At 40.2% G+C, this 144,179-nt stretch overlaps 21 non-coding genes across 21 annotated transcripts; all 21 read left to right on the top strand.

Annotated features, from left to right (window-relative positions):
* The first annotated feature begins 521 nt into the window (after window positions 1–521).
* Window positions 522–599, top strand: TRNAR-UCG (transfer RNA arginine (anticodon UCG)). The gene has a single exon. It is a non-coding gene; the product is annotated as a tRNA-Arg (tRNA).
* Window positions 600–2,346: 1,747 nt separating this feature from the next.
* Window positions 2,347–2,419, top strand: TRNAR-UCG (transfer RNA arginine (anticodon UCG)). The gene has a single exon. It is a non-coding gene; the product is annotated as a tRNA-Arg (tRNA).
* Window positions 2,420–13,152: 10,733 nt separating this feature from the next.
* Window positions 13,153–13,225, top strand: TRNAR-UCG (transfer RNA arginine (anticodon UCG)). Its single transcript has one exon. It is a non-coding gene; the product is annotated as a tRNA-Arg (tRNA).
* Window positions 13,226–35,913: 22,688 nt separating this feature from the next.
* TRNAR-UCG (transfer RNA arginine (anticodon UCG)) lies at window positions 35,914–35,986 on the top strand. Its single transcript has one exon. It is a non-coding gene; the product is annotated as a tRNA-Arg (tRNA).
* Window positions 35,987–37,738: 1,752 nt separating this feature from the next.
* TRNAR-UCG (transfer RNA arginine (anticodon UCG)) lies at window positions 37,739–37,811 on the top strand. The gene has a single exon. It is a non-coding gene; the product is annotated as a tRNA-Arg (tRNA).
* Window positions 37,812–43,138: 5,327 nt separating this feature from the next.
* Window positions 43,139–43,211, top strand: TRNAR-UCG (transfer RNA arginine (anticodon UCG)). The gene has a single exon. It is a non-coding gene; the product is annotated as a tRNA-Arg (tRNA).
* A 3,577-nt stretch (window positions 43,212–46,788) lies between these two features.
* Window positions 46,789–46,861, top strand: TRNAR-UCG (transfer RNA arginine (anticodon UCG)). The gene has a single exon. It is a non-coding gene; the product is annotated as a tRNA-Arg (tRNA).
* A 5,401-nt stretch (window positions 46,862–52,262) lies between these two features.
* TRNAQ-UUG (transfer RNA glutamine (anticodon UUG)) lies at window positions 52,263–52,335 on the top strand. The gene has a single exon. It is a non-coding gene; the product is annotated as a tRNA-Gln (tRNA).
* Window positions 52,336–54,087: 1,752 nt separating this feature from the next.
* Window positions 54,088–54,160, top strand: TRNAR-UCG (transfer RNA arginine (anticodon UCG)). Its single transcript has one exon. It is a non-coding gene; the product is annotated as a tRNA-Arg (tRNA).
* Window positions 54,161–57,736: 3,576 nt separating this feature from the next.
* Window positions 57,737–57,809, top strand: TRNAR-UCG (transfer RNA arginine (anticodon UCG)). The gene has a single exon. It is a non-coding gene; the product is annotated as a tRNA-Arg (tRNA).
* Window positions 57,810–59,562: 1,753 nt separating this feature from the next.
* On the top strand, window positions 59,563–59,635 carry TRNAR-UCG (transfer RNA arginine (anticodon UCG)). The gene has a single exon. It is a non-coding gene; the product is annotated as a tRNA-Arg (tRNA).
* A 3,576-nt stretch (window positions 59,636–63,211) lies between these two features.
* TRNAR-UCG (transfer RNA arginine (anticodon UCG)) lies at window positions 63,212–63,284 on the top strand. The gene has a single exon. It is a non-coding gene; the product is annotated as a tRNA-Arg (tRNA).
* A 3,575-nt stretch (window positions 63,285–66,859) lies between these two features.
* Window positions 66,860–66,932, top strand: TRNAR-UCG (transfer RNA arginine (anticodon UCG)). The gene has a single exon. It is a non-coding gene; the product is annotated as a tRNA-Arg (tRNA).
* Window positions 66,933–68,684: 1,752 nt separating this feature from the next.
* Window positions 68,685–68,757, top strand: TRNAR-UCG (transfer RNA arginine (anticodon UCG)). The gene has a single exon. It is a non-coding gene; the product is annotated as a tRNA-Arg (tRNA).
* Window positions 68,758–77,809: 9,052 nt separating this feature from the next.
* Window positions 77,810–77,882, top strand: TRNAQ-UUG (transfer RNA glutamine (anticodon UUG)). Its single transcript has one exon. It is a non-coding gene; the product is annotated as a tRNA-Gln (tRNA).
* A 20,398-nt stretch (window positions 77,883–98,280) lies between these two features.
* TRNAR-UCG (transfer RNA arginine (anticodon UCG)) lies at window positions 98,281–98,353 on the top strand. The gene has a single exon. It is a non-coding gene; the product is annotated as a tRNA-Arg (tRNA).
* Window positions 98,354–100,104: 1,751 nt separating this feature from the next.
* On the top strand, window positions 100,105–100,177 carry TRNAR-UCG (transfer RNA arginine (anticodon UCG)). The gene has a single exon. It is a non-coding gene; the product is annotated as a tRNA-Arg (tRNA).
* Window positions 100,178–101,929: 1,752 nt separating this feature from the next.
* Window positions 101,930–102,002, top strand: TRNAR-UCG (transfer RNA arginine (anticodon UCG)). Its single transcript has one exon. It is a non-coding gene; the product is annotated as a tRNA-Arg (tRNA).
* A 7,205-nt stretch (window positions 102,003–109,207) lies between these two features.
* TRNAR-UCG (transfer RNA arginine (anticodon UCG)) lies at window positions 109,208–109,280 on the top strand. Its single transcript has one exon. It is a non-coding gene; the product is annotated as a tRNA-Arg (tRNA).
* A 1,751-nt stretch (window positions 109,281–111,031) lies between these two features.
* On the top strand, window positions 111,032–111,104 carry TRNAR-UCG (transfer RNA arginine (anticodon UCG)). The gene has a single exon. It is a non-coding gene; the product is annotated as a tRNA-Arg (tRNA).
* Window positions 111,105–118,310: 7,206 nt separating this feature from the next.
* On the top strand, window positions 118,311–118,383 carry TRNAR-UCG (transfer RNA arginine (anticodon UCG)). Its single transcript has one exon. It is a non-coding gene; the product is annotated as a tRNA-Arg (tRNA).
* The last annotated feature ends 25,796 nt before the right edge of the window (window positions 118,384–144,179 follow it).

The following is a 144,179-nucleotide window of genomic DNA, read 5'->3' as shown; positions in this document are numbered from 1 at the left end:
GAGTCATGCAGGTTACCCAAATGTGCAGCGTGTCATTTTATACAGCTTTCTTTATTGAAATTAAACTTGGACTCACTTGAAATATTCTCTTTCAAAATGAATGTTTTGAGCTGCTGTTTATTTTATTTCTAGAGGTGGTGACAGGCTTTCAGGTACGTGCTTAGGTCAAGGCCCTGTTCATGTCACTTGTATAAGCTAATTGAGGGAGCAAATTAGCAAGTCAAGAAATGGGAAGTCTGAACTACTGTCAAAGCAGTTTCATTCTCTTTTCAAATAATCCAAAAATACCATTGCAGCATAAAACAGAGTATTCAATAAAAGAAGAAAGGAGGATTAACGGCAAAAAAGCACATCATAAGATATGAAACTTTGGAAATTATCTAGATATTGTTTGAAAAAACTCCTTTGATGGAAAGAAGATGAAGAACGGTATGGGATCCTGTCCTGCGCACCTGTAATTGATATGTTCCACATCCATTCATACCACCTAATCCTAAACACCGAAACATGTTGCAGTCAGTGACCATGTGGCCTAATGGATAAGGCGTCTGACTTCGGATCAGAAGATTGAGGGTTCGAGTCCCTTCATGGATGAGTCTTTTTCTCACAGCACCCAACTTATCTTTACATACAAACTGGAGGCACACTCTTACAATACTCCTTTCACTCTCACTCATTAAGAAAGCCCAATACAAACTGCACAATCAGTCACGTTATGCCTTCAGCATTGCTACTTTTCTGTCTTTCTGACATACCAAAGTACCTCTTCATAAACAAAACGTATATGCAATACGTATACAACAATATGACTCGGCACAATCATTCTTAACAGAACTGTGGGTAGATGCAGTGCAGGGAGTGTGTGCGTGCAGAAAGCAGAAACTATGCATGCGTAGAAGCTCTATGATTTTCTCCAGGAATAATGCAAATTGTCCCTCAGAAAAAATATAGTACTGGAGAAGAATCATAAAGGATTGACACAATTGCTGCCTTTGCTGTTGCCCCAATTGGGTAATCTGTCAAGGACTGGTCTCTTGCAGATTGAGGCACCTAGTTGCAATTGTGTGGAATAAATCACCCTTACAACCATTTTTGCTATAAACTTAAGATCTTTCTGAGATACTATCTCACAGACTTCTTATGAATGAGGCACTCTGAAATTGTCACATTCCAATTTGTACGTCCGTAAAACTCTGCTGGTTATTCAAATGGGCAGATTGTTTTTTAAATTCCTTTCTGTCTCGAGTTGCAGTTATATTGATACAGAGGCATAATTGTTGAATGATATATATTGGTTTGATTGAAATATGTTCGCAGAGGTGGTGATAGGCTTTCTGTGTCTGTCTGAGAGCAAGGACAGGTTAACGTCTTTTTCCAGGAGCAGTTTGTTGTGAAAGGTATGAGGCAAAGGAGTATGTATTGTCATGTGGTTCTCTGACTGCTTCTGTCCACTTGCCAAAAGTTCCAAGGCCCTATTATAACATAAAAACAGTAACATTGAAGTGGTGGATGGTGGAGGTTAAAAATGGTCAGTTTAATTAAAGACAGAAAAGTGAAACGAATGACTGCAGAAATACTCTATGTGGCCATGAACTGAGATGAAAGGATGATTTTGGAACGCAGTCTTGCAGATTATCCTCAATGCCGCAATGGATAGGGCACTACTCTCACAGACCAGGGTGTGGAAGTTTAAGTCTATCTGACGTGCACACCCTGAACTAATACATTTTTGCTGAAACCTAATCATATTGTTTAATCTTCCTCGTAGCAGCTTGCCAGGGTGATAGTATATTGCAACAGAACCATTCCACTTCTTCACTGAAAAGATTCATGCTGGTTACCCAAATGTGCAGCATGTAATTTTATACAGCTTTCTTTATTGAAATTAAACTTGGACTCACTTGAAATATTCTCTTTCAAAATGATTGTTTTGAGCTGCTGTGAATTTTATTTCTAGAGTTGGTGACAGGCTTTCAGGTACGTGCTTAGGTCAAGGCCCTGTTCATGTCACTTGTATAAGCTAATTCAGGGAGCAAATTAGCAAGTCAAGAAATGGGAAGTCTGAACTAATGTCAAAGCAGTTTCATTCTCTTTTCAAATAATCCAAAAATACCATTGCAGCATAAAACAGAGTATTCAATAAAAGAAGAAAGAAGGATTAACGGCAAAAAAGCACATCATAAGATATTAAACTTTGGAAATTATCAAGATATTGTTTGAAAAAACTCCTTTGATGGAAAGAAGATGAAGAACGGTATGGGATCCTGTCCTGCGCAACTGAAATTGATATGTTCCACACCCATTCATACCACCTAACCCTAAACACCCAAACATATTGCAGTCAGTGACCATGTGGCCTAATGGATAAGGCGTTTGTCTTCGAATCAGAAGATTGAGGGTTCGAGTCCCTTCATGGTTGAGTCTTTTTCTCACAGCACCCAACTTATCTTTACATACAAACTGGAGGCACACTCTTAGAATACTCCTTTCACTCTCACTCATTAAGAAAGCCCAATACAAACTGCACAATCAGTCACGTTATGCCTTCAGCATTGCTATTTTTCTGTCTTTCTGCCATACCAAAGTACCTCTTCATAAATGCCACGGATATGCAATACGTATGCAACAATATGACACGGCACAATCATTCTGAACAGAACTGTGGGTCGATGCAGTGCAGGGAGTGTGTGTGCGTGCAGAAAGCAGAAACTATGCATGCGTAGAAGCTCTATGATTTTCTCCAGGAATAATGCAAATTGTCCCTCAGAAAAAGTATAGTACTGGAGAAGAATCATAAAAGATTGACACAATTGCTGCCTTTGCTGTTGCCCCAATTGTGTAATCTGTCAAGGACTGGTCTCTTGCAGATTGAGGCACCTAGTTGCAATTGTGTGGTATAAATCACCCTTACAACCATTTTTGCTATAAACTTGAGATCTTTCTGAGATACTATCTCACAGACTTCTTATGAATGAGGAACTGAAATTGTCACATTCCAATTTGTACGTCCTTAAAACCATGGTGGTTATTCAAATGGGCAGATTGTTTTGTAAATTCATTTCTGTCTCGAGTGGTAGCTATATTGATACAGAGGCATAATTGTTCGAATGATATATATTGGTTTGGTTGAAGTATGTTAGTAGCGGTGGTGATAGGCTTTCTGTGTCTGTCTGAGAGCAAGGACCGGTTAACGTCTTTTTCCAAGAGCACTTTGTTGTGAAAGGTATCAGGCAAAGGAGTATGTATTGTCATGTGGTTCTCTGACTGCTTCTGTCCACTTGCCAAACGTTTCAAGGCCCTATGATAGCACAAAAACGGTAAGATTGAAGTGGTGGGTGCCGGATGTTTAAAATGGTCAGTTTAATTAAAGACAGAAAAGTGAAACGAATGACTGCAGAAATACTCTATGTGGCCATGAACTGAGATGAAAGGATGATTTTGGAACTCTGTCTTGCAGATTACCCTCAATGCCGCATTGGATAGGGCACTACTCTCACAGACCAGGGTGTGTAAGTTTAAGTCTATCTGAGGTGCACACCCTGAACTAATAGATTTTTGCTGAAACCTAATCATATTGTTTACTCTTCCTCGTAGCAGCTTGCCAGGGTGATAGTATATTGCAATAGAACCATTCCACTTCTTCACTGAAAAGAGTGATGCTGGTTACCCAAATGTGCAGCGTGTCATTTTATACAGCTTTCTTTATTGAAATTAAACTTGGACTCACTTGAAATAATCTCTTTCAAAATGATTGTTTTGAGCTGCTGTGAATTTTATTTCTAGAGGTGGTGACAGGCTTTCAGGTACGTGCTTAGGTCAAGGTCCTGTTCATGTCACTTGTATAAGCTAATTCAGGGAGCAAATTAGCAAGTCAAGAAATGGGAAATCTGAACTACTGTCAAAGCAGTTTCATTCTATTTTCAAATAATCCAAAAATACCATTGCAGCATAAAACAGAGTATTCAATAAAAGAAGAAAGGAGGATTAACGGCAAAAAGGCACATCATAAGATATGAAACTTTGGAAATTATCAAGATATTGTTTGAAAAAAATCCTTTGATGGAAAGAAGATGAAGAACGGTATGGGATCCTGTCCTGCGCACCTGTAATTGATATGTTCCACATCCATTCATACCTCCTAACCCTAAACACCCAAACATAGAGCAGTCAGTGACCATTTGGCCAAATGGATAAGGCGTCTGATTTCAAATCAGAAGATTGAGGGTTCGAATCCCTTCATGGTTGTGTCTTTTTCTCACAGCACCCAACTTATCTTTACATACAAACTGGAGGCACACTCTTACAATACTCCTTTCACTCTCACTCATTAAGACAGCCCAATACAAACTGCACAATCAGTCACGTTATGCCTTCAGCATTGCTACTTTTCTGTCTTTCTGCCATACCAAAGTACCTCTTCATAAATGCCATGGATATGCAATACGTATGCAACAATATGACATGGCACAATCATTCTGAACAGAACTGTGGGTAGATGCAGTGCAGGGAGTGTATGTGCGTGGAGAAAGCAGAAACTATGCATGCATAGAAGCTCTATGATTTTCTCCAGGAATAATGCAAATTGTCCCTCAGAAAAAGTATAGTACTGGAGAAGAATCATAAAGGATTGACAAAATTGCTGCCTTTGCTGTTGCCCCAATTGTGTAATCTGTCAAGGACTGGTCTCTTGCAGATTGAGGCACCAAGTTGCAATTGTGTGGTATAAATCACCCTTACAACCATTTTTGCTATAAACTTGAGATCTTTCTGTGATACTATCTCACAGTCTTCTTATGAATGAGGAACTCTGAAATTGTCACATTCCAATTTGTATGTCCTTAATACTCTGCTGGTTATTCAAATGGGCAGATTGTTTTTTAAATTCCTTTCTGTCTCGAGTTGTAGTTATATTGATACAGAGGCATAATTGTTGAATGATATATATTGGTTCGATTGAAATATGTTCGTAGAGGTGGTGATAGGCTTTCTGTGTCTGTCTGAGAGCAAGGACCGGTTAACGTCTTTTTCCAAGAGCAGTTTGTTGTGAAAGGTATCAGGCAAAGGAGTATGTATTGTCATGTGGTTCTCTGATTGCTTCTGTCCACTTGCCAAAAGTTCCAAGGCCCTATGATAGTGTCATGACCACACCAACTTGCCAAGTCAAATCAAAGAAGTGCATGAGAAAAGCAAAGAGATATCCTCAGTGGAGACAGCAAAGCCCAAACTGGAAGAAAGTTTGCAGAGTAATCTTGCGCTTATTTCAAAGGAAGAATCAAGAAGAGAAGATCCAAGATGGCCGCTGTGAGTCCTGAAGGTTAGTTACAGTTCTAGTCTTGCAATCGGTTGGTTGCTAGGTTACGAGCTCTCCAGCTGGAAGCCTTGCACTTCAACTGAGGTCTGACAGGAATCAGCTGTGTGGAGAGAGAGCGCGCTTCAGAACAGAAACTCCTGTGAGGTAAAATTACATTTGAAGATTATATTACTGAAAACGGATAAATATTGTCAAGGTTTATTCGAAGAGTTTGAAAGTAGACCGTTCCCGTGGAAGTCGGCAAGGCTACAGAGTTAATGTATGAATTAACCTTATGTTTACAAGGTTCTTGTTTAAGATATTAAAGTCAAAGAAAAAACGAACTTTAAAAGAGCAAGTATCTACAAATGTCAAGGTTATAAACAAAGGCCAAGTTTAAAGGAGAAACGAACTGTTAACAAATAAGCATTAACAAATTCAATGGTAATAAACCAAAATAGAGTTTAAAAGAGAAACAAACTTAAATAAACAAGCATTTACAACTACAAGCTATCGACAGATGTCGAAGTAAGGAAGGAGAAACTAACTGTAATAAACAAGCATTTACAAGTACAAGTTATCAACAAATGTCAAAGTAAGAAAGGAGAAACGAACTTTAATAATCAAGCATTTACAAATACAAGTATTGACAGAAGTCACAATAAGACAGGAGAAATTAAATAACATCAGCTGATTTGAAGAACGCATTATCACCAACTATATATATATGTATATATATATATATAGTAAAATAAAACCAATCTCTAACAAAGGTTGAGAAGTTCTTCCAGAATCAGTAATAAACATTTTTTTAAGAAGAGCTATCATTTATAGAGAGAAGCAAGGCTACAGAGAACTCAGGGTGAGTGAAGAAATAATAGAATTAAAGAGAATTAAGTGTTGAGAGTAGAAAGTGAAAAACTGATGTTGTATGTCCCTAGTAATTGCGAGTGTGACTCTTGCAGGTGCTGTATCCAATCTTAGATGTGAAGAGGCAGACTGAGTACTGGCGTTCATCATCTCTGTGGCAGTCTCGCTACCATCCCATTCCCCTTTCCCCCTCCGGGGTACTCAGCACGAAGGATTAATATTCGTTGTGAGTAGCTCTGGTCGGGACTGAGGAGTTATCTTCTGCTTCTGAGGAAATCGAATTGAAGTATCCTGCCAGATTGAAGTGCCATCACCCTAATTTTAGGGAAAAAACAGATTTCCTCCTGAGCAGAATGGCAGAAGGAATTGATATAAAAGCATTAGCCACCGTTTTGGAAGGGTTACAGAAACAGTTAAATAACACCATAGAAGAAACAGTCCAAATAAAACAGCGAATAAATGAGTTAGGGAACACCGCTAAATCAAATGAATCTGTGTTTTCACAAATCCCTAGCCCTTCACAGTCCGCAGGTATATCCACTCATGTAATTCATGCAGTTTCCCCTGTTATTCCTTTGGCTCAAACCGAGCGCTTCGGTGGGGATCCAAATAAGGCGCCGATTTTTCTGACCCAATGCTCATTGCATTTTTTATGTAGACCAGTCATTTTTTCCGAAGTCCAGTCCAAAGTGGCATTTATATTGTCTTATCTGACAGGAGATGCAGCCGCATGGTCCATGCCAATAATTTCCAGAAATGATCCTGTTTTATATAATTTCCAAAATTTCAAGGAAGAGTTCTTAAGAATATTTGATCGGCGAACTGCAGCTCAAGCCACTGACAATGAACTACTGGAAATCAGGCAAGGTAATAAAGATCTAGTAGCCTATCTGGCGCATTTCAATAAACTCATTGTAGAGACTGCCTGGCCGGAGTCAAAAAGAGCCGCCATATTTTATCGTGGACTGAGAGATGAATTGAAAGATGCCTTAGCACAAGTTCCAAATAGACCCACCAAAATTTCAGAGGTAATTGATTTTGTGTTACAGATTGACCACTGGTTAACTGAACGAAGAGCAGAAAAGAGAAGAGAGTATCGACCATTTCCCCTGAGAATTGATCGTGTAAGAAATGATCATACGAGAGCCGGAGAAGGGATAACGATAGAAGAACCAATGCAAATTGGTTCCATCCGAGGTCCTTTATCTAAGGAAGAAAAAGAGAAAAGAAGAGTGAATCAACTATGTTTATATTGCGGTGCATCTGGGCATTTTGTTAAAAACTGTCCCAAGAAACCCAAAGCTCTTCAGTCGGGAAAAGGCCAGCTTCATCAGTAGAGGGAGTTGCCCTGATGAAAGCAGAACCCAAGACAACTCCTTTAGATCAACGAGTGGCGAATACCTTACAAACCGCAGCGCCACATTTGGTACAAACAGTATCAGTTAAGACCCTTGAGAAGGAAATTCAAGGGATCTCAGTTATGATAGACTCTGGAGCTACGGGCAACTTCTGTGATATCAAATACGCTCGTAAAATGGGTATTCGATTTATCAAGAAATCTACTTTGGAAGTAGTAAGAGCTGTGGATGGAACCAATCTTTCTTCAGGACCCATTTCCCATGAGACCGAACCAATTCAGATGCAAGGTTTTGGTGGACATCAGGAGCAAATAATCTTTAATTTGATAGATGCTCCACAATTTCAACTCATTGTGGGTCTGCCCTGGCTTACAGAACATAATCCACAAATTGACTGGAGCAAAAGAACGATCAAGATGAATTCCTCTTACTGCAAAGAGAATTGCTTTCATGATGGAGTGGAAGTGTCCACCAAGTCCCAAGCGGCCTGTTTATCATCACACTCTTCAATGATCTGTGCACTAAAGACAGCAGAAATCCCAAAAGAATATGAGGATTTAGTTGCCGTTTTTGATGAAAAGGAGGCTGAGAAATTGCCACCACATCGACCCTACGACTGCAAAATTGAACTGGAGCCATGTAGCAGAATATACACATTGACCGAAGCAGAGAATCAACATTTAAAGGAGTATTTGGATCAATATCTTGCTAATGGTTTTATTCGTCCTTCTGAATCTCCAGTGTCATCCCCACTATTTTTCATACCAAAGAAGGATGGGAGTCTTCGAACTTGCATTGATTATCGAGCCCTCAATCAGGTTACCATCAAGAATCGATACCCACTGCCTTTAGTGTCAGTTTTATTAGATCAAGTAAAGAATGCTAGAATCTACACCAAATTGGACCTGCGAGGAGCATATCATTTGATTCGAGTGGCTTCAGGGGATGAATGGAAAACCGCTTTTCGGACTCGATACGGATTATTTGAATATCAAGTGATGCCTTATGGGTTATGCAATGCTCCCGCTGCCTTCCAGCATTTCGTTAATGATATATTACGAGAATTCCTCGACCGGATTGCCGTGGTTTATATAGATGACATTTTAATCTTTTCCGATAATCTACAGGAGCACATTTCCCATGTTCGATCCATCCTCACAAGGTTGCAAGAAAACCATCTCTATGTAAAATTGGAGAAGTGTGCATTTCATGTGGAACGAGTTGAGTTCTTAGGATTCTCTATGTAAAATTGGAGAAGTGTGCATTTCATGTGGAACGAGTTGAGTTCTTAGGATTCATTTTGTCACCAGAAGGAGTTAGTATGGATCCTGCCAAGATAAAAACAGTGCAACATTGGCCTTCTCCTTGCAATGTCAAAGAGATCCAGAGTTTCTTGGGGTTCGCTAATTTTTATCGAAGATTCATATCCAATTTTTCTCAAACAGTTACACCCATTACTCGATTGTTGAAGAAAGGAGTGAAGTTTGAGTGGACAAAAGAAGCTGAAAATGCTTTTAATTTTTTGAAGAATTCCTTCGTCTCAGCTCCAATCTTGCTCCACCCCAATCCAGATGAGCCATATTATGTGGAGGCAGATGCTTCAGATGTTGCCATAGGAGGTATCCTTTCCCAGCGTCATAAAGATACAGGTCAATTACATCCAGTGGCCTATTTCTCTCAAAAATTAACACCACCAGAGATAAATTATTCAATTGCGGATAAGGAGCTATTGGCAGTCAAATAAACTTTTCGTGAGTGGAGGCATTACATTTTGGGAGCTCAGCATAAAGTGACCGTTTACACGGACCACCGAAATTTACAGTTTTTAAAATCAGCTCGAACTCTAACAGCTAGACAACTGCGTTGGTCCCTATATTTTGCAGACTTTGATTTTGTTATCACTTTCAGACCAGGAAAAGTAAATGGGAAGGCAGATGCTCTATCTCAAATTGATACCGGTGCAGTTAAAGAGCCTCCAGAAAAAGAATTGATTATTCCACAAGAGAAGTTCATATCTACCATATTGTATGAAAATGTATCCAAAGAAATTCAAGAAAACTTAACATTCGAAGGAATGCTGAAGTGGTCCAAAGAAGGCCAAGGAAGAGAAATCAAAAAAAGTTTGCCATACTTTAAAGGTGCACTGTATGTTCCGACTGTGGAGCTGCAAGAAAAAATTCTTCAGGCTTATCATGACGATCAATTGGCTGGACACAAAGGAATTCAAAAGACTCAAAATCTAATACAACGAGAATTTTGGTGGCCAAAAATGAAAACTCATATAAGACAATATGTGTCAACTTGTGACAAATGTCAAAGAGGGAAATCAAATAGAACAGCTTCATAAGGTCTGTTAAGACCTTTGCCCACTGCACCCCATGCCTGGCATACTGTTACTATGGATCTTATAGTGGACCTCCCTAGTAGCCAAGGTTTTAACACTATCCTAGTTTTTGTAGACACTTTCACTAAAATGGCACATTTCATTCCTTTGAAAGAAATCCCTCGAGCCCCACAGGTTGCACAGTTGTTTACACAACACATAGTACGCGCCCATGGTATCCCAAAAATTCTAGTTTCAGACAGGGGGTCCCAATTTGTTTCTCGCTTTTGGAAGGCCTTTAGTAAAAGATTAGGAATTGATTTTCGTTACTCTACCAGTTACCATCCTGAAACCGATGGGCAAACAGAGAGAGTGAATCAAGAGTTAGAACAGTATTTAAGACTCAATTTATTCGATAAAGAGAAGGAATGGCCCAAGTTGATGTGGGCAGCTGAATTTGCTTACAATAATGCTGTTCATTCCACCACTGGGTTCACCCCCTTTTATCTGAACCATGGTAGACATCCTAATGTAATGTTGGGTAAAGAAGATGATTCAGTGCCTGCAGTAGAAGAGATGGTGAGGGATTTGCAGACCACGTTAGTTAGGGCTAGAAAAAACATCATTCAAGCAAAAGACTCATATAAGACTCAGGCTGATAGAAAAAGAAGAGAGAGCCCCATTTATTCGAAAGGAGACAAAGTTTGGTTATCCACTCGTCATTTACGTCTCAAAGGAAATTGTAAATTTCAGCCACGATTTATAGGCCCATTCAAAGTTGACAAGATGATCAATCCAGTGGCAGTTAAATTGCAGTTGCCAGCTCATCTAAAGATACATCCTGTTTTCCATGTCTGCTTGTTAAAGAACAGTTCTCCAAATTTACGTCAAAACTCCCCTCCAATTCCTATCCAGATTAGCTCTGCAGAAGAGTATGAGGTCAATCAAATCTTAGATTCCAAAATCCGTAATGGCCAGCTTTATTATCTAATTGATTGGAAAGGATATGGTCCAGAGGAACGATCCTGGGAGCCGCACAAGTATGTACATGCTTCAAGATTAGTGAGAAACTTTCATAGAACCTACCCAAGCAAACCTAAATTGGAGAACTGTTCCTTGAGGGGGAGTACTGTCATGACCACACAAACTTGCCAAGTCAAATCAAAGAAGTGCATGAGAAAAGCGAAGAGATATCCTCAGTGGAGACAGCAAAGCCCAAACTGGAAGAAGGTTTGCAGAGTAATCTTGCGCTTATTTCAAAGGAAGAATCAAGAAGAGAAGATCCAAGATGGCCGCTGTGAGTCCTGAAGGTTAGTTACAGTTCTAGTCTTGCAATCGGTTGGTTGCTAGGTTACGAGCTCTCCAGCTGGAAGCCTTGCACTTCAACTGAGGTCTGACAGGAATCAGCTGTGTGGAGAGAGAGTGCGCTTCAGAACAGAAACTCCTGTGAGGTAAAATTACATTTGAAGATTATATTACAGAAAACGGATAAATATTGTCAACGTTTATTCGAAGAGTTTGATAGTAGACCGTTCCCGTGGAAGTCGGCAAGGCTACAGAGTTAATGTATGAATTAACCTTATGTTTACAAGGTTCTTGTTTAAGATATTAAAGTCAAAGAAAAAACGAACTTTAAAAGAGCAAGTATCTACAAATGTCAAGGTTATAAACAAAGGCCAAGTTTAAAGGAGAAACAAACTGTTAACAAATAAGCATTTACAAATTCAATGGTAATAAACCAAAATAGAGTTTAAAAGAGAAACAAACTTAAATAAACAAGCATTTACAACTACAAGTTATCGACAGATGTCGAAGTAAGGAAGGAGAAACTAACTGTAATAAACAAGCATTTACAAATACAAGTTATCAACAAATGTCGAAGTAAGAAAGGAGAAACAAACTTTAATAAACAAGCATTTACAAATACAAGTATTGACAGAAGTCACAATAAGACAGGAGAAATTAAATAACATCAGCTGATTTGAAGAACGCATTATCACCAACTATATATATATATATAGCAACATAAAACCAATCTCTAACAAAGGTTGAGAAGTTCTTCCTGAATCAGTAATAAGCATTTTTTTAAGAAGAGCTATCATTTATAGAGAGAAGAAAGGCTACAGAGAACTCAGGGTGAGTGAAGAAATAATAGAATTAAAGAGAATTAAGTGTTGAGAGTAGAAAGTGAAAAACTGATGTTGTATGTCCCTAGTAATTGCGAGTGTGACTCTTGCAGGTGCTGTATCCAATCTTAGATGTGAAGAAGCAGACTGAGTACTGGCGTTCATCATCTCTGTTGCAGTCTCTCTACCATCCCATTCCCCTTTCCCCCTCCGGGGTACTCAGCACGAAGGATTAATATTCGTTGTGAGTAGCTCGGGTCGGGACTGAGGAGTTATCTTCTGCTTCTGAGGAAATCGAATTGAAGTATCCTGACAGATAGCACAAAAACTGTAAGATTGAAGTGGTGGGTGGCGGAGGTTTAAAATAGTCGGTTTAGTTAAAGACAGAAAAGTGAAAAGGATGACTGCAGAAATACTATATGTGGCCATGAACTGAGATGAAAGGATGATTTTGGAACTCAGTCCTGCAAATTACCCTCAATGCCGCAATGGATAGGGCACTACTCTCACAGACCAGGGTATGTAAGTTTAAGTCTATCTGAGGTGCACACCCTGAACTAATACATTTTTGCTGAAACCTAATCATATTGTTTACTCTTCCTTGTAGCAGCTTACCAGGGTGATAGTATATTGCAACAGAACCATTCCACTTCTTCACTGAAAAGAGTCATGTTGGTTACCCAAATGGGCAGCGTGTCATTTTATACAGCTTTCTTTATTGAAATTAAACTTGGACTCACTTGAAATATTCTCTTTCAAAATGATTGTTTTGAGCTGCTGTGAATTTTATTTCTAGAGGTGGTGACAGGCTTTCAGGTACGTACTTAGGTCAAGGCCCTGTTCATGTCACTTGTATAAGCTAATTCAGGGAGCAAATTAGCAAGTCAAGAAATGGGAAGTCTGAACTACTGTCAAAGCAGTTTCATTCTCATTTCAAATAATCCAAAAATACCATTGCAGCATAAAACAGAGTATTCAATAAAAGAAGAAAGGAGGATTAACGGCAAAAAAGCATATCATGAGATATGAAACTTTGGAAATGATCAAGATATTGTTTGAAAAAACTCCTTTGATGGAAAGAAGATGAAGAACGGTATGGGATCCTGTCCTGCGCACCTGTAATTGATATGTTCCACATCCATTCATACCACCTAACCCTAAACACCCAAACATATTGTAGTCAGTGACCATGTGGCCTAATGGATAAGGCGTCTGACTTCGGATCAGAAGATTGAGGGTTCGAGTCCCTTCATAGTTGAGTCTTTTTCTCACAGCACCCAACCTATCTTTGCATACAAACTCGAGGCACACTCTTACAATACTCCTTTCACTCTCACTCATTTAGAAATCCCAATACAAACTGCACAATCAGTCACGTTATGCCTTCAGCATTGCTACTTTTCTGTCTTTCTGCCATACCAAAGTACCTCTTCATAAATGCCACGGATATGCAATATGTATACAACAATATGACATTGCACAATCATTCTGAACAGAACTGTGGGTAGATTCAGTGCAGGGAGTGTGTGTGCATGCAGAAAGCAGAAACTATGCATGCGTAGAAGCTCTATGATTTTCTCCAGGAATAATGCAAATTGTCCCTCAGAAAAAGTATAGTACTGGAGAAGAATCATAAAGGATTGACACAATTGCTGCCTTTGTTGTTGCCCCAATTGTGTAATCTGTCAAGGACTGGTCTCTTGCAGACTGAGGCACCTAGTTGCAATTGTGTGGTATAAATTACCCTTACAACCATTTTTGCTATAAACATGAGATCTTTCTGAGATACTACCTCACAGACTTCTTATGAATGAGGAACTCTGAAATTGTCACATTCCAGTTTGTACTTCCTTAAAACTCTGCTGGTTATTCAAATGGGCAGATTGTTTTTTAAATTCCTTTCTGTCTCGAGTTGCAGTTATATTGATACAGAGGCATAATTGTTGAATGATATATATTGGTTTGATTGAAATATGTTCGTAGAGGTGGTGATAGGCTTTCTGTGTCTGTCTGAGAGCAAGGACCGGTTAACGTCTTTTTCCAAGAGCAGTTTGTTGTGAAAGGTATCAGGGAAAGGAGTATGTATTGTGATGTGGTTCTCTGACTGCTTCTGTCCACTTGCCAAAAGTTTCAAGGCCCTATGATAGCAGAAAAACGGTAAGATTGAAGTGGTGGTTGGCAGAGGTTTAAAATGGTCAGTTTAGTTAAAGACAGAAAAGTGAAATGGATGACTGCAGAAATACTGTATGTGGCCATGAACTGAGATGAAAGGATAATTTTGGAGCTCTGTCTTGCAGATTACTCTCAATGCCGCAATGAATAGGGCACTACTCTCACAGACCAGGGTGTGTAAGTTTAAGTCTATCTGAGGTGCACACCCTGAACTAATACATTTTTACTGAAACCTAATCATATTGTTTACTCTTCCTCGTAGCAGCTTGCCATGGTGATAGTATATTGCAAAAGAACCATTCCACTTCTTCACTGAAAAGAGTCATGCTGGTTACCCAAATGTGCAGCGTGTCATTTTATACAGCTTTCTTTATTGAAATTAAACTTGGACTCACTTGAAATATTCTCTTTCAAAATGATTGTTTTAGCTGCTGTGAATTTTATTTCTAGAGGTGGTGACAGGCTTTCAGGTACATGCTTAGGTCAAGGCCCTGTTCATGTCACTTGTATAAGCTAATTTCGGGAGCAAATTAGCAAGTCAAGAAATGGGAAGTCTGAACTACTGTCAAAGCAGTTTCATTCTCTTTTCAAATAATCCAAAAATACCATTGAAGCATAAAACAGAGTATTCAATAAAAGAAGAAAGGAGGATTAACGGCAAAAAAGCACATCATAAGATATGAAACTTTGGAAATTATCAAGATATTGTTTGAAAAAACTCCTTTGATGGAAAGAAGATGAAGAACAGTATGGGATCCTGTCCTGCGCACCTGTAATTGATATGTTCCACATCGATTCATACCACCTAACCCTAAACACCCAAACATACTGCATTCAGTGACCATGTGGCCTAATGGATAAGGTGTCTGACTTCAGATCAGAAAATTGTGGGTTCGAGTCCCTTCATGGTTGAGTCTTTTTCTCACAGCACCCAAATTATCTTTACATACAAACTGGAGGCACACTCTTACAATACTCCTTTCACTCTCACTCATTAAGAAAGCCCAATGCAAACTGCACAATCAGTCACATTATGCCTTCAGCATTGCTACTTTTCTGTCTTTCTGCCATACCAAAGTACCTCTTCATAAATGCCACGGATATGCAATACGTATGCAACAATATGACATGGCACAATCATTCTGAACAGAACAGTGGGTAGATTCAGTGCAGGGAGTGTGTGTGCGTGCAGAAAGCAGAAACTATGGATGCTCTATGATTTTCTCCAGGAATAATGCAAATTGTCCCTCAGAAAAAATATAGTACTAGAGAAGAATCATAAAGGATTGACACAATTGCTGCCTTTGCTTTTGCCCCAGTTGTGTAATCTGTCAAGGACTGGTCTCTTGCAGATTGAGGCACCGAGTTGCAATTGTGTGGTAAAAATCACCCTTACAACCATTTTTGCTATAAACTTGAGATCTTTCTGAGATACTATCTCACAGACTTCTTATGAATGAGGAACTCTGAAATTGTCACATTCCAATTTGTACATCCTTAAAACCATGCTGGTTATTCAAATGGGCAGATTGTTTTGTAAATTCCTTTCTGTCTCGAGTTGTAGCTATATTGATACAGAGGCATAATTGTTTGAATGATATATATTGGTTTGGTTGAAGTATGTTAGTAGAGGTGGTGATAGGCTTTCTGTGTCAGTCTGAGAGCAAGGACCGGTTAACGTCTTTTTCCAAGAGCAGTTTGTTGTGAAAGGTATCAGGCAAAGAAGTATGTATTGTCATGTGGTTCTCTGACTGCTTCTGTCCACTTGCCAAACGTTCCAAGGCCCTTTTATAACATAAAAACGGTAACATTGAAGTGGTGGGTGGTGGAGGTTTAAAATGGTCAGTTTAATTAAAGACAGAAAAGTGAAACAAATGACTGCAGAAATACTCTATGTGGCCATGAACTGAGATGAAAGGATGATTTTGGAACTCTGTCTTGCAGATTACACTCAATGCCGCAATGGATAGGGCACTACTCTCACAGACCAGGGTGTGTAAGTTTAAGTCTATCTGAGGTGCACACCCTGAACTAATACATTTTTGCTGAAACCTAATCATATTGTTTACTCTTCCTCGTAGCAGCTTGCCAGGGTGATAGTATATTGCAACAGAACCATTCCACTTCTTCACTGAAAAGAGTCATGCTGGTTACCCAAATGTGCAGCGTGTCATTTTATACAGCTTTCTTTATTGAAATTAAACTTGGACTCCCTTGAAATATTCTCTTTCAAAATGATTGTTTTGAGCTGTTGTGAATTTTATTTCTAGAGGTGGTGACAGGCTTTCAGGTACGTGCTTAGGTCAAGGCCCTGTTCATGTCACTTGTATAAGCTAAGTCAGGGAGCAAGTCTAGAAGTTGGAAGTCTGAACTACTGTCGAAGCAGTTTCATTCTCTTTTCAAATAATCCAAAAATACCATTGCAGCATAAAACAGGGTATTCAATAAAGAAAGAAAGCAGGATTAACGGCATAAAAGCACATCATAAGATATGAAATTTTGGAAATTATCAAGATATTGTTTGAAAAAACTCCTTTGATGGAAAGAAGTTGAAGAACGGTATGGGATCTTGTCCTGCGCACCTGTAATTGATATGTTCCACAGCCATTCATACCACCTAACCCTAAACACCCAAACTTATTGCAATCAGTGACCATGTGGCCTAATGGATAAGGCATTTGACTTCTAATCAGAAGATTTTGGGTTCAAGTCCCTTCATGGTTGAGTCTTTTTCTCACAGCACCCAACTTATCTTTACATACAAACTGGAGGCACACTCTTACAATACTCCTTTCACTCTCACTCATTAAGAAAGCCCAATGCAAACTGCACAATCAGTCACATTATGCCTTCAGCATTGCTACTTTTCTGTCTTTCTGCCATACCCAAGTACCTCTTCATAAATACCACGGATATGCAATACGTATACAACAATATGACATGGCACAATCATTCTGAACAGAATTGTGGGTAAATTCAGTGCAGGGAGTGTGTGTGCGTGCAGAAAGCAGAAACTATGCATGAGTAGAAGCTCTATGATTTTCTCCAGGAATAATGCAAATTGTCCCTCAGAAAAAGTATAGTACTGGAGAAGAATCATGAAAGATTGACACAATTGCTGCCTTTGCTGTTGCCCCAGTTGTGTAATCTGTCAAGGACTGGTCTCTTGCAGGTTGAGGCACCTAGTTGCAATTGTGTGGTAAAACTCACCCTTACAACCATTTTTGCTATAAACTTGAGATCTTACTGAGATACTATCTCACAGACTTCTTATGAATGAGGAACTCTGAAATTGTCACATTCCAATTTGTACGTCCTTAAAACCATGGTGGTCATTCAAATGGGCAGATTGTTTTGTAAATTCATTTCTGTCTTGAGTTGTAGTTATATTGATACAGAGGCATAATTGTTGAATGATATATATTGGTTTGATTGAAATATGTTTGTAGAGGTGGTGATAGGCTTTCTGTGTCTGTCTGAGAGCAAGGAACGGTTAACGTCTTTTTCCAAGAGCAGTTTGTTGTAGAAGGTATCAGGCAAAGGAGTATGTATTGTCATGTGGTTCTCTGACTGCTTCTGTCCACTTGCCAAAAGTTCCAAGGCCCTTTTATAACATAAAAACGGTAAGATAGAAGTGGTGGGTGGCAGAGGTTTAAAATGGTCAGTTTAGTTAAAGAAAGAAAAGTTAAATGGATGACTGCAGAAATACTGTATGTGGCCATGAACTGAGATGAAAGGATGATTTTGGAACTCAGTCTTGCAGATTACCCTCAATGTCGCAATGGATAGGGCACTACTCTCACAGACCAGGGTGTGTAAGTCTAAGTCTATCTGAGGTGCACACCCTGAACTAATACATTTTTGCTGAAACCTAATCATATTGTTTACTCTTCCTCGTAGCAGCTTGCCAGGGTGATAGTATATTGCAACAGAACCATTCCACTTCTTCACTGAAAAGAGTCATGCTGGTTACCCAAATGTGCAGCGTGTCATTTTATACAGCTTTCTTTATTGAAATCAAACTTGGACTCACTTAAAATATTCTCTTTCAAAATGATTGTTTTGAGCTGCTGGGAATTTTATTTCTAGAGGTGGTGACAGGCTTTGAGGTACGTGCTTAGGTCAAGGCCCTGTTCATGTCACTTGTATAAGCTAATTCAGGGAGCAAATTAGCAAGTCAAGAAATGGGAAGTCTGAACTACTGTCAAAGCAGTTTCATTCTCTTTTCAAATAATCCAAAAATACCATTGCAGCATAAAACAGAGTATTCAAAAAAAGAAGAAAGGAGGATTAACGGCAAAAAAGCACATCATAAGATATGAAACTTTGGAAATTATCAAGATATTGTTTGAAAAAACTATTTGATGGAAAGAAGATGAAGAACGGTATGGGATCCTGTCCTGCGCACCTGTAATTGATATGTTCCACATCCATTCATACCACCTAACCCTAAACACCCAAATATATTGCAGTCAGTGACCATGTGGCCTAATGGATAAGGCGTCTGACTTCGAATCAGAAGATTGAGCATTTGAGTCCCTTCATGGTTGAGTCTTTTTCTCACAGCACCCAACTTATCTTTGCATACAAACTGGAGGCACACTCTTACAATACTCCTTTCACTCTCACTCATTAAGAAAGCCCAATGCAAACTGCACAATCAGTCACATTATGCCTTCAGCATTGCTACTTTTCTGTCTTTCTGTCATACCAAAGTACCTCTTCATAAATGCCACGGATATGCAATACGTATACAACAATATGACATGGCACAATCATTCTGAACAGAACTGTGGGTAGATTCAGTTCAGGGAGTGTGTGTGCGTGCAGAAAGCAGAAACTATGGATGCGTAGAAGCTCTATGATTTTCTCCAGGAATAATGCAAATTGTCCCTCAGAAAAAGTATAGTACTAGAGAAGAATCATAAAGGATTGACACAATTGCTGCCTTTGCTGTTGCCCCAGTTGTGTAATCTGTCAAGGACTGGTCTCTTGCAGATTGAGGCACCTAGTTGCAATTGTGTGGTAAAAATCACACTTACAACCATTTTTGCTATAAACTTGAGATGTTTCAGAGATACTATCTCACAGACTTCTTATGAATGAGGAACTCTGAAATTGTCACATTCCAATTTGTACGTCCTTAAAACTCTGCTAGTTATTCAAATGGGCAGATTGTTTTTTAAATTCCTTTCTGTCTCGAGTTGTAGTTATATTGATACAGAGGCATAATTGTTGAATGATATATATTGGTTTAATTGAAATATGTTCGTAGAGGTGGTGATAGGCTTTCTGTGTCTGTCTGAGAGCAAGGACCGGTTAACGTCTTTTTCCAAGAGCAGTTTGTTGTGAAAGGTATCAGGCAAAGGAGTATGTATAATCATGTGGTTTTCTGATTGCTTCTGTCCACTTGCCAAAAGTTCCAAGGCCCTATTATAACATAAAAACGGTAACATTGAAGTGGTGGGTGGTGGAGGTTAAAAATGGTCAGTTTAATTAAAGACAGAAAAGTGAAACGAATGACTGCAGAAATATTCTATGTGGCCATGAACTGAGATGAAAGGATGATTTTGGAACTCAGTCTTGCAGATTATCCTCAATGCCGTAATGGATAGGGCACTACTCTCACAGACCAGGGTGTGTAAGTTTAAGTCTATCTGAGGTGCACACCCTGAACTAATACATTTTTGCTGAAACCTAATCATATTGTTTACTCTTCCTCATAGCAGCTTGCCAGGGTGATAGTATATTGCAACAGAACCATTCCACTTCTTCACTGAAAAGAGTCATGCTGGTTACCCAAATGTGCAGCGTGTCATTTTAGACAGCTTTCTATATTGAAATTAAACTTGGATTCACTTGAAATATTCTCTTTCAAAATGATTGTTTTGAGCTGCTGTGAATTTTATTTCTAGAGGTGGTGACAGGCTTTCAGGTACGTGCTTAGGTCAAGGCCCTGTTCATGTCACTTGTATAAGCTAAGTCAGGGAGCAAATTAGCAAGTCAAGAAGTTGGAAGTCTGAACTACTGTCAAAGCAGTTTCATTCTATTTTCAAATAATCCAAAAATACCATTGCAGCATAAAACAGAGTATTCAATAAAAGAAGAAAGGAGGATTAACGGCAAAAAGGCACATCATAAGATATGAAACTTTGGAAATTATCAAGATATTGTTTGAAAAAACTCCTTTGATGGAAAGAAGATGAAGAACGGTATGGGATCCTGTCCTGCGCACCTGTAATTGATATGTTCCACATCCATTCATACCTCCTAACCCTAAACACCCAAACATAGTGCAGTCAGTGACCATTTGGCCTAATGGATCAGGCGTCTGACTTCGGATCAGAAGATTGAAGGATCGAGTCCCTTCATGGTTGAGTCTTTTTCTCACAGCACCCAACTCATCTTTACATACAAACTGGAAACACATTCTTACAATACTCCTTTCACTCTCACTCATTAAGAAAGCCCAATGCAAACTGCACAATCAGTCACGTTATGCCTTCAGCATTGCTACTTTTCTGTCTTTCTGCGATACCAAAGTACCTCTTCATAAATGCCACGGATATGCAATACGTATACAACAATATGACATGGCACAATCATTCTGAACAGAACTGTGGGTAGATTCAGTGCAGGGAGTGTGTGCGTGCAGAAAGCAGAAACTATGCATGGGTAGAAGCTCTATGATTTTCTCCAAAAATAATGCAAATTGTCACTCAGAAAAAGTATAGTACTAGAGAAGAATCATAAAGGATTGACACAATTGCTGCCTTTGCTGTTGCCCCAGTTGTGTAATCTGTCAAGGACTGGTCTCTCAGATTGAGGCACCTAGTTGCAATTGTGTGGTAAAAATCACCCTTACAACCATTTTTGCTATAAACTTGAGATCTTTCTGAGATACTATCTCACAGACTTCTTATGAATGAGGAACTCTGAAATTGTCACATTCCAATTTGTACGTCCTTAAAACTATGCTGGTTATTCAAATGGGCAGATTGTTTTTTAAATTCCTTTCTGTCTCTAGTTGTAGTTATATTGATACAGAGGCATAATTGTTGAATGATATATATTGGTTTGATCGAAATATGTTCGTAGAGGTGGTGATAGGCTTTCTGTGTCTGTCTGAGAGCAAGGAACGGTTAACGTCTTTTTCCAAGAGCAGTTTGTTGTAGAAGGTATCAGGCAATGGAGTATGTATTGTGATGTGGTTCTCTGACTGCTTCTGTCCACTTGCCAAAAGTTCCAAGGCCCTTTTATAACATAAAAACGGTAAGATTGAAGTGGTGGGTGGCAGAGGTTTAAAATGGTCAGTTTAATTAAAGACAGAAAAGTGAAACGAATGACTGCAGAAATACTTTGGCCCATATTTATACTTTTTGACGCAAAACTGCGCTAACGCAGTTTTGCGTCAAAAAAATTAGCGCCGGCTAACGCCATTCTGAAGCGCCGTGCGGGCGCCGTATTTATTGAATGACGTTAGCAGCGTTAGCCGCCGGCACCGTCTGGTGTGCGTTAAAAAAAACGACATACACCAGGCAGCGCCGGCGTAGGGGAAAATGGAGCTTGGGCGTCAAGAAATGGGGCAAGTCAGGTTGAGGCAATTTTTTCGCCACAACCCGATTTGCGCCATTTTTTTTCACTCCCAACCCCCATAGAAATGACTCCTGTCTTAGCAAAGACAGGAGTCATGCCCCCTTGCCCAATGGCCATGCCCAGGGGACTTATGTCATTGGGCATAGTGGCATGTAGGGGGGCACAAATCAGGCCCCCCTATGCCACAAAAAAAAAAAAAAAAACACTTACCTGAACTTACCTTAATGTCCCTGGGATGGGTCCCTCCAGCCTTGGGTGTCCTCCTGGGGTGGGCAAGGGTGACAGGGGGTGTCCCTGGGGGAATGGGAGGGCACCTCTGGGCTCCTTAAGAGCCCACAGGTCCCTTAACGCCTGCCTTTTGCAGGCGCTAAAAAACGGCGCAAAAGCGGCCGTGCGTCATTTTTTTGGACCCGCCCACTCCCGGGCGTGAATTTTGCCCGGGAGTATAAATCCGACGCACATGCCTCGGAGACGATTTTTTAGACGTGAACGCCTACCTTGCATCTCATTAACGCAAAGTAGGTGTCCACGCAAAAAAATGACGCAAACTCCATGGACTTTGGCGCTAGACGCGTCTAACGCCAAAGTATAAATATGGAGTTAGTTTTGCGTCGAAATTGCGTCAAAAAAAACTACGCAATTCCGGCGCAAACGGAGTATAAATATGCCCCTCTATGTGGCCATGAACTGAGATGAAAGGATGATTTTGGAACTCTGTCTTGCAGATTACCCTCAATGCCGCAATGGATAGGGCACTACTCTCACAGACCAGGGTGTGTAAGTTCAAGTCTATCTGAGGTGCACACCCTGAACTAATACATTTTTGCTGAAACCTAATCATATTGTTTACTCTTCCTCGTAGGAGCTTGCCAGGGTAATAGTATATTGCAACAGAACCATTCCACTTCTTCACTGAAAAGAGTCATGCTGGTTACCCAAATTTGCAGCGTGTCATTTTATACAGCTTTCTTTATTGAAATTAAACTTAGACTCACTTGAAATATTCTCTATCAAAATGAGTGTTTTGAGCTGCTGTGAATTTTATTTCTACAGGTGGTGACAGGCTTTCAGGTACGTGCTTAGGTCAAGGCCCCGTTCATGTCACTTGTATAAACTAATTCAGGGAGCAAATTAGCAAGTCAAGAAATGGGAAGTCTGAACTACTGTCAAAGCAGTTTCATTCTCTTTTCAAATAATCCAAAAATACCATTGCAGCATAAAACAGAGTATTCAATAAAAGAAGAAAGGAGGATTAACGGCAAAAAAGCACATCATAAGATATGAAACTTTGGAAATTATCTAGATATTGTTTGAAAAAACTCCTTTGATGGAGAGAAGATGAAGAACGGTATGGGATCCTAAACTGCGCACCTGTAATTGATATGTTCCACATCCAATTATACCACCTAACCCTAAACACCCAAACATATTCCAGTCAGTGACCATGTGGCCTAATGGATAAGGCGTCTGACTTCAGATCAGAAGAGTGAGGGTTTGAGTCCCTTCATGGTTGAGTCTTTTTCTCACAGCACCCAACTTATCTTTACATACAAACAGGAGGCACACTCTTATAATACTCCTTTCACTCGCACTCATTAAGAAAGCCCAATGCAAACTGCACAATCAGTCACGTTATGCCTTCAGCATTGCTACTTTCTGCCATACCAAAGTACCTCTTCATAAATGCCACGGATATGCAATACATATACAACAATATGACATGGCACAATCATTCTGAACAGAACTGTGGGTAGATTCAGTGCAGGGAGTGTGTGCGTGCAGAAAGCAGAAACTATGCATGGGTAGAAGCTCTATGATTTTCTCCAGGAATAATGCAAATTGTCCGTCAGAAAAAGTATAGTACTAGAGAAGAATCATAAAGGATTGACACAATTGCTGCCTTTGCTGTTGCCCCAGTTGTGTAATCTGTCAAGGACTGGTCTCTTGCAGATTGAGGCACCTAGTTGCAATTGTGTGGTAAAAATCACCCTTACAAACATTTTTGCTATAAACTTGAGATCTTTCTGAGATACTATCTCACAGACTTCTTATGAATGAGGAACTCTGAAATTGTCACATTCCAATTTGTACGTCCTTAAAACTATGCTGGTTATTCAAATGGGCAGATTATTTTTTAAATTCCTTTCTGTCTCGAGTTGTAGTTATATTGATACAGAGGCATTATTGTTGAATGATATATATTGGTTTGATTGAAATATGTTCGTAGAGGTGGTGATAGGCTTTCTGTGTCTGTCTGAGAGCAAGGACCGGTTAACGTCTTTTTCCAAGAGCAGTTTGTTGTGAAAGGTATCAGACAAAGGAGTATGTATTGTGATGTGGTTCTCTGACTGCTTCTGTCCACTTGCCCAAAGTTCCAAGGCCCTATTATAACATAAATACGGTAACATTGAAGTGGTGGGTGGTGGAGGTTTAAAATGGTCAGTTTAATTAAAGACAGAAAAGTGAAACGAATGACTGCAGAAATACTCTATGTGGCCATGAACTGAGATGAAAGGATGATTTTGGAACTCTGTCTTGCAGATTACCCTCAATGCAGCAATGGATAGGGCACTACTCTCACTGACCAGGGTGTGTAAGTTTAAGTCTATCTGAGGTGCACAACCTGAATTAATATATTTTTGCTGAAACCTAATCATATGGTTTACTCTTCCTCGTAGCAGCTTGCCAGGGTGATAGTATATTGCAACAGAACCATTCCACTTCTTCACTGAAAAGAGTCATGCTGGTTACCCAAATGTGCAGCGTGTCATTTTATACAGCTTTCTTTATTGAAATTAAACTTGGACTCACTTGAAATATTCTCTTTCAAAATGAATGTTTTGAGCTGCTGTGAATTTTATTTCTAGAGATGGTGACAGGCTTTCAGGTACGTGCTTAGGTCAAGGCCCTGTTCATGTCACTTCTATAAGCTAATTCAGGGAGCAAATTAGCAAGTCAAGAAATGGGAAGTCTGAACTACTGTCAAAGCAATTTCATTCTCTTTTCAAATAATCCCAAAATACCATTGCATCATAAAACAGAATATTCAATAAAAGAAGAAAGGAGGATTAACGGCAAAAAAGCACATCATAAGATATGAAACTTTGGAAATTATCTAGATATTGTTTGAAAAAACTCCTTTGATGGAAAGAAGATGAAGAACGGTATGGGATCCTGTCCTGCGCACCTGTAATTGATATGTTCCACATCGATTCATACCACCTAACCCTAAACACCCAAACATATCGCAGTCAGTTACCATGTGGCCTAATGGATAAGGAGTCTGACTCTGATCAGAAGATTGAGGCTTTGAGTCGCTTCATGGTTGAGTCTTTTTCTCACAGCACCCAACTTATCTTTACATACAAACTGGAGGCACACTCCTACAATACTCCTTTCACTCTCACTCATTAAGAAAGCCCAATACAAACTGAACAATCAGTCACGTTATGCCTTCAGCATTGATACTTTTCTGTCTTTCTGCCACACTAAAGTACCTCTTCATAAATGCCATGGATATGCAATACGTATGCAACAATATGACACGGCACAATCATTCTTAACAGAACTGTGGGTAGACGCAGTGCAGGGAGTGTGTCTGCGTGCAGAAAGCAGAAACTATGCATGCGTAGAAGCTCTATGATTTTCTCCAGGATTAATGCAAATTGTCCCTCAGAAAAAGTATAGTACTGGAGAAGAATCATAAAGGATTGACACAATTGCTGCCTTTGCTGTTGCCCCAATTGTGTAATCTGTCAAGGACTGGTCTCTTGCAGATTGAGGCACCTAGTTGCAATTGTGTGGTAAAAATCACCCTTACAACCATTTTTGCTATAAACTTGAGATCTTTCTGAGATACTGTCTCACAGACTTCTTATAAATGAGGAACTCTGAAATTGTCACATTCCAATTTGTACGTCCTTAAAACTCTGCTGGTTATTCAAATAGGCAGATTGTTTTAAAAAGTCCTTTCTGTCTCTAGTTGTAGTTATATTGATACAGAGGCATAATTGTTGAATGATATATATTGGTTTGATTGAAATATGTTCGTACAGGTGGTGATAGGCTTTCTGAGTCTGTCTGAGAGCAAGGACCGGTTAACGTCTTTTTCCAAGAGCAGTTTGTTGTGAAAGGTATCAGGCAAAAGAGTATGTATTGTCATGTGGTTCTCTGATTGCTTCTGTCCACTTGCCAAAAGTTCCAAAGCCCTATTATAACATAAAAACTGTAACATTGAAGTGGTGGGTGGTGGAGGTTTAAAATGGTCAGTTTAATTAAAGACAGAAAAGTGAATCGAATGACTGCAGAAATACTCTATGTGGCCATGAACTGAGATGAAAGGATGATTTTGGAACTCTGTCTTGCAGATTACCCTCAATGCAGCAATGGATAGGGCACTACTCTCACTGACCAGGGTGTGTAAGTTTAAGTCTATCTGAGGTGCACACCCTGAACTAATACATTTTTGCTGAAACCTAATCATATGGTTTACTCTTCCTCGTAGCAGCTTGCCAGGGTGATAGTATATTGCAACAGAACCATTCCACTTCTTCACTGAAAAGAGTCATGCTGGTTACCCAAATGTGCAGCGTGTCATTTTATACAGCTTTCTTTATTGAAATTAAACTTGGACTCACTTGAAATATTCTCTTTCAAAATGAATGTTTTGAGCTGCTGTGAATTTTATTTCTAGAGATGGTGACAGGCTTTCAGGTACGTGCTTAGGTCAAGGCCCTGTTCATGTCACTTCTATAAGCTAATTCAGGGAGCAAATTAGCAAGTCAAGAAATGGGAAGTCTGAACTACTGTCAAAGCAGTTTCATTCTCTTTTCAAATAATCCAAAAATACCATTGCATCATAAAACAGAATATTCAATAAAAGAAGAAAGGAGGATTAACGGCAAAAAAGCACATCATAAGATATGAAACTTTGGAAATTATCTAGATATTGTTTGAAAAAACTCCTTTGATGGAAAGAAGATGAAGAACGGTATGGGATCCTGTCCTGCGCACCTGTAATTGATATGTTCCACATCCATTCATACCACCTAACCCTAAACACCCAAACATATCACAGTCAGTTACCATGTGGCCTAATGGATAAGGTGTCTGACTTTGGATCAGAAGATTGAGGCTTTGAGTCGCTTCATGGTTGAGTCTTTTTCTCACAGCACCCAACTTATCTTTACATACAAACTGGAAACACACTCTTACAATACTCCTTTCACTCTCACTCATTAAGAAAGCCCAATGCAAACTGCACAATCAGTCACGTTATGCCTTCAGCATTGCTACTTTTCTGTCTTTCTGCCATACCAAAGTACCTCTTCATAAACGCCACGGATATGCAATACGTATACAACAATATGACACGGCACAATCATTCTTAACAGAACTGTGGGTAGATGCAGTGCAGGGAGTGTGTGCGTGCAGAAAGCAGAAACTATGCATGCGTAGAAGCTCTATGATTTTCTCCAGGAAAAATGCAAATTGTCCCTCAGAAAAAATATACTACTGGAGAAGAATCATAAAGGATTGACACAATTGCTGCCTTTGCTGTTGCCCCAGTTGTGTAATCTGTCAAGGACTGGTCTCTTGCAGATTGAGGCACCTAGTTGCAATTGTGTGGTATAAATCACCCTTACAACCATTTTTGCTATAAACTTGAGATCTTTCTTAGATACTATCTCACAGACTTCTTATGAATGAGGAACTCTGAAATTGTCACATTCCAGTTTGTACGTCCTAAAAACTCTGCTGGTTATTCAAATGGGCAGATTGTTTTTTTAATTCCTTTCTGTCTCGAGTTGTAGTTATATTGATACAGAGGCATAATTGTTGAATGATATATATTGGTTTGATTGAAATATGTTCGTAGAGGTGGTGATAGGCTTTCTGTGTCTGTCTGAGAGCAAGGACCGGTTAAAGTCTTTTTCCAAGAGCAATTTGTTGTGAAAGGTATCAGGCAAAGGAGTATGTATTGTGATGTGGTTCTCTGACTGCTTCTGTCCACTTGCCAAAAGTTCCAAGGCCCTATGATAGCACAAAAACGGTAAGATTGAAGTGGTGGGTGCCGGAGGTTTAAAATGGTCAGTTTAATTAAAGACAGAAAAGTGAAACGAATGACTGCAGAAATACTGTATGTGGCCATGAACTGAGATGAAAGGATGATTTTGGAACTCTGTCTTGCAGATTACCCTCAATGCCGCAATGGATAGGGCACTACTCTCACAGACCAGGGTGTGTAAGTTTAAGTCTATCTGAGGTGCACACCCTGAACTAATACATTTAGGCTGAAACCTAATCATATTGTTTACTCTTCCTCGTAGCAGCTTGCCAGGGTGATAGTATATTGCAACAGAACCATTCCACTTCTTCACTGAAAAGAGTCATGCTGGTTACCCAAATGTGCAGCGTGTCATTTTATACAGCTTTCTTTTTTAAATTAAACTTGGACTCACTTGAAATATTCTCTTTCAAAATGATTGTTTTGAGCTGCTGTGAATTTTATTTCTAGAGGTGGTGACAGGCTTTCAGGTACGTGCTTAGGTCAAGGCCCTGTTCATGTCACTTGTATAAGCTAATTGAGGGAGCAAATTAGCAAGTCAAGAAATGGGAAGTCTGAACTACTGTCAAAGCAGTTTCATTCTCTTTTCAAATAATCCAAAAATACCATTGCAGCATAAAACAGAGTATTCAATAAAAGAAGAAAGGAGGATTAACGGCAAAAAAGCACAGCATAAGATATGAAACTATGGAAATTATCTATATATTGTTTGAAAAAACTCCTTTGATGGAAAGAAGATGAATAACGGTATGGGATCCTGTCCTGCGCACCTGTAATTGATATGTTCCACATCCATTCATACCACCTAACCCTAAACACCCAAACATATTGCAGTCAGTGACCATGTGGCCTAATGGATAAGGTGTTTGACTTCGGATCAGAAGATTGAGGGTTCCAGTCCCTTCATGGTTGAGTCTTTTTCTCACAGCACACAACTTATCTTTACATACAAACTGGAAACACACTCTTACAATACTCCTTTCACTCTCACTCATTAAGAAAGCCCAATGCAAACTGCACAATCAGTCACGTTATGCCTTCAGCATTGCTACTTTTCTGTCTTTCTGCCACACTAAAGTACCTCTTCATAAATGCCACGGATATGCAATACGTATACAACAATATGACATGGCACAATCATTCTTAACAGAACTGTGGGTAGATGCAGTGCAGGGAGTGTGTGTGCGTGCAGAAAGCAGAAACTATGCATGCGTAGAAGCTCTATGATTTTCTCCAGGAATAATGCAAATTGTCCCTCAGAAAAAGTATAGTACTGGAGAAGAATCATAAAGGATTGACACAATTGCTGCCTTTGCTGTTGCCCCAGTTGTGTAATCTGTCAAGGACTGGTCTCTTGCAGATTGAGGCACCTAGTTGCAGTTGTGTGGTATAAATCACCCTTACAACCATTTTAGCAATAAACTTGAGATCTTTCTGAGATACTATCTCACAGACTTCTTATGAATGAGGAACTCTGAAATTGTCACATTCCAATTTGTACGTCCTTAAAACTCTGCTGGTTATTCAAATGGGCAGATTGTTTTTTATATTCCTTTCTGTCTCGATTTGTAGTTATATTGATACAGAGGCAAAATTGTTGAATGATATATATTGGTTTGATTGAAATATGTTCGTAGAGGTGGTGATAGGCTTTCTGTGTCTGTCTGAGAGCAAGGACCGGTTAATGTCTTTTTCCAAAAGCAGTTTGTTGTGAAAGGTATCAGGCAAAGGAGTATGTATTGTGGTGTGGTTCTCTGACTGCTTCTGTCCACTAGCCAAAAGTTCCAATGCCCTTTGATAGCACAAAAACGGTAAGATTGAAGTGGTGGTTGGCAGAGGTTTAAAATGGTCAGTTTAGTTAAAGACAGAAAAGTAAAATGGATGACTGCAGAAATACTCTATGTGGCCATGAACTGAGATGAAAGGATGATTTTGGAGCTCTGTCTTGCAGATTACCCTCAATGCCGCAATGGATAGGGCACTACTCTCACAGACCAGGGTGTGTAAGTTTAAGTCTATCTGAGATGCACACCCTGAACTAATACATTTTTGCTGAAACCTAATCATATTGTTTACTCTTCCTCGTAGCAGCTTGCCAGGGTGATAGTATATTGCAACAGAACCATTCCACTTCTTCACTGAAAAGAGTCATGCTGGTTACCCAAATGTGCAGCGTGTCATTTTATACAGCTTTCTTTATTGAAATTAAACTTGGACTCACTTGAAATATTCTCTTTCAAAATTATTGTTTTGAGCTGCTGTGAATTTTATTTCTAGAGGTGGTGACAGGCTTTCAGGTACGTGCTTAGGTCAAGGCCCTGTTCATGTCACTTGTATAAGCTAATTCATGGAGCAAATTAGCAAGTCAAGAAATGGGAAGTCTGAACTACTGTCAAAGCAGTTTCATTCTCTTTTCAAATAATCCAAAAATACCATTGCAGCATAAAACAGAGTATTCAATAAAAGAAGAAAGGAGGATTAACGGCAGAAAAGCACATTATAAGATATGAAACTTTGGAAATTATCAAGATATTGTTTGAAAAAACTCCTTTGATGGAAAGAAGATGAAGAACGTTATGGGATCTTGTCCTGCGCACCTGTAATTGATATGTTCCACATCCATTCATACCACCTAACCCTAAACACCCAAACACATTGCAGTCAGTGACCATGTGGCCTAATGGATAAGGCGTCTGACTTCGGATCACAAAATTAAGGGTTCGAGTCCCTTCATGGTTGAGTCTTTTTCTCACAGCACCCAACTTATCTTTACATACAAACTGGAGGCACACTCTTACAATACTCCTTTCACTCTCACTCATTAAGAAAGCCCAATGCAAACTGCACAATCAGTCACATTATACCTTCAGCATTGCTACTTTTCTGTCTTTCTGCCATACCAAAGTACCTCTTCATAAATGCCACGGATATGCAATACGTATACAACAATATGACATTGCACAATCATTCTGAACAGAACTGTGGGTAGATTCAGTGCAGGGAGTGTGTGTGCGTGCAGAAAGCAGAAACTATGCATGCGTAGAAGCTCTATGATTTTCTCCAGGAATACTGCAAATTGTCCCTCAGAAAAAGTATAGTACTGGAGAAGAATCATAAAGGATTGACACAATTGCTGCCTTTGTTGTTGCCCCAATTGTGTAAACTGTCAAGGACTGGTCTCTTGCAGACTGAGGCACCTAGTTGCAATTGTGTGGTATAAATTACCCTTACAACCATTTTTGCTATAAACTTGAGATCTTTCTGAGATACTACCTCACAGACTTCTTATGAATGAGGAACTCTGAAATTGTCACATTCCAGTTTGTACGTCCTAAAAACTCTGCTGGTTATTCAAATGGGCAGATTGTTTTTTTAATTCCTTTCTGTCTCGAGTTGTAGTTATATTGATACAGAGGCATAATTGTTGAATGATATATATTGGTTTGATTGAAATATGTTCGTAGAGGTGGTGATAGGCTTTCTGTGTCTGTCTGAGAGCAAGGACCGGTTAAAGTCTTTTTCCAAGAGCAATTTGTTGTGAAAGGTATCAGGCAAAGGAGTATGTATTGTGATGTGGTTCTCTGACTGCTTCTGTCCACTTGCCAAAAGTTCCAAGGCCCTATGATAGCACAAAAACGGTAAGATTGAAGTGGTGGGTGCCGGAGGTTTAAAATGGTCAGTTTAATTAAAGACAGAAAAGTGAAACGAATGACTGCAGAAATACTGTATGTGGCCATGAACTGAGATGAAAGGATGATTTTGGAACTCTGTCTTGCAGATTAGCCTCAATGCCGCAATGGATAGGGCACTACTCTCACAGACCAGGGTGTGTAAGTTTAAGTCTATCTGAGGTGCACACCCTGAACTAATACATTTAGGATGAAACCTAATCATATTGTTTACTCTTCCTCGTAGCAGCTTGCCAGGGTGATAGTATATTGCAACAGAACCATTCCACTTCTTCACTGAAAAGAGTCATGCTGGTTACCCAAATGTGCAGCGTGTCATTTTATACAGCTTTCTTTTTTAAATTAAACTTGGACTCACTTGAAATATTCTCTTTCAAAATGATTGTTTTGAGCTGCTGTGAATTTTATTTCTAGAGGTGGTGACAGGCTTTCAGGTACGTGCTTAGGTCAAGGCCCTGTTCATGTCACTTGTATAAGCTAATTGAGGGAGCAAATTAGCAAGTCAAGAAATGGGAAGTCTGAACTACTGTCAAAGCAGTTTCATTCTCTTTTCAAATAATCCAAAAATACCATTGCAGCATAAAACAGAGTATTCAATAAAAGAAGAAAGGAGGATTAACGGCAAAAAAGCACAGCATAAGATATGAAACTATGGAAATTATCTAAATATTGTTTGAAAAAACTCCTTTGATGGAAAGAAGATGAATAACGGTATGGGATCCTGTCCTGCGCACCTGTAATTGATATGTTCCACATCCATTCATACCACCTAACCCTAAACACCCAAACATATTGCACTCAGTGACCATGTGGCCTAATGGATAAGGTGTTTGACTTCGGATCAGAAGATTGAGGGTTCCATTCCCTTCATGGTTGAGTCTTTTTCTCACAGCACACAACTTATCTTTACATACAAACTGGAAACACACTGTTACAATAGTCCTTTCACTCTCACTCATTAAGAAAGCCCAATGCAAACTGCACAATCAGTCACGTTATGCCTTCAGCATTGCTACTTTTCTGTCTTTCTGCCATACCAAAGTACCTCTTCATAAATGCCATGGATATGCAATACGTGTGCAACAATATGACACGGCACAATCATTCTTAACAGAACTGTGGGTAGATGCAGTGCAGAGAGTGTGTGCGTGCAGAAAGCAGAAACTATGCATGCGTAGAAGCTCTATGAATTTCTCCAGGAATAATGCTAATTGTCCCTCAGAAAAAATATAGTACTGGAGAAGAATCATAAACGATTGACACAATTGCTGCCTTTGCTGTTGCCCAAATTGTGTAATCTGTCAAAGACTGGTCTCTTCCAGATTGAGGCACCTAGTTGCAATTGTGTGGTATAAATCACCCTTACAACCATTTTTGCTGTAATCTTGAGATCTTTCTGAGATACTATCTCACAGACTTCCTATGAATGAGGAACTCTGAAATTGTCACATTCCAGTTTGTACGTCCTTAAAACTCTGCTGGTTATTCAAATGGGCAGATTGTTTTTTAAATTCCTTTCTGTCTCTAGTTAGAGTTATATTGCTACAGTGGCATAATTGTTGAATGATATATATTGGTTTGATTGAAATATGTTCGTAGAGGTGGTGATAGGCTTTCTATGTCTGTCTGAGAGCAAGGACCGGTTAACGTCTTTTTCCAAGAGCAGTTTGTTGTGAAAGGTATCAGGCAAAGGAGTATGTATTGTCATGTGGTTCTCTGACTGCTTCTGTCCACTTGCCAAAAGTTCCAAGGCCCTATGATAGCACAAAAACTGTAAGATTGAAGTGGTGGGTGCCGGAGGTTTAAAATGGTCAGTTTAATTAAAGACAGAAAAGTGAAACGAATGACTGCAGAAATACTGTATGTGGCCATGAACTGAGATGAAAAGATGATTTTGGAACTCTGTCTAGGGCACTACTCTCACAGACCAGGGTGTGTAAGTTTAAGTCTATCTGAGGTGCACACCCTGAACTAATTCATTTTTGCTGAAACCTAATCATATTGTTTACTCTTCCTCGTAGCAGCTTGCCAGGGTGATAGTATATTGCAACAGAACCATTCCACTTCTTCACTGAAAAGAGTCATGCTGGTTACCCAAATGTGCAGCGTGTCATTTTATACAGCTTTCTTTATAGAAATTAAACTTGGACTCACTTGAAATATTCTCTTTCAAAATGAATGTTTTGAGCTGCTGTGAATTTTGCTGTGAGGTGGTGACAGGCTTTCAGGTACGTGCTTAGGTCAAGGCCCTGTTAATTTCACTTGTATAAGCTAATTCAGGGAGCAAATTAGCAAAGTCAAGAAATGGGAAGTCTGAACTACTGTCAAAGCAGTTTCACTCTATTTTCCAATAATCCAAAAATACCATTGCAGCATAAAACAGAGTATTCAATAAAAGAAGAAAGGAGGAATAACGGCAAAAAAGCACATTATAAGATATGAAACTTTGGAAATTATCTAGATATTGTTTGAAAAAACTCCTTTGATGGAAAGAAGATGAAGAACGGTATGGGATCCTGTCCTGCGCACCTGTAATTGATATGTTCCACATCCATTCATACCACCTAACCCTAAACACCCAAACAAAAAACACTCAGTGACCATGTGTCCTAATGGATAAGGCGTCTGACTTTGGATCAGAAGATTGAGGTTTCGAGTCCCTTCATGGTTGAGTCTTTTTCTCACAGCACCCAACTAATCTTTACTTACAAACTGGAAACACACTCTTACAATACTCCTTTCACTCTCACTCATTAAGAAAGCCCAATGCAAACTGCACAATCAGTCACGTTATGCCTTCAGCATTGCTACTTTTCTGTCTTTCTGCCATACCAAAGTACCTCTTCATAAATGCCATGGATATGCAATACGTATGCAACAATATGACACGGCACAATCATTCTTAACAGAACTGTGGGTAGATGCAGTGCAGGGAGTGTGTGCGTGCAGAAAGCAGAAACTATGCATGGGTAGAAGCTCTATGATTTTCTCAAGGAATAATGCAAATTGTCCCTCAGAAAAAGTATAGTACTAGAGAAGAATCATAAAGGATTGAAACAATTGCTGCCTTTGCTGTTGCACCAGTTGTGTAATCTGTCAAGGACTGGTCTCGTGCAGATTGAGGCACCTAGTTGCAATTGTGTGGTAAAAATCACCCTTACAACCATTTTTGCTATAAACTTGAGAGCTTTCTGAGATACTATCTCACAGACTTCTTATGAATGAGGAACTCTGAAATTGTCACATTCCAATTTGTACGTCCTTAAAACTATGCTGTTTATTCAAATGGGCAGATTGTTTTTAAAATCCTTTCTGTCTCGAGTTGTAGTTATATTGATACAGAGGCATAATTGTTGAATGATATATATTGGTTTGATTGAAATATGTTCGTAGAGGTGGTGATAGGCTTTCTGTGTCTGTCTGAGAGCAAGGACCGGTTAACGTCTTTTTCCAAGAGCAGTTTGTTGTGAAAGGTATCAGGCAAAGGAGTATGTATTGTGATGTGGTTCTCTGACTGCTTCTGTCCACTTGCCAAAAGTTCCAAGGCCCTATGATAGCACAAAAACTGTAAGATTGAAGTGGTGGGTGCCGGAGGTTTAAACTGGTCAGTTTAATTAAAGACAGAAAAGTGAAACGAATGACTGCAGAAATACTGTATGTTGCCATGAACTGAGATGAAAGGATGATTTTGGAACTCTGTCTTGCAGATTACCCTCAATGCCGCAATGGATAGGGCACTACTCTCACAGACCAGGGTGTGTAAGTTTAAGTCTATCTGAGGTGCACACCCTGAACTAATACATTTTTGCTGAAACCTAATCATATTGTTTACTCTTCCTCGTAGCAGCTTGCCAGGGTGATAGTATATTGCAACTGAACCATTCCACTTCTTCACTGAAAAGAGTCATGCTGGTTACCCAAATGTGCAGCGTGTCATTTTATACAGCTTTCTTTATTGAAATTAAACTTGGACTCACTTGAAATATTCTCTTTCAAAATGAATGTTTTGAGCTGCTGTGAATTTTATTTCTAGAGGTGGTGATAGGCTTTCAGGTACATGCTTAGGTCAAGGCCCTGTTCATGTCACTTGTATAAACTAATTCAGGAAGCAAATTAGCAAGTCAAGAAATGGGAAGTCTGAACTACTGTCAAAGCAGTTTCATTCTCTTTTCAAATAATCCAAAAATACCATTGCAGCATAAAACAGAGTATTCAATAAAAGAAGAAAGGAGGATTAACGGCAAAAAAGCACAGCATAAGATATGAAACTTTAGAAATTATCTAGGTATTGTTTGAAAAAACTCCTTTGATGGAAAGAAGATGAAGAACGGTATGGGATCCTGTCCTGCGCACCTGTAATTGATATGTTCCACATCCATTCATACCACCTAACCCTAAACACCCAAGCATACAGCAGTCAGTGACCATGTGGCCTAATGGATAAGGCGTCTGACTTCGGATCAGAAGATTGAGGGTTCGAGTCCCTTCGTGGTTGTGTCTTTTTCTCACAGCACCCAACTTATCTTTACATACAAACTTGAGGCACACTCTTACAATACTCCTTTCACTCTCACTCATTAAGAAAGCCCAATACAAACTGCACAATCAGTCACGTTATTCCTTCAGCATTGCTACTTTTCTGTCTTTCTGCCATACCAAAGTACCTCTTCATAAATGCCTTGGATATGCAATACGTATCCAACAATATGACATGGCACAATCATTCTGAACAGAACTGTGGGTAGATTCAGTGCAGGGAGTGTGTGCGTGCAGAAAGCAGAAACTATGCATGGGTAGAAGCTCTATGATTTTCTCCAGGAATAATGCAAATTGTCCCTCAGAAAAAGTATAGTACTAGAGAAGAATCATAAAGGATTGACACAATTGCTGCCTTTGCTGTTGCCCCAGTTGTGTAATCTGTCAAGGACTGGTCTCTTGCAGATTGAGGCACCTAGTTGCAATTGTGTGGTAAAAATCACCCTTACAACCATTTTTGCTATAAACTTGAGATCTTTCTGAGATACTATCTCACAGACTTCTTATGAATGAGGAACTCTGAAATTGTCACATTCCAATTTGTACGTCCTTAAAACTATACTGGTTATTCAAATGGGCAGATTGTTTTTTAAATTCCTTTCTGTCTCGAGTTGTAGTTATATTGATACAGAGGCATAATTGTTGAATGATATATATTGGTTTGATTGAAATATGTTCGTAGAGGTGGTGATAGGCTTTCTGTGTCTGTCTGAGAGCAAGGACCGGTTAACGTCTTTTTCCAAGAGCAGTTTGTTGTGAAAGGTATCAGGCAAAGGAGTATGTATTGTGATGTGGTTCTCTGACTGCTTCTGTCCACTTGCCAAAAGTTCCAAAGCCCTATGATAGCACAAAAACGGTAAGATTGAAGTGGTGGGTGCCGGAGGTTTAAAATGGTCAGTTTAATTAAAGACAGAAAAGTGAAACGAATGACTGCAGAAATACTGTATGTTGCCATGAACTGAGATGAAAGGATGATTTTGGAACTATGTCTTGCAGATTACCCTCAATGCCGCAATGGATAGGGCACTACTCTCACAGACCAGGGGGTGTAAGTTTAAGTCTATCTGAGGTGCACACCCTGAACTAATACATTTTTGCTGAAACCTAATCATATTGTTTACTCTTCCTCGTAGCAGCTTGCCAGGGTGATAGTATATTGCAACAGAACCATTCCACTTCCTTACTGAAAAGAGTCATGCTGGTTACCCAAATGTGCAGCGTGTCATTTTATACAGCTTTCGTTATTGAAATTAAACTTGGACTCACTTGAAATATTCTCTTTCAAAATGAATGTTTTGAGCTGCTGTGAATTTTATTTCTAGAGGTGGTGACAGGCTTTCAGGTACGTGCTTAGGTCAAGGCCCTGTTCATGTCACTTGTATAAGCTAATTCAGGGAGCAAATTAGCAAGTCAAGAAATGGGAAGTCTGAACTACTGTCAAAGCAGTTTCATTCTCTTTTCAAATAATCCAAAAATACCATTGCAGCATAAAACAGAGTATTCAGTAAAAGAAGAAAGGAGGATTAACGGCAAAAAAGCACATCATAAGATATGAAACTTTGGAAATTATCTAGATATTGTTTGAAAAAACTCCTTTGATGGAAAGAAGATGAAGAACGGTATGGGATCCTGTCCTGCGCACCTGTAATTGATATGTTCCACATCCATTCATACCACCTAACCCTAAACACCCAAACACATTGCAGTCAGTGACTATGTGGCCTAATGGATAAGGCGTCTGACTTCGGATCAGAAGATTGAGGGTTCGAGTCCCTTCATGGTTGAGTCTTTTTCTCACAGCACCCAACTTATCTTTACATACAAACTGGAAACACACTCTTACAATAGTCCTTTCACTCTCACTCATTAAGAAAGCCCAATGCAAACTGCACAATCAGTCACGTTATGCCTTCAGCATTGCTACTTTTCTGTCTTTCTGCCATACCAAAGTACCTCTTCATAAATGCCATGGATATGCAATACGTGTGCAACAATATGACACGGCACAATCATTCTTAACAGAACTGTGGGTAGATGCAGTGCAGAGAGTGTGTGCGTGCAGAAAGCAGAAACTATGCATGCGTAGAAGCTCTATGAATTTCTCCAGGAATAATGCTAATTGTCCCTCAGAAAAAATATAGTACTGGAGAAGAATCATAAACGATTGACACAATTGCTGCCTTTGCTGTTGCCCAAATTGTGTAATCTGTCAAAGACTGGTCTCTTCCAGATTGAGGCACCTAGTTGCAATTGTGTGGTATAAATCACCCTTACAACCATTTTTGCTGTAATCTTGAGATCTTTCTGAGATACTATCTCACAGACTTCCTATGAATGAGGAACTCTGAAATTGTCACATTCCAGTTTGTACGTCCTTAAAACTCTGCTGGTTATTCAAATGGGCAGATTGTTTTTTAAATTCCTTTCTGTCTCTAGTTAGAGTTATATTGCTACAGTGGCATAATTGTTGAATGATATATATTGGTTTGATTGAAATATGTTCGTAGAGGTGGTGATAGGCTTTCTATGTCTGTCTGAGAGCAAGGACCGGTTAACGTCTTTTTCCAAGAGCAGTTTGTTGTGAAAGGTATCAGGCAAAGGAGTATGTATTGTCATGTGGTTCTCTGACTGCTTCTGTCCACTTGCCAAAAGTTCCAAGGCCCTATGATAGCACAAAAACTGTAAGATTGAAGTGGTGGGTGCCGGAGGTTTAAAATGGTCAGTTTAATTAAAGACAGAAAAGTGAAACGAATGACTGCAGAAATACTGTATGTGGCCATGAACTGAGATGAAAAGATGATTTTGGAACTCTGTCTAGGGCACTACTCTCACAGACCAGGGTGTGTAAGTTTAAGTCTATCTGAGGTGCACACCCTGAACTAATTCATTTTTGCTGAAACCTAATCATATTGTTTACTCTTCCTCGTAGCAGCTTGCCAGGGTGATAGTATATTGCAACAGAACCATTCCACTTCTTCACTGAAAAGAGTCATGCTGGTTACCCAAATGTGCAGCGTGTCATTTTATACAGCTTTCTTTATAGAAATTAAACTTGGACTCACTTGAAATATTCTCTTTCAAAATGAATGTTTTGAGCTGCTGTGAATTTTGCTGTGAGGTGGTGACAGGCTTTCAGGTACGTGCTTAGGTCAAGGCCCTGTTAATTTCACTTGTATAAGCTAATTCAGGGAGCAAATTAGCAAAGTCAAGAAATGGGAAGTCTGAACTACTGTCAAAGCAGTTTCACTCTATTTTCCAATAATCCAAAAATACCATTGCAGCATAAAACAGAGTATTCAATAAAAGAAGAAAGGAGGAATAACGGCAAAAAAGCACATTATAAGATATGAAACTTTGGAAATTATCTAGATATTGTTTGAAAAAACTCCTTTGATGGAAAGAAGATGAAGAACGGTATGGGATCCTGTCCTGCGCACCTGTAATTGATATGTTCCACATCCATTCATACCACCTAACCCTAAACACCCAAACAAAAAACACTCAGTGACCATGTGTCCTAATGGATAAGGCGTCTGACTTTGGATCAGAAGATTGAGGTTTCGAGTCCCTTCATGGTTGAGTCTTTTTCTCACAGCACCCAACTAATCTTTACTTACAAACTGGAAACACACTCTTACAATACTCCTTTCACTCTCACTCATTAAGAAAGCCCAATGCAAACTGCACAATCAGTCACGTTATGCCTTCAGCATTGCTACTTTTCTGTCTTTCTGCCATACCAAAGTACCTCTTCATAAATGCCATGGATATGCAATACGTATGCAACAATATGACACGGCACAATCATTCTTAACAGAACTGTGGGTAGATGCAGTGCAGGGAGTGTGTGCGTGCAGAAAGCAGAAACTATGCATGGGTAGAAGCTCTATGATTTTCTCAAGGAATAATGCAAATTGTCCCTCAGAAAAAGTATAGTACTAGAGAAGAATCATAAAGGATTGAAACAATTGCTGCCTTTGCTGTTGCACCAGTTGTGTAATCTGTCAAGGACTGGTCTCGTGCAGATTGAGGCACCTAGTTGCAATTGTGTGGTAAAAATCACCCTTACAACCATTTTTTCTATAAACTTGAGAGCTTTCTGAGATACTATCTCACAGACTTCTTATGAATGAGGAACTCTGAAATTGTCACATTCCAATTTGTACGTCCTTAAAACTATGCTGTTTATTCAAATGGGCAGATTGTTTTTAAAATCCTTTCTGTCTCGAGTTGTAGTTATATTGATACAGAGGCATAATTGTTGAATGATATATATTGGTTTGATTGAAATATGTTCGTAGAGGTGGTGATAGGCTTTCTGTGTCTGTCTGAGAGCAAGGACCGGTTAACGTCTTTTTCCAAGAGCAGTTTGTTGTGAAAGGTATCAGGCAAAGGAGTATGTATTGTGATGTGGTTCTCTGACTGCTTCTGTCCACTTGCCAAAAGTTCCAAGGCCCTATGATAGCACAAAAACTGTAAGATTGAAGTGGTGGGTGCCGGAGGTTTAAACTGGTCAGTTTAATTAAAGACAGAAAAGTGAAACGAATGACTGCAGAAATACTGTATGTTGCCATGAACTGAGATGAAAGGATGATTTTGGAACTCTGTCTTGCAGATTACCCTCAATGCCGCAATGGATAGGGCACTACTCTCACAGACCAGGGTGTGTAAGTTTAAGTCTATCTGAGGTGCACACCCTGAACTAATACATTTTTGCTGAAACCTAATCATATTGTTTACTCTTCCTCGTAGCAGCTTGCCAGGGTGATAGTATATTGCAACTGAACCATTCCACTTCTTCACTGAAAAGAGTCATGCTGGTTACCCAAATGTGCAGCGTGTCATTTTATACAGCTTTCATTATTGAAATTAAACTTGGACTCAATTGAAATATTCTCTTTCAAAATGAATGTTTTGAGCTGCTGTGAATTTTATTTCTAGAGGTGGTGACAGGCTTTCAGGTACGTGCTTAGGTCAAGGCCCTGTTCATGTCACTTGTATAAGCTAATTCAGGGAGCAAATTAGCAAGTCAAGAAATGGAAAGTCTGAACTACTGTCAAAGCAGTTTCATTCTCTTTTCAAATAATCCAAAAATACCATTGCAGCATAAAACAGAGTATTCAATAAAAGAAGAAAGGAGGATTAACGGCAAAAAAGCACATCATAAGATATGAAACTTTGGAAATTATCTAGATATTGTTTGAAAAAACTCCTTTGATGGAAAGAAGATGAAGAACGGTATGGGATCCTGACCTGCGCAACTGTAATTGATATGATCCACATCCATTCATACCACCTAACCCTAAACACCGAAATGTATTGCAGTCAGTGACCATGTGGCCTAATGGATAAGGCATCAGACTTCGGATCAGAAGATTGAGGGTTTGAGTCCCTTTGTGGTTGAATCTTTTTCTCACAGCACCCAACTTATCTTTACATACAAACTGGAAACACACTCTTACAATACTCCTTTCACTCTCACTCATTAAGAAAGCCCAATGCAAACTGCACAATCAGTCACGTTATGCCTTCAGCATTGCTACTTTTCTGTCTTTCTGCCATACCAAAGTACCTCTTCATAAATGCCACGGATATGCAATACGTATACAACAATATGACATGGCACAATCATTCTTAACAGAACTGTGGGTAGATTCAGTGCAGGGAGTGTGCGCGTGCAGAAAGCAGAAACTATGCATGCGTAGAAACTCTATGATTTTCTCCAGGAAAAATGCAAATTGTCCCTCAGAAAAAGTATAGTACTAGAGAAGAATCATAAAGGATTGACACAATTGCTGCCTTTGCTGTTGCCCCAGTTGTGTAATCTGTCAAGGACTGGTCTCTTGCAGATTGAGGCACCTAGTTGCAATTGTGTGGTAAAAATCACCCTTACAACCATTTTTGCTATAAACTTGAGATCTTTCTGAGATACTATCTCACAGACTTCTTATGAATGAGGAACTCTGAAATTGTCACATTCCAATTTGTACGTCCTTAAAACTCTGCTGGTTATTCAAATGGGCAGATTGTTTTTTAAATTCCTTTCTGTCTCTAGTTGTAGTTATATTGAATATGTTCGTAGAGGTGGTGATAGGCTTTCTGTGTCTGTCTGAGAGCAAGGACCGGTTAACGTCTTTTTCCAAGAGCAGTTTGTTGTGAAAGGTATCAGGCAAAGGAGTATGTATTGTGATGTGGTTCTCTGACTGCTTCTGTCCACTTGCCAAAAGTTCCAAGGCCCTATGATAGCACAAAACCGGTAAGATTGAAGTGGTGGGTGCCGGAGGTTTAAAATGGTCAGTTTAATTAAAGACAGAAAAGTGAAACGAATGACTGCAGGAATACTGTATGTGGCCATGAACTGAGATGAAAGGATGATTTTGGAACTCTGTCTTGCAGATTACCCTGAATGCCGCAATGGATAGGGCACTACTCTCACAGACCAGGGTGTGTAAGTTTAAGTCTATCTGAGGTGCACACCCTGAACTAATACATTTTTGCTGAAACCTAATCATATTGTTTACTCTTCCTCGTAGCAGCTTGCCAGGATGATAGTATATTGCAACAGAACCATTCCACTTCTTCACTGAAAAGAGTCATGCTGGTTACCCAAATGTGCAGCGTGTCATTTTATACAGCTTTCTTTATTGAAATTAAACTTGGACTCACTTGAAATATTCTATTTCAAAATGAATGTTTTGAGCTGCTGTGAATTTTATTTCTAGAGGTGGTGACAGGCTTTCAGGTACGTGCTTAGGTCAAGGCCCTGTTCATGTCACTTGTATAAGCTAATTCAGGGAGCAAATTAGCAAGTCAAGAAATGGGAAGTCTGAACTACTGTCAAAGCAGTTTCATTCTCTTTTCAAATAATCCAAAAATACCATTGCAACATAAAACAGAGTATTCAATAAAAGAAGAAAGGAGGATTAACGGCAAAAAAGCACAGCATGAGATATGAAACTTTGGAAATTATCTAGATATTGTTTGAAAAAACTCCTTTGATGGAAAGAAGATGAAGAACGGTATGGGATCCTGTCCTGCGCACCTGTAATTGATATGTTCCACATCCATTCATACCACCTAACCCTAAACAACTAGACATATTGCTGTCACTGACCATGTGGCCTAATGGATAAGGCGTCTGACTTCGGATCAGAATATTGAGGGTTCGAGTCCCTTCATGGTTGAGTCTTTTTCTTACAGCACCCAACTTATCTTTACATACAAACTGGAAATACACTCTTACAATACTCCTTTCACTCTCACTCATTAAGAAAGCCCAATGCAAACTGCACAATCAGTCACGTTATGCCTTCAGCATTGCTACTTTTCAGTCTTTCTGCCATACCAAAGTACCTCTTCATAAATGCCACGGATATGCAATACGTATACAACAATATGACATGGCACAATCATTCTGAACAGAACTGTGGGTAGATTCAGTGCAGGGAGTGTGTGCGTGCAGAAAGCAGAAACTATGCATGGGAAGAAGCTCTATGATTTTCTCCAGGAATAATGCAAATTGTCCCTCAGAAAAAGTATAGTACTAGAGAAGAATCATAAAGGATTGACACAATTGCTGCCTTTGCTGTTGCCCCAGTTGTGTAATCTGTCAAGGACTGGTCTCTTGCAGATTGAGGCACCTAGTTGTAATTGTGTGGTAAAAATCACCCTTACAACAATTTTTCCTATAAATTTGAGATCTTTCTGAGATACTATCTCACAGACTTCTTATGAATGAGGAACTCTGAAATTGTCACGTTCCAATTTGTACGTCCTTAAAACTCTGCTGGTTATTCAAATGGGCAGATTGTTTTTTAAATTCCTTTCTGTCTCGAGTTGTAGTTATATTGATACAGAGGCATAATTGTTGAATGATATATATTGGTTTGATTGAAATATGTTTGTAGAGGTGGTGATAGGCTTTCTGTGTCTGTCTGAGAGCAAGGACCGGTTAACGTCTTTTTCCAAGAGCAGTTTGATGTGAAAGGTATCAGGCAAAGGAGTATGTATTGTGATGTGGTTCTCTGACTGCTTCTGTCCACTTGCCAAAAGTTCCAAGGCCCTATGATAGCATAAAAACGTTAAGTTTGAAGTGGTGGGTGCCGGAGGTTTAAAATGGCCAGTTTAATTAAAGACAGAAAAGTGAAACGAATGACTGCAGAAATACTGTATGTGGCCATGAACTGAGATGAAAGGATGATTTTGGAACTCTGTCTTGCAGATTACCCTCAATGCCGCAATGGATAGGGCACTACTCTCACAGACCAGGGTGTGTAAGTTTAAGTCTATCTGAGGTGCACACCCTGAACTAATACATTTTTGCTGAAACCTAATCATATTGTTTACTCTTCCTCGTAGCAGCTTGCCAGGGTGATAGTATATTGCAACAGAACCATTCCACTTCTTCACTGAAAAGAGTCATGCTGGTTACCCAAATGTGCAGCGTGTCATTTTATACAGCTTTCTTTATTGAAATTAAACTTGGACTCACTTGAAATATTCTCTTTCAAAATGAATGTTTTGAGCTGCTGTGAATTGTATTTCTAGAGGTGGTGACAGGCTTTCAGGTACGTGCTTAGGTCAAGGCCCTGTTCATGTCACTTGAATAAGCTAATTCAGGGAGCAAATTAGCAAGTCAAGAAATGGGAAGTCTGAACTACTGTCAAAGCAGTTTCATTCTCTTTTCAAATAATCCAAAAATACCATTGCAGCATAAAACAGAGTATTCAATAAAAGAAGAAAGGAGGATTAACGGCAAAAAAGCACAGCATAAGATATGAAACTTTGGAAATTATCTAGATATTGTTTGAAAAAACTCCTTTGATGGAAAGAAGATGAAGAACGGTATGGGATCCTGTCCTGCGCACCTGTAATTGATATGTTCCACATCCATTCATACCACCTAACCGTAAACACCCAAACATATTGCAGTCAGTGACCATGTGGCCTAATGGGTAAGGCGTCTGACATTGGATCAGAAGATTGAGGGTTTGAGTCCCTTCATGGTTGAGTCTTTTTCTCACAGCACCCAACTTATCTTTACATACAAACTGGAAATACACTGTTACAATACTCCTTTCACTCTCACTCATTAAGAAAGCCCAATGCAAACTGCACAATCAGTCACGTTATTCCTTCAGCATTGCTACTTTTCTGTCTTTCTGCCATACCAAACTACCGCTTCATAAATGCCACGGATATGCAATACGTATACAACAATATGACATGGCACAATCATTCCGAACAGAACTGTGGGTAGATTCAGTGCAGTTAGTGTGTGCGTGCAGAAAGCAGAAACTATGCATAGGTAGAAGCTCTATGATTTTCTCCAGGAATAATGCAAATTGTCCCTCAGAAAAAGTATAGTACTAGAGAAGAATCATAAAGGATTGACACAATTGCTGCCTTTGCTGTTGCCCCAGTTGTGTAATCTGTCAAGGACTGGTCTCTTGCAGAGTGAAGCACCTAGTTGCAATTGTGTGGAAAAAATCACCCTTACAACCATTTTTGCTATAAACTTGAGATCTTTCTGAGATACTATCTCACAGACTTCTTATGGATGAGGAACTCTGAAATTGTCACATTCCAATTTGTACGTTCTTAAAACTCTGCTGGTTAATCAAATGGGCAGATTGTTTTTTAAATTCCTTTCTGTCTCGAGTTGTAGTTATATTGATACAGAGGCATAATTGTTGAATGATATATATTGGTTTGATTGAAATATGTTCGTAGAGGTGGTGATAGGCTTTCTGTGTCTGTCTGAGAGCAAGGACCGGTTAACGTCTTTTTCCAAGAGCAGTTTGTTGTGAAAGGTATCAGGCAAAGGAGTATGCATTGTGATGTGGTTCTCTGACTGCTTCTGTCCACTTGCCAAAAGTTCCAAGGCCCTATGATAGCACAAAAACTTTAAGATTGAAGTGGTGGGTGCCGGAGGTTTAAAATGGTCAGTTTAATTAAAGACAGAAAAGTGAAACGAATGACTGCAGAAATACTGTATGTGGCCATGAACTGAGATGAAAGGATGATTTTGGAACTCTGTCTTGCAGATTACCCTCAATGCCGCAATGGATAGGGTACTACTCTCACAGACCAGGGTGTGTAAGTTTAAGTCTATCTGAGGTGCACACCCTGAACTAATACATTTTTGCTGAAACCTAATCATATTGTTTACTCTTCCTCGTAGCAGCTTCCCAGGGTGATAGTATATTGCAACAGAACCATTCCACTTCTTCACTGAAAAGAGTCATGCTGGTTACCCAAATGTGCAGCGTGTCATTTTATACAGCTTTCTTTATTGAAATTAAACTTGGACTCACTTGAAATATTCTCTTTCAAAATGAATGTTTTGAGCTGCTGTGAATTTTATTTCTAGAGGTGGTGATAGGCTTTCAGGTACATGCTTAGGTCAAGGCCCTGTTCATGTCACTTGTATAAACTAATTCAGGAAGCAAATTAGCAAGTCAAGAAATGGGAAGTCTGAACTACTGTCAAAGCAGTTTCATTCTCTTTTCAAATAATCCAAAAATACCATTGCAGCATAAAACAGAGTATTCAATAAAAGAAGAAAGGAGGATTAACGGCAAAAAAGCACAGCATAAGATATGAAACTTTAGAAATTATCTAGGTATTGTTTGAAAAAACTCCTTTGATGGAAAGAAGATGAAGAACGGTATGGGATCCTGTCCTGCGCACCTGTAATTGATATGTTCCACATCCATTCATACCACCTAACCCTAAACACCCAAGCATACAGCAGTCAGTGATCATGTGGCCTAATGGATAAGGCGTCTGACTTCGGATCAGAAGATTGAGGGTTCGAGTCCCTTCGTGGTTGTGTCTTTTTCTCACAGCACCCAACTTATCTTTACATACAAACTTGAGGCACACTCTTACAATACTCCTTTCACTCTCACTCATTAAGAAAGCCCAATACAAACTGCACAATCAGTCACGTTATTCCTTCAGCATTGCTACTTTTCTGTCTTTCTGCCATACCAAAGTACCTCTTCATAAATGCCTTGGATATGCAATACGTATCCAACAATATGACATGGCACAATCATTCTGAACAGAACTGTGGGTAGATTCAGTGCAGGGAGTGTGTGCGTGCAGAAAGCAGAAACTATGCATGGGTAGAAGCTCTATGATTTTCTCCAGGAATAATGCAAATTGTCCCTCAGAAAAAGTATAGTACTAGAGAAGAATCATAAAGGATTGACACAATTGCTGCCTTTGCTGTTGCCCCAGTTGTGTAATCTGTCAAGGACTGGTCTCTTGCAGATTGAGGCACCTAGTTGCAATTGTGTGGTAAAAATCACCCTTACAACCATTTTTGCTATAAACTTGAGATCTTTCTGAGATACTATCTCACAGACTTCTTATGAATGAGGAACTCTGAAATTGTCACATTCCAATTTGTACGTCCTTAAAACACTGCTGGTTATTCAAATGGGCAGATTGTTTTTTAAATTCCTTTCTGTCTCGAGTTGTAGTTATATTGATACAGAGGCATAATTGTTGAATTATATATATTGGTTCGATTGAAATATGTTCGTAGAGGTGGTGATAGGCTTTCTGTGTCTGTCTGAGAGCAAGGACCGGTGAACGTCTTTTTCCAAGAGCAGTTTGTTGTGAAAGGTATTAGGCAAAGGAGTATGTATTGTGATGTGGTTCTCTGACTGCTTCTGTCCACTTGCCAAAAGTTCCAAGGCCCTATGATAGCACAAAAACGGTAAGATTGAAGTGGTGGGTGCCGGAGGTTTAAAATGGTCAGTTTAATTAAAGACAGAAAAGTGAAACAAATGACTGCAGAAATACTGTATGTGGCCATGAACTGAGATGAAAGGATGATTTTGGAACTCTGTCTTGCAGATTACCCTCAATGCCGCAATGGATAGGGCACTACTCTCACAGACCAGGGTGTGTAAGTTTAAGTCTATCTGAGGTGCACACCCTGAACTAATACATTTTTGCTGAAACCTAATCATATTGTTTACTCTTCCTCGTAGCAGCTTGCCAGGGTGATAGTATATTGCAACAGAACCATTCCACTTCTTCACTGAAAAGAGTCATGCTGGTTACCCAAATGTGCAGCGTGTCATTTTATACAGCTTTCTTTATTGAAATTAAACTTGGACTCACTTGAAATATTCTCTTTCAAAATGAATGTTTTGAGCTGCTGTGAATTGTATTTCTAGAGGTGGTGACAGGCTTTCAGGTACGTGCTTAGGTCAAGGCCCTGTTCATGTCACTTGAATAAGCTAATTCAGGGAGCAAATTAGCAAGTCAAGAAATGGGAAGTCTGAACTACTGTCAAAGCAGTTTCATTCTCTTTTCAAATAATCCAAAAATACCATTGCAGCATAAAACAGAGTATTCAATAAAAGAAGAAAGGAGGATTAACGGCAAAAAAGCACAGCATAAGATATGAAACTTTGGAAATTATCTTGATATTGTTTGAAAAAACTCCTTTGATGGAAAGAAGATGAAGAACGGTATGGGATCCTGTCCTGCGCACCTGTAATTGATATGTTCCACATCCATTCATACCACCTAACCCTAAACACCCAAACATATTGCAGTCAGTGCCCATGTGGCCTAAAGGGTAAGGCGTCTGACATTGGATCAGAAGATTGAAGGTTTGAGTCCCTTCATGGTTGAGTCTTTTTCTCACAGCACCCAACTTATCTTTACATACAAACTGGAAATACACTCTTACAATACTCCTTTCACTCTCACTCATTAAGAAAGCCCAATGCAAACTGCACAATCAGTCACGTTATTCCTTCAGCATTGCTACTTTTCTGTCTTTCTGCCATACCAAAGTACCTCTTCATAAATGCCACGGATATGAAATACGTATACAGCAATATGACATGGCACAATCATTCTGAACAGAACTGTGGGTAGATTCAGTGCAGGGAGTGTGTGCGTGCAGAAAGCAGAAACTATGCATGGGTAGAAGCTCTATGATTTTCTCCAGGAATAATGCAAATTGTCCCTCAGAAAAAGTATAGTACTAGAGAAGAATCATAAAGGATTGACACAATTGCTGCCTTTGCTGTTGCCCCAGTTGTGTAATCTGTCAAGGACTGGTCTCTTGCAGGTCGAGGCACCTAGTTGCAATTGTGTGGTAAAAATCACCCTTACAACCATTTTTGCTATAAACTTGAGATCTTTCTGAGATACTATCTCACAGACTTCTTATGAATGAGGAACTCTGAAATTGTCACATTCCAATTTGCACGTCCTTAAAACTATGCTGGTTATTCAAATGGGCAGATTGTTTTTTAAATTCCTTTCTGTCTCGAGTTGTAGTTATATTGATACAGAGGCATAATTGTTGAATTATATATATTGGTTTGATTGAAATATGTTCGTAGAGGTGGTGATAGGCTTTCTGTGTCTGTCTGAGAGCAAGGACCGGTTAACGTCTTTTTTCAAGAGCAGTTTGTTGTGAAAGGTATCAGGCAAAGGAGTATGTATTGTGATGTGGTTCTCTGACTGCTTCTGTCCACTTGCCAAAAGTTCCAAGGCCCTATGATGGCACAAAAACGGGAAGATTGAAGTGGTGGGTGCCGGAGGTTTAAAATGGTCAGTTTAATTAAAGACAGAAAAGTGAAACGAATGACTGCAGAAATACTGTATGTGGCCATGAACTGAGATGAAAGGATGATTTTGGAACTCTGTCTTGGAGATTACCCTCAATGCCGCAATGGATAGGGCACTACTCTCACAGACCAGGGTGTGTAAGTTTAAGTCTATCTGAGGTGCACACCCTGAACTAATACATTTTTGCTGAAACCTAATCATATTGTTTACTCTTCCTCGTAGCAGCTTGCCAGGGTGATAGTATTTTGCAACAGAACCATTCCACTTCTTCACTGAAAAGTGTCATGCTGGTTACCCAAATGTGCAGCGTGTCATTTTATACAGCTTTCTTTAATGAAATTAAACTTGGACTCACTTGAAATATTCTCTTTCAAAATGAATGTTTTGAGCTGCTGTGAATTTTATTTCTAGAGGTGGTGATAGGCTTTCAGGTACGTGCTTAGGTCAAGGCCCTGTTCATGTCACTTGTATAAGCTAATTCAGGGAGCAAATTAGCAAGTCAAGAAAAGGGAAGTCTGAACTGCTGTCAAAGCAGTTTCATTCTCTTTTCAAATAATCCAAAAATACCATTGCAGCATAAAACAGAGTATTCAATAAAAGAAGAAAGGAGGATTAACGGCAAAAAAGCACATCATAAGATATGAAACTTGGAAATTATCTAGATATTGTTTGAAAAAACTCCTTTGATGGAAAGAAGATGAAGAACGGTATGGGATCCTGTCCTGCGCACCTGTAATTGATATGTTCCACATCCATTCATACCACCTAACCCTAAACACCCAAGCATACAGCAGTCAGTGACCATGTGGCCTAATGGATAAGGGGTCTGACTTCGGATCAGAAGATTGAGGGTTCGAGTCCCTTCGTGGTTGAGTCTTTTTCTCACAGCACCCAACTTATCTTTACATACAAACTGGAAACACACTCTTACAATACTCCTTTCACTCTCACTCATTAAGAAAGCCCAATGCAAACTGCACAATCAGTCACGTTATGCCTTGATCATTGCTTCTTTTCTGTCTTTCTACCATACCAAAGTACCTCTTCATAAATGCCACGGATATGCAATACGTATACCACAATATGACATGGCACAATCATTCCGAACAGAACTGTGGGTAGATTCAGTGCAGGGAGTGTGTGCGTGCAGAAAGGAGAAACTATGCATGGGTAGAAGCTCTATGATTTTCTCCAGGAATAATGCAAATTGTCCCTCAGAAAAAGTATAGTACTAGAGAAGAATCATAAAGGATTGACACAATTGCTGCCTTTGCTGTTGCCCCAGTTGTGTAATCTGTCAAGGACTGGTCTCTTGCAGATTGAGGCACCTAGTTGCAATTGTGTGGTAAAAATCACCCTTACAACCATTTTTGCTATAAACTTGAGATCTTTCTGAGATACTATCTCACAGACTTCTTATGAATGAGGAACTCTGAAATTGTCACATTCCAATTTGTATGTCCTTATAACTCTGCTGGTTATTCAAATGGGCAGATTGTTTTTTAAATTCCTTTCTGTCTCGAGTTGTAGTTATATTGATACAGAGGCATAATTGTTGAATGATATATATTGGTTTGATTGAAATATGTTCGTAGAGGTGGTGATAGGCTTTCTGTGTCTGTCTGAGAGCAAGGACCGGTTAACGTCTTTTTCCAAGAGCAGTTTGTTGTGAAAGGTATCAGGCAAAGGAGTATGTATTGTGATGTGGTTCTCTTACTGCTTCTGTCCACTTGCCAAAAGTTCCAAGGCCCTATGATAGCACAAAAACGGTAAGATTGAAGTGGTGGGTGCCGGAGGTTTAAAATGGTCAGTTTAATTAAAGACAGAAAAGTGAAACAAATGACTGCAGAAATACTGTATGTGGCCATGAACCTAGATGAAAGGATGATTTTGGAACTCTGTCTTGCAGATTACCCTCAATGCCGCAATGGATAGGGCACTACTCTCACAGACCAGGGTGTGTAAGTTTAAGTCTATCTGAGGTGCACACCCTGAACTAATACATTTTTGCTGAAACCTAATCATATTGTTTACTCTTCCTCGTAGCAGCTTGCCTGGGTGATTGAATATTGCAACAGAACCATTCCACTTCTTCTCTGAAAAGAGTCATACTGGTTACCCAAATGTACAGCGTGTCATTTTATGCAGCTTTCTTTATTGAAATTAAACTTGGACTCACTTGAAATATTCTCTTTCAAAATGAATGTTTTGAGCTGCTGTGAATTTTATTTCTAGATGTGGTGACAGGCTTTCAGGTACGTGCTTAGGTCAAGGCCCTGTTCATGTCACTTGTATAAGCGAATTCAGGAAACAAATTAGCAAGTCAAGAAATGGGAAGTCTGAACTACTGTCAAAGCAGTTTCATTCTCTTTTCAAATAATCCCAAAATACCATTGCAGCATAAAACAGAGTATTGAATAAAAGAAGAAAGGAGGATTAACGGCAAAAAAGCACATCATAAGATATGAAACTTTGGAAATTATCTAGATATTGTTTGAAAAAACTCCTTTGATGGAAAGAAGATGAAGAACGGTATGGGATCCTGTCCTGCGCCCGTGTAATTGATATGTTCCACATCCATTCATACCACCTAACCCTAAACACCCAAACATATAGCAGTCAGTGACCATGTGGCCTAATGGATAAGGTGTCTGACTTTGGATCAGAAGGTTGTGGGTTCGAGTCCCTTCATGGTTGAGTCTTATTCTCACAGCACCCAACTTATCTTTACATACAAACTGGAAATACACTCTTACAATACTCCTTTCACTCTCACTCATTAAGAAAGCCCAATGCAAACTGCACAATCAGTCACGTTATGCCTTCAGCATTGCTACTTTTCTGTCTTTCTGCCATACCAAAGTACCTCTTCATAAATGCCATGGATATGCAATACGTATACAACAATATGACATGGCACAATCATTCTGAACAGAACTGTGGGTAGATTCAGTGCAGGGAGTGTGTGCGTGCAGAAAGCAGAAACTATGCATGGGTAGAGGCTCTATGATTTTCTCCAGGAATAATGCAAATTGTCCCTCAGAAAAAGTATAGTACTAGAGAAGAATCATAAAGGATTGACACAATTGCTGCCTTTGCTGATGCCCCAGTTGTGTAATCTGTCAAGGACTGGTCTCTTGCAGATTGAGTCACCTAGTTGCAATTGTGTGGTAAAAATCACCCTTACAACCATTTTTGCTATAAACTTGAGATCTTTCTGAGATACTATCTCACAGACTTCTTATGAATGAGGAACTCTGAAATTCTCACATTCCAATTTGTACGTCCTTAAAACTCTGCTGGTTGTTCAAATGGGCAGATTGTTTTTTAAATTCCTTTCTGTCTCGAGTTGTAGTTATATTGATACAGAGGCATAATTGTTGAATGATATATATTGGTTTGATTGAAATATGTTCGTAGAGGTGGTGATAGGCTTTCTGTGTCTGTCTGAGAGCAAGGACCGGTTAACGTCTTTTTCCAAGAGCAGTTTGTTGTGAAAGGTATCAGGCAAAGGAGTATGTATTGTGATGTGGTTCTCTGACTGCTTCTGTCCACTTGCCAAAAGTTCCAAGGCCCTATGATAGCACAAAAACGGTAAGATTGAAGTGGTGGGTGCCGGAGGTTTAAAATGGTCAGTTTAATTAAAGACAGAAAAGTGAAACGAATGACTGCAGAAATACTGTATGTGGCCATGAACTGAGATGAAAGGATGATTTTGGAACTCTGTCTTGCAGATTACCCTCAATGCCGCAATGGATAGGGCACTACTCTCACAGACCAGGGTGTGTAAGTTTAAGTCTATCTGAGGTGCACACACTGAACTAATACATTTTTGCTGAAACCTAATCATATTGTTTACTCTTCCTCGTAGCACCTTGCCAGGGTGATAGTATATTGCAACAGAACCATTCCACTTCTTCACTGAAAAGAGTCAAGCTGGTTACCCAAATGTGTAGCGTGTCATTTTATACAACTTTCTTTATTGAAATTAACCTTGGACTCACTTGAAATATTCTCTTTCAAAATGAATGTTTTGAGCTGCTGTGAATTTTATATCTAGAGGTGGTGACAGGCTTTCAGGTACGTGCTTAGGTCAAGGCCCTGTTCATGTCACTTGTATAAGCGAATTCAGGGAGCAAATTAGCAAGTCAAGAAATGGGAAGTCTGAACTACTGTCAAAGCAGTTTCATTCTCTTTTCAAATAATCCAAAAATACCATTGCAGCATAAAACAGAGTATTCAATAAAAGAAGAAAGGAGGATTAACGGCAAAAAAGCACATCATAAGATATGAAACTTTGGAAATTATCTAGATATTGTTTGAAAAAACTCCTTTGATGGAAAGAAGATGAAGAACGGTATGGGATCCTGTCCTGCGCACCTGTAATTGATATTTTCCACATCCATTCATACCACCTAACCCTAAACACCCAAACATATCGCAGTCAGTGACCATGTGGCCTAATGGATAAGGCGTCTGACTTCGGATCAGAAGATTGAGGGTTCGAGTCCCTTCATGGTTGAGTCTTTTTCTCACAGCACCCAACTTATCTTTACATACAAATTGGAAATACACTCTTACAATACTCCTTTCACTCTCACTCATTAAGAAAGCCCAATGCAAACTGCACAATCAGTCACGTTATGCCTTCAGCATTGCTACTTTTCTGTCTTTCTGCCATACCAAAGTACCTCTTCATAAATGCAACGGATATGCAATACCTATACAACAATCTGACATGGCACAATCATTCCGAACAGAACTGTGGGTAGATTCAGTGCAGGGAGTGTGTGCGTGCAGAAAGCAGAAACTATGCATGGGTAGAAGCTCTATGATTTTCTCCAGGAATAATGCAAATTGTCCCTCAGAAAAAGTATAGTACTAGAGAAGAATCATAAAGGATTGACACAATTGCTGCCTTTGCTGTTGCCCCAGTTGTGTAATCTGTCAAGGACTGGTCTCTTGCAGATTGAGGCACCTAGTTGCAATTGTGTGGTAAAAATCACCCTTACAACCATTTTTGCTATAAAGTTGAGATCTTTCTGAGATACTATCTCACAGACTTCTTATGAATGAGGAACTCTGAAATTGTCACATTCCAATTTGTACGTCCTTAAAACTATGCTGGTTATTCAAATGGGCAGATTGTTTTTTAAATTCCTTTCTGTCTCGAGTTGTAGTTATATTGATACAGAGGCATAATTGTTGAATGATATATATTGGTTTGATTGAAATATGTTCGTAGAGGTGGTGATAGGCTTTCTGTGTCTGTCTGAGAGCAAGGACCGGTTAACTTCTTTTTCCAAGAGCAGTTTGTTGTGAAAGGTATCAGGCAAAGGAGTATGTATTGTGATGTGGTTCTCTGACTGCTTCTGTCCACTTGCCAAAAGTTCCAAGGCCCTATGATAGCACAAAAACGGTAAGATTGAAGTGGTGGGTGCCGGAGGTTTAAAATGTTCAGTTTAATTAAAGACAGAAAAGTGAAACGAATGACTGCAGAAATACTGTATGTGGCCATGAACTGAGATGAAAGGATGATTTCGGAACTCTGTCTTGCAGATTACCCTCAATGCCGCAATAGATAGGGCACTACTCTCACAGACCAGGGTGTGTAAGTTTAAGTCTATCTGAGGTGCACACCCTAACTAATACATTTTTGCTGAAACCTAATCATATTGTTTACTCTTCCTCGTAGCAGCTTGCCAGGGTGATAGTATATTGCAACAGAACCATTCCACTTCTTCACTGAAAAGAGTCATGCTGGTTACCCCAATGTGCAGCGTGTCATTTTATACAACTTTCTTTATTGAAATTAAACTTGGACTCACTTGAAATATTCTCTTTCAAAATGAATGTTTTGTGCTGCTGTGAATTTTATTTCTAGAGGTGGTGACAGGCTTTCAGGTACGTGCTTAGGTCAAGGCCCTGTTCATGTCACTTGTATAAGCTAATTCAGGGAGCAAATTAGCAAGTCAATAAATGGGAAGTCTGAACTACTGTCAAAGCAGTTTCATTCTCTTTTCAAATAATCCAAAAATACCATTGCAGCATAAAACAGAGTATTCAATAAAAGAAGACAGGAGGATTAACGGCAAAAAAGCACATCATAAGATATGAAACTTTGGAAATTATCTAGATATTGTTTGAAAAAACTCCTTTGATGGAAAGAAGATGAAGAACGGTATGGGATCCTGTCCTGCGCACCTGTAATTGATATGTTCCACATCCATTCATACCACCTAACCCTATACACCCAAACATATTGCAGTCAGTGACTATGTGGCCTAATGGATGAGGCGTTTGTCTTCGGGTCAGAAGATTGAGGGTTCGAGTCCCTTCATGGTTGAGTCTTTTTCTCACAGCACCCAACTTATCTTTATATACAAACTGGAAATACACTCTTACAATACTCCTTTCACTCTCACTCATTAAGAAAGCCCAATGCAAACTGCACAATCAGTCACGTTATGCCTTCAGCATTGCTACTTTTCTGTCTTTCTGGTATACCAAAGTACCTCTTCATAAATGCCACGGATATGCAATACGTATACAACAATATGACATGGCACAATCATTCCGAACAGAACTGTGGGTAGATTCAGTGCAGGGAGTGTGTGCGTGCAGAAAGCAGAAACTATGCATGGGTAGAAGCTCTATGATTTTCTCCAGGAATAATGCAAATTGTCCCTCAGAAAAAGTATAGTACTAGAGAAGAATCATAAAGGATTGACACAATTGCTGCCTTTGCTGTTGCCCCAGTTGTGTAATCTGTCAAGGACTGGTCTCTTGCAGATTGAGGCACCTAGTTGCAATTGTGTGGTAAAAATCACCCTTACAACCATTTTTGCTATAAACTTGAGATCTTTCTGAGATACTATCTCACATACTTCTTATGAATGAGGAACTCTGAAATTGTCACATTCCAATTTGTACGTCCTTAAAACTCTGCTGGTTATTCAAATGGGCAGATTGTTTTTTAAATTCCTTTCTGTCTCGAGTTGTAGTTATATTGATACAGAGGCATAATTGTTGAATGATATATATTGGTTTGATTGAAATATGTTCGTAGAGGTGGTGATAGACTTTCTGTGTCTGTCTGAGAGCAAGGACCGGTTAACGTCTTTTTCCAAGAGCAGTTTGTTGTGAAAGGTATCAGGCAAAGGAGTATGTATTGTGATGTGGTTCTCTGACTGCTTCTGTCCACTTGCCAAAAGTTCCAAGGCCCTATGATAGCACAAAAACGGTAAGATTGAAGTGGTGGGTGCCGGAGGTTTAAAATGGTCAGTTTAATTAAAGACAGAAAAGTGAAAAGAATGACTGCAGAAATATTGTATGTGGCCATGAACTGAGATGAAAGGATGATTTTGGAACTCTGTCTTGCAGATTACCCTCAATGCCGCAATGGATAGGGCACTACTCTCACAGACCAGGGTGCGTAAGTTTAAGTCTATCTGAGGTGCACACCCTGAACTAATACATTTTTGCTGAAACCTAATCATATTGTTTACTCTTCCTCGTAGCAGCTTGCCAGGGTGATAGTATATTGCAACAGAACCATTCCACTTCTTCACTGAAAAGAGTCATGCTGGTTACCCAAATGTGCAGCGTGTCATTTTATACAGCTTTCTTTATTGAAATTAAACTTGGACTCACTTGAAATATTCTCTTTCAAAATGAATGTTTTGAGCTGCTGTGAATTTTATTTCTAGAGGTGGTGACAGGCTTTCAGGTACGTGCTTAGGTCAAGGCCCTGTTCATGTCACTTGAATAAGCTAATTCAGGGAGCAAATTAGCAAGTCAAGAAATGGGAAGTCTGAACTACTGCCAAAGCAGTTTCATTCTCTTTTCAAATAATCCAAAAATACCATTGCAGCATAAAACAGAGTATTCAATAAAAGAAGAAAGGAGGATTAACGGCAAAAAAGCACAGCATAAGATATGAAATTTTGGAAATTATCTAGATATTGTTTGAAAAAACTCCTTTGATGGAAAGAAGATGAAGAACGGTATGGGATCCTGTCCTGCGCACCTGTAATTGATATGTTCCACATCCATTCATACCACCTAACCCTAAACACCGAAACATATTGCAGTCAGTAACCATGTGGCCTAATGGATAAGGCGTCTGACTTCGGATCAGAAGATTGAGGGTTCGAGTTCCTTCATGGTTGAGTCTTTTTCTCACAGCACCCAACTTATCTTTACATACAAACTGGAAACACACTCTTACAATACTCCTTTCACTCTCACTCATTAAGAAAGCCCAATGCAAACTGCACAATCAGTCACGTTATGCCTTCAGCATTGCTACTTTTCTATCTTTCTGCCATACCAAAGTACCTCTTCATAAATGCCACGGATATGCAATACGTATACAACAATATGACATGGCACAATCATTCTGAACAGAACTGTGGGTAGATTCAGTGCAGGGAGTGTGTGCGTGCAGAAAGCAGAAACTATGCATGGGTAGAAGCTCTATGATTTTCTCTAGGAATAATGCAAATTGTACCTCAGAAAAAGTATAGTACTAGAGAAAGAATCATAAAGGATTGACACAATTGCTGCCTTTGCTGTTGCCCCAGTTGTGTAATCTGTCAAGGACTGGTCTCTTGCAGATTGAGGCACCTAGTTGCAATTGTGTGGTAAAAATCACCCTTACAAACATTTTTGCTATAAACTTGAGATCTTTCTGAGATACTATCTCACAGACTTCTTATGAATGAGGAACTCTGAAATTGTCACATTCAAATTTGTACGTCCTTAAAACTCTGCTGGTTATTCAAATGGGCAGATTGTTTTTTAAATTCCTTTCTGTCTCGAGTTGTAGTTATATTGATACAGAGGCATAATTGTTGAATGATATATATTGGTTTGATTGAAATATGTTCGTAGAGGTGGTGATAGGCTGTCTGTGTCTGTCTGAGAGCAAGGACGGGTTAACGTCTTTTTCCAAGAGCAGTTTGTTGTGAAAGGTATCAGGCAAAGGAGTGTGTATTGTCATGTGCTTCTCTGATTGCTTCTGTCCACTTGCCAAAAGTTCCAAGGCAATATTATAACATAAAAACTGTAACATTGAAGTGGTGGGTGGTGGAGGTTTAAAATGGTCAGTTTAATTAAAGACAGAAAAGTGAAACGAATGACTACGGAAATATTGTATGTGGCCATGAACTGAGATGAAAGGATGATTTTGGAACTCTGTCTTGCAGATTACCCTCAATGCCGCAATGGATAGGGCACTACTCTCACAGACCAGGGTGTGTAAGTTTATGTCTATCTGAGGTGCACACCCTGAACTAATACTTTATTGCTGAAACCTAATCATATTGTTTACTCTTCCTCGTAGCAGCTTGCCAGGGTGATAGTATATTGCAACAGAACCATTCCACTTCTTCACTGAAAAGAGTCATGCTGGTTACCCAAATGTGCAGCGTGTCATTTTATACAGCTTTCTTTATTGAAATTAAACTTGGACTCACTTGAAATATTCTCTTTCAAAATGAATGTTTTGAGCTGCTGTGAATTGTATTTCTAGAGGTGGTGACAGGCTTTCATGTACGTGCTTAGGTCAAGGCCCTGTTCATGTCACTTGAATAAGCTAATTCAGGGAGCAAATTAGCAAGTCAAGAAATGGGAAGTCTGAACTACTGTCAAAGCAGTTTCATTCTCTTTTCAAATAATCCAAAAATACCATTGCAGCATAAAACAGAGTATTCAATAAAAGAAGAAAGGAGGATTAACGGCAAAAAAGCACAGCATAAGATATGAAACTTTGGAAATTATCTAGATATTGTTTGAAAAAACTCCTTTGATGGAAAGAAGATGAAGAACGGTATGGGATCCTGTCCTGCGCACCTGTAATTGATATGTTCCACATCCATTCATACCACCTAACCCTAAACACCCAAACATATTGCAGTCAGTGACCATGTGGCCTAATGGATAAGGCGTCTGACTTCGGATCAGAAGATTGAGGGTTTGAGTCCCTTCATGGTTGAGTCTTTTTCTCACAGCACCCAACTTATCTTTACATACAAACTGGAAATACACTCTTACAATACTCCTTTCACTCTCACTCATTAAGAAAGCCCAATGCAAACTGCACAATCAGTCACGTTATGCCTTCAGCATTGCTACTTTTCTGTCTTTCTGCCATACCAAAGTACCTCTTCATAAATGCCTTGGATATGCAATACGTATACAACAATATGACATGGCACAATCATTCCGAACAGAACTGTGGGTAGATTCAGTGCAGGGAGTGTGTGCGTGCAGAGAGCAGAAACTATGCATGGGTAGAAGCTCTATGATTTTCTCCAGGAATAATGCAAATTGTCCCTCAGAAAAAGAATAGTACTAGAGAAGAATCATAAAGGATTGACACAATTGCTGCCTTTGCTGTTGCCCCAGTTGTGTAATCTGTCAAGGACTGGTCTCTTGCAGATTGAGGCACCTAGTTGCAATTGTGTGGTAAAAATCACCCTTACAACCATTTTTGCTATAAACTTGAGATCTTTCTGAGATACTATCTCACAGACTTCTTATGAATGAGGAACTCTGAAATTGTCACATTCCAATTTGTACGTCCTTAAAACTCTGCTGGTTATTCAAATGGGCAGATTGTTTTTTAAATTCCTTTCTGTCTCGAGTTGTAGTTATATTGATACAGAGGCATAATTGTTGAATGATATATATTGGTTTGATTGAAATATGTTCGTAGAGGTGGTGATAGGCTTTCTGTGTCTGTCTGAGAGCAAGGACCGGTTAACTTCTTTTTCCAAGAGCAGTTTGTTGTGAAAGGTATCAGGCAAAGGAGTATGTATTGTGATGTGGTTCTCTGACTGCTTCTGTCCACTTGCCAAAAGTTCCAAGGCCCTATGATAGCACAAAAACGGTAAGATTGAAGTGGTGGGTGCCGGAGGTTTAAAATGGTCAGTTTAATTAAAGACAGAAACGTGAAACGAATGACTGCAGAAATACTGTATGTGGCCATGAACTGAGATGAAAGGATGATTTTGGAACTCTGTCTTGCAGATTACCCTCAATGCCGCAATGGATAGGGCACTACTCTCACAGACCAGGGTGTGTAAGTTTAAGTCTATCTGAGGTGCACACCCTGAACTAATACATTTTTGCTGAAACCTAATCATTTTGTTTACTCTTCCTCGTAGCAGCTTGCCAGGGTGATAGTATATTGCAACAGAACCATTCCACTTTTTCACTGAAAAGAGTCATGCTGGTTACCCAAATGTGTAGCGTGTCATTTTATACAGCTTTCTTTATTGAAATTAAACTTGGACTCACTTGAAATATTCTCTTTCAAAATGAATATTTTGAGCTGCTGTGAATTTTATTTCTGGAGGTGGTGACAGGCTTTCAGGTACGTGCTTAGGTCAAGGCCCTGTTCATGTCACTTGAATAAGCTAATTCAGGGAGCAAATTAGCAAGTCAAGAAATGGGAAGTCTGAACTACTGTCAAAGCAGTTTCATTCTCTTTTCAAATAATCCAAAAATACCATTGCAGCATAAAACAGAGTATTCAATAAAAGAAGAAAGGAGGATTAACGGCAAAAAAGCACAGCATAAGATATGAAACTTTGGAAATTATCTAGATATTGTTTGAAAAAACTCCTTTGATGGAAAGAAGATGAAGAACGGTATGGGATCCTGTCCTGCGCACCTGTAATTGATATGTTCCACATCCATTCATACCACCTAACCCTAAACACCCAAACATATTGCAGTCAGTGACCATGTGGCCTAATGGATAAGGCGTCTGTCTTCGGATCAGAAGTTTGATGGTTCGAGTACCTTCATGGTTGAGTCTTTTTCTCACAGCACCCAACTTATCTTTACATACAAACTGGAAACACACTCTTACAATACTCCTTTCACTCTCACTCATTAAGAAAGCCCAATGCAAACTGCACAATCAGTCACGTTATGCCTTCAGCATTGCTACTTTTCTGTCTTTCTGCCATACCAAAGTACCTCTTCATAAATGCCACGGATATGCAATACGTATACAACAATATGACATGGCACAATGATTCTGAACAGAACTGTGGGTAGATTCAGTGCAGGGAGTGTGTGCGTGCAGAAAGCAGAAACTATGCATGGGTAGAAGCTCTATGATTTTCTCCAGGAATAATGCAAATTGTCCCTCAGAAAAAGTATAGTACTAGAGAAGAATCATAAAGGATTGACACAATTGCTGCCTTTGCTGTTGCCCCAGTTGTGCAATCTGTCAAGGACTGGTCTCTTGCAGATTGAGGCACCTAGTTGCAATTGTGTGGTAAAAATCACCCTTACAACCATTTTTGCTATAAAGTTGAGATCTTTCTGAGATACTATCTCACAGACTTCTTATGAATGAGGAACTCTGAAATTTTCACATTCCAATTTGTACGTCCTTAAAACTATGCTGGTTATTCAAATGGGCAGATTGTTTTTTAAATTCCTTTCTGTCTCGTGTTGTAGTTATATTGATACAGAGGCATAATTGTTGAATGATATATATTGGTTTGATTGAAATATGTTCGTAGAGGTGGTGATAGGCTTTCTGTGTCTGTCTGAGAGCAAGGACCGGTTAACTTCTTTTTCCTAGAGCAGTTTGTTGTGAAAGGTATCAGGCAAAGGAGTATGTATTGTGATGTGGTTCTCTGACTGCTTCTGTCCACTTGCCAAAAGTTCCAAGGCCCTATGATAGCACAAAAACTGTAAGATTGAAGTGGTGGGTGCCGGAGGTTTAAAATGTTCAGTTTAATTAAAGACAGAAAAGTGAAACGAATGACTGCAGAAATACTGTATGTGGCCATGAACTGAGATGAAAGGATGATTTTGGAACTCTGTCTTGCAGATTACCCTCAATGCCGCAATGGATAGGGCACTACTCTCACAGACCAGGGTGTGTAAGTTTAAGTCTATCTGAGGTGCACACCCTGAACTAATACATTTTTGCTGAAACCTAATCATATTGTTTACTCTTCCTCATAGCAGCTTGCCAGGGTGATAGTATATTGCAACAGAACCATTCCACTTCTTCACTGAAAAGTGTCATGCTGGTTACCCAAATGTGCGCGTGTCATTTTATACAGCTTTCTTTATTGAAATTAAACTTGGACTCACTTGAAATATTCTCTTTCAAAATGAATGTTTTGAGCTGCTGTGAATTTTATTTCTAGAGGTGGTGACAGGCTTTCAGGTACGTGCTTAGGTCAAGGTCCTGTTCATGTCACTTGTATAAGCTAATTCAGGGAGCAAATTAGCAAGTCAATAAATGGGAAGTCTGAACTACTGTCAAAGCAGTTTCATTCTCTTTTCAAATAATCCAAAAATACCATTGCAGCATAAAACAGAGTATTCAATAAAAGAAGATAGGAGGATTAACGGCAAAAAAGCACATCATAAGATATGAAACTTTGGAAATTATCTAGATATTGTTCGAAAAAACTCCTTTGATGGAAAGAAGATGAAGAACGGTATGGGATCCTGTCCTGCGCACCTGTAATTGATATGTTCCACATCCATTCATACCATCTAACCCTAAACACCCAAACATGTTGCAGTCAGTAACCATGTGGCCTAATGGATACGGCGTCTGACTTCGGATCAGAAGATTGAGGGTTCGAGTCCCTTCATGGTTGAGTCTTTTTCTCACAGCACCCAACTTATCTTTACATACAAACTGGAAATACACTCTTACAATACTCCTTTCACTCTCACTCATTAAGAAAGCCCAATGCAAACTTCACAATCAGTCACGTTATGCCTTCAGCATTGCTACTTTTCTGTCTTTCTGCCATACCAAAGTACCTCTTCATAAATGCCACGGATATGCAATACGTATACAACAATATGACATGGCACAATCATTCCGAACAGAACTGTGGGTAGATTCAGAGCAGGGAATGTGTGCGTGCAGAAAGCAGAAACTATGCATGGGTAGAAGCTCTATGATTTTCTCCAGGAATAATGCAAATTGTCCCTCAGAAAAAGTATAGTACTAGAGAAGAATCATAAAGGATTGACACAATTGCTGCCTTTGCTGTTGCCCCAGTTGTGTAATCTGTCAAGGACTGGTCTCTTGCATATTGAGGCACCTAGTTGCAATTGTGTGGTAAAAATCACCCTTACAACCATTTTTGCTATAAACTTGAGATCTTTCTGAGATACTATCTCACAGACTTCTTAGGAATGAGGAACTCTGAAATTGTCACATTCCAATTTGTACGTCCTTAAAACTCTGCTGGTTATTCAAATGGGCAGATTGTTTTTTAAATTCCTTTCTGTCTCGAGTTGTAGTTATATTGATACAGAGGCATAATTGTTGAATGATATATATTGGTTTGATTGAAATATGTTCGTAGAGGTGGTGATAGGCTTTCTGTGTCTGTCTGAGAGCAAGGACCGGTTAACGTCTTTTTCCAAGAGCAGTTTGATGTGAAAAGTATCAGGCAAAGGAGTATGCATTGTGATGTGGTTCTCTGACTGCTTCTGTCCACTTGCCAAAAGTTCCAAGGCCCTATGATAGCACAAAAACGGTAAGATTGAAGTGGTGGGTGCCGGAGGTTTAAAATGGTCAGTTTAATTAAAGACAGAAAAGTGAAACGAATGACTGCAGAAATACTGTATGTGGCCATGAACTGAGATGAAAGGATGATTTTGGAACTCTGTCTTGCAGATTACCCTCAATGCCGCAATGGATAGGGCACTAGTCTCACAGACCAGGGTGTGTAAGTTTAAGTCTATCTGAGGTGCACACCCTGAACTAATACATTTTTGCTGAAACCTAATCATATTGTTTACTCTTCCTCGTAGCAGCTTACCAGGGTGATAGTATATTGCAACAGAACCATTCCACTTCTTCACTGAAAACAGTCATGCTGGTTACCCAAATGTGCAGCATGTCATTTTATACAACTTTCTTTATTGAAATTAAACTTCGACTCACTTGAAATATTCTCTTTCAAAATGAATGTTTTGAGCTGCTGTGAATTTTATTTCTAGAGGTGGTGACAGGCTTTCAGGTACGTGCTTAGGTCAAGGCCCTGTTCATGTCACTTGTATAAGCTAATTCAGGGAGCAAATTAGCAAGTCAAGAAATGGGAAGTCTGAACTACTGTCAAAGCAGTTTCATTCTCTTTTCAAATAATCCAAAAATACCATTGCAGCATAAAACAGAGTATTCAGTAAAAGAAGAAAGGAGGATTAACGGCAAAAAAGCACAGCATAAGATATGAAACTTTGGAAATTATCTAGATATTGTTTGAAAAAACTCCTTTGATGGAAAGAAGATGAAGAACGGTATGGGATCCTGTCCTGCGCACCTGTAATTGATATGTTCCACATCCATTCATACCACCTAACCCTAAACACCCAAACATATTGCGGTCAGTGACCATGTGGCCTAATGGATAAGGCGTCTGACTAAGGATCAGAAGATTGAGGGTTCGAGTCCATTCATGGTTGAGTCTTTTTCTCACAGCACCCAACTTATCTTTACATACAAACTGGAAACACACTCTTACAATACTCCTTTCACTCTCACTCATTAAGAAAGCCCAATGCAAACTGCACAATCAGTCACGTTATGCCTTCAGCATTGCTACTTTTCTGTCTTTCTGCCATACCAAAGTACCACTTCATAAATGCCATGGATATGCAATACGTACACAACAATATGACATGGCACAATCATTCTGAACAGAACTGTGGGTAGATTCAGTGCAGGGAGTGTGTGCGTGCAGAAAGCAGAAACTATGCATGGGTAGAAGCTCTACGATTTTCTCCATGAATAATGTAAATTGTCCCTCAGAAAAAGTATAGTACTAGAAAAGAATCATAAAGGATTGACACAATTGCTGCCTTTGCTGTTGCCCCAGTTGTGTAATCTGTCAAGGACTGGTCTCTTGCAGATGAGGCACCTAGTTGCAATTGTGTGGTAAAGATCACCCTTACAAACATTTTTGCTATAAACTTGAAATCTTTCTGAGATACTATCTCACAGACTTCTTATGAATGAGGAACTCTGAAATTGTCACATTCCAATTTGTACGTCCTTAAAACTCTGCTGGTTATTCAAATGGGCAGATTGTTTTTTAAATTCCTTTCTGTCTCGAGTTGTAGTTATATTGATACAGAGGCATAATTGTTGAATGATATATATTGGTTTGATTGAAATATGTTCGTAGAGGTGGTGATAGGCTTTCTGTGTCTGTCTGAGAGCAAGGACCGGTTAACGTCTTTTTCCAAGAGCAGTTTGTTGTGAAAGGTATCAGGCAAAGGAGTATGTATTGTGATGTGGTTCTCTGACTGCTTCTGTCCACTTGCCAAAAGTTCCAAGGCCCTATGATAGCACAAAAACGGTAAGATTGAAGAGGTGGGTGCCGGAGGTTTAAAATGGTCAGTTTAATTAAAGACAGAAAAGTGAAACGAATGACTGCAGAAATACTGTATGTGGCCATGAACTGAGATGAAAGGATGATTTTGGAACTCTGTCTTGCAGATTACCCTCAATGCCGCAATGGATAGGGCACTACTCTCACAGACCAGGGTGTGTAAGTTTAAGTCTATCTGAGGTGCACACCCTGGACTAATACATTTTTGCTGAAACCTAATCATTTTGTTTACTCTTCCTCGTAGCAGCTTGCCAGGGTGATAGTATATTGCAACAGAACCATTCCACTTTTTCACTGAAAAGAGTCATGCTGGTTAACCAAATGTGTAGCGTGTCATTTTATACAGCTTTCTTTATTGAAATTAAACTTGACTCACTTGAAATATTCTCTTTCAAAATGAATGTTTTGAGCTGCTGTGAATTTTATTTCTAGAGGTGGTGACAGGCTTTCAGGTACGTGCTTAGGTCAAGGACCTGTTCATGTCACTTGAATAAGCTAATTCAGGGAGAAAATTAGCAAGTCAAGAAATGGGAAGTCTGAACTACTGTCAAAGCAGTTTCATTCTCTTTTCAAATAATCCAAAAATACCATTGCAGCATAAAACAGAGTATTCAATAAAAGAAGAAAGGAGGATTAACGGCAAAAAAGCACAGCATAAGATATGAAACTTTGGAAATTATCTAGATATTGTTTGAAAAAACTCCTTTGATGGAAAGAAGATGAAGAACGGTATGGGATCCTGTCCTGCGCAACTGTAATTGATATGTTCCACATCCATTCATACCACCTAACCCTAAACACCCAAATCTGTTGCAGTCAGTGACCATGTGGCCTAATGGATAAGGCGTCTGACTTCGGATCAGAAGATTGAGGGTTCGAGTCCCTTCATGGTTGAACCTTTTTCTCACAGCACCCAACTTATCTTTACATACAAACTGGAAATACACTCTTACAATACTCCTTTCACTCTCACTCATGAAGAAAGCCCAATGCAAACTGCACAATCAGTCACGTTATGCCTTCAGCATTGCTACTTTTCTGTCTTTCTGCCATACCAAAGTACCTCTTCATAAATGCCACGGATATGCAATACGTATACAACAATATGACATGGCACAATCATTCCGAACAGAACTGTGGGTAGATTCAGTGCAGGGAGTGTGTGCGTGCAGAAAGCAGAAACTATGCATGGGTAGAAGCTCTATGATTTTCTCCAGGAATAATGCAAATTGTCCCTCAGAAAAAGTATACTACTAGAGAAGACTCATAAAGGATTGACACAATTGCTGCCTTTGCTGTTGCCCCAGTTGTGTAATCTGTCAAGGACTGGTCTCTTGCAGATTGAGGCACCTAGTTGCAATTGTGTGGTAAAAATCACCCTTACAACCATTTTTGCTATAAACTTGAGATCTTTCTGAGATACTATCTCACAGACTTCTTATGAATGAGGAACTCTGAAATTGTCACATTCCAATTTGTACGTCCTTAAAACTCTGCTGGTTATTCAAATGGGCAGATTGTTTTTTAAATTCCTTTCTGTCTCGAGTTGTAGTTATATTGATACAGAGGCATAATTGTTGAATGATATATATTGGTTTGATTGAAATATGTTCGTAGAGGTGGTGATAGGCTTTCTGTGTCTGTCTGAGAGCAAGGACCGGTTAACGTCTTTTTCCAAGAGCAGTTTGTTGTGAAAGGTATCAGGCAAAGGAGTATGTATTGTGATGTGGTTCTCTGACTGCTTCTGTCCACTTGCCAAAAGGTCCAAGACCCTATGATAGCACAGAAACGGTAAGATTGAAGTGGTGGGAGCCGGAGGTTTAAAATGGTCAGTTTAATTAAAGACAGAAAAGTGAAACGAATGACTGCAGAAATACTGTATGTGGCCATGAACTGAGATGAAAGGATGATTTTGGAACTCTGTCTTGCAGATTACCCTCAATGCCGCAATGGATAGGGCACTACTCTCACAGACCAGGGTGTGTAAGTTTAAGTCTATCTGAGGTGCACACCCTGAACTAATACATTTTTGCTGAAACCTAATCATATTGTTTACTCTTCCTCGTAGCAGCTTGCCAGGGTGATAGTATATTGCAACAGAACCATTCCACTTCTTCACTGAAAAGTGTCATGCTGGTTACCCAAATGTGCAGCGTGTCATTTTATACAGCTTTCTTTATTGAAATTAAACTTGGACTCACTTGAAATATTCTCTTTCAAAATGAATGTTTTGAGCTGCTGTGAATTTTATTTCTAGAGGTGGTGACAGGCTTTCAGGTACGTGCTTAGGTCAAGGCCCTGTTCATGTCACTTGTATAAGCTAATTCAGGGAGCAAATTAGCAAGTCAAGAAATGGGAAGTCTGAACTACTGTCAAAGCAGTTTCATTCTCTTTTCAAATAATCCCAAAATACCATTGCAGCATAAAACAGAGTATTCAATAAGAGAAGATAGGAGGATTAACGGCAAAAAAGCACATCATAAGATATGAAACTTTGGAAATTATCTAGATATTGTTTGAAAAAACTCCTTTGATGGAAAGAAGAAGAAGAATGGTATGGGATCCTGTCCTGCGCACCTGTAATTGATATGTTCCACATCCATTCATACCACCTAACCCTAAACACCCAAACATATTGCAGTCAGTGACCATGTGGCCTAATGGATAAGGTGTCTGACTTCGGATCAGAAGATTGAGGGTTCGAGTCCCTTCATGGTTAAGTCTTTTTCTCACAGCACCCAACTTATCTTTACATACAAACTGGAAATACACTCTTACAATACTCCTTTCACTCTCACTCATTAAGAAAGCCAAATGCAAACTGCACAATCAGTCACGTTATGACTTCAGCATTGCTACTTTTCTGTCTTTCTGCCATACCAAAGTACCTCTTCATAAATGCCACGGATATGCAATACGTATACAACAATATGACATGGCACAATCATTCCGAACAGAACTGTAGGTAGATTCAGTGCAGGGAGCGTGTGCGTGCAGAAAGCAGAAACTATGCATGGGTAGAAGCTCTACGATTTTCTCCAGGAATAATGCAAATTGTCCCTCAGAAAAAGTATTGTACTAGAAAAGAATCATAAAGGATTGACACAATTGCTGCCTTTGCTGTTGCCCCAGTTGTGTAATCTGTCAAGGACTGATCTCTTGCAGATTGAGGCACCTAGTTGCAATTGTGTGGTAAAGATCACACTTACAACCATTTTTGCTATAAACTTGAGATCTTTCTGAGATACTATCTCACAGACTTCTTATGAATGAGGAACTCTGAAATTGTCACATTCCAATTTGTACGTCCTTAAAACTCTGCTGGTTATTCAAATGGGCAGATTGTTTTTTAAATTCCTTTCTGTCTCGAGTTGTAGTTATATTGATACAGAGGCATAATTGTTGAATGATATATATTGGTTTGATTGAAATATGTTCGTAGAGGTGGTGATAGGCTTTCTGTGTCTGTCTGAGAGCAAGGACCGGTTAACGTCTTTTTCCAAGAGCAGTTTGTTGTGAAAGGTATCAGGCAAAGGACTATGTATTGTGATGTGGTTCTCTGACTGCTTCTGTCCACTTGCCAAAAGTTCCAAGGCCCTATGATAGCACAAAAACGGTAAGATTGAAGTGGTTGGTGCCGGAGGTTTAAAATGTTCAGTTTAATTAAAGACAGAAAAGTGAAACGAATGACTGCAGAAATACTGTATGTGGCCATGAACTGAGATGAAAGGATGATTTTGGAACTCTGTCTTGCAGATTACCCTCAATGCCGCAATGGATAGGGCACTACTCTCACAGACCAGGGTGTGTAAGTTTAAGTCTATCTGAGGTGCACACCCTGAACTAATACATTTTTGCTGAAACCTAATCATATTGTTTACTCTTCCTCGTAGCAGCTTGCCAGGGTGATAGTATATTGCAACAGAACCATTCCACTTCTTCACTGAAAAGAGTCATGCTGGTTACCCAAATGTGCAGCGTGTCATTTTATACAGCTTTCTTTATTGAAATTAAACTTGGACTCACTTGAAATATTCTCTTTCAAAATGAATGTTTTGAGCTGCTGTGAATTTTATTTCTAGAGGTGGTGACAGCCTTTCAGGTACGTGCTTAGGTCAAGGCCCTGTTCATGTCACTTGTATAAGCTAATTCAGGGAGCAAATTAGCAAGTCAAGAAATGGGAAGTCTGAACTACTGTCAAAGCAGTTTCATTCTCTTTTCAAATAATCCAAAAATACCATTGCAGCATAAAACAGAGTATTCAATAAAAGAAGAAAGGAGGATTAACGGCAAAAAAGCACAGCATAAGATATGAAACTTTGGAAATTATCTAGATATTGTTTGAAAAAACTCCTTTGATGGAAAGAAGATGAAGAACGGTATGGGATCCTGTCCTGCGCACCTGTAATTGATATGTTCCACATCCATTCATACCACCTAACCTTAAACACCCAATCATATTGCAGTCAGTGACCATGTGGCCTAATGGATAAGGCGTTTGACTTCGGATCAGAAGATTGAGGGTTCGAGTCCTTTCATGGGTGAGTCTTTTTCTCACAGCACCCAACTTATCTTTACATACAAACTGGAAACACACTCTTACAATACTCCTTTCACTCTCACTCATTAAGAAAGCCCAATGCAAACTGCACAATCAGTCACGTTATGCCTTCAGCATTGCTACTTTTCTGTCTTTCTGCCATACCAAAGTACCTCTTCATAAATGCCACGGATATGCAATACGTACACAACAATATGACATGGCACAATCATTCTGAACAGAACTGTGGGTAGATTCAGTGCAGGGAGTGTGTGCGTGCAGAAAGCAGAAACTATGCAAGGGTGGAAGCTCTATGATTTTCTCCAGGAATAATGCAAATTGTCCCTCAGAAAAAGTATAGTACTTGAAAAGAATCATAAAGGATTGACACAATTGCTGCTTTTGCTGTTGCCCCAGTTGTGTAATCTGTCAAGGACTGGTCTCTTTCAGATTGAGGCACCTAGTTGCAATTGTGTGGTAAAGATCACCATTACAACCATTTTTGCTATAAACTTGAGATCTTTCTGAGATTCTATCTCACAGACTTCTTATGAATGAGGAACTCTGAAATTGTCACATTCCAATTTGTACGTCCTTAAAACTCTGCTGGTTATTCAAATGGGCAGATTGTTTTTTAAATTCCTTTCTGTCTCGAGTTGTAGTTATATTGATACAGAGGCATAATTGTTGAATGATATATATTGGTTTGATTGAAATATGTTCGTAGAGGTGGTGATAGGCTTTCTGTGTCTGTCTGAGAGCAAGGACCGGTTAACGTGTTTTTCCAAGAGCAGTTTGTTGTGAAAGGTATCAGGCAAAGGAGTATGTATTGTGATGTGGTTCTCTGACTGCTTCTGTCCACTTGCCAAAAGTTCCAAGGCCCTATGATAGCACAAAAACGGTAAGATTGAAGTGGTGGGTGCCGGAGGTTTAAAATGGTCAGTTTAATTAAAGACAGAAAAGTGAAACGAATGACTGCAGAAATACTGTATGTGGCCATGAACTGAGATGAAAGGATGATTTTGGAACCCTGTCTTGCAGATTACCCTCAATGCCGCAATGGATAGGGCACTACTCTCACAGACCAGGGTGTGTAAGTTTAAGTCTATCTGAGGTGCACACCCTGAACTAATACATTTTTGCTGAAACCTAATCATATTGTTTACTCTTCCTCGTAGCAGCTTACCAGGGTGATAGTATATTGCAACAGAACCATTCCACTTCTTCACTGAAAAGAGTCATGCTGGTTACCCAAATGTGCAGCGTGTCATTTTATACAACTTTCTTTATTGAAATTAAACTTGGACTCACTTGAAATATTCTCTTTCAAAATGAATGTTTTGAGCTGCTGTGAATTTTATTTCTAGAGGTGGTGACAGGCTTTCAGGTACGTGCTTAGGTCAAGGCCCTGTTCATGTCACTTGAATAAGCTAATTCAGGGAGTAAATTAGCAAGTCAAGAAATGGGAAGTCTGAACTACTGTCAAAGCAGTTTCATTCTCTTTTCAAATAATCCAAAAATACCATTGCAGCATAAAACAGAGTATTCAATAAAAGAAGAAAGGAGGATTAACGGCAAAAAAGCACAGCATAAGATATGAAACTTTGGAAATTATCTAGATATTGTTTGAAAAAACTCCTTTGATGGAAAGAAGATGAAGAACGGTATGGGATCCTGTCCTGCGCACCTGTAATTGATATGTTCCACATCCATTCATACCACCTAACCCTAAACACCCAAACGTATTGCACTCAGTGAGCATGTGGCCTAATGGATAAGGCATCTGACTTCGGATCAGAAGATTGAGGGTTTGAGTCCCTTCATGGTTGAGTCTTTTTCTCAGAGCACCCAACTTATCTTTACATACAAACTGGAAATACACTCTTACAATACTCCTTTCACTCTCACTCATTAAGAAAGCCCAGTGCAAACTGCACAATCAGTCACGTTATGCCTTCAGCATTGCTACTTTTCTGTCTTTCTGCCATACCAAAGTACCTCTTCATAAATGCCACTGATATGCAATACGTATACAACAATATGACATGGCACAATCATTCCGAACAGAACTGTGGGTAGATTCAGCGCAGGGAGTGTGTGCGTGCAGAAAGCAGACACTATGCATGGGTAGAAGCTCTATGATTTTCTCCAGGAATAATGCAAATTGTCCCTCAGAAAAAGTATAGTACTAGAGAAGAATCATAAAGGATTGACACAATTGCTGCCTTTGCTGTTGCCCCAGTTGTGTAATCTGTCAAGGACTGGTCTCTTGCAGATTGAGGCATCTAGTTGCAATTGTGTGGTAAAAATCACCCTTACAACCATTTTTGCTATAAACTTGAGATCTTTCTGAGATACTATCTCACAGACTTCTTATGAATGAGGAACTCTGAAATTGTCACATTCCAATTTGTACGTCCTTAAAACTCTGCTGGTTATTCAAATGGGCAGATTGTTTTTTAAATTCCTTTCTGTCTCGAGTTGTAGTTATATTGATACAGAGGCATAATTGTTGAATGATATATATTGGTTTGATTGAAATATGTTCGGAGAGGTGGTGATAGGATTTCTGTGTCTGTCTGAGAGCAAGGACCGGTTAACGTCTTTTTCCAAGAGCAGTTTGTTGTGAAAGGTATCAGGCAAAGGAGCATGTATTGTGATGTGGTTCTCTGACTGCTTCTGTCCACTTGCCAAAAGTTCCAAGGCCCTATGATAGCACAAAAACGGTAAGATTGAAGTGGTGGGTGCCGCAGGTTTAAAATGGTCAGTTTAATTAAAGACAGAAAAGTGAAACGAATGACTGCAGAAATACTGTATGTGGCCATGAACTGAGATGAAAGGATGATTTTGGAACTCTGTCTTGCAGATTACCCTCAATGCCGCAATGGATAGGACACTACTCTCACAGACCAGGGTGTGTAAGTTTAAGTCTATCTGAGGTGCACACCCTGAACTAATACATTTTTGCTGAAACCTAATCATATTGTTTACTCGTCCTCATAGCAGCTTGCCAGGGTGATAGTATATTGCAACAGAACCATTCCACTTCTTCACTGAAAAGTGTCATGCTGGTTACCCAAATGTGCAGCGTGTCATTTTATACAGCTTTCTTTATTGAAATTAAACTTGGACTCACTTGAAATATTCTCTTTCAAAATGAATGTCTTGAGCTGCTGTGAATTTTATTTCTAGAGGTGGTGACAGGCTTTCAGGTACGTGCTTAGGTCAAGGTCCTGTTCATGTCACTTGTATAAGCTAATTCAGGGAGCAAATTAGCAAGTCAAGAAATGGGAAGTCTGAACTACTGTCAAAGCTGTTACATTCTCTTTTCAAATAATCCAAAAATACCATTGCAGCATAAAACAGAGTATTCAATAAAAGAAGAAAGGAGGATTAACGGCAAAAAAGCACATCATAAGATATGAAACTTTGGAAATTATCTAGATATTGTTTGAAAAAACTCCTTTGATGGAAAGAAGATGAAGAACGGTATGGGATCCTGTCCTGCGCACCTGTAATTGATCTGTTCCACATCCAATCATACCACCTAACCCTAAACACCCAAACATATTGCTGTCAGTGACCATGTGGCCTAATGGATAAGGTGTCTGACTTTGGATCAGAAGATTGAGGGTATGAGTCCCTTCATGGTTGAGTCTTTTTCTCACAGCACCCAACTTATCTTTACATACAAACTGGAAATACACTCTTACAATACTCCTTTCACTCTCACTCATTAAGAAAGCCCAATGCAAACTGCACAATCAGTCACGTTATACCTTCAGCATTGCTACTTTTCTGTCTTTCTGCCATACCAAAGTACCTCTTCATAAATGCCACGGATATGCAATACGTATACAACAATATGACATGGCACAATCATTCTGAACAGAACTGTGGGTAGATTCAGTGCAGGGAGTGTGTGCGTGCAGAAAGCAGAAACTATGCATGGGTAGAAGCTCTATGATTTTCTCCAGGAATAATGCAAATTGTCCCTCAGAAAAAGTATAGTACTAGAGAAGAATCATAAAGGATTGACACAATTGCTGCCTTTGCTGTTGCCCCAGTTGTGTAATCTGTCAAGGACTGGTCTCTTGCAGATTGAGGCACCTAGTTGCAATTGTGTGGTAAAAATCACCCTTACAACCATTTATGCTATAAACTTGAGATCTTTCTGAGATACTATCTCACAGACTTCTTATGAATGAGGAACTCTGAAATTGTCACATTCCAATTTGTACGTCCTTAAAACTCTGCTGGTTATTCAAATGGGCAGATTGTTTTTTAAATTCCTTTCTGTCTCGAGTTGTAGTTATATTGATACAGAAGCATAATTGTTGAATGATATATATTGGTTTGATTGAAATATGTTCGTAGAGGTGGTGATAGGCTTTCTGTGTCTGTCTGAGAGCAAGGACCGGTTAACGTCTTTTTCCAAGAGCAGTTTGTTGTGAAAGGTATCAGGCAAAGGAGTATGTATTGTGATGTGGTTCTCTGACTGCTTCTGTCCACTTGCCAAAAGGTCCAAGGCCCTATGATAGCACAAAAACGGTAAGATTGAAGTGGTGGGTGCCGGAGGTTTAAAATGGTCAGTTTAATTAAAGACAGAAAAGTGAAACGAATGACTGCAGAAATACTGTATGTGGCCATGAACTGAGATGAAAGGATGATTTTGGAACTCTGTCTTGCAGATTACCCTCAATGCCGCAATGGATAGGGCACTACTCTCACGGACCAGGGTGTGTAAGTTTAAGTCTATCTGAGGTGCACACCCTGAACTAATACATTTTTGCTGAATCCTAATCATATTGTTTACTCTTCCTCGTAGCAGCTTGCCAGGGTGATAGTATATTGCAACAGAACCATTCCACTTCTTCACTGAAAAGAGTCATGCTGGTTACCCAAATGTGCAGCGTGTCATTTTATACAGCTTTCCTTATTGAAATTAAACTTGGACTCACTTGAAATATTCTCTTTCAAAATGAATGTTTTGAGCTGCTGTGAATTTTATTTCTAGAGGTGATGACAGCCTTTCAGGTACGTGCTTAGGTCAAGGCCCTGTTCATGTCACTTGTATAAGCTAATTCAGGGAGCAAATTAGCAAGTCAAGAAATGGGAAGTCTGAACTACTGTCAAAGCAGTTTCATTCTCTTTTCAAATAATCCAAAAATACCATTGCAGCATAAAACAGAGTATTCAATAAAAGAAGAAAGGAGGATTAACGGCAAAAAAGCACAGCATAAGATATGAAACTTTGGAAATTATCTAGATATTGTTTGAAAAAACTCCTTTGATGGAAAGAAGATGAAGAACGGTATGGGATCCTGTCCTGCGCACCTGTAATTGATATGTTCCACATCCATTCATACCACCTAACCTTAAACACCCAAACATATTGCAGTCAGTCACCATGTGGCCTAATGGATAAGGCGTCTGACTTCGGATCAGAAGATTGAGGGTTCGAGTCCTTTCATGGGTGAGTCTTTTCCTCACAGCACCCAACTTATCTTTACATACAAACTGGAAACACACTCTTACAATACTCCTTTCACTCTCACTCATTAAGAAAGCCCAATGCAAACTGCACAATCAGTAACGTTATGCCTTCAGCATTGCTACTTTTCTGTCTTTCTGCCATACCAAAGTACCTCTTCATAAATGCCACGGATATGCAATACGTACACAACAATATGACATGGCACAATCATTCTGAACAGAACTGTGGGTAGATTCAGTGCAGGGAGTGTGTGCGTGCAGAAAGCAGAAACTATGCAAGGGTAGAAGCTCTATGATTTTCTCCAGGAATAATGCAAATTGTCCCTCAGAAAAAGTATAGTACTTGAAAAGAATCATAAAGGATTGACACAATTGCTGCTTTTGCTGTTGCCCCAGTTGTGTAATCTGTCAAGGACTGGTCTCTTTCAGATTGAGGCACCTAATTGCAATTGTGTGGTAAAGATCACCCTTACAACCATTTTTGCTATAAACTTGAGATCTTTCTGAGATTCTATCTCACAGACTTCTTATGAATGAGGAACTCTGAAATTGTCACATTCCAATTTGTACGTCCTTAAAACTCTGCTGGTTATTCAAATGGGCAGATTGTTTTTTAAATTCCTTTCTGTCTCGAGTTGTAGTTATATTGATACAGAGGCATAATTGTTGAATGATATATATTGGTTTGATTGAAATATGTTCGTAGAGGTGGTGATAGGCTTTCTGTGTCTGTCTGAGAGCAAGGACCGGTTAACGTCTTTTTCCAAGAGCAGTTTGTTGTGAAAGGTATCAGGCAAAGGAGTATGTATTGTGATGTGGTTCTCTGACTGCTTCTGTCCACTTGCCAAAAGTTCCAAGGCCCTATGATAGCACAAAAACGGTAAGATTGAAGTGGTGGGTGCCGGAGGTTTAAAATGGTCAGTTTAATTAAAGACAGAAAAGTGAAACGAATGACTGCAGAAATACTGTATGTGGCCATGCACTGAGATGAAAGGATGATTTTGGAACCCTGTCTTGCAGATTACCCTCAATGCCGCAATGGATAGGGCACTACTCTCACAGACCAGGGTGTGTAAGTTTAAGTCTATCTGAGGTGCACACCCTGAACTAATACATTTTTGCTGAAACCTAATCATATTGTTTACTCTTCCTCGTAGCAGCTTACCAGGGTGATAGTATATTGCAACAGAACCATTCCACTTCTTCACTGAAAAGAGTCATGCTGGTTACCCAAATGTGCAGCGTGTCATTTTATACAACTTTCTTTATTGAAATTAAACTTGGACTCACTTGAAATATTCTCTTTCAAAATGAATGTTTTGAGCTGCTGTGAATTTTATTTCTAGAGGTGGTGACAGGCTTTCAGGTACGTGCTTAGGTCAAGGCCCTGTTCATGTCACTTGAATAAGCTAATTCAGGGAGCAAATTAGCAAGTCAAGAAATGGGAAGTCTGAACTACTGTCAAAGCAGTTTCATTCTCTTTTCAAATAATCCAAAAATACCATTGCAGCATAAAACAGAGTATTCAATAAAAGAAGAAAGGAGGATTAACGGCAAAAAAGCACAGCATAAGATATGAAACTTTGGAAATTATCTAGATATTGTTTGAAAAAACTCCTTTGATGGAATGAAGATGAAGAACGGTATGGGATCCTGTCCTGCGTACCTGTAATTGATATGTTCCACATCCATTCATACCACCTAACCCTAAAAACCCAAACGTATTGCACTCAGTGACCATGTGGCCTAATGGATAAGGCATCTGACTTTGGATCAGAAGATTGAGGGTTCGAGTCCCTTCATGGTTGAGTCTTTTTCTCACAGCACCCAACTTATCTTTACATACAAACTGGAAATACACTCTTACAATACTCCTTTCACTCTCACTCATTAAGAAAGCCCAATGCAAACTGCACAATCAGTCACGTTATGCCTTCAGCATTGCTACTTTTCTGTCTTTCTGCCTTACCAAAGTACCTCTTCATAAATGCTACGGATATGCAATACGTATACAACAATATGACATGGCACAATCATTCCGAACAGAAATGTGGGTAGATTCAGTGCCGGGAGTGTGTGCGTGCAGAAAGCAGAAACTATGCATGGGTAGAAGCTCTATGATTTTCTCCAGGAATAATGCAAATTGTCCCTCAGAAAAAGTATAGTACTAGAGAAGAATCATAAAGGATTGACACAATTGCTGCCTTTGCTGTTGCCCCAGTTGTGTAATCTGTCAAGGACTGGTCTCTTGCAGATTGAGGCATCTAGTTGCAATTGTGTGGTAAAAATCACCCTTACAACCATTTTTGCTATAAACTTGAGATCTTTCTGAGATACTATCTCACAGACTTCTTATGAATGAGGAACTCTGAAATTGTCACATTCCATGTTGTACGTCCTTAAAACTCTGCTGGTTATTCAAATGGGCAGATTGTTTTTTAAATTCCTTTCTGTCTCGAGTTGTAGTTATGTTGATACAGAGGCATAATTGTTGAATGATATATATTGGTTTGATTGAAATATGTTCGTAGAGGTGGTGATAGGCTTTCTGTGTCTGTCTGAGAGCAAGGACCGGTTAACGTCTTTTTCCAAGAGCTGTTTGTTATGAAAGGTATCAGGCAAAGGAGTATGTATTGTGATGTGGTTCTCTGACTGCTTCTGTCCACTTGCCAAAAGTTCCAAGAGCCTATGATAGCACAAAAACGGTAAGATTGAAGTGGTGGGTGCCGGAGGTTTAAAATGGTCAGTTTAATTAAAGACAGAAAAGTGAAACGAATGACTCCAGAAATACTGTATGTGGCCATGAACTGAGATGAAAGGATGATTTTGGAACTCTGTCTTGCAGATTACCCTCAATGCCGCAATGGATAGGGCACTACTGTTGGAAAATGGGTTATTGGTAGGGCAGGTAGGTATCTACACCTAGCAACAAGCCACTAACCTCCACATAGGTACAGTTAGGTCTCAGTAAATTAATCCCAGCTCAACCCTTGGTAGCTTGGCAACGAGCGTCAAGGCTTAACTTAGGAGACAAAGTGTAAAGCATTCAAATATCACAAAACAGTAATTAAATAAAACACAGGAAACAGTTTAAACATCCAAAACCAATTTATAAAAATAGTTTATATTTTTATCTTTAAAATGACACAAAAACTATTAAAATCGGTTCAGGGGAACCGGGGATATGAATTTTTAAAGAATTATTACTTTTCTAGCGCCTAGAAACAAAAAGCGCCAATCGGGTCATCTGGTTGCACCTCGACCGGGGCAAAGTCAAACTTTCAGGCCGACCGCGATGGAGCCCTGCTCGGCTACAGGTCGCGGGAGGCCTCGGTTAAAAAGTTACCTTCTGACTTAGTCTTTATTTTGAAGTTTTTCTTCACCGGGACGAACCTGCCAGTTGAATCCGACCTCCTGGAGCCCTTGTCCGGATACGCGATGTGGGTTTCCTCGGTGGAGACTTTTACCTTCGGACTTAGTCGTTTTTTTTAGATGAAAATCCTTCTACCGGGGTAAACCTGGATCTTGATCCGACGTCCATGGAGCCCTTCTCGGATACGATGGCTGGGAGGTCCCGGTCAACTTTTTACGTTCGGACTTAGTCTCTTTTTTGGATGTTTTTCTTTACCGGGACGAACCACGAAGTCAGGCCGGGTCGCGGTTGAGGCAAGCCGGCTAGAATTTCCTCGGCGGGTCGGTCCCTCTCTGGAGCTTTTTTCCAAAAATTCTCAAATCTTTTCCAAACTTCTGGGGCTTCACCCAGATGTTCTTTTAAGGTTATTTTGGGGTCCACAGCTCACCCCAAGGGTCCAGAAGTTCTGTGATGGTCCTTGGGGGGTGCGGACTTCAACTCCCAGAATGCACCTGGCGCAAACTCCTTTTTGGCCACTGGACAGTGGTCAGCTGGTCGCTTTCTTCAGGAGTTGGTGCAGGGGACTCTGGTTTAGCAATTTTTCACCTGTAGCAAACAGGGAGTCCCTCCTTGAACCAGTTGAAGCCAGGCAAAGTCCTTCTTGTGGTGAAGCCCAAGTGTGCAGCTGGTGCAGTCCTTCTGAGTGCAGGGTCCAGGTGCAGGCCAGGGGTCCAGCAGGGCAGTCCTTCTTCTTCTTTAGTTCCTTTCTTGTTGAATTCTGGAGGGGATCTGAGGTGTGGGGGCAGGTCTGCCAGTTTTATTCTTGCTCCTGGGTGAAAAGCAGGGGGGCCCTGGTTCTCCAATCAGGTACAGGGTCGTCCCCCTGTGATGACCACTTCCTGGGAAGTGTGGCAAAAATCCATCCCAAAAGGCAACAGTCTCTAAAAATCCAACATGGCTGAATCTGATTTTTGGAGGTTACATCTGGCTGAGCCCACCCACTGGTGTGGCTAAAAATCATAAACACACCCCTCTCCTGCCCTCTCCTAATCTAATCAAGGGGGCACCTAGCTGTCTGGGGTTGCAGGATGTGGGTGTGTTGCTGGGTGCTCCAGATGTCCTTCTCTGCCTTTGAAGACCAGTTTGGCAGCCCTCCCCCTTCCTGCCTCACCATCTGCTGAGGGGAGATTCTCTCCCCCAAGCACATTCCTTTGTGTGAAGCTAGGCCACTTCACACCTCATCAAGGCAGCCTGGCAGAAGATGCTGCAGGCTGGCCAATCAGAGCACAGCAGCAAAAACAATGCAGAGCTGAAATTGGCAACTTTTTAGGTAAAGTCTAAACTTTTTACCTGGACAAGTTATATTAAATCCAACAACTGGAAGTTGTGGGATTTATTACAACAATCAATTTGATACCAAATTCTTGGTATGTAACATTTAAGGAGACTTTAAAATTTAAAATAAAGTCTGCCCATTCTAGCCTATGAAGGCCATTTACTTCAATGAGGGAAAAACAAATTTGCCTGTTTTTACCTCACCAGGGCTTATAAATCTATTTTTATAAAGTCCCTGCTTATAGTTACATGGCACCCAGCCCTAGGGGCACATAGGGCACACCTTAGGGGTGACTTATATGTAAAAATAAGGTAGTTTAAGACTTTGGAAGTACCTTAAATTCCAAAGTCGAATTTGCATATAACTTTAATTTAAAAGCAGCCAGCAAGGCAGGCTTGCTTTTAAAATGACACTGGGCACCTCAGCAATGCACCTAGGTGTGCACCACCTATGCTGTGGTCCCTAAACCTACATGCCCTACCATATACTAGGGACTTATAGGTAGGTTAACTTAGCCAATTATAATTAGCCTAATTTGCATATCCATTTTACACAGAGCACAGGCCCTGGGACTGGTTAGCAGTACCCAGGGCACCTTTAAAGTCAGGAAAACACCAGCAAAAAGTGGAAAATGGGGGCAAAAAGTTATGGGGCCTCTGCAATCAGCCCTGTTTTCTCACACAACCCCCCCCCAGCCCACACGCCCAGGAGACTCAGCCCAAACCTGGGAGAGTCTTCCTGGCTTGTTAGGCGAGGAAGACAGTGAAGAAAACTGGCTGTCCCTTTGCAGGGCCTACTCTGCCTTACATCCTCCTGTCAGGGTCACTCCCTCTGGGTAGTGAAGCCATCCCAACAGTAAAAGGACCCAACTCAAACTGAAACTTCCCTCTAGGGGGGTCTTCCTCCTTTCTCTCTGCCAACTTGGGTAGTGAGGTGCCCACCTCCCCTACTCCAAACTTTGCTAGGGCAACACCTAGCTTACCCAAAGAGGTCACCCAACACTTGAGCAACCCCACCATGACCAATAGGGTCAGGGGGCCTACTTTGCTATTGGCCCTGGGGTCTGCCTCCCAGGCCAAGTACATTGCTGCCAGGAAGGCTAGCACCCAGCAGAGGCTACTGACAGCTGTCAGTACCCAGAACCACACCCTAAGCTCTCCACTGACAGGTGGCTGAGCTGCTTTAGGGGCATCTTTGGGGTCCTGGCACCCCTCTTGCTGTCTAGAGTGGGGGACTACCACCTCCTGTGGCAGACACCCTCCTTCCACTCTCTCTCCTGTCAGTGCAGGGGCAACACCTTGCATCTGGACAGCTGCCTGACTACTCAGGACTTCCTTGGGGTCAGGTGAGGCCTCACCAGTGCCAACTCTGGGCTCCCCCCCTACTGGGGCAGAAGGCCTTTGGCTCCCTGGAACTCTCTTTAAGAGTGGCCTACCCTTCCTTTTCTTCTTTCCTTTTCTTGGGGACCCCTGTCTCCTAACTGTAGGGACTGACTCCCCAGGACTTTGGGTTGGGGGGGCGCCCTGGGCGACCACCCCATCTGGGACCAGACTCACCTCTGGGAGGTCATTGCCCAGGATACAATCTAGGGGGAGGTCAGCACTGACTACCACCCTAATCCAGTCAAGGATACCCTCCCTCTCTAGGGGCACTATGGCTACAGGTTTGGAGGTGACCTCCCCTGTGGCTATCCTGACTTTCTTTGTCTTTCCTGGGACATACATGTCTGGCGTCACTAACCGGTCACTCACTATAGTGTGACTGGCACAGGTGTCCCTCAGGCCAGTGGTAGGGATCCCATTCACTTGAATGTGGTGGAAGTGCCTACTCCTACCCTCAGGGATCACCAGCTTACCATCTGGTCCTGTCTCCCAGCACAATGCTAGGAGGACTTCATCATCTGAGGAATCCTCCTCTATGGCTACACTGGACAGCCCAGTGCTAACCACCTTCCTTGGACAGGCTGCATCTCCTCTGAAGTGACCTGTCTGCTGACAGTCAAAGCAAGCCCTACTGTCCAAGAGTTTTTTTAACCCTGGGTCTCCCTGTCTCTGCTTGTCAGAGTGGGAGTGGGATTTACTCTCCTCCTTCTTAGGGTTCTGGGGTACAGAGGGAGTCTCTGTGGTGGGCTTACCACCTCCCTCCTTAGGTTTTTGGGGACCTGTCCCTCCCTTCTTGGAGTCTCCCCCCTGGAACTTGACAACCACCCTGGTTCTCAACCACTCATCAGCTGCCTCCCCTAGCTCTCTAGGGTTGGTCTGCTTAGAGTCCACTAGATGCTGGCGTAACCTTTCTTGGGTACAATTGGTCAAGATGTGCTCTCTCATGATCAGATTGTATAACCCCTCATAAGTATCTACTTTGTTACCAATAATCCAGCCCTCTAGTGCCTTTAGTGAAATGTCCACAAAGTCAACCCAAGACTGGGTACTGACCTTCTGGGTGTCCCTGAACTTCATTCTATATTGCTCTGGGGTCAGACCAAACTTCTTGGCTAAGCACCTCTTCATACTAGGGTATGAATCTGCCTCCTCCCCCCTTAAGGTCAGAAGCCTATGCCTCCCTGAGTTGGGGACCAACTCCCACAAAAGGGAACCCCAGTATTGAGGCCTAACCCTTCTCATTTGGAGTGCCCTCTCAAAGGCCCCCAGCCACTTATCTATGTCATCCCCCTCTACATAGGCAGGAACCACCCCTTTGGGTAATCTGGGGCAAACTCCCCCACCCATGGACACCTCAGCTTCTTTATCGCTGCTTCCATCTCTTTTCTCTTTGTATGCCCACTTTTTCTTTTCTAGGGCCAGCTTCTCTGCTTCCAAAGCTATGTATGCTAGCTGGGCCTCCAGCTCTCTTTCTCTGATGGATGGGTTCTCTCCTCCTGAAAGAACCCCCTCCCCACCACTAGCTTTGCGTCTGACCCTAGTGACTGTATTTACTGAGGACCGTTCTTCCTCATCCTCACTTAGGCTCAGATGCCTTCCCTCCCCTGAGTGGTTAGAGCTTGCATCCTCCCTTCTTTCTCCCTCCTCTGGAGCTTCTTCTGACTCTACCTCTTGGGCCTCAGCCCATGCTGTCAGGGATGTGATCAGGATTTGCTTCCTGAGATCAGTGGTTGCAGGCAACCCTCTTTCAATACACAACCCCCTAAGCTGGACTACTGTCAGTGTGGGTAGGCTAGCCAGATCAAGCTCCATGGTTCCCTAGTTTTGTGTCAACAAAAACTTTTTGCAAAAATTGGAAACAAGAATTTAGAAAAATTACAAAAAATCAATAATTGAAATTAATCCAAATTAAAAATTAAAAACAATTTTTGCACTAGGACAATTTAAAGGATTTTTAATTTGTTTTACCCAAAACTGTAACGTGATATTGAACACAAGTACAGGATCCCACCGCTGCCACCAATTATGTTGGAAAATGGGTTATTGGTAGGGCAGGTAGGTACCTACACCTAGCAACAAGCCACTAACCTCCACATAGGTACAGTTAGGTCTCAGTAAATTAATCCCAGCTCAACCCTTGGTAGCTTGGCAACGAGCGTCAAGGCTTAACTTAGGAGACAAAGTGTAAAGCATTCAAATATCACAAAACAGTAATTAAATAAAACACAGGAAACAGTATAAAAATCCAAAACCAATTTATAAAAATAGTTTATATTTTTATCTTTAAAATGACACAAAAACGATTAAAATCGGTTCAGGGGAACCGGGGATATGAATTTTTAAAGAATTATTACTTTTCTAGCGCTTAGAAACAAAAAGCGCCAATCGGGTCATCTGGTTGCACCTCGACCGGGGCAAAGTCAAACTTTCAGGCCGACCGCGATGGAGCCCTGCTCGGCTATAGGTCGCGGGAGGCCTCGGTTAAAAAGTTACCTTCTGACTTAGTCTTTATTTTGAAGTTTTTCTTCACCGGGACGAACCTGCCAGTTGAATCCGACCTCCTGGAGCCCTTGTCCGGATACGCGATGTGGGTTATCTCGGTGGAGACTTTTACCTTCGGACTTAGTCGTTTTTTCGAGATGAAAATCCTTCGACCGGGGTAAACCTGGATCTTGATCCGACGTCCGTGGAGCCCTTCTCGGATACGATGGCTGGGAGGTCCCGGTCAACTTTTTACGTTCGGACTTAGTCTCTTTTTTGGATGTTTTTCTTTACCGGGACGAACCACGAAGTCAGGCCGGGTCGCGGTTGTGGCAAGCCGGCTAGAATTTCCGCGGCGGGTCGGTCCCTCTCTGGACCTTTTTTCCAAAAATTCTCAAATCTTTTCCAAACTTCTGGGGCTTCACCCAGATGTTCTTTTAAGGTTCTTTTGGGGTCCACAGCTCACCCCAAGGGTCCAGAAGTTCTGTGATGGTCCTTGGGGGGTGCGGACTTCAACTCCCAGAATGCACCTGGCGCAAACTCCTTTTTGGCCACTGGACAGTGGTCAGCTGGTCGCTTTCTTCAGGAGTTGGTGCAGGGGACTCTGGTTTAGCAATTTTTCACCTGTAGCAAACAGGGAGTCCCTCCTTGAACCAGTTGAAGCCAGGCAAAGTCCTTCTTGTGGTGAAGCCCAAGTGTGCAGCTGGTGCAGTCCTTCTGAGTGCAGGGTCCAGGTGCAGGCCAGGGGTCCAGCAGGGCAGTCCTTCTTCTTCTTTAGTTCCTTTCTTGTTGAATTCTGGAGGGGATCTGAGGTGTGGGGGCAGGTCTGCCAGTTTTATTCTTGCTCCTGGGTGAAAAGCAGGGGGGCCCTGGTTCTCCAATCAGGTACAGGGTCGTCCCCCTGTGATGACCACTTTCTGGGAAGTGTGGCAAAAATCCATCCCAAAAGGCAACAGTCTCTAAAAATCCAACATGGCTGAATCTGATTTTTGGAGGTTACATCTGGCTGAGCCCACCCACTGGTGTGGCTAAAAATCATAAACACACCCCTCTCCTGCCCTCTCCTAATCTAATCAAGGTGGCACCTAGCTGTCTGGGGTTGCAGGATGTGGGTGTGTTGCTGGGTGCTCCAGATGTCCTTCTCTGCCTTTGAAGACCAGTTTGGCAGCCCTCCCCCTTCCTGCCTCACCATCTGCTGAGGGGAGATTCTCTCCCCCAAGCACATTCCTTTGTGTGAAGCTAGGCCACTTCACACCTCATCAAGGCAGCCTGGCAGAAGCTGCTGCAGGCTGGCCAATCAGAGCACAGCAGCAAAAACAATGCAGAGCTGAAATTGGCAACTTTTTAGGTAAAGTCTAAACTTTTTACCTGGACAAGTTATATTAAATCCAACAACTGGAAGTTGTGGGATTTATTACAACAATCAATTTGATACCAAATTCTTGGTATGTAACATTTAAGGAGACTTTAAAATTTAAAATAAAGTCTGCCCATTCTAGCCTATGAAGGCCATTTACTTCAATGAGGGAAAAACACATTTGGCTGTTTTTACCTCACCAGGGCTTATAAATCTATTTTTATAAAGTCCCTGCTTATAGTTACATGGCACCCAGCCCTAGGGGCACATAGGGCACACCTTAGGGGTGACTTATATGTAAAAATAAGGTAGTTTAAGACTTTGGAAGTACCTTTAATTCCAAAGTCGAATTTGCATATAACTTTAATTTAAAAGCAGCCAGCAAGGCAGGCTTGCTTTTAAAATGACACTGGGCACCTCAGCAATGCACCTAGGTGTGCACCACCTATGCTGTGGTCCCTAAACCTACATGCCCTACCATATACTAGGGACTTATAGGTAGGTTAACTTAGCCAATTATAATTAGCCTAATTTGCATATCCATTTTACACAGAGCACAGACCCTGGGACTGGTTAGCAGTACCCAGAGCACCTTTAAAGTCAGGAAAACACCAGCAAAAAGTGGAAAATGGGGGCAAAAAGTGATGGGGCCTCTGCAATCAGCCCTGTTTTCTCACAACTACTCTCACAGACCAGGGTGTGTAAGTTTAAGTCTATCTGAGGTGCACACCCTGAACTAATACATTTTTGTTGAAACCTAATCATATTGTTTACTCTTCCTCGTAGCAGCTTGCCAGGGTGATAGGATATTGCAACAGAACCATTCCACTTCTTCACTGAAAAGAGTCATGCTGGTTACCCAAATGTGCAGCGTGTCATTTTATACAGCTTTCTTTATTGAAATTAAACTTGGACTCACTTCAAATATTCTCTTTCAAAATGAATGTTTTGAGCTGCTGTGAATTTTATTTCTAGAGGTGGTGACAGGCTTTCAGGAACGTGCTTAGGTCAAGGCCCTGTTCATGTCACTTGTATAAGCTAATTCAGGGAGCAAATTAGCAAGTCAAGAAATGGGAAGTCTGAACTACTGTCAAAGCAGTTTCATTCTCTTTTCAAATAATCCAAAAATACCATTGCAGCATGAAACAGAGTATTCAATAAAAGAAGAAAGGAGGATTAACGGCAAAAAAGCACAGCATAAGATATGAAACTTTGGAAATTATCTAGATATTGTTTGAAAAAACTCCTTTGATGGAAAGAAGATGAAGAACGGTATGGGATCCTGTCCTGCGCACCTGTAATTGATATGTTCCACATCCATTCATACCACCTAACCCTAAACACCCAAACAAATTGAAGTCAGTGACCATGTGGCCTAATGGATAATGCGTCTGACTTTGGATCAGAGGATTGAGGGTTCGAGTCCCTTCATGGTTGAGTCTTTTTCTCACAGCACCCAACTTATCTTTACATACAAACTGGAAACACACTCTTAAAATACTCCTTTCACTCTCACTCATTAAGAAAGCCTACTGCAATCTGCACAATGAGTCACATTATGCCTTCAGCATTGCTACTTTTCTGTCTTTCTGCCATACCAAAGTACCTCTTCATAAATGCCACGGATATGCAATACGTATACAACAATATGACATGGCACAATCATTCTGAACAGAACTGTGGGTAGATTCAGTGCAGGGAGTGTGTGCGTGCAGAAAGCAGAAACTATGCATGGGTAGAAGCTCTATGATTTTCTCCAGGAATAATGCAAATTGTCCCTCAGAAAAAGGATAGTACTAGAGAAGAATCATAAAGGATTGACACAATTGCTGCCTTTGCTGTTTCCCCAGTTGTGTAATCTGTCAAGGAGTGGTCTCTTGCAGATTGAGGCACCTAGTTGCAATTGTGTGGTAAAAATCACCCTTACAACCATTTTTGCTATAAACTTGAGATCTTTCTGAGATACTATCTCACAGACTTCTTATGAATGAGGAACTCTGAAATTGTCACATTCCAATTTGTACGTCCTTAAAACTATGCTGGTTATTCAAATGGGCAGGCTGTTTTTTAAATTCCTTTCTGTCTCGAGTTGTAGTTATATTGATACAGAGGCATAATTGTTGAATGATATATATTGGTTTGATTGAAATATGTTCGTAGAGGTGGTGATAGGCTTTCTGTGTCTGTCTGAGAGCAAGGACCGGTTAACGTCTTTTTCCAAGAGCAGTTGTTGTGAAAGGTATCAGGCAAAGGAGTATGTATTGTGATGTGGTTCTCTGACTGCTTCTGTCCACTTGCCAAAAGTTCCAAGGCCCTATGATAGCACAAAAACGGTAAGATTGAAGTGGTGGGTGCCGGAGGTTTAAAATGGTCAGTTTAATTAAAGACAGAAAAGTGAAACGAATGACTGCAGAAATACTGTATGTGGCCATGAACTGAGATGAAAGGATGATTTTGGAACTCTGTCTTGCAGATTACCCTCAATGCCGCAATGGATAGGGCACTACTCTCACAGACCAGGGTGTGTAAGTTTAAGTCTATCTGAGGTGCACACCCTGAACTAATACATTTTTGCTGAAACCTAATCATATTGTTTACTCTTCCTCGTAGCAGCTTACCAGGGTGATAGTATATTGCAACAGAACCATTCCACTTCTTCACTGAAAAGAGTCATGCTGGTTACCCAAATGTGCAGCGTGTCATTTTATGCAGCTTTCTTTATTGAAATTAAACTTGGACTCACTTGAAATATTCTCTTTCAAAATGAATGTTTTGAGCTGCTGTGAATTTTATTTCTAGAGGTGGTGACAGGCTTTCAGGTACGTGCTTAGGTCAAGGCCCTGTTCATGTCACTTGTATAAGCTAATTCAGGGAGCAAATTAGCAAGTCAAGAAATGGGAAGTCTGAACTACTGTCACAGCAGTTTCATTCTCTTTTCAAATAATCCAAAAATACCATTGCAGCATAAAACAGAGTATTCTATCAAAGAAGAAAGGAGGATTAACGGCAAAAAAGCACATCATAAGATATGAAACTTTGGAAATTATCTAGATATTGTTTGAAAAAACTCCTTTGATGGAAAAAAGATGAAGAACGGTATGGGATCCTGTCCTGCGCACCTGTAATTGATATGTTCCACATCCAATCATACATCTAACCCCAAACACCCAAACATATTGCAGTCAGTCACCATGTGGCCTAATGGATAAGGTGTCTGACTTTGGATCAGAAGATTGAGGGTTCGAGTCCCTTCGTGGTTGAGTCTTTTTCTCACAGCACCCAACTTATCTTTACATACAAACTGGAAACACACTCTTACAATACTCCTTTCACTCTCACTCATTAAGAAAGCCCAATGCAAACTGCACAATCAGTCACGTTATGCCTTCAGCATTGCTACTTTTCTGTCTTTCTGCCAAACCAAAGTACCTCTTCATAAATGCCATGGATATGCAATACGTATACAACAATATGACATGGCACAATCATTCTTAACAGAACTGTGGGTAGATTCAGTGCAGGGAGTGTGTGCGTGCAGAAAGCAGAAACTATGCATGCGTAGTAACTCTATGATTTTCTCCAGCAATAATGCAAATTGTCCCTCAGAAAAAGGATAGTACTAGAGAAGAATCATAAAGGATTGACACAATTGATGCCTTTGCTGTTGCCCCAGTTGTGTAATCTGTCAAGGACTGGTCTCTTGCAGATTGAGGCACCTAGTTGCAATTGTGTGGTAAAAATCACCCTTACAACCATTTTTGCTATAAACTTGAGATCTTTCTGAGATACTATCTCACAGACTTCTTATGAATGAGGAACTCTGAAATTGTCACATTCCAATTTGTACGTCCTTAAAACTATGCTGGTTATTCAAATGGGCAGATTGTTTTTTAAATTCCTTTCTGTCTCTAGTTGTAGCTATATTGATACAGAGGCATAATTGTTGAATGATAGATATTGGCTTGATTGAAATATGTTCTTAGAGGTGGTGATAGGCTTTCTGTGTCTGTCTGAGAGCAAGGACCGGTTAACGTCTTTTTCCAAGAGCAGTTTGTTGTGAAAGGTATCAGGCAAAGGAGTATGTATTGTGATGTGGTTCTCTGACTGCTTCTGTCCACTTGCCAAAAGTTCCAAGGCCCTATGATAGCACAAAAACCGTAAGATTGAAGTGGTGGGTGCCGGAGGTTTAAAATGGTCAGTTTAATTAAAGACAGAAAAGTGAAACGAATGACTGCAGAAATACTGTATGTGGCCATGAACTGAGATGAAAGGATGATTTTGGAACTCTGTCTTGCAGATTTCCCTCAATGCCGCAATGGATAGGGCACTACTCTCATAGACCAGGGTGTGTAAGTTTAAGTCTATCTGAGGTGCACACCCTGAACTAATACATTTTTGCTGAAACCTAATCATATTGTTTACTCTTCCTCGTAGCAGCTTGCCAGGGTGATAGTATATTGCAACAGAACCATTCCACTTCTTCACTGAAAAGAGTCATGCTGGTTACCCAAATGTGCACCGTGTCATTTTATACAGCTTTCTTTATTGAAATTAAACTTGGACTCACTTGAAATATTCTCTTTCAAAATGAATGTTTTGAGCTGCTGTGAATTTTATTTCTAAAGGTGGTGACAGGCTTTCAGGTACGTGCTTAGGTCAAGGCCCTGTTCGTGTCACTTGTATAAGCTAATTCAGGGAGCAAATTAGCAAGTCAAGAAATGGGAAGTCTGAACTAATGTCAAAGCAGTTTCATTCTCTTTTCAAATAATCCAAAAATACCATTGCAGCATAAAACAGAGTATTCAATAAAAGAAGAAAGGAGGATTAACGGCAAAAAAGGACATCATAAGATATGAAACTTTGGAAATTATCTAGATATTGTTTGAAAAAACTCCTTTGATGGAAAGAAGATGAAGAACGGTATGGGATTCTGTCCTGCGCACCTGTAATTGATATGTTCCACATCCAATCATACCACCTAACACTAAACAGCCAAACGTATTGCAGTCAGTGACCATGTGGCCTAATGGATAAGGCATTTCACTTCGGATCAGAAGATTGAGGGTTCGAGTCCCTTCGTGGTTGAGTCTTTTTCTCACAGCACCCAACTTATCTTTACATACAAACTGGAGGCACACTCTTACAATACTCCTTTCACTCTCACTCATTAAGAAAGCCCAATGCAAACTGCACAATCAGTCACGTTATGCCTTCAGCATTGCTACTTTTCTGTCTTTCTGCCATACCAAAGTACCTCTTCATAAATGCCACGGATATGCAATACGTATGCAACAATATGACACGGCACAATCATTCTTAACAGCACTGTGGGTAGATGCAGTGCAGGGAGTGTGCGTGCAGAAATCAGAAACTATGCATGCGTAGAAACTCTATGATTTTCTCCAGGAATAATGGAAATTGTCCCTCAGAAAAAGGATAGTACTAGAGAAGAATCATAAAGGATTGACACAATTGATGCCTTTGCTGTTGCCCCAGTTGTGTAATCTGTCAAGGACTGGTCTCTTGCAGATTGAGGCACCTAGTTGCAATTGTGTGGTAAAAATCACCCTTACAACCATTTTTGCTATAAACTTGAGATCTTTCTGAGATACTATCTCACAGACTTCTTATGAATGAGGAACTCTGAAATTGTCACATTCCAATTTGTACGTCCTTAAAACTATGCTGGTTATTCAAATGGGCAGATTGTTTTTTAAATTCCTTTCTGTCTCGAGTTGTAGTTATATTGATACAGAGGCATAATTGTTGCATGATATATATTGGTTTGATTGAAATATGTTCGTAGAGGTGGTGATAGGCTTTCTGTGTCTGTCTGAGAGCAAGGACCGGTTAACGTCTTTTTCCAAGAGCAGTTTGTTGTGAAAGGTATCAGGCAAAGGAGTATGTATTGTGATGTGGTTCTCTGACTGTTTCTGTCCACTTGCCAAAAGTTCCAAGGCCTTATGATAGCACAAAAACGGTAAGATTGAAGTGGTGGGTGCCGGAGGTTTAAAATGGTCAGTTTAATTAAAGACAGAAAAGTGAAACGAATGACTGCAGAAATACTGTATGTGGCCAAGAACTGAGATGAAAGGATGATTTTGGAACTCTGTCTTGCAGATTACCCTCAATGCCGCAATGGATAGGGCACTACTCTCACAGACCAGGGTGTGTAAGGTTAAGTCTATCTGAGGTGCACACCCTGAACTAATACATTTTTGCTGAAACCTAATCATATTGTTTACTCTTCCTCGTAGCAGCTTGACAGGGTGATAGTATATTGCAACAGAACCATTCCACTTCTTCACTGAAAAGAGTCATGCTGGTTACCCAAATGTGCAGCGTGTCATTTTATACAGCTTTCTTTATTGAAATTAAACTTGGACTCACTTGAAATATTCTCTTTCAAAATGAATGTTTTGAGCTGCTGTGAATTTTATTTCTAAAGATGGTGACAGGCTTTCAGGTACGTGCTTAGGTCAAGGCCCTGTTCATGTCACTTGTATAAGCTAATTCAGGGAGCAAATTAGCAAGTCAAGAAATGGGAAGTCTGAACTAATGTCAAAGCAGTTTCATTCTCTTTTCAAATAATCCCAAAATACCATTGCAGCATAAAACAGAGTATTCAATAAAAGAAGAAAGGAGGATTAACGAAAAAAAAGCACATCATAAGATATGAAACTTTGGAAATTATCTAGATATTATTTGAAAAAACTCCTTTGATGGAAAGAAGATGAAGAACGGTATGGGATCCTGTCCTGCGCACCTGTAATTGATATGTTCCACATCCAATCATACCACCTAACCCTAAACACCCTAACATATTGTAGTCAGTGATCATGTAGCCTAATGGATAAGGTGTCTGATTTCGGGTCAGAAGATTGAGGGTTCGAGTCCCTTCGTGGTTGAGTCTTTTTCTCACAGCACCCAACTTATCTTTACATACAAACTGGGGGCACACTCTTGCAATACTCCTTTCACTCTCACTCATAAAGAAAGCCCAATGCAAACTGCACAATCAGTCACGTTATGCCTTCTGCATTGCTGCTTTTCTGTCTGTCTGCCATACCAAAGTACCTCTTTATAAATGCCACGGATATGCTATACGTATACAACAATATGACATGGCACAATCATTCTGAACAGAACTGTGGGTAGATTCAGTGCAGGGAGTGTGTTTGTGCAGAAACTATGCATGGGTAGAAGCTCTATGATTTTCTCCAGGAATAATGCAAATTGTCCCTCAGAAAAAGTATAGTACTAGAGAAGAATCATAAAGGATTGACACAATTGCTGCCTTTGCTGTTGCCCAAATTGTGTAATCTATCAAGGACTGGTCTCTTGCAGATTGAGGCACCTAGTTGCAATTGTGTGGTATAAATCACCCTTACAACCATTTTTGCTATAAACTTGAGATCTTTCTGAGATACTATCTTACAGACTTCTTATGAATGAGGAACTCTGAAATTGTCACATTCCAATTTGTACGTCCTTAAAACTCTGCTGGTTATTCAAATGGGCAGATTGTTTTTAAAATTCCTTTCTGTCTCTAGTTGTAGTTATATTGATACAGAGGCATAATTGTTGAATGATAGATATTGGTTTGATTGAAATATGTTCGTAGAGGTGGTGATAGGCTTTCTGTGTCTGTCTGAGAGCAAGGACCGGTTAACGTCTTTTTCCAAGAGCAGTTTGTTGTGAAAGGTATCAGGCAAAGGAGTATGTATTGTGATGTGGTTCTCTGACTGCTTCTGTCCACTTGCCAAAAGTTCCAAGGCCCTATGATAGCACAAAAACGGAAAGATTGAAGTGGTGGGTGCCGGAGGTTTAAAATGTTCAGTTTAATTAAAGACAGAAAAGTGAAACGAATGACTGCAGAAATACTGTATGTGGCCATGAACTGAGATGAAAGGATGATTTTGGAACTCTGTCCTGCAGATTACCCTCAATGCCGCAATGGATAGGGCACTACTCTCACAGACCAGGGTGTATAAGTTTAAGTCTATCTGAGGTGCACACCCTGAACTAATACATTTTTGCTGAAACCTAATCATATTGTTTACTCTTCCTCGTAGCAGCTTGCCAGGGTGATAGTATATTGCAACAGAACCATTCCACTTCTTCACTGAAAAGAGTCATGCTGGTTACCCAAATGTGCAGCATGTCATTTTATACAGCTTTCTTTATTGAAATTCAACTTGGACTCACTTGAAATATTCTCTTTCAAACTGAATGTTTTGAGCTGCTGTGAATTTTATTTCTAGAGGTGGTGACAGGCTTTCAGGTACGTGCTTAGGTCAAGGCCCTGTTCATGTCACTTGTATAAGCTAATTCAGGGAGCAAATTAGCAAGTCAAGAAATGGGAAGTCTGAACTACTGTCAAAGCAGTTTCATTCTCTTTTCAAATAATCCAAAAATACCATTGCAGCATAAAACAGAGTATTCTATAAAAGAAGAAAGGAGGATTAACGGCAAAAAAGCACATCATAAAATATGAAACTTTGGAAATTATCTAGATATTGTTTGAAAAAACTCCTTTGATGGAAAGAAGATGAAGAACGGTATGGGATCCTGTCCTGCACACCTGTATTGATATGTTCCACATCCAATCATACACCTAACCCTAAACACCCAAACATATTGCAGTCAGTCACCATGTGGCCTAATGAATAAGGCGTCTGACTTCGGATCATAAGGTTGAAGGTTCAAGTCCTTTCGTGGTTGAGTCTTTTTCTCACAGCACCCAACTTATCTTTACATACAAACTGGAAAAACACTCTTACAATACTCCTTTCACTCTCACTCATTAAGAAAGCCCAATGCAAACTGCACAATCAGTCACGTTATGCCTTCAGCAATGCTACTTTTCTGTCTTTCTGCCATACCAAAGTACCTCTTCATAAATGCCACGGATATGCAATACGTATACAACAATATGACATGGCACAATCATTCTTAACAGAACTGTGGGTAGATTCAGTGCAGGGAGTGTGTGCGTGCAGAAAGCAGAAACTATGCATGCGTAGAAGCTCTATGATTTTCTCCAGGAATAATGCAAATTGTCCCTCAGAAAAAGGATAGTACTAGAGAAGAATCATAAAGGATTGACACAATTGCTGCCTTTGCTGTTTCCCCAGTTGTGTAATCTGTCAAGGAGTGGTCTCTTGCAGATTGAGGCACCTAGTTGCAATTGTGTGGTAAAAATCACCCTTACAACCATTTTTGCTATAAACTTGAGATCTTTCTGAGATACTATCTCACAGACTTCTTATGAATGAGGAACTCTGAAATTGTCACATTCCAATTTGTACGTCCTTAAAACTATGCTGGTTATTCAAATGGGCAGATTGTTTTTTAAATTCCTTTCTGTCTCGAGTTGTAGTTATATTGATACAGAGGCATAATTGTTCAATGATAGATATTGGTTTGATTGAAATATGTTCGTAGAGGTGGTGATAGGCTTTCTGTGTCTGTCTGAGAGCAAGGACCGGTTAACGTCTTTTTCCAAGAGCAGTTGTTGTGAAAGGTATCAGGCAAAGGAGTATGTATTGTGATGTGGTTCTCTGACTGCTTCTGTCCACTTGCCAAAAGTTCCAAGGCCCTATGATAGCACAAAAACGGTAAGATTGAAGTGGTGGGTGCCGGAGGTTTAAAATGGTCAGTTTATTTAAAGACAGAAAAGTGAAACGAATGACTGCAGAAATACTGTATGTGGCCATGAACTGAGATGAAAGGATTATTTTGGAACTCTGTCTTGCAGATTACCCTCAATGCCGCAATGGATAGGGCACTACTCTCACAGACCAGGGTGTGTAAGTTTAAGTCTATCTGAGGTGCACACCCTGAACTAATACATTTTTGCTGAAACCTAATCATATTGTTTACTCTTCCTCGTAGCAGCTTACCAGGGTGATAGTATATTGCAACAGAACCATTCCACTTCTTCACTGAAAAGAGTCATGCTGGTTACCCAAATGTGCAGCGTGTCATTTTATGCAGCTTTCTTTATTGAAATTAAACTTGGACTCACTTGAAATATTCTCTTTCAAAATGAATGTTTTGAGCTGCTGTGAATTTTATTTCTAGAGGTGGTGACAGGCTTTCAGGTACGTGCTTAGGTCAAGGCCCTGTTCATGTCACTTGTATAAGCTAATTCAGGGAGCAAATTAGCACGTCAAGAAATGGGAAGTCTGAACTACTGTCAAAGCAGTTTCATTCTCTTTTCAAATAATCCAAAAATACCATTGCAGCATAAAACAGAGTATTCTATCAAAGAAGAAAGGAGGATTAACGGCAAAAAAGCACATCATAAGATATGAAACTTTGGAAATTATCTAGATATTGTTTGAAAAAACTCCTTTGATGGAAAGAAGATGAAGAACGGTATGGGATTCTGTCCTGCGCACCTGTAATTGATATGTTCCACATCCAATCATACCACCTAACCCTAAACAGCCAAACATATTGCAGTCAGTGACCATGTGGCCTAATGGATAAGGCATCTCACTTTGGATCAGAAGATTGAGGGTTCGAGTCCCTTCGTGGTTGAGTCTTTTTCTCACAGCACCCAACTTATCTTTACATACAAACTGGAGGCACACTCTTACAATACTCCTTTCACTCTCACTCATTAAGAAAGCCCAATGCAAACTGCACAATCAGTCACGTTATGCCTTCAGCATTGCTACTTTTCTGTCTTTCTGCCATACCAAAGTACCTCTTCATAAATGCCACGGATATGCAATACGTATGCAACAATATGACACGGCACAATCATTCTTAACAGCACTGTGGGTAGATGCAGTGCAGGGAGTGTGCGTGCAGAAATCAGAAACTATGCATGCGTAGAAACTCTATGATTTTCTCCAGGAATAATGCAAATTGTCCCTCAGAAAAAGGATAGTACTAGAGAAGAATCATAAAGGATTGACACAATTGATGCCTTTGCTGTTGCCCCAGTTGTGTAATCTGTCAAGGACTGGTCTCTTGCAGATTGAGGCACCTAGTTGCAATTGTGTGGTAAAAATCACCCTTACAACCATTTTTGCTATAAACTTGAGATCTTTCTGAGATACTATCTCACAGACTTCTTATGAATGAGGAACTCTGAAATTGTCACATTCCAATTTGTACGTCCTTAAAACTATGCTGGTTATTCAAATGGGCAGATTGTTTTTTAAATTCCTTTCTGTCTCGAGTTGTAGTTATATTGATACAGAGGCATAATTGTTGAATGATATATATTGGTTTGATTGAAATATGTTCGTAGAGGTGGTGATAGGCTTTCTGTGTCTGTCTGAGAGCAAGGACCGGTTAACGTCTTTTTCCAAGAGCAGTTTGTTGTGAAAGGTATCAGGCAAAGGAGTATGTATTGTGATGTGGTTCTCTGACTGTTTCTGTCCACTTGCCAAAAGTTCCAAGGCCCTATGATAGCACAAAAACGGTAAGATTGAAGTGGTGGGTGCCGGAGGTTTAAAATGGTCAGTTTAATTAAAGACAGAAAAGTGAAACGAATGATTGCAGAAATACTGTATGTGGCCAAGAACTGAGATGAAAGGATGATTTTGGAACTCTGTCTTGCAGATTACCCTCAATGCCGCAATGGATAGGGCACTACTCTCACAGACCAGGGTGTGTAAGTTTAAGTCTATCTGAGGTGCACACCCTGAACTAATACATTTTTGCTGAAACCTAATCATATTGTTTACTCTTCCTCGTAGCAGCTTGACAGGGTGATAGTATATTTCAACAGAACCATTCCACTTCTTCACTGAAAAGAGTCATGCTGGTTACCCAAATGTGCAGCGTGTCATTTTATACAGCTTTCTTTATTGAAATTAAACTTGGACTCACTTGAAATATTCTCTTTCAAAATGAATGTTTTGAGCTGCTGTGAATTTTATTTCTAGAGGTGGTGACAGGCTTTCAGGTACGTGCTTAGGTCAAGGCCCTGTTCATGTCACTTGTATAAGCTAATTCAGGGAGCAAATTAGCAAGTCAAGAAATGGGAAGTCAGAACTACTGTCAAAGCAGTTTCATTCTCTTTTCAAATAATCCAAAAATACCATTGCAGAATAAAACAGAGTATTCTATAAAAGAAGAAAGGAGGATTAACGGCAAAAAAGCACATCATAAGATATGAAACTTTGGAAATTATCTAGATACTGTTTGAAAAAACTCCTTTGATGGAAAGAAGATGAAGAACGGTATGGGATCCTGTCCTGCGCACCTGTAATTGATATGTTCCACATCCATTCATACCACCTAACCCTAAACACCCAAACCTATCGCAGTCAGTGACCATGTGGCCTAATGGATAAGGCGTCTGACTTCGGATCAGAAGATTGAGGGTTTGAGTCCCTTCATGGTTGAGTCTTTTTCTCACAGCACCCAACTTATATTTACATACAAACTGGAAACACACTCTTACAATACTCCTTTCACTCTCACTCATTAAGAAAGCCCAATGCAAACTGCACAATCAGTCACGTTATGGCTTCAGCATTGCTACTTTTCTGTCTTTCTGCCATACCAAAGTACCTCTTCATAAATGCCATGGATATGCAATACGTATGCAACAATATGACACGGCACAATCATTCTTAACAGAACTGTGGGTAGATGCAGTGCAGGGAGTGTGTGCGTGCAGAAAGCAGAAACTATGCATGCGTAGAAGCTCTATGATTTTCTCCCGGAATAATGCTAATTGTCCCTCAGAAAAAATATAGTACTGGAGAAGAATCATAAAGGATTGACACAATTGCTGCCTTTGCTGTTGCCCCAATTGTGTAATCTGTCAAGGACTGGTCTCTTGCAGATTGAGGCACCTAGTTGCAATTGTGTGGTATAAATCACCCTTACAACCATTTTTGCTATAAACTTGAGATCTTTCTGAGATACTATCCCACAGACTTCTTATGAATGAGGAACTCTGAAATTGTCACATTCCAATTTGTACGTCCTTAAAACTATGCTGGTTATTCAAATGGACAGATTGTTTTTTAAATTCCTTTCTGTCTCGAGTTGTAGTTATATTGATACAGAGGCATAATTGTTGAATGATATATATTGGTTTGATTGAAATATGTTCGTAGAGGTGGTCATAGGCTTTCTGTGTCTGTCTGAGAGCAAGGACCGGTTAAAGTCTTTTTCCAAGATCAGTTTGTTGTGAAAGGTATCAGGCAAAGGAGTATGTATTGTGATGTGGTTCTCTGACTGCTTCTGTGCACTTGCCAAAAGTTCCAAGGCCCTATGATAGCACAAAAACGGTAAGATTGAAGTGGTGGGTGACGGAGGTTTAAAATGGTCAGTTTAATTAAAGACAGAAAAGTGAAACGAATGACTGCAGAAATACTGTATGTGGCCATGAACTGAGATGAAAGGATGATTTTGGAACTCTGTCTTGCAGATTACCCTCAATGCCGCAATGGATAGGGCACTACTCTCACAGACCAGGGTGTGTAAGTTTAAGTCTATCTGAGGTGCACACCCTGAACTAATACATTTTTGCTGAAACCTAATCATATTGTTTACTCTTCCTCGTAGCAGCTTGCCAGGGTGATAGTATATTGCAACAGAACCATTCCACTTCTTCACTGAAAAGAGTCATGCTGGTTACCCAAATGTGCAGCGTGTCATTTTATACAGCTTTCTTTATTGAAATGAAACTTGGACTCACTTGAAATATTCTCTTTCAAAATGAATGTTTTGAGCTGCTGTGAATTTTATTTCTAGAGGTGGTGACAGGCTTTCAGGTACGTGCTTAGGTCAAGACCCTGTTCATGTCACTTGTATAAGCTAATTCAGGGAGCAAATTAGCAAGTCAATAAATGGGAAGTCTGAACTACTGTCAAAGCAGTTTCATTCTCTTTTTAAATAATCCAAAAATACCATTGCAGCATAAAACAGAGTATTCAATAAAAGAAGAAGGAGGATTAACGGCAAAAAAGCACATCATAAGATATGAAACTTTGGAAATTATCTAGATATTGTTTGAAAAAACTCCTTTGATGGAAAGAAGATGAAGAACGGTATGGGATCCTGTCCTGCGCACCTGTAATTGATATGTTCCACATCCATTCATACCACCTAACCCTAAACACCCAAACATATTGCAGTCAGTGACCATGTGGCCTAATGGATAAGGCGTCTGACTTCGGATCAGAAGATTGAGGGTTCGAGTCCCTTCATGGTTGAGTCTTTTTGTCACAGCACCCAACTTATCTTTACATACAAACTGGAAATACACTCTTACAATACTCATTTCACTCTCACTCATTAAGAAAGCCCAATGCAAACTGCACAATCAGTCATGTTATGCCTTCAGCATTGCTACTTTTCTGTCTTTCTGTCATACCAAAGTACCTCTTCATAAATGCCACGGATATGCAATACGCATACAACAATATGTCATGGCACAATCATTCCGAACAGAACTGTGGGTAGACTCAGTGCAGGGAGTGTGTGCGTGCAGAAAGAAGAAACTATGCATGGGTAGAAGCTCTATGATTTTCTCCAGGAATAATGCAAATTGTCCCTCAGAAAAAGTATAGTCCTAGAGAGGAATCATAAACGATTGACACAATTGCTGCCTTTGCTGTTGCCCCAGTTGTGTAATCTGTCAAGGACTGGCCTCTTGCAGATTGAGGCACCTAGTTGCAATTGTGTGGTAAAAATCACCCTTACAACCATTTTTGCTATAAACTTGAGATCTTTCTGAGATACTATCTCACAGACTTCTTATGAATGAGGAACTCTGAAATTGTCACATTCCAATTTGTACGTCCTTAAAACTATGCTGGTTATTCAAATGGGCAGATTGTTTTTTAAATTCCTTTCTGTCTCGAGTTGTAGTTATATTGATACAGAGGCATAATTGTTGAATGATATATATTGGTTTGATTGAAATATGTTCGTAGAGGTGGTGATAGGCTTTCTGTGTCTGTCTGAGAGCAAGAACCGGTTAACGTCTTTTTCCAAGAGCAGTTTGTTGTGAAAGGTATCAGGCAAAGGAGTATGTATTGTGATGTGGTTCTCTGACTGCTTCTGTCCACTTGCCAAAAGTTCCAAGGCCCTATGATAGCACAAAAACTGTAAGATTGAAGTGGTGGGTGCCGGAGGTTTAAAATGGTCAGTTTAATTAAAGACAGAAAAGTGAAACGAATGACTGCAGAAATACTGTATGTGGCCATGAACTGAGATGAAAGGATGATTTTGGAACTCTGTCTTGCAGATTACCCTCAATGCCGCAATGGATAGGGCACTACTCTCACAGACCAGGGTGTGTAAGTTTAAGTCTATCTGAGGTGCACACCCTGAACTAATACATTTTTGTTGAAACCTAATCATATTGTTTACTCTTCCTCGTAGCAGCTTGCCAGGGTGATAGTATATTGCAACAGAACCATTCCACTTCTTCACTGAAAAGAGTCATGCTGGTTACCCAAATGTGCAGCGTGTCATTTTATACAGCTTTCTTTATTGAAATTAAACTTGGACTCACTTGAAATATTCTCTTTCAAAATGAATGTTTTGAGCTGCTGTGAATTTTATTTCTAGAGGTGGTGACAGGCTTTCAGGTACGTGCTTAGGTCAAGGCCCTGTTCATGTCACTTGTATAAGCTAATTCAGGGAGCAAATTAGCAAGTCAAGAAATGGGAAGTCTGAACTACTGTCAAAGCAGTTTCATTCTCTTTTCAAATAATCCAAAAATACCATTGCAGCATAAAACAGCGTATTCAATAAAAGAAGAAAGGAGGATTAATGGCAAAAAAGCACAGCATAAGATATGAAACTTTGGAAATTATCTAGATATTGTTTGAAAAAACTCCTTTGATGGAAAGAAGATGAAGAACGGTATGGGATCCTGTCCTGCGCACCTGTAATTGATATGTTCCACATCCATTCATACCACCTAACCCTAAACACCCAAACATATTGCAGTCAGTGACCATGTGGCCTAATGGATAAGGCGTCTGACTTCGGATCAGAAGAATGAGGGTTCGAGTCCCTTCATGGTTGAGTCTTTTTCTCACAGCACCCAACTTATCTTTACATACAAACTGGAAACACACTCTTAAAATACTCCTTTCACTCTCACTCATTAAGAAAGCCCACTGCAAACTGCACAATCAGTCACGTTATGCCTTCAGCATTGCTACTTTTCTGTCTTTCTGCCATACCAAAGTACCTCTTCATAAATGCCACGGATATGCAATACGTATACAACAATATGTCATGGCACAATCATTCCGAACAGAACTGTGGGTAGACTCAGTGCAGGGAGTGTGTGCGTGCAGAAAGCAGAAACTATGCATGGGTAGAAGCTCTATGATTTTCTCAAGGAATAATGCAAATTGTCCCTCAGAAAAAGTATAGTACTAGAGAAGAATCATAAACGATTGACACAATTGCTGCCTTTGCTGTTGCCCCAGTTGTGTAATCTGTCAAGGACTGGTCTCTTGCAGATTGAGGCACCTAGTTGCAATTGTGTGGTAAAAATCACCCTTGCAACCATTTTTGCTATAAACTTGAGATCTTTCTGAGATACTATCTCACAGACTTCTTATGAATGAGGAACTCTGAAATTGTCACATTCCAATTTGCACATCCTTAAAACTATGCTGGTTATTCAAATGGGCAGATTGTTTTTTAAATTCCTTTCTGTCTCGAGTTGTAGTTATATTGATACAGAGGCATAATTGTTGAATGATATATATTGGTTTGATTGAAATATGTTCATAGAGGTGGTGATAGGCTTTCTGTGTCTGTCTGAGAGCAAGAACCGGTTAACGTCTTTTTCCAAGAGCAGTTTGTTGTGAAAGGTATCAGGCAAAGGAGTATGTATTGTGATGTGGTTCTCTGACTGCTTCTGTCCACTTGCCAAAAGTTCCAAGGCCCTATGATAGCACAAAAACTGTAAGATTGAAGTGGTGGGTGCCGGAGGTTTAAAATGGTCAGTTTAATTAAAGACAGAAAAGTGAAACGAATGACTGCAGAAATACTGTATGTGTCCATGAACTGAGATCAAAGGATGATTTTGGAACTCTGTCTTGCAGATTACCCTCAATGCCGCAATGGATAGGGCACTACTCTCACAGACCAGGGTGTGTAAGTTTAAGTCTATCTGAGGTGCACACCCTGAACTAATACATTTTTGTTGAAACCTAATCATATTGTTTACTCTTCCTCGTAGCAGCTTGCCAGGGTGATAGTATATTGCAACAGAACCATTCCACTTCTTCACTGAAAAGAGTCATGCTGGTTACCCAAATGTGCAGCAACAGCTTTCTTTATTGAAATTAAACTTGGACTCACTTGAAATATTCTCTTTCAAAATGAATGTTTTGAGCTGCTGTTTATTTTATTTCTAGAGGTGGTGACAGGCTTTCAGGTACGTGCTTAGGTCAAGGCACTGTTCATGTCACTTGTATAAGCTAATTCAGGGAGCAAATTAGCAAGTCAGGAAATGGGAAGTCTGAACTACTGTCAAAGCAGTTTCATTCTCTTTTCAAATAATCCAAAAATACCATTGCAGCATAAAACAGAGTATTCAATAAAAGAAGAAAGGAGGATTAACGGCAAAAAAGCACATCATAAGGAAATTATCTAGATATTGTTTGAAAAAACTCCTTTGATGGAAAGAAGATGAAGAACGGTATGGGATCCTGTCCTGCGCACCTGTAATTGATATGTTCCACATCCATTCATACCACCTAACCCTAAACACCCAAACATACTGCAGTTAGTGACCATGTGGCCTAATGGATAAGGCATCTGACTTCGGATCAGAAGATTGAGGGCTCGAGCCCCTTCGTGGTTGAGTCTATCTCTCACAGCACCCAACTTATCTTTACATACAAACTGGAGGCACACTCTTACAATACTCCTTTCACTTTCACTCTCACTCATTAAGAAAGCCAAATACAAACTGCACAATCAGTCACGTTATGCCTTCAGCATTGCTACTTTTCTGTCTTTCTGCCATACCAAAGTACCTCTTCATAAATGCCACGGATATGCAATACGTATGCAACAATATGACACGGCACAATCATTCTTAACAGAACTGTGGTTAGATGCAGTGCAGGGAGTGTGTGCGTGCAGAAAGCAGAAACTAGGCATGTGTAGAAACTCTATGATTTTCGTCAGGAATAATGCAAATTGTCCCTCAGAAAAAATATAGTACTGGATAAGAATCATAAAGGATTGACACAATTGCTGCCTTTGCTGTTGCCCCAATTGTGTAATCTGTCAAGGACTTGTCTCTTGCAGATTGAGGCACCTAGTTGCAATTGTGTGGTATAAATCACCCTTACAACCATTTTTGCTATAAACTTGAGATCTTTCTGAGATACTATCTCACATACTTCTTTTGAATGAAGAACTCTGAAATTGTCACATTCCAATTTGTACGTCCTTAAAACTCTGCTGGTTATTCAAATGGGCAGATTGTTTTTTAAATTCCTTTCTGTCTCGAGTTGTAGTTATATTGAAACAGAGGCATAATTGTTGAATGATATATATTGGTTTGATTGAAATATGTTCGTAGAGGTGGTGATAGGCTTTCTGTGTCTGTCTGAGAGCAAGGACCGGTTAACGTCTTTTTCCAAGAGCAGTTTGTTGTGAAAGGTATCAGGCAAAGGAGTATGTATTGTGATGTGGTTCTCTGACTGCTTCTGTCCACTTGCCAAAAGTTCCAAGGCCCTATGATAGCACAAAAACGGAAAGATTGAAGTGGTGGGTGCCGGAGGTTTAAAATGTTCAGTTTAATTAAAGACAGAAAAGTGAAACGAATGACTGCAGAAATACTGTATGTGGCCATGAACTGAGATGAAAGGATGATTTTGGAACTCTGTCTTGCAGATTACCCTCAATGCCGCAATGGATAGGGCACTACTCTCACAGACCAGGGTGTATAAGTTTAAGTCTATCTGAGGTGCACACCCTGAACTAATACATTTTTGCTGAAACCTAATCATATTGTTTACTCTTCCTCGTAGCAGCTTGCCAGGGTGATAGTATATTGCAACAGAACCATTCCACTTCTTCACTGAAAAGAGTCATGCTGGTTACCCAAATGTGCAGCATGTCATTTTATACAGCTTTCTTTATTGAAATTCAACTTGGACTCACTTGAAATATTCTCTTTCAAACTGAATGTTTTGAGCTGCTGTGAATTTTATTTCTAGAGGTGGTGACAGGCTTTCAGGTACGTGCTTAGGTCAAGGCCCTGTTCATGTCACTTGTATAAGCTAATTCAGGGAGCAAATTAGCAAGTCAAGAAATGGGAAGTCTGAACTACTGTCAAAGCAGTTTCATTCTCTTTTCAAATAATCCAAAAATACCATTGCAGCATAAAACAGAGTATTCTATAAAAGAAGAAAGGAGGATTAACGGCAAAAAAGCACATCATAAAATATGAAACTTTGGAAATTATCTAGATATTGTTTGAAAAAACTCCTTTGATGGAAAGAAGATGAAGAACGGTATGGGATCCTGTCCTGCACACCTGTAATTGATATGTTCCACATCCAATCATACACCTAACCCTAAACACCCAAACATATTGCAGTCAGTCACCATGTGGCCTAATGAATAAGGCGTCTGACTTCGGATCATAAGGTTGAAGGTTCAAGTCCTTTCGTGGTTGAGTCTTTTTCTCACAGCACCCAACTTATCTTTACATACAAACTGGAAAAACACTCTTACAATACTCCTTTCACTCTCACTCATTAAGAAAGCCCAATGCAAACTGCACAATCAGTCACGTTATGCCTTCAGCAATGCTACTTTTCTGTCTTTCTGCCATACCAAAGTACCTCTTCATAAATGCCACGGATATGCAATACGTATACAACAATATGACATGGCACAATCATTCTTAACAGAACTGTGGGTAGATTCAGTGCAGGGAGTGTGTGCGTGCAGAAAGCAGAAACTATGCATGCGTAGAAGCTCTATGATTTTCTCCAGGAATAATGCAAATTGTCCCTCAGAAAAAGGATAGTACTAGAGAAGAATCATAAAGGATTGACACAATTGCTGCCTTTGCTGTTTCCCCAGTTGTGTAATCTGTCAAGGAGTGGTCTCTTGCAGATTGAGGCACCTAGTTGCAATTGTGTGGTAAAAATCACCCTTACAACCATTTTTGCTATAAACTTGAGATCTTTCTGAGATACTATCTCACAGACTTCTTATGAATGAGGAACTCTGAAATTGTCACATTCCAATTTGTACGTCCTTAAAACTATGCTGGTTATTCAAATGGGCAGATTGTTTTTTAAATTCCTTTCTGTCTCGAGTTGTAGTTATATTGATACAGAGGCATAATTGTTCAATGATAGATATTGGTTTGATTGAAATATGTTCGTAGAGGTGGTGATAGGCTTTCTGTGTCTGTCTGAGAGCAAGGACCGGTTAACGTCTTTTTCCAAGAGCAGTTGTTGTGAAAGGTATCAGGCAAAGGAGTATGTATTGTGATGTGGTTCTCTGACTGCTTCTGTCCACTTGCCAAAAGTTCCAAGGCCCTATGATAGCACAAAAACGGTAAGATTGAAGTGGTGGGTGCCGGAGGTTTAAAATGGTCAGTTTATTTAAAGACAGAAAAGTGAAACGAATGACTGCAGAAATACTGTATGTGGCCATGAACTGAGATGAAAGGATTATTTTGGAACTCTGTCTTGCAGATTACCCTCAATGCCGCAATGGATAGGGCACTACTCTCACAGACCAGGGTGTGTAAGTTTAAGTCTATCTGAGGTGCACACCCTGAACTAATACATTTTTGCTGAAACCTAATCATATTGTTTACTCTTCCTCGTAGCAGCTTACCAGGGTGATAGTATATTGCAACAGAACCATTCCACTTCTTCACTGAAAAGAGTCATGCTGGTTACCCAAATGTGCAGCGTGTCATTTTATGCAGCTTTCTTTATTGAAATTAAACTTGGACTCACTTGAAATATTCTCTTTCAAAATGAATGTTTTGAGCTGCTGTGAATTTTATTTCTAGAGGTGGTGACAGGCTTTCAGGTACGTGCTTAGGTCAAGGCCCTGTTCATGTCACTTGTATAAGCTAATTCAGGGAGCAAATTAGCACGTCAAGAAATGGGAAGTCTGAACTACTGTCAAAGCAGTTTCATTCTCTTTTCAAATAATCCAAAAATACCATTGCAGCATAAAACAGAGTATTCTATCAAAGAAGAAAGGAGGATTAACGGCAAAAAAGCACATCATAAGATATGAAACTTTGGAAATTATCTAGATATTGTTTGAAAAAACTCCTTTGATGGAAAGAAGATGAAGAACGGTATGGGATTCTGTCCTGCGCACCTGTAATTGATATGTTCCACATCCAATCATACCACCTAACCCTAAACAGCCAAACATATTGCAGTCAGTGACCATGTGGCCTAATGGATAAGGCATCTCACTTTGGATCAGAAGATTGAGGGTTCGAGTCCCTTCGTGGTTGAGTCTTTTTCTCACAGCACCCAACTTATCTTTACATACAAACTGGAGGCACACTCTTACAATACTCCTTTCACTCTCACTCATTAAGAAAGCCCAATGCAAACTGCACAATCAGTCACGTTATGCCTTCAGCATTGCTACTTTTCTGTCTTTCTGCCATACCAAAGTACCTCTTCATAAATGCCACGGATATGCAATACGTATGCAACAATATGACACGGCACAATCATTCTTAACAGCACTGTGGGTAGATGCAGTGCAGGGAGTGTGCGTGCAGAAATCAGAAACTATGCATGCGTAGAAACTCTATGATTTTCTCCAGGAATAATGCAAATTGTCCCTCAGAAAAAGGATAGTACTAGAGAAGAATCATAAAGGATTGACACAATTGATGCCTTTGCTGTTGCCCCAGTTGTGTAATCTGTCAAGGACTGGTCTCTTGCAGATTGAGGCACCTAGTTGCAATTGTGTGTTAAAAATCACCCTTACAACCATTTTTGCTATAAACTTGAGATCTTTCTGAGATACTATCTCACAGACTTCTTATGAATGAGGAACTCTGAAATTGTCACATTCCAATTTGTACGTCCTTAAAACTATGCTGGTTATTCAAATGGGCAGATTGTTTTTTAAATTCCTTTCTGTCTCGAGTTGTAGTTATATTGATACAGAGGCATAATTGTTGAATGATATATATTGGTTTGATTGAAATATGTTCGTAGAGGTGGTGATAGGCTTTCTGTGTCTGTCTGAGAGCAAGGACCGGTTAACGTCTTTTTCCAAGAGCAGTTTGTTGTGAAAGGTATCAGGCAAAGGAGTATGTATTGTGATGTGGTTCTCTGACTGTTTCTGTCCACTTGCCAAAAGTTCCAAGGCCCTATGATAGCACAAAAACGGTAAGATTGAAGTGGTGGGTGCCGGAGGTTTAAAATGGTCAGTTTAATTAAAGACAGAAAAGTGAAACGAATGATTGCAGAAATACTGTATGTGGCCAAGAACTGAGATGAAAGGATGATTTTGGAACTCTGTCTTGCAGATTACCCTCAATGCCGCAATGGATAGGGCACTACTCTCACAGACCAGGGTGTGTAAGTTTAAGTCTATCTGAGGTGCACACCCTGAACTAATACATTTTTGCTGAAACCTAATCATATTGTTTACTCTTCCTCGTAGCAGCTTGACAGGGTGATAGTATATTTCAACAGAACCATTCCACTTCTTCACTGAAAAGAGTCATGCTGGTTACCCAAATGTGCAGCGTGTCATTTTATACAGCTTTCTTTATTGAAATTAAACTTGGACTCACTTGAAATATTCTCTTTCAAAATGAATGTTTTGAGCTGCTGTGAATTTTATTTCTAGAGGTGGTGACAGGCTTTCAGGTACGTGCTTAGGTCAAGGCCCTGTTCATGTCACTTGTATAAGCTAATTCAGGGAGCAAATTAGCAAGTCAAGAAATGGGAAGTCAGAACTACTGTCAAAGCAGTTTCATTCTCTTTTCAAATAATCCAAAAATACCATTGCAGAATAAAACAGAGTATTCTATAAAAGAAGAAAGGAGGATTAACGGCAAAAAAGCACATCATAAGATATGAAACTTTGGAAATTATCTAGATACTGTTTGAAAAAACTCCTTTGATGGAAAGAAGATGAAGAACGGTATGGGATCCTGTCCTGCGCACCTGTAATTGATATGTTCCACATCCATTCATACCACCTAACCCTAAACACCCAAACCTATCGCAGTCAGTGACCATGTGGCCTAATGGATAAGGCGTCTGACTTCGGATCAGAAGATTGAGGGTTTGAGTCCCTTCATGGTTGAGTCTTTTTCTCACAGCACCCAACTTATCTTTACATACAAACTGGAAACACACTCTTACAATACTCCTTTCACTCTCACTCATTAAGAAAGCCCAATGCAAACTGCACAATCATTCACGTTATGGCTTCAGCATTGCTACTTTTCTGTCTTTCTGCCATACCAAAGTACCTCTTCATAAATGCCATGGATATGCAATACGTATGCAACAATATGACACGGCACAATCATTCTTAACAGAACTGTGGGTAGATGCAGTGCAGGGAGTGTGTGCGTGCAGAAAGCAGAAACTATGCATGCGTAGAAGCTCTATGATTTTCTCCCGGAATAATGCTAATTGTCCCTCAGAAAAAATATAGTACTGGAGAAGAATCATAAAGGATTGACACAATTGCTGCCTTTGCTGTTGCCCCAATTGTGTAATCTGTCAAGGACTGGTCTCTTGCAGATTGAGGCACCTAGTTGCAATTGTGTGGTATAAATCACCCTTACAACCATTTTTGCTATAAACTTGAGATCTTTCTGAGATACTATCCCACAGACTTCTTATGAATGAGGAACTCTGAAATTGTCACATTCCAATTTGTACGTCCTTAAAACTATGCTGGTTATTCAAATGGACAGATTGTTTTTTAAATTCCTTTCTGTCTCGAGTTGTAGTTATATTGATACAGAGGCATAATTGTTGAATGATATATATTGGTTTGATTGAAATATGTTCGTAGAGGTGGTCATAGGCTTTCTGTGTCTGTCTGAGAGCAAGGACCGGTTAAAGTCTTTTTCCAAGATCAGTTTGTTGTGAAAGGTATCAGGCAAAGGAGTATGTATTGTGATGTGGTTCTCTGACTGCTTCTGTGCACTTGCCAAAAGTTCCAAGGCCCTATGATAGCACAAAAACGGTAAGATTGAAGTGGTGGGTGACGGAGGTTTAAAATGGTCAGTTTAATTAAAGACAGAAAAGTGAAACGAATGACTGCAGAAATACTGTATGTGGCCATGAACTGAGATGAAAGGATGATTTTGGAACTCTGTCTTGCAGATTACCCTCAATGCCGCAATGGATAGGGCACTACTCTCACAGACCAGGGTGTGTAAGTTTAAGTCTATCTGAGGTGCACACCCTGAACTAATACATTTTTGCTGAAACCTAATCATATTGTTTACTCTTCCTCGTAGCAGCTTGCCAGGGTGATAGTATATTGCAACAGAACCATTCCACTTCTTCACTGAAAAGAGTCATGCTGGTTACCCAAATGTGCAGCGTGTCATTTTATACAGCTTTCTTTATTGAAATGAAACTTGGACTCACTTGAAATATTCTCTTTCAAAATGAATGTTTTGAGCTGCTGTGAATTTTATTTCTAGAGGTGGTGACAGGCTTTCAGGTACGTGCTTAGGTCAAGACCCTGTTCATGTCACTTGTATAAGCTAATTCAGGGAGCAAATTAGCAAGTCAATAAATGGGAAGTCTGAACTACTGTCAAAGCAGTTTCATTCTCTTTTTAAATAATCCAAAAATACCATTGCAGCATAAAACAGAGTATTCAATAAAAGAAGAAGGAGGATTAACGGCAAAAAAGCACATCATAAGATATGAAACTTTGGAAATTATCTAGATATTGTTTGAAAAAACTCCTTTGATGGAAAGAAGATGAAGAACGGTATGGGATCCTGTCCTGCGCACCTGTAATTGATATGTTCCACATCCATTCATACCACCTAACCCTAAACACCCAAACATATTGCAGTCAGTGACCATGTGGCCTAATGGATAAGGCGTCTGACTTCGGATCAGAAGAATGAGGGTTCGAGTCCCTTCATGGTTGAGTCTTTTTCTCACAGCACCCAACTTATCTTTACATACAAACTGGAAACACACTCTTAAAATACTCCTTTCACTCTCACTCATTAAGAAAGCCCACTGCAAACTGCACAATCAGTCACGTTATGCCTTCAGCATTGCTACTTTTCTGTCTTTCTGCCATACCAAAGTACCTCTTCATAAATGCCACGGATATGCAATACGTATACAACAATATGTCATGGCACAATCATTCCGAACAGCTCTGTGGGTAGACTCAGTGCAGGGAGTGTGTGCGTGCAGAAAGCAGAAACTATGCATGGGTAGAAGCTCTATGATTTTCTCAAGGAATAATGCAAATTGTCCCTCAGAAAAAGTATAGTACTAGAGAAGAATCATAAACGATTGACACAATTGCTGCCTTTGCTGTTGCCCCAGTTGTGTAATCTGTCAAGGACTGGTCTCTTGCAGATTGAGGCACCTAGTTGCAATTGTGTGGTAAAAATCACCCTTGCAACCATTTTTGCTATAAACTTGAGATCTTTCTGAGATACTATCTCACAGACTTCTTATGAATGAGGAACTCTGAAATTGTCACATTCCAATTTGTACGTCCTTAAAACTATGCTGGTTATTCAAATGGGCAGATTGTTTTTTAAATTCCTTTCTGTCTCGAGTTGTAGTTATATTGATACAGAGGCATAATTGTTGAATGATATATATTGGTTTGATTGAAATATGTTCATAGAGGTGGTGATAGGCTTTCTGTGTCTGTCTGAGAGCAAGAACCGGTTAACGTCTTTTTCCAAGAGCAGTTTGTTGTGAAAGGTATCAGGCAAAGGAGTATGTATTGTGATGTGGTTCTCTGACTGCTTCTGTCCACTTGCCAAAAGTTCCAAGGCCCTATGATAGCACAAAAACTGTAAGATTGAAGTGGTGGGTGCCGGAGGTTTAAAATGGTCAGTTTAATTAAAGACAGAAAAGTGAAACGAATGACTGCAGAAATACTGTATGTGTCCATGAACTGAGATCAAAGGATGATTTTGGAACTCTGTCTTGCAGATTACCCTCAATGCCGCAATGGATAGGGCACTACTCTCACAGACCAGGGTGTGTAAGTTTAAGTCTATCTGAGGTGCACACCCTGAACTAATACATTTTTGTTGAAACCTAATCATATTGTTTACTCTTCCTCGTAGCAGCTTGCCAGGGTGATAGTATATTGCAACAGAACCATTCCACTTCTTCACTGAAAAGAGTCATGCTGGTTACCCAAATGTGCAGCAACAGCTTTCTTTATTGAAATTAAACTTGGACTCACTTGAAATATTCTCTTTCAAAATGAATGTTTTGAGCTGCTGTTTATTTTATTTCTAGAGGTGGTGACAGGCTTTCAGGTACGTGCTTAGGTCAAGGCACTGTTCATGTCACTTGTATAAGCTAATTCAGGGAGCAAATTAGCAAGTCAGGAAATGGGAAGTCTGAACTACTGTCAAAGCAGTTTCATTCTCTTTTCAAATAATCCAAAAATACCATTGCAGCATAAAACAGAGTATTCAATAAAAGAAGAAAGGAGGATTAACGGCAAAAAAGCACATCATAAGGAAATTATCTAGATATTGTTTGAAAAAACTCCTTTGATGGAAAGAAGATGAAGAACGGTATGGGATCCTGTCCTGCGCACCTGTAATTGATATGTTCCACATCCATTCATACCACCTAACCCTAAACACCCAAACATACTGCAGTTAGTGACCATGTGGCCTAATGGATAAGGCATCTGACTTCGGATCAGAAGATTGAGGGCTCGAGCCCCTTCGTGGTTGAGTCTATCTCTCACAGCACCCAACTTATCTTTACATACAAACTGGAGGCACACTCTTACAATACTCCTTTCACTTTCACTCTCACTCATTAAGAAAGCCCAATACAAACTGCACAATCAGTCACGTTATGCCTTCAGCATTGCTACTTTTCTGTCTTTCTGCCATACCAAAGTACCTCTTCATAAATGCCACGGATATGCAATACGTATGCAACAATATGACACGGCACAATCATTCTTAACAGAACTGTGGTTAGATGCAGTGCAGGGAGTGTGTGCGTGCACAAAGCAGAAACTAGGCATGTGTAGAAACTCTATGATTTTCGTCAGGAATAATGCAAATTGTCCCTCAGAAAAAATATAGTACTGGATAAGAATCATAAAGGATTGACACAATTGCTGCCTTTGCTGTTGCCCCAATTGTGTAATCTGTCAAGGACTTGTCTCTTGCAGATTGAGGCACCTAGTTGCAATTGTGTGGTATAAATCACCCTTACAACCATTTTTGCTATAAACTTGAGATCTTTCTGAGATACTATCTCACATACTTCTTTTGAATGAAGAACTCTGAAATTGTCACATTCCAATTTGTACGTCCTTAAAACTCTGCTGGTTATTCAAATGGGCAGATTGTTTTTTAAATTCCTTTCTGTCTCGAGTTGTAGTTATATTGAAACAGAGGCATAATTGTTGAATGATATATATTGGTTTGATTGAAATATGTTCGTAGAGGTGGTGATAGGCTTTCTGTGTCTGTCTGAGAGCAAGGACCGGTTAACGTCTTTTTCCAAGAGCAATTTGTTGTGAAAGGTATCAGGCAAAGGAGTATGTATTGTGATGTGGTTCTCTGACTGCTTCTGTCCACTTGCCAAAAGTTCCAAGGCCCTATGATAGCACAAAAACGGTAAGATTGAAGTGGTGGGTGCCGGAGGTTTAAAATGGTCAGTTTAATTAAAGACAGAAAAGTGAAACGAATGACTGCAGAAATACTGTATGTGGCCATGAACTGAGATGAAAGGATGATTTTGGAACTCTGTCTTGCAGATTACCCTCAATGCGCAATGGATAGGGCACTACTCTCACAGACCAGGGTGTGTAAGTTTAAGTCTATCTGAGGTGCACACCCTGAACTAATACATTTTTGCTGAAACCTAATCATATTGTTTACTCTTCCTCGTATCAGCTTGCCAGGGTGATAGTATATTGCAACAGACCCATTCCACTTTTTCACTGAAAAGAGTCATGCTGGTTACCCAAATGTGCAGCGTGTCATTTTATACAGCTTTCTTTATTGAAATTAAACTTGGACTCACTTGAAATATTCTCTTTCAAAATTAATGTTTTCAGCTGCTGTGAATTTTATTTCTAGAGGTGGTGACAGGCTTTCAGGTACGTGCTTAGGTCAAGGCCCTGTTCATGTCACTTGTATAAGCTAATTCAGGGAGCAAATTAGCAAGTCAAGAAATGGGAAGTCTGAACTACTGCCAAAGCAGTTTCATTCTCTTTTCAAATAATCCAAAAATACCATTGCAGCATAAAACAGAGTATTCAATAAAAGAAGAAAGGAGGATTAACGGGAAAAAAGCGCAGCATAAGATATGAAACTTTGGAAATTAACTAGATATTGTTGGAAAAAACTCCTTTGATGGAAAGAAGATGAAGTACGGTATGGGATCCTGTCCTGCGCACCTGTAATTGATATGTTCCACATCCATTCATACCACCTAACCCTAAACACCCAAACATATTATAGTCAGTGACCATGTGGCCTAATGGATAAGGCGCCTGACTTCAGATCAGAAGATTGAGGGTTCGAGTCCCTTCATGGTGGTGTCTTTTTCTCACAGCACCCAACTTATCTTTACATACAAACTGGAAACACACTCTTACAATACTCCTTTCACTCTCACTCATTAAGAAAGCCCAATGCAAACTGCACAATCAGTCACGTTATGCCTTCAGCATTGCTACTTTTCTGTCTTTCTGCCATACCAAAGTACCTCTTCATAAATGTCACGGATTTGCAATACGTATACAACAATATGACATGGCACAATCATTCTGAACAGAACTGTGGGAAGATTCAGTGCAGGGAGTGTGTGCGTGCAGAAAGCAGAAACTATGCATGGGTAGAAGCTCTATGATTTTCTCCAGGAACAATGTAAATTGTCCCTCAGAAAAAGCATAGTACTAGAGAAGTATCATAAAGGATTGACACAATTGCTGCCTTTGCTGTTGCCCCAGTAGTGTAATCTGTCAAGGACTGGTCTCTTGCAGATTGAAGCACCTAGTTGCAATTGTGTGGTAAAAATCACCCTTACAACCATTTTTGCTATAAACTTGAGATCTTTCTGAGATACTATCTCACAGACTTCTTATGAATGAGGAACTCTGAAATTGTCACATTCCAATTTGTACGTCCTTAACCTCTGCTGGTTATTCAAATGGGCAGATTGTTTTTTAAATTCCTTTCTGTCTCGAGTTGTAGTTATATTGATACAGAGGCATAATTGTTGAATGATATATATTGGTTTGATTGAAATATGTTCGTAGAGGTGGTGATAGGCTTTCTGTGTCTGTCTCAGAGCAAGGACCGGTTAACGTCTTTTTCCAAGAGCAGTTTGTTGTGAAAGGTATCAGGCAAAGGAGTATGTATTGTGATGTGGTTCTCTGACTGCTTCTGTCCACTTGCCAAAAGTTCCAAGGCCCTATGATAGCACAAAAACGGTAAGATTGAAGTGGTGGGTGCCGGAGGTTTAAAATGGTCAGTTTAATTAAAGACAGAAAAGTGAAACGAATGATTGCAGAAATACTGTATGTGGCCATGTACTGAGATGAAAGGATGATTTTGGAACTCTGTCTTGCAGATTACCCTCAATGCTGCAATGGATAGGGCACTACTCTCACAGACCAGGGTGTGTAAGTTTAAGTCTATCTGAGGTGCACACCCTGAACTAATACATTTTTGCTGAAACCTAATCATATTGTTTACTCTTCCTCGTAGCAGCTTGCCAGGGTGATAGTATATTGCAACAGAACCATTCCACTTCTTCACTGAAAAGAGTCATGCTGGTTACCCAAATGTGCAGCGTGTCATTTTATACAGCTTTCTTTATTGAAATTAAACTTGGACTCACTTGAAATATTCTCTTTCAAAATTAATGTTTTGAGCTGCTGTGAATTTTATTTCTAGAGGTGGTGACAGGCTTTCAGGTACGTGCTTAGGTCAAGGCCCTGTTCATGTCACTTGTATAAGCTAATTCAGGGAGCAAATTAGCAAGTCAAGAAATGGGAAGTCTGAACTACTGCCAAAGCAGTTTCATTCTCTTTTCAAATAATCCAAAAATACCATTGCAGCATAAAACAGAGTATTCAATAAAAGAAGAAAGGAGGATTAACGGGAAAAAAGCGCAGCATAAGATATGAAACTTTGGAAATTAACTAGATATTGTTGGAAAAAACTCCTTTGATGGAAAGAAGATGAAGTACGGTATGGGATCCTGTCCTGCGCACCTGTAATTGATATGTTCCACATCCATTCATACCACCTAACCCTAAACACCCAAACATATTATAGTCAGTGACCATGTGGCCTAATGGATAAGGCGCCTGACTTCAGATCAGAAGATTGAGGGTTCGAGTCCCTTCATGGTGGTGTCTTTTTCTCACAGCACCCAACTTATCTTTACATACAAACTGGAAACACACTCTTACAATACTCCTTTCACTCTCACTCATTAAGAAAGCCCAATGCAAACTGCACAATCAGTCACGTTATGCCTTCAGCATTGCTACTTTTCTGTCTTTCTGCCATACCAAAGTACCTCTTCATAAATGTCACGGATTTGCAATACGTATACAACAATATGACATGGCACAATCATTCTGAACAGAACTGTGGGAAGATTCAGTGCAGGGAGTGTGTGCGTGCAGAAAGCAGAAACTATGCATGGGTAGAAGCTCTATGATTTTCTCCAGGAACAATGCAAATTGTCCCTCAGAAAAAGCATAGTACTAGAGAAGTATCATAAAGGATTGACACAATTGCTGCCTTTGCTGTTGCCCCAGTAGTGTAATCTGTCAAGGACTGGTCTCTTGCAGATTGAAGCACCTAGTTGCAATTGTGTGGTAAAAATCACCCTTACAACCATTTTTGCTATAAACTTGAGATCTTTCTGAGATACTATCTCACAGACTTCTTATGAATGAGGAACTCTGAAATTGTCACATTCCAATTTGTACGTCCTTAACCTCTGCTGGTTATTCAAATGGGCAGATTGTTTTTTAAATTCCTTTCTGTCTCGAGTTGTAGTTATATTGATACAGAGGCATAATTGTTGAATGATATATATTGGTTTGATTGAAATATGTTCGTAGAGGTGGTGATAGGCTTTCTGTGTCTGTCTCAGAGCAAGGACCGGTTAACGTCTTTTTCCAAGAGCAGTTTGTTGTGAAAGGTATCAGGCAAAGGAGTATGTATTGTGATCTGGTTCTCTGACTGCTTCTGTCCACTTGCCAAAAGTTCCAAGGCCCTATGATAGCACAAAAACGGTAAGATTGAAGTGGTGGGTGCCGGAGGTTTAAAATGGTCAGTTTAATTAAAGACAGAAAAGTGAAACGAATGATTGCAGAAATACTGTATGTGGCCATGAACTGAGATGAAAGGATGATTTTGGAACTCTGTCTTGCAGATTACCCTCAATGCTGCAATGGATAGGGCACTACTCTCACAGACCAGGGTGTGTAAGTTTAAGTCTATCTGAGGTGCACACCCTGAACTAATACATTTTTGCTGAAACCTAATCATATTGTTTACTCTTCCTCGTAGCAGCTTGCCAGGGTGATAGTATATTGCAACAGAACCATTCCACTTCTTCACTGAAAAGTGTCATGCTGGTTACCCAAATGTGCAGCGTGTCATTTTATACAGCTTTCTTTATTGAAATTAAACTTGGACTCACTTGAAATATTCTCTTTCAAAATGAATGTTTTGAGCTGCTGTGAATTTTATTTCTAGAGGTGGTGACAGGCATTCAGGTACGTGCTTAGGTCAAGGCCCTGCTCATGTCACTTGTATAAGCTAATTCAGGGAGCAAATTAGCAAGTCAAGAAATGGGAAGTCTGAACTACTGTCAAAGCAGTTTCATTCTCTTTTCAAATAATCCAAAAATACCATTGCAGCATAAAACAGAGTATTCAGTAAAAGAAGAAAGGAGGATTAATGGCAAAAAAGCACATCATAAGATATGAAACTTTGGAAATTATCTAGATATTGTTTGAAAAAACTCCTTTGATGGAAAGAAGATGAAGAACGGTATGGGATCCTGTCCTGCGCACCTGTAATTGATATGTTCCACATCCATTCATACCACCTAACCCTAAACACCCAAACATATTGCAGTTAGTGACCATGTGGCCTAATGGATAAGGCGTCTGACTTCGGATCAGAAAATTGAGGGTTCAAGTCCCTTCATGGTTGAGTGTTTTTCTCACAGCACCCAACTTATCTTTACATACAAACTGGAAACACACTCTTACAATACTCCTTTCACTCTCACTCATTAAGAAAGCCCAATAAAAACTGCACAATCAGTCACGTTATGCCTTCAGCATTGCTACTTTTCTGTCTTTCTGCCATACCAAAGTACCTCTTCATAAACACCACGGATATGCAATACGTATACAACAATATGACACAGCACAATCATTCTTAACAGAACTGTGGGTAGATGCAGTGCAGGGAGTGTGTGCGTGCAGAAAGCAGAAACTAGGCATGTGTAGAAACTCTATGATTTTCGTCAGGAATAATGCAAATTGTCCCTCAGAAAAAATATAGTACTGGATAAGAATCATAAAGGATTGACACAATTGCTGCCTTTGCTGTTGCCCCAATTGTGTAATCTGTCAAGGACTTGTCTCTTGCAGATTGAGGCACCTAGTTGCAATTGTGTGGTATAAATCACCCTTACAACCATTTTTGCTATAAACTTGAGATCTTTCTGAGATACTATCTCACATACTTCTTTTGAATGAGGAACTCTGAAATTGTCACATTCCAATTTGTACGTCCTTAAAACTCTGCTGGTTATTCAAATGGGCAGATTGTTTTTTAAATTCCTTTCTGTCTCTAGTTGTAGTTATATTGATACAGAGGCATAATTGTTCAATTATATATATTGGTTTGATTGAAATATGTTCGTAGAGGTGGTGATAGGCTTTCTGTGTCTGTCTCAGAGCAAGGACCGGTTAACGTCTTTTTCCAAGAGCAATTTGTTGTGAAAGGTATCAGGCAAAGGAGTATGTATTGTGATGTGGTTCTCTGACTGCTTCTGTCCACTTGCCAAAAGTTCCAAGGCCCTATGATAGCACAAAAACGGTAAGATTGAAGTGGTGCGTGCCGGAGGTTTAAAATGGTCAGTTTAATTAAAGACAGAAAAGTGAAACGAATGACTGCAGAAATACTGTATGTGGCCATGAACTGAGATGAAAGGATGATTTTGGAACTCTGTCTTGCAGATTACCCTCAATGCCGCAATGGATAGGGCACTACTCTCACAGACCAGGGTGTGTAAGTTTAAGTCTATCTGAGGTGCACACCCTGAACTAATACATTTTTGCTGAAACCTAATCATATTGTTTACTCTTCCTCGTAGCAGCTTGCCAGGGTGATAGTATATTGCAACAGAACCATTCCACTTCTTCACTGAAAAGAGTCTTGCTGGTTACCCAAATGTGCAGCGTGTCATTTTATACAGCTTTCTTTATTGAAATTAAACTTGGACTCACTTGAAATATTCTCTTTCAAAATGATTGTTTTGAGCTGCTGTGAATTTTATTTCTAGAGGTGGTGACAGGCTTTCAGGTATGTGCTTAGGTCAAGGCCCTGTTCATGTCACTTGTATAAGCTAATTCAGGGAGCAAATTAGCAAGTCAAATAATGGGAAGTCTGAACTACTGTCAAAGCAATTTCATTCTCTTTTCAAATAATCCAAAAATACCATTGCAGCATAAAACAGATGTGAGAAAACAGGGCTGATTGCAGAGGCCCCATAACTTTTTGCCCCCATTTTCCTCTTTTTGCTGGTGTTTTCCTGACTTTGATGGTGCCCTGGGTACTGCTAACCAGTCCCAGGGCCTGTGCTCTGTGTAAAATGGATATGCAAATTAGGCTAATTATAATTGGCTAAGTTAACCTACCTATAAGTCCCTAGTATATGGTAGGGCATGTAGGTTTAGGGACCACAGCATAGGTGGTGCACACCTAGGTGCACTGCTGAGGTGCCCAGTGTCATTTTAAAAGCAAGCCTGTCTTGCTGGCTGCTTTTAAATTAAAGTTATATGCAAATTCGACTTTGGAATTAAAGGTACTTCCAAAGTCTTAAACTACCTTATTTTTACATATAAGTCACCCCTAAGGTTTGCCCTATGTGCCCCTAGGGCTGGGTGCCATGTAACTATAAGCAGGGACTTTATAAAAATAGATTTATAAGCCCTGGTGAGGTAAAAACAGCCAAATTCGTTTTTCCCTCATTGAAGTAAATGGCCTTCATAGGCTAGAATGGGCAGACTTTATTTTAAATTTTAAAGTCTCCTTAAATGTTACATACCAAGAAATTGGTATCAAATTGATTGTTGTAATAAATCCCACAACTTCCAGTTGTTGGATTTAATATAACTTGTCCAGGTAAAAAGTTTAGACTTTACCTAAAAAGTTGCCAATTTCAGCTCTGCATTGTTTTTGCTGCTGTGCTCTGATTGGCCAGCATGCAGCAGCTTCTGCCAGGCTGCCTTGATGAGGTGTGAAGTGGCCAGGCTTCACACAAAGGAATGTGCTTGGGGGAGAGAATCTCCCCTCAGCAGATGGTGAGGCAGGAAGGGGGAGGGCTGCCAAACTGGTCTTCAAAGGCAGAGAAGGACATTTGGAGCACCCAGCAACACCCCCACATCCTGCAACCCCAGACAATTAGGTGCCCCCTTGATTAGATTAGGAGAGGGCAGGAGAGGGGTGTGTTTATGATTTTTAGCCACACCAGTGGGTGGGCTCAGCCAGATGTAACCTCCAAAAATCAGATTCATCCATGTTGGATTTTTAGAGACTGTTGCCTTCTGGGATGGATTTTTGCCACACTTCCCAGGAAGTGGTCATCACAGGGGGACGACCCTGTCCCTGATTGGAGAACCAGGGCCCCCCTGCTTTTCACCCAGGAGCAAGGATAAAACTGGCAGACCTGCACCCACACCTCAGATCCCCTCCAGAATTCAACAAGAAAGGAACTAAAGAAGAAGAAGGACTGCCCTGCTGGACCCCTGGCCTGCACCTGGACCCTGCACTCAGAAGGACTGCACCAGCTGCACACTTGGGCTTCACCACAAGAAGGACTTTGCCTGGCTTCAACTGGTTCAAGGAGGGACTCCCTGTTTGCTACAGGTGAAAAATTGCTAAACCAGAGTCCCCTGCACCAACTCCTGAAGAAAGCGACCAGCTGACCACTGTCCAGTGGCCAAAAAGGAGTTTGCGCCAGGTGCATTCTGGGAGTTGAAGTCCGCACCCCCCAAGGACCATCACAGAACTTCTGGACCCTTGGGGTGAGCTGTGGACCCCAAAAGAACCTTAAAAGAACATCTGGGTGAAGCCCCAGAAGTTTGGAAAAGATTTGAGAATTTTTGGAAAAAAGCTCCAGAGAGGGACCGACCCGCCGTGGAAATTCTAGCCGGCTTGCCTCAACCGCGACCCGGCCTGACTTCGTGGTTCGTCCCGGTAAAGAAAAACATCCAAAAAAGAGACTAAGTCCGAACGTAAAAAGTTGACCGGGACCTCCCAGCCATCGTATCCGAGAAGGGCTCCATGGACGTCGGATCAAGATCCAGGTTTACCCCGGTCGAAGGATTTTCATCTCGAAAAAACGACTAAGTCCGAAGGTAAAAGTCTCCACCGAGGAAACCCACATCGTGTATCCGGACAAGGGCTCCAGGAGGTCAGATTCAACTGGCAGGTTCGTCCCGGTGAAGAAAAACTTCAAAATAAAGACTAAGTCAGAAGGTAACTTTTTAACCGAGGCCTCCCGCGACCTGTAGCCGAGCAGGGCTCCATCGCGGTCGGCCTGAAAGTTTGACTTTGCCCCGGTCGAGGTGCAACCAGATAACCCGATTGGCGCTTTTTGTTTCTAAGCGCTAGAAAAGTAATAATTCTTTAAAAATTCATATCTCCGGTTCCCCTGAACCGATTTTAATCGTTTTTGTGTCATTTTAAAGATAAAAATATAAACTATTTTTATAAATTGGTTTTGGATTTTTAAACTGTTTCCTGTGTTTTATTTAATTACTGTTTTGTGATATTTGAATGCTTTTCACTTTGTCTCCTAAGTTAAGCCTTGACGCTCGTTGCCAAGCTACCAAGGGTTGAGCTGGGATTAATTTACTGAGACCTAACTGTACCTATGTGGAGGTTAGTGGCTTGTTGCTAGGTGTAGGTACCTACCTGCCCTACCAATAACCCATTTTCCAACAACAGAGTATTCAATCAAAGAAGAAGGGAGGATTAACGGCAAAAAAGCACATCATAAGATATGAAACTTTGGAAATTATCTAGATATTGTTTGAAAAAACTCCTTTGATGGAAAGAAGATGAAGAACGGTATGGGATCCTGTCCTGAGCACCTGTAATTGATATGTTCCACATCCAATCATACCACCTAACCCTAAACACCCAAACATATTGCAGTCAGTGACCATGTGGCCTAATGCATAAGGCGTCAGACTTCGGATCAGAAGATTGAGGGTTCGAGTCCCTTCGTGGTGGAGTCTTATTCTCTCAGCACCCAAATTATCTTTACATACAAACTGGAAACACACTCTTACAATACTCCTTTCACTCTCACTCATTAAGAAAGCCCAATGCAAACTGCACAATCAGTCATGTTATACCTTCAGCATTGCTACTTTTCTGTCTTTCTGCCATACCAAAGTACCTCTTCATAAATGCCACGGATATGCAATACGTATACAACAATATGACATGGCACAATCATTCCGAACAGAACTGTGGGTAGATTCAGTGCAGGGAGTGTGTGCGTGCAGAAAGCAGAAACTATGCATGCGTAGAAGCTCTATGATTTTCTCCAGGAATAATGCAAATTGTCCCTCAGAAAAAATATAGTACTGGAGAAGAATCTTAAAGGATTGACACAATTGCTGCCTTTGCTGTTGCCCCAATTATGTAATCTGTCAAGGACTGGTCTCTTGCAGATTGAGGCACCTAGTTGCAATTGTGTGGTATAAATCACCCTTACAACCATTTTTGCTATAAACTTGAGATCTTTCTGAGATACTATCCCACAGACTTCTTATGAATGAGGAACTCTGAAATTGTCACATTCCAATTTGTACGTCCTTAAAACTCTGCTGGTTATTCAAATGGGCAGATTGTTTTTTAAATTCCTTTCTGTCTCTAGTTGTAGTTATATTGATACAGAGGCATAATTGTTGAATGATATATATCGGTTTGATTGAAATATGTTCGTAGAGGTGGTGATAGGCTTTCTGTGTCTGTCTGAGAGCAAGGACCGGTTAACGTCTTTTTCCAAGAGCAGTTTGTTGTGAAAGGTATCAGGCAAAGGAGTATGTATTGTGATGTGGTTCTCTGACTGCTTCTGTCCACTTGCCAAAATTTCCAAGGCCCTATGATAGCACAAAAACGGTAAGATTGAAGTGGTGGGTGCCGGAGGTTTAAAATGGTCAGTTTAATTAAAGACAGAAAAGTGAAACGAATGACTGCAGAAATACTGTATGTGGCCATGAACTGAGATGAAAGGATGATTTTGGAACTCTGTCTTGCAGATTACCCTCAATGCCGCAATGGATAGGGCACTACTCTCACAGACCAGGGTGTGTAAGTTTAAGTCTATCTGAGGTGCACACCCTGAACTAATACATTTTTGCTGAAACCTAATCATATTGTTTACTCTTCCTCGTAGCAGCTTGCCAGGGTGATAGTATATTGCAACAGAACCATTCCACTTCTTCACTGAAAAGAGTCACGCTGGTTACCCAAATGTGCAGCGTGTCATTTTATACAGCTTTCTTTATTGAAATTAAACTTGGACTCACTTGAAATATTCTCTTTCAAAATGATTGTTTTGAGCTGCTGTGAATTTTATTTCTAGAGGTGGTGACAGGCTTTCAGGTACGTGCTTAGGTCAAGGCCCTGTTCATGTCACTTGTATAAGCTAATTCAGGGAGCAAATTAGCAAGTCAAGAAATGGGAAGTCTGAACTACTGTCAAAGCAGTTTAATTCTCTTTTCAAATAATCCAAAAATACCATTGCAGCATAAAACAGAGTATTCAATAAAAGAAGAAAGGAGGATTAACGGCAAAAAAGCACATCATAAGATATGAAACTTTGGAAATTATCTAGATATTGTTTGAAAAAACTCCTTTGATGGAAAGAAGATGAAGAACGGTATGGGATCCTGTCCTGCGCACCTGTAATTGATATGTTCCACATCCAATCATACCACCTAACCCTAAACACCCAAACATATTGCAGTCAGTGACCATGTGGCCTAATGCATAAGGTGTCTGACTTCGGATCAGAAGATTGAGGGTTCGAGTCCCTTCGTGGTTGAGTCTTTTTCTCACAGCACCCAAATTATCTTTACATAGAAACTGGAAACACACTCTTACAATACTCATTTCACTCTCACTCATTAAGAAAGCCCAATGCAAACTGCACAATCAGACACGTTATGCCTTCAGCATTGCTACTTTTCTGTCTTTCTGCCATACCAAAGTACCTCTTCATAAACACCACGGATATGCAATACGTATACAACAATATGACACAGCACAATCATTCTTAACAGAACTGTGGGTAGATGCAGTGCAGGGAGTGTGTGCGTGCAGAAAGCAGAAACTATGCATGCGTAGAAGCTCTATGATTTTCTCCAGGAATAATGCAAATTGTCCATCCGAAAAAATATAGTACTGCAGAAGAATCATAACGGATTGACACAATTGCTGCCTTTGCTGTTGCCAAAATTGTGTAATCTGTCAAGGACTGGTCTCTTGCAGATTGAGGCACCTAGTTGCAATTGTGTGGTATAAATCACCCTTACAACCATTTTTGCTATAAACTTGAGATCTTTCTGAGATACTATCTCACAGACTTCTTATGAATGAGGCACTCTGAAATTGTCACATTCCAATTTGTACGTCCTTAAAACTCTGCTGGTTATTCAAATGGGCAGATTGTTTTTTAAATTCCTTTCTGTCTCTAGTTGTAGTTATATTGATACAGAGGCATAATTGTTCAATGATATATATTGGTTTGATTGAAATATGTTCGTAGAGGTGGTGATAGGCTTTCTGTGTCTGTCTGAGAGCAAGGACCGGTTAACGTCTTTTTCCAAGAGCAGTTTGTTGTGAAAGGTATCAGGCAAAGGAGTATGTATTGTGATGTGGTTCTCTGACTGCTTCTGTCCACTTGCCAAAAGTTCCAAGGCCCTATGATAGCACAAAAACGGTAAGATTGAAGTGGTGGGTGCCGGAGGTTTAAAATGGTCAGTTTAATTAAAGACAGAAAAGTGAAACGAATGACTGCAGAAATACTGTATGTGGCCATGAACTGAGATAAAAGGATGAATTTGGAACTCTGTCTTGCAGATTACCCTCAATGCCGCAATGGATAGGGCACTACTCTCACTGACCAGGGTGTGTAAGTTTAAGTCTATCTGAGGTGCACACCCTGAACTAATACATTTTTGCTGAAACCTAATCATATTGTTTACTCTTCCTCGTAGCAGCTTGCCAGGGTGATAGTATATTGCAACAGAACCATTCCACTTCTTCACTGAAAAGAGTCATGCTGGTTACCCAAATGTGCAGCGTGTCATTTTATACAGCTTTCTTTATTGAAATTAAACTTGGACTCACTTGAAATATTCTCTTTCAAAATGAATGTTTTGAGCTGCTGTGAATTTTATTTCTAGAGGTGGTGACAGGCTTTCAGGTACGTGCTTAGGTCAAGGCCCTGTTCATGTCACTTGTATAAGCTAATTCAGGGAGCAAATTAGCAAGTCAAGAAATGGGAAGTCTGAACTACTGTCAAAGCAGTTTCATTCTCTTTTCAAATAATCCAAAAATACCATTGCAGCATAAAACAGAGTATTCAATAAAAGAAGAAAGGAGGATTAACGGCAAAAAAGCACATCATAAGATATGAAACTTTGGAAATTATCTAGATATTGTTTGAAAAAACTCCTTTGATGGAAAGAAGATGAAGAACGGTATGGGATCCTGTCCTGCGCACCTGTAATTGATATGTTCCACATCCATTCATACCACCTAACCCTAAACACCCAAACATATTGCAGTCAGTTACCATGTGGCCTAATGGATAAGGTGTCTGACTTTGGATCAGAAGATTGTGGCTTTGAGTCGCTTCATGGTTGAGTCTTTTTCTCACAGCACCCACCTTATCTTTACATACAAACTGGAAACACACTCTTACAATACTCCTTTAACTCTCACTCATTAAGAAAGCCCAATGCAAACTGCACAATCAGTCACGTTATGCCTTCAGCATTGCTACGTTTCTGTCTTTCTGCCATACCAAAGTACCTCTTCATAAACGCCACGGATATGCAATACGTATACAACAATATGACACGGCACAATCATTCTTAACAGAACTGTGGGTAGATGCAGTGCAGGGAGTGTGTGCGTGCAGAAAGCAGAAACTATGCATGCGTAGAAGCTCTATCATTTTCTCCAGGAAAAATGCAAATTGTCCCTCAGAAAAAATATACTACTGGAGAAGAATCATAAAGGATTGACACGATTGCTGCCTTTGCTGTTGCCCCAGTTGTGTAATCTGTCAAGGACTGGTCTCTTGCAGATTGAGGCACCTAGTTGCAATTGTGTGGTATAAATCACCCTTACAACCATTTTTGCTATAAACTTGAGATCTTTCTTAGATACTATCTCACAGACTTCTTATGAATGAGGAACTCTGAAATTGTCACATTCCAGTTTGTACGTCCTAAAAACTCTGCTGGTTATTCAAATGGGCAGATTGTTTTTTTAATTCCTTTCTGTCTCGAGTTGTAGTTATATTGATACAGAGGCATAATTGTTGAATGATATATATTGGTTTGATTGAAATATGTTCGTAGAGGTGGTGATAGGCTTTCTGTGTCTGTCTGAGAGCAAGGACCGGTTAAAGTCTTTTTCCAAGAGCAATTTGTTGTGAAAGGCATCAGGCAAAGGAGTATGTATTGTGATGTGGTTCTCTGACTGCTTCTGTCCACTTGCCAAAAGTTCCAAGGCCCTATGATAGCACAAAAACTGTAAGATTGAAGTGGTGGGTGCCGGAGGTTTAAAATGGTCAGTTTAATTAAAGACAGAAAAGTGAAATGAATGACTGCAGAAATACTGTATGTGGCCATGAACTGAGATGAAAGGATGATTTTGGAACTCTGTCTTGCAGATTACCCTCAATGCCGCAATGGATAGGGCACTACTCTCACAGACCAGGGTGTGTAAGTTTAAGTCTATCTGAGGTGCACACCCTGAACTAATACATTTAGGCTGAAACCTAATCATATTGTTTACTCTTCCTCGTAGCAGCTTGCCAGGGTGATAGTATATTGCAACAGAACCATTCCACTTCTTCACTGAAAAGAGTCATGCTGGTTACCCAAATGTGCAGCATGTCATTTTATACAACTTTCTTTATTGAAATTAAACTTGGACTCACTTGAAATATTCTCTTTCAAAATGATTGTTTTGAGCTGCTGTGAATTTTATTTCTACAGTAGAGGTGGTGACAGGCTTTCAGGTACGTGCTTAGGTCAAGGCCCTGTTCATGTCACTTGTATAAGCTAATTGAGGGAGCAAATTAGCAAGTCAAGAAATGGGAAGTCTGAACAACTGTCAAAGCAGTTTCATTCTCTTTTCAAATAATCCAAAAATACCATTGCAGCATAAAACAGAGTATTCAATAAAAGAAGAAAGGAGGATTAACGGCAAAAAAGCACAGCATAAGATATGAAACTATGGAAATTATCTATATATTGTTTGAAAAAACTCCTTTGATGGAAAGAAGATGAATAACGGTATGGGATCCTGTCCTGCGCACCTGTAATTGATATGTTCCACATCCATTCATACCACCTAACCCTAAACACCCAAACATATTGCACTCAGTGACCATGTGGCCTAATGGATAAGGTGTCTGACTTCGGATCAGAAGATTGAGAGTTCCAGTCCCTTCATGGTTGAGTCTTTTTCTCACAGCACCCAACTTATCTTTACATACAAACTGGAAACACACTCTTACAATACTCCTTTCACTCTGACTCATTAAGAAAGCCCAATGCAAACTGCACAATCAGTCACGTTATGCCTTCAGCATTGCTACTTTTCTGTCTTTCTGCCATACCAAAGTACCTCTTCATAAGTGCCACGGATATGCAATACGTATTCAACAATATGACATGGCACAATCATTCTGAACAGAACTGTGGGTAGATTCAGTGCAGGGAGTGTGTGCGTGCAGAAAGCAGAAACTATGCATGTGTAGAAGCTCTACGATTTTCTCCAGGAATAATGCAAATTGTCCCTCAGAAAAAGTATAGTACTAGAGAAGAATCATAAAGGATTGACACAATTGCTGCCTTTGCTGTTGCCCCACTTGTGAATCCTGTCAAGGACTGGTCTCTTGCAGATTGAGGCACCCAGTTGCAATTGTGTGGTATAAATCACCCTTACAACCATTTTTGCTATAAACTTGAGATCTTTCTGAGATACTATCTCACAGACTTCTTATGAATGAGGAACTCTGAAATTGTCACATTCCAATTTGTACGTCCTTAAAACTCTGCTGGTTATTCAAATGGGCAGATTGTTTTTTAAATTCCTTTCTGTCTCTAGTTGTAGTTATATTGATACAGATGCATAATTGTTGAATGATATATATTGGTTTGATTGAAATATGTTCGTAGAGGTGGTGATAGGCTTTCTGTGTCTGTCTGAGAGCAAGGACCGGTTAACGTCTTTTTCCAAGAGCAGTTTGTTGTGAAAGGTATCAGGCAAAGGAGTATGTATTGTGATGTGGTTCTCTGACTGCTTCTGTCCACTTGCCAAAAGTTCCAAGGCCCTATGATAGCACAAAAACTGTAAGATTGAAGTGGTGGGTGCCGGAGGTTTAAAATGGTCAGTTTAATTAAAGACAGAAAAGTGAAACGAATGACTGCAGAAATACTGTATGTGGCCATGAACTGAGATGAAAGGATGATTTTGGAACTCTGTCTTGCAGATTACCCTCAATGCCGCAATGGATAGGGCACTACTCTCACAGACCAGGGTGTGTAAGTTTAAGTCTATCTGAGGTACACACACTGAACTAATACATTTTTGCTGAAACCTAATCATATTGTTTACTCTTCCTCGTAGCAGCTTGCCAGGGTGATAGTATATTGCAACAGAACCATTCCACTTCTTCACTGAAAAGAGTCATGCTGGTTACCCAAAGGTGCAGCGTGTCATTTTATACAGCTTTCTTTATTGAAATTAAACTTGGACTCACTTGAAATATTCTCTTTCAAAATTAATGTTTTGAGCTGCTGTGAATTTTATTTCTAGAGGTGGTGACAGGCTTTCAGGTACGTGCTTAGGTCAAGGCCCTGTTCATGTCACTTGTATAAGCTAATTCAGGGAGCAAATTAGCAAGTCAAGAAATGGGAAGTCTGAACTACTGTCAAAGCAGTTTCATTCTCTTTTCAAATAATCCAAAAATACCATTGCAGCATAAAACAGAGTATTCAATAAAAGAAGAAAGGAGGATTAACGGCAAAAAAGGACATCATAAGATATGAAACTTTGGAAATTATCTAGATATTGTTTGAAAAAACTCCTTTGATGGAAAGAAGATGAAGAACGGTATGGGATCCTGTCCTACGCACCTGTAATTGATATGTTCCACATCCATTCATACCACCGAACCCTAAACACCCACACATATTGCAGTAAGTGACCATGTGGCCTAATGGATAAGGCGTCTGAATTCAAATCAGAAGATTGAGGGTTCGAGTTCCTTCATGGGTGGGTCTTTTTCTCACAGCACCCAACTTATCTTTACATACAAACTGGAAACACACTCTTACAATACTCCTTTCACTCTCACTCATTAAGAAAGCCCAATGCAAACTGCACAATCAGTCACGTTATGCCTTCAGCATTGCTACTTTTCTTTCTTTCTACCATACCAAAGTACCTCTTCATAAATGCCATGGATATGCAATACGTATGCAACAATATGACACAGCACAATCATTCTTAACAGAATTGTGGGTAGATTCAGTGCAGGGAGTGTGTGCGTGCAGAAAGCAGAAACTATGCATGGGTAGAAGCTCTATGATTTTCTCCAGGAATAATGCAAATTGTCCCTCAGAAAAAGTATAGTACTAGAGAAGAATCATAAAGGATTGACACAATTGCTGCCTTTGCTGTTGCCCCAGTTGTGTAATCTGTCAAGGACTGGTCTCTTGCAGATTGAGGTACCTAGTTGCAATTGTGTGGTAAAAATCACCCTTACAACCATTTTTGCTATAAACTTGAGATCTTTCTGAGATACTATCTAACAGACTTCTTATGAATGAGGAACTCTGAAATTGTCACATTCCAATTTGTACGTCCTTAAAACTATGCTGGTTAGTCAAATGGGGAGATTGTTTTTTAAATTCCTTTCTGTCTCGAGTTGCAGTTATATTGATACAGAGGCATAATTGTTGAATGATATATATTGGGTTGATTGAAATATGTTCGTAGAGGTGGTGATAGGCTTTCTGTGTCTGTCTGAGAGCAAGGACCGGTTAACGTCTTTTCCAAGAGCAGTTTGTTGTGAAAGGTATCAGGCAAAGGAGTATATATTGTGATGTGGTTCTCTGACTGCTTCTGTCCACTTGCCAAAAGTTCCAAGGCCCTATGATAGCAGAAAAACGGTAAGATTGAAGTGGTGGGTGCCGGAGGTTTAAAATGGTCAGTTTAATTAAAGACAGAAAAGTGAAACGAATGACTGCAGAAATACTGTATGTGGTCATGAACTGAGATGAAAGGATGATTTTGGAACTCTGTTTTGCAGATTACCCTCAATGCCGCAATGGATAGGGCACTACTCTCAAAGACCAGGGTGTGTAAGTTTAAGTCTATCTGAGGTGCACACCCTGAACTAATACATTTTTGCTGAAACCTAATCATAGTGTTTACTCTTCCTCGTAGCAGCTTGCAAGGGTGATAGTATATTGCAACAGAACCATTCCACTTCTTCACTGAAAAGAGTCATGCTGGTTACCCAAAAGTGCAGCGTGTCATTTTATACAGCTTTCTTATTGAAATTAAACTTGGACTCACTTGAAATATTATCTTTCAAAATGAATGTTTTGAGCTGCTGTGAATTTTATTTCTAGAGGTGGTGACAGGCTTTCAGGTACGTGCTTAGGTCAAGGCCCTATTCATGTCACTTGTATAAGCTAATTCAGGGAGCAAATTAGCAAGTCAAGAAATGGGAAGTCTGAACTACTGTCAAAGCAGTTTCATTCTCTTTTCAAATAATCCAAAAATACCAAGGCATCATAAAACAGAATATTCAATAAAAGAAGAAAGGAGGATTAACGGCAAAAAAGCACATCATAAGATATAAAACTTTGGAAATTATCTAGATATTGTTTGAAAAAACTCCTTTGATGGAAAGAAGATGAAGAACGGTATGGGATCCTGTCCTGCGCACCTGTAATTGATATGTTCCACATCCATTCATACCACCTAACCCTAAACACCCAAACATGTTGCAGTCAGTTACCATGTGGCCTAATGGATAAGGTGTCTGACTTCAGATCAGAAGATTGAGGGTTCGAGTCCCTTCATAGTTGAGTCTTTTTCTCACAGCACCCAACCTATCTTTGCATACAAACTCGAGGCACACTCTTACAATACTCCTTTCACTCTAACTCATTTAGAAATCCCAATACAAACTGCACAATCAGTCACGTTATGCCTTCAGCATTGCTACTTTTCTGTCTTTCTGCCATACCAAAGTACCTCTTCATAAATGCCACGGATATGCAATATGTATACAACAATATGACATTGCACAATCATTCTGAACAGAACTGTGGGTAGATTCAGTGCAGGGAGTGTGTGTGCGTGCAGAAAGCAGAAACTATGCATGCGTAGAAGCTCTATGATTTTCTCCAGGAATAATGCAAATTGTCCCTCAGAAAAAGTATAGTACTGGAAGGAATCATAAAGGATTGACACAATTGCTGCCTTTGTTGTTGCCCCAATTGTGTAATCTGTCAAGGACTGGTCTCTTGCAGACTGAGGCACCTAGTTGCAATTGTGTGGTATAAATTACCCTTACAACCATTTTTGCTATAAACATGAGATCTTTCTGAGATACTACCTCACAGACTTCTTATGAATGAGGAACTCTGAAATTGTCACATTCCAGTTTGTACTTCCTTAAAACTCTGCTGGTTATTCAAATGGGCAGATTGTTTTTTAAATTCCTTTCTGTCTCGAGTTGTAGTTATATTGATACAGAGGCATAATTGTTGAATGATATATATTGGTTTGATTGAAATATGTTCGTAGAGGTGGTGATAGGCTTTCTGTGTCTGTCTGAGAGCAAGGACCGGTTAACGTCTTTTTCCAAGAGCAGTTTGTTGTGAAAGGTATCAGGGAAAGGAGTATGTATTGTGATGTGGTTCTCTGACTGCTTCTGTCCACTTGCCAAAAGTTTCAAGGCCCTATGATAGCAGAAAAACGGTAAGATTGAAGTGGTGGTTGGCAGAGGTTTAAAATGGTCAGTTTAGTTAAAGACAGAAAAGTGAAATGGATGACTGCAGAAATACTGTATGTGGCCATGAACTGAGATGAAAGGATGATTTTGGAGCTCTGTCTTGCAGATTACTCTCAATGCCGCAATGAATAGGGCACTACTCTCACAGACCAGGGTGTGTAAGTTTAAGTCTATCTGAGGTGCACACCCTGAACTAATACATTTTTGCTGAAACCTAATCATATTGTTTACTCTTCCTCGTAGCAGCTTGCCATGGTGAAAGTATATTGCAAAAGAACCATTCCACTTCTTCACTGAAAAGAGTCATGCTGGTTACCCAAATGTGCAGCGTGTCATTTTATACAGCTTTCTTTATTGAAATTAAACTTGGACTCACTTGAAATATTCTCTTTCAAAATGATTGTTTTAGCTGCTGTGAATTTTATTTCTAGAGGTGGTGACAGGCTTTCAGGTACATGCTTAGGTCAAGGCCCTGTCCATGTCACTTGTATAAGCTAATTTCGGGAGCAAATTAGCAAGTCAAGAAATGGGAAGTCTGAACTACTGTCAAAGCAGTTTCATTCTCTTTTCAAATAATCAAAAAATACCATTGAAGCATAAAACAGAGTATTCAATAAAAGAAGAAAGGAGGATTAACGGCAAAAAAGCACATCATAAGATATGAAACTTTGGAAATTATCAAGATATTGTTTGAAAAAACTCCTTTGATGGAAAGAAGATGAAGAACAGTATGGGATCCTGTCCTGCGCACCTGTAATTGATATGTTCCACATCGATTCATACCACCTAACCCTAAACACCCAAACATACTGCATTCAGTGACCGTGTGGCCTAATGGATAAGGTGTCTGACTTCAGATCAGAAAATTGTGGGTTCGAGTCCCTTCATGGTTGAGTCTTTTTCTCACAGCACCCAAATTATCTTTACATACAAACTGGAGGCACACTCTTACAATACTCCTTTCACTCTCACTCATTAAGAAAGCCCAATGCAAACTGCACAATCAGTCACATTATGCCTTCAGCATTGCTACTTTTCTGTCTTTCTGCCATACCAAAGTACCTCTTCATAAATGCCACGGATATGCAATACGTATGCAACAATATGACATGGCACAATCATTCTGAACAGAACTGTGGGTAGATTCAGTGCAGGGAGTGTGTGTGCGTGCAGAAAGCAGAAACTATGGATGCTCTATGATTTTCTCCAGGAATAATGCAAATTGTCCCTCAGAAAAAGTATAGTACTAGAGAAGAATCATAAAGGATTGACACAATTGCTGCCTTTGCTTTTGCCCCAGTTGTGTAATCTGTCAAGGACTGGTCTCTTGCAGATTGAGGCACCGAGTTGCAATTGTGTGGTAAAAATCACCCTTACAACCATTTTTGCTATAAACTTGAGATCTTTCTGAGATACTATCTCACAGACTTCTTATGAATGAGGAACTCTGAAATTGTCACATTCCAATTTGTACATCCCTAAAACCATGCTGGTTATTCAAATGGGCAGATTGTTTTGTAAATTTCTTTCTGTCTCGAGTTGTAGCTATATTGATACAGAGGCATAATTGTTTGAATGATATATATTGGTTTGGTTGAAGTATGTTAGTAGAGGTGGTGATAGGCTTTCTGTGTCAGTCTGAGAGCAAGGACCGGTTAACGTCTTTTTCCAAGAGCAGTTTGTTGTGAAAGGTATCAGGCAAAGAAGTATGTATTGTCATGTGGTTCTCTGACTGCTTCTGTCCACTTGCCAAACGTTCCAAGGCCCTTTTATAACATAAAAACAGTAACATTGAAGTGGTGGGTGGTGGAGGTTTAAAATGGTCAGCTTAATTAAAGACAGAAAAGTGAAACAAATGACTGCAGAAATACTCTATGTGGCCATGAACTGAGATGAAAGGATGATTTTGGAACTCTGTCTTGCAGATTACACTCAATGCCGCAATGGATAGGACACTACTCTCACAGACCAGGGTGTGTAAGTTTAAGTCTATCTGAGGTGCACACCCTGAACTAATACATTTTTGCTGAAACCTAATCATATTGTTTACTCTTCCTCGTAGCAGCTTGCCAGGGTGATAGTATATTGCAACAGAACCATTCCACTTCTTCACTGAAAAGAGTCATGCTGGTTACCCAAACGTGCAGCGTGTCATTTTATACAGCTTTCTTTATTGAAATTAAACTTGGACTCCCTTGAAATATTCTCTTTCAAAATGATTGTTTTGAGCTGTTGTGAATTTTATTTCTAGAGGTGGTGACAGGCTTTCAGGTACGTGCTTAGGTCAAGGCCCTGTTCATGTCACTTTTATAAGCTAAGTCAGGGAGCAAATTATCAAGTCTAGAAGTTGGAAGTCTGAACTACTGTCGAAGCAGTTTCATTCTCTTTTCAAATAATCCAAAAATACCATTGCAGCATAAAACAGGGTATTCAATAAAGAAAGAAAGCAGGATTAACGGCATAAAAGCACATCATAAGATATGAAATTTTGGAAATTATCAAGATATTGTTTGAAAAAACTCCTTTGATGGAAAGAAGTTGAAGAACGGTATGGGATCTTGTCCTGCGCACCTGTAATTGATATGTTCCACAGCCATTCATACCACCTAATCCTAAACACCGAAACATGTTGCAGTCAGTGACCATGTGGCCTAATGGATAAGGAGTCTGACTTCTGATCAGAAGATTGAGGGTTCGAGTCCCTTCATGGATGAGTCTTTTTCTCACAGCACCCAACTTATCTTTACATACAAACTGGAGGCACACTCCTACAATACTCCTTTCACTCTCACTCATTAAGAAAGCCCAATACAAACTGCACAATCAGTCACGTTATGCCTTCAGCATTGATACTTTTCTGTCTCTCTGCCATACCAAAGTACCTCTTCATAAATGCCACGGATATGCAATACGTATGCAACAATATGACACGACACAATCATTCTTAACAGAACTATGGGAAGACGGAGTGCAGGGAGTGTGTGTGCGTGCAGAAAGCAGAAACTATGCATGCGTAGAAGCTCTATGATTTTCTCCAGGAATACTGCAAATTGTCCCTCAGAAAATGTATAGTACTGGAGAAGAATCATAAAGGATTGACACAATTGCTGCCTTTGTTGTTGCCCCAATTGTGTAATCTGTCAAGGACTGGTCTCTTGCAGACTGAGGCACCTAGTTGCAATTGTGTGGTATAAATTACCCTTACAACCATTTTTGCTATAAACTTGAGATCTTTCTGAGATACTACCTCACAGACTTCTTATGAATGAGGAACTCTGAAATTGTCACATTCAATTTGTACATCCTTAAAACTCTGCTGGTTATTCAAATGGGCAGATTGTTTTTTAAATTCCTTTCTGTCTCGAGTTGTAGTTATATTGATACAGAGGCATAATTGTTGAATGATATATATTGGTTTGATTGAAATATGTTCGTAGAGGTGGTGATAGGCTTTCTGTGTCTGTCTGAGAGCAAGGACCGGTTAACGTCTTTTTCCAAGAGCAGTTTGTTGTGAAAGGTATCAGGGAAAGGAGTATGTATTGTGATGTGGTTCTCTGACTGCTTCTGTCCACTTGCCAAAAGTTTCAAGGCCCTATGATAGCAGAAAAACGGTAAGATTGAAGTGGTGGTTGGCAGAGGTTTAAAATGGTCAGTTTAGTTAAAGACAGAAAAGTGAAATGGATGACTGCAGAAATACTGTATGTGGCCATGAACTGAGATGAAAGGATGATTTTGGAGCTCTGTCTTGCAGATTACTCTCAATGCCGCAATGAATATGGCACTACTCTCACAGACCAGGGTGTGTAAGTTTAAGTCTATCTGAGGTGCACACCCTGAACTAATACATTTTTGCTGAAACCTAATCATATTGTTTACTCTTCCTCGTAGCAGCTTGCCAGGGTGATAGTATATTGCAAAAGAACCATTCCACTTCTTCACTGAAAAGAGTCATGCTGGTTACCCAAATGTGCAGCGTGTCATTTTATACAGCTTTCTTTATTGAAATTAAACTTGGACTCACTTGAAATATTCTCTTTCAAAATGATTGTTTTAGCTGCTGTGAATTTTATTTCTAGAGGTGGTGACAGGCTTTCAGGTACGTGCTTAGGTCAAGGCCCTGTTCATGTCACTTGTATAAGCTAATTTCGGGAGCAAATTAGCAAGTCAAGAAATGGGAAGTCTGAACTACTGTCAAAGCAGTTTCATTCTCTTTTCAAATAATCCAAAAATACCATTGCAGCATAAAACAGAGTATTCAATAAAAGAAGAAAGGAGGATTAACGGCAAAAAAGCACATCATAAGATATGAAACTTTGGAAATTATCAAGATATTGTTTGAAAAAACTCCTTTGATGGAAAGAAGATGAAGAACAGTATGGGATCCTGTCCTGCGCACCTGTAATTGATATGTTCCACATCCATTCATACCACCTAACCCTAAACACCCAAACATATTGCATTCAGTGACCATGTGGCCTAATGGATAAGGTGTCTGACTTCTGATCAGAAAATTGTGGGTTCGAGTCCCTTCATGGTGATAGAGCGTTCCGTACTAATAAATTACCTGTATTTGGACGCTCTCGGGTCGATGAATCTTTTGACCAAGTGGTGCTCTCTTCACCCGAGATTAGTCAATTTAATCAAATCAATAATCAATAACGAACATAAGCAATGCCCTGATCAACATAACACTTCACAATTAATCCAGAAAACATTTCGGCGAACCATGACCTTTCGGCCATGAATAACCACACCAGTTCATTCAAAGTTAATGAATTTATTTCCCTATATTAACAAAGCTAGCACGATATAAATGTGTCTCAACACCAAATGATATATGTAAATGAACATTAATAGCTGTCCATAACGGCGAAAAAGATGCAATCTATGCAGCATTTGAATAACAATGCATTCGATAATAGCAACGCAAACCACTAAAACTATAATCTGTAATGGGCTAATTGCATACATTAGTCAGCATAACAAGGTCTCAAATTGCATCGTGCAACAAATGAATCCTCATCTAACCTCAAATTAGCATCTGCATGTGGGACTTCATGCAAAAACAATTTAGCAACATTGATTTGGAAAACTCCTAACTAGGGCTCTTATAAAAAATCAGCAGTTGGTTACCTAAAAAGAAACACAATGCAATTGTACATTTTCCTTTCATATTTACCAAATTCAATCAGCATTCAAGGAAGTCTTCGTCTCACAGGTACCGGTTTCGATCAGCATGGGACGGGGCAAAGGGGGCAGGGTGGACAGGGCAATTGCCTCACAGCGGCAAGATAAAAGGACAAAACTACTACTTTATGCAAAGGGACGAATCAAAGTTAAAGTCTCTAGGGCGAGAATTACTTAAAGTCTCTTTCTCTCGATTAGAGAAAGCATCAAAGTCTCATTCAAAATGGCGTCGAACATCAATTGGCATCGTAGAAGATGGCAAAATGACGAGGTCTGCAAGATGGGCCATAATGGCTGCAATGGAATGGCTAATGTCCTGCAAATGGCGGGTAATGGCCGCTTTCTTCTTGTGCACCAGGTTTAAATAAACAACAGTTCAAATCCAGTAGGGTCTTCCATTGGAGGGTTCATAGGTTGGCTTCAAATTGTCCAATCAAAAACAACAATTTACAAGCGTCTACCTAGGCATACATTATCCTTGGAGTCTGGAACGTAAGTTGCAACATATTTTACCAATTAACTCACTTTCAGAGCTTCCATTGTCTGCACCTGCAGATTGACCTTGGAGCAAAGAGGAAGATGCCAGGCTGGCACGAAACCTTAAAGATAAGCATGTGAACCGATCTCACTGGAAAAGTACAGCTTCAAGCAGGAATACACGTTTTATTAGCACATTAGAAAAACACGAGCATCTAAACCGTGAGACAAGGCAACTAGGCCGAAGCCTCCACTAAAGTTATGCTAAGTTAAAACATTTCAAACAAGCAAATCATGGCACACGTTTACGGTTATGTCAGATTAGTACAATTCTAATACATCACGTTATATAAAGCACGCTTATAAATGTTGGCGAACTACTCTGAGGGCACATTTGTCCCCGTACAATCTTTATTATTAGGGCCTCATTCGGGAACGGAGCCTGAGGGTAGGTGCTGCGTCTGACACCGAAACGCACACAAATTGTTTGTGTATTGGGCATCAGGCCTACGTGATCCCATGAAGCCCTTTCTCTAGTGGAGATGGGTGACTGATAGGAAAAAGCCAGTCCTGTTCTATCCTAGTAAGTGACTGACGACGTTTTGACTGTAAACGATAGATTGCAGGAGTCTATATATATAATTTTTTCTTTTTTTCACCTGGGTTTCGATTGAAGAAGTCCAATTATTTAATAGGTCCTGAAGAAGCGTCGTAGGATCCTGTTGAGACCATATCAAGACGCGAAACATGTCGACCACATATTAAGGAATTTCGGATAATTACCGACTTCCTGCATTGAATTGTCTTGTGTGAGTGTCTGAGCATTACCTCAATCTTCACTCCCTTGCCATTTTTTTAATCTTGGCCATTTCCCAACATCAAAGAATAAATCATTTAGTGAGGGTCCTGAGCCAATCTTATCCTTTATTCCTGCACTTCCCTTCCCCACGGACCCATACTTGGCTCCGCGGCATCATCGGCAAAAACAAAAGATCTCCGGCAAAGAGCCCCCCCTTTTTAGGGGGGAGCCCGTCAGACATTGCAGCGCCGGTCTGACGAGGAGCTGTCCGATGATGAAGCATGACACCAAGTACGGTGTGTGAGGACTCTTGCTCCTGATGATCAGGACTCATTTACTTCCTCTCCCTATTCTTTTGGAACAGTGTATCTTATTCTATTACAATTCTAATACATCACGTTATATAAAGCACGCTTATAAATGTTGGCGAACTACTCTGAGGGCACATTTGTCCCCGTACAATCTTTATTAGTTCGGTTAAAGTCACACTTGATTATTGCGGCACTACGTTTATGCGCTAATAAATGTAAAACCTTCATTTCTGCGTCATCAATCCCTCCTCTGATGACTATTTGTCATCACACAAAACTATTCCCACAAATTTTATTCCATTAAAATTCTGTCAGTTCTCTTTGCCTTTTAGTTCACCTTGTTCTTGCCTTGTATTCTTCTGCCATTCTTTTCATTATTTTCTCTTCCTTCCTTCTCTTAATTCTTGCCATGATCATTAGTATTCCCCTCTTTATTCCCCAAATCCCAAAAATGCAAATTAGTACTATTAGTATTCCCTGTATTATTTTAAGTAATATTCCATTCCAAATGCCACCAAGCCAATTTCCCACTGAAGCAACTCCCTTTCCAACCTTCTCCCAAACTCCTGGTTCTTTCAATTCCTTCAAGTCTGCACTCTCTTTTGTTAGATTTGCAAGCATTGTTTTAATCTTCACACTGTTGTCTGGTATATACGTGCAACAGTGACGCGCACCAAGCATTTTGCAAACGCCGCCATCCTTTGCTAAAAGAATGTCTAGGGCAAGCCTGTTTTGAAGAGTCATAGCTCTCTCTGCTGCAAGTTCAGCATCCATCAGGATTATAGCACCTGAAAACTTTGTCAACATGTTATCCACTATAGTAGACAACTTTCTTATTTTGATGGAATTCAACACAACTCCCAATGAAGGAATCATGGCTCCAAATATATCTCCTACCACAGCAGCTGCGGTCTCTCTTTTCTGGATATGATGAGATCCAGACGTCTTTGGAATCACCAATAGGTCATCCAGTTGATAAACCTTTGGGAACACTATACCCAAATAACATCTCCCCCACCATCCCTTTGGAAGACGATAATAGGCATTATGCCCACAAATGTAATATACACCAGGTATGACAGGGTCAAGTCCGTTCAGCATGAATGTCCATTTGGCCTTAAAGATAAACGTATGTTTACATTCACTCGCTCCCACGAAAATGTTATCATAATAAGATTCACCACGATATATACAAAATTTCCCTACATGCCAAGCGTCTAAATCTATTTTTCCTTGTGTTTTTATTGCGGCAAAAGCATAATTATCTACTGAAGTCCTCTTACTTAGCTCTTTTTCTAATTTCGCATTCATTTGTGCCCTTCTATCATCTGTGCGATCTAAAAAGCTTATTTCTACTGCAGAAAGCGAGCAGGTAAGGTTTTCCCTATGAGCGTGAGCTGTTTCAAAAGGTTGCATTGGCTCGAAAAATTCCCTCATTATTTTAGCATCCCAATCTTTAGCAATCTGGCTTAGTTGCGTTATTATAGGAACATATGCAAAGGTAACATCATAATTTGAATAAAAATACTGTATGTTAGTGTAGGAAGTTGGCTCTGTATGTGCTATTTCAAAGTAAGGAATAGCATGCACAGAGTCCAAGGGTTCCCCTTAGAGGTAAAATAGTGGTAAAAATAGATAATACTAATGCTCTATTTTGTGGTAGTGTGGTCGAGCAGTAGGCTTATCCAAGGAGTAGTGTTAAGCATTTGTTGTACATACACATAGACAATAAATGAGGTACACACACTCAGAGCCAAATCCAGCCAATAGGTTTTTATATAGAAAAATATCTTTTCTTAGTTTATTTTAAGAACCACAGGTTCAAATTCTACATGTAATATCTCATTCGAAAGGTATTGCAGGTAAGTACTTTAGGAACTTCAAATCATCAAAATTGCATGTATACTTATCAAGTTATTCACAAATAGCTGTTTTAAAAGTGGACAGTTCCTAGGGGAGGTAAGTATTTGTTAGGTTAACCAGGTAAGTAAGACACTTACAGGGCTTAGTTCTTGGTCCAAGGTAGCCCACCGTTGGGGGTTCAGAGCAACCCCAAAGTCACCACACCAGCAGCTCAGGGCCGGTCAGGTGCAGAGTTCAAAGTGGTGCCCAAAACACATAGGCTAGAATGGAGAGAAGGGGGTGCCCCGGTTCCGGTCTGCTTGCAGGTAAGTACCCGCGTCTTCGGAGGGCAGACCAGGGGGGTTTTGTAGGGCACCGGGGGGGACACAAGCCCACACAGAAATTTCACCCTCAGCAGCGCGGGGGCGGCCGGGTGCAGTGTAGAAACAAGCGTCGGGTTTGTAATGGAAGTCAATGGGAGATCTAGGGATCTCTTCAGCGCTGCAGGCAGGAAAGGGGGGGGTTCCTCGGGGAAACCTCCACTTGGGCAAGGGAGAGGGACTCCTGGGGGTCACTCCTCCAGTGAAAGTCCGGTCCTTCAGGTCCTGGGGGCTGCGGGTGCAGGGTCTCTCCCAGGTGTCGGGACTTAGGATTCAAAGAGTCGCGGTCAGGGGAAGCCTCGGGATTCCCTCTGCAGGCGGCGCTGTGGGGGCTCAGGGGGGACAGGTTTTTGTACTCACAGTCTTAGAGTAGTCCTGGGGTCCCTCCTGAGGTGTTGGATCGCCACCAGCCGAGTCGGGGTCGCCGGGTGCAGTGTTGCAAGTCTCACGCTTCTTGCGGGGAGCTTGCAGGGTTCTTTAAAGCTGCTGGAAACAAAGTTGCAGCTTTTCTTGGAGCAGGTCCGCTGTCCTCGGGAGTTTCTTGTCTTTTCGAAGCAGGGGCAGTCCTCAGAGGATGTCGAGGTCGCTGGTCCCTTTGGAAGGCGTCGCTGGAGCAGGATCTTTGGAAGGCAGGAGACAGGCCGGTGAGTTTCTGGAGCCAAGGCAGTTGTCGTCTTCTGGTCTTCCTCTGCAGGGGTTTTTCAGCTAGGCAGTCCTTCTTCTTGTAGTTGCAGGAATCTAATTTTCTAGGGTTCAGGGTAGCCCTTAAATACTAAATTTAAGGGCGTGTTTAGGTCTGGGGGGTTAGTAGCCAATGGCTACTAGCCCTGAGGGTGGGTACACCCTCTTTGTGCCTCCTCCCAAGGGGAGGGGGTCACAATCCTAACCCTATTGGGGGAATCCTCCATCTGCAAGATGGAGGATTTCTAAAAGTTAGAGTCACTTCAGCTCAGGACACCTTAGGGGCTGTCCTGACTGGCCAGTGACTCCTCCTTGTTGCTTTCTTTGTTCCCTCCAGCCTTGCCGCCAAAAGTGGGGGCCGTGGCCGGAGGGGGCGGGCAACTCCACTAAGCTGGAGTGCCCTGCTGGGCTGTGACAAAGGGGTGAGCCTTTGAGGCTCACCGCCAGGTGTCACAGCTCCTGCCTGGGGGAGGTGTTAGCATCTCCACCCAGTGCAGGCTTTGTTACTGGCCTCAGAGTGACAAAGGCACTCTCCCCATGGGGCCAGCAACATGTCTCTGGTGTGGCAGGCTGCTGGAACTAGTCAGCCTACACAGACAGTCGGTTAAGTTTCAGGGGGCACCTCTAAGGTGCCCTCTGTGGTGTATTTTACAATAAAATGTACACTGGCATCAGTGTGCATTTATTGTGCTGAGAAGTTTGATACCAAACTTCCCAGTTTTCAGTGTAGCCATTATGGTGCTGTGGAGTTCGTGTTTGACAGACTCCCAGACCATATACTCTTATGGCTACCCTGCACTTACAATGTCTAAGGTTTTGTTTAGACACTGTAGGGGTACCATGCTCATGCACTGGTACCCTCACCTATGGTATAGTGCACCCTGCCTTAGGGCTGTAAGGCCTGCTAGAGGGGTGTCTTACCTATACTGCATAGGCAGTGAGAGGCTGGCATGGCACCCTGAGGGGAGTGCCATGTCGACTTACTCGTTTTGTCCTCACTAGCACACACAAGCTGGTAAGCAGTGTGTCTGTGCTGAGTGAGAGGTCTCCAGGGTGGCATAAGACATGCTGCAGCCCTTAGAGACCTTCCTTGGCATCAGGGCCCTTGGTACTAGAAGTACCAGTTACAAGGGACTTATCTGGATGCCAGGGTCTGCCAATTGTGGATACAAAAGTACAGGTTAGGGAAAGAACACTGGTGCTGGGGCCTGGTTAGCAGGCCTCAGCACACTTTCAATTGTAAACATAGCATCAGCAAAGGCAAAAAGTCAGGGGGCAACCATGCCAAGGAGGCATTTCCTTACACAACCCCCCCCCAAACGAAAGAGGATGAGACTAACCTTTCCCAAGAGAGTCTTCATTTTCTAAGTGGAAGAACCTGGAAAGGCCATCTGCATTGGCATGGGCAGTCCCAGGTCTGTGTTCCACTATAAAGTCCATTCCCTGTAGGGAGATGGACCACCTCAACAGTTTAGGATTTTCACCTTTCATTTGCATCAGCCATTTGAGAGGTCTGTGGTCAGTTTGAACTAGGAAGTGAGTCCCAAAGAGGTATGGTCTCAGCTTCTTCAGGGACCAAACCACAGCAAAGGCCTCCCTCTCAATGGCACTCCAACGCTGCTCCCTGGGGAGTAACCTCCTGCTAATGAAAGCAACAGGCTGGTCAAGGCCATCATCATTCGTTTGGGACAAAACTGCCCCTATCCCATGTTCAGAGGCATCAGTCTGCACAATGAACT

Source organism: Pleurodeles waltl, chromosome 4_1 (genome assembly GCF_031143425.1).
Source record: "Pleurodeles waltl isolate 20211129_DDA chromosome 4_1, aPleWal1.hap1.20221129, whole genome shotgun sequence".
NCBI lineage: Eukaryota > Metazoa > Chordata > Amphibia > Caudata > Salamandridae > Pleurodeles > Pleurodeles waltl.
Note: the sequence above shows the minus strand (reverse complement) of the source record. Positions and strands in the feature narration are given on the sequence as shown.